Source organism: Scardinius erythrophthalmus, assembly GCF_964197995.2.
Source record: "Scardinius erythrophthalmus genome assembly, chromosome: 8".
Lineage (NCBI taxonomy): Eukaryota > Metazoa > Chordata > Actinopteri > Cypriniformes > Leuciscidae > Scardinius > Scardinius erythrophthalmus.
Window position 1 is genome coordinate 12,634,893 of NC_138228.1, and position 110,421 is coordinate 12,745,313.

General features: G+C 36.4%; 6 protein-coding genes and 1 long non-coding RNA gene across 22 annotated transcripts; 6 read left to right on the top strand and 1 right to left on the bottom strand.

Annotated features, from left to right (window-relative positions):
• Nucleotides 1–1,848: 1,848 nt before the first annotated feature.
• endouc (endonuclease, polyU-specific C) lies at nucleotides 1,849–5,698 on the top strand. Of its 8 annotated transcripts, none has more exons than XR_014030588.1 (9): nucleotides 1,849–2,084; nucleotides 2,462–2,521; nucleotides 2,625–2,724; nucleotides 2,809–2,920; nucleotides 3,846–3,967; nucleotides 4,242–4,354; nucleotides 4,451–4,601; nucleotides 4,707–5,213; nucleotides 5,471–5,698. XR_014030588.1 is itself a non-coding variant. In XM_081371996.1 (8 exons), exons 1-8 carry the CDS (start codon nucleotides 2,074–2,076, stop codon nucleotides 4,965–4,967), a joined length of 930 nt encoding a protein of 309 aa, XP_081228122.1. In that variant the 5' UTR covers nucleotides 1,888–2,073; the 3' UTR covers nucleotides 4,968–5,698. The 8 variants fall into 8 exon arrangements, 1 of the variants encoding a protein (XP_081228122.1); XR_014030589.1 differs by having other exon boundaries at nucleotides 1,864–2,084; nucleotides 4,707–5,237; nucleotides 5,420–5,698; XR_014030590.1 differs by having other exon boundaries at nucleotides 1,884–2,084; nucleotides 4,707–5,098; nucleotides 5,562–5,698.
• Nucleotides 5,699–6,415: 717 nt separating this feature from the next.
• Nucleotides 6,416–28,191, top strand: polr3b (polymerase (RNA) III (DNA directed) polypeptide B). Its single transcript, XM_081372957.1, has 28 exons — nucleotides 6,416–6,664; nucleotides 6,762–6,794; nucleotides 7,295–7,351; nucleotides 7,557–7,621; nucleotides 8,349–8,424; nucleotides 8,563–8,663; nucleotides 8,747–8,838; nucleotides 8,968–9,085; nucleotides 9,252–9,360; nucleotides 11,030–11,152; nucleotides 13,740–13,856; nucleotides 14,046–14,180; nucleotides 16,310–16,471; nucleotides 16,910–17,110; nucleotides 17,302–17,464; nucleotides 18,045–18,198; nucleotides 18,327–18,401; nucleotides 18,524–18,622; nucleotides 19,347–19,474; nucleotides 21,132–21,341; nucleotides 21,561–21,719; nucleotides 21,851–21,968; nucleotides 22,058–22,200; nucleotides 24,999–25,102; nucleotides 26,809–26,975; nucleotides 27,262–27,375; nucleotides 27,474–27,647; nucleotides 27,765–28,191. Exons 1-28 carry the CDS (start codon nucleotides 6,599–6,601, stop codon nucleotides 27,892–27,894), a joined length of 3,393 nt encoding a protein of 1,130 aa, XP_081229083.1. The 5' UTR covers nucleotides 6,416–6,598; the 3' UTR covers nucleotides 27,895–28,191.
• A 2,773-nt stretch (nucleotides 28,192–30,964) lies between these two features.
• Nucleotides 30,965–49,318, top strand: rfx4 (regulatory factor X, 4). Of its 3 annotated transcripts, none has more exons than XM_081372959.1 (18): nucleotides 30,965–31,099; nucleotides 33,537–33,623; nucleotides 33,864–33,924; nucleotides 34,616–34,739; nucleotides 35,557–35,618; nucleotides 36,490–36,703; nucleotides 37,239–37,316; nucleotides 37,487–37,650; nucleotides 39,102–39,202; nucleotides 39,300–39,358; nucleotides 39,471–39,615; nucleotides 40,165–40,259; nucleotides 41,364–41,481; nucleotides 42,251–42,370; nucleotides 43,499–43,660; nucleotides 43,835–44,003; nucleotides 44,107–44,242; nucleotides 48,183–49,318. In XM_081372959.1, exons 1-18 carry the CDS (start codon nucleotides 31,057–31,059, stop codon nucleotides 48,450–48,452), a joined length of 2,208 nt encoding a protein of 735 aa, XP_081229085.1. In that variant the 5' UTR covers nucleotides 30,965–31,056; the 3' UTR covers nucleotides 48,453–49,318. The 3 variants fall into 3 exon arrangements, with proteins under 3 accessions (XP_081229085.1, XP_081229084.1, XP_081229086.1); XM_081372958.1 differs by lacking the exon at nucleotides 30,965–31,099 and adding an exon at nucleotides 32,889–33,132; XM_081372960.1 differs by lacking the exon at nucleotides 30,965–31,099 and adding an exon at nucleotides 32,900–33,132 and having other exon boundaries at nucleotides 43,874–44,003.
• A 1,048-nt stretch (nucleotides 49,319–50,366) lies between these two features.
• ric8b (RIC8 guanine nucleotide exchange factor B) lies at nucleotides 50,367–66,064 on the top strand. The gene is made up of 10 exons (XM_081372423.1): nucleotides 50,367–50,690; nucleotides 52,623–52,670; nucleotides 52,810–53,427; nucleotides 57,198–57,292; nucleotides 60,067–60,217; nucleotides 60,298–60,393; nucleotides 60,488–60,632; nucleotides 60,761–60,905; nucleotides 61,051–61,170; nucleotides 64,929–66,064. The coding sequence occupies exons 1-10, from the start codon at nucleotides 50,607–50,609 to the stop codon at nucleotides 65,038–65,040; spliced, it is 1,614 nt and encodes a 537-aa protein (XP_081228549.1). The 5' UTR covers nucleotides 50,367–50,606; the 3' UTR covers nucleotides 65,041–66,064.
• A 115-nt stretch (nucleotides 66,065–66,179) lies between these two features.
• Nucleotides 66,180–80,715, bottom strand: LOC308694739 (NAD-dependent protein deacetylase sirtuin-3). 7 transcript variants are annotated; one of them, XM_081372424.1, is made up of 11 exons: nucleotides 80,402–80,715; nucleotides 76,291–76,363; nucleotides 75,437–75,580; nucleotides 72,678–72,798; nucleotides 72,362–72,550; nucleotides 71,267–71,450; nucleotides 69,736–69,915; nucleotides 69,428–69,660; nucleotides 68,688–68,788; nucleotides 68,443–68,604; nucleotides 66,180–67,777 (listed from the first exon to the last, which is right to left on the bottom strand). In XM_081372424.1, the coding sequence occupies exons 5-11, from the start codon at nucleotides 72,387–72,389 to the stop codon at nucleotides 67,490–67,492; spliced, it is 1,176 nt and encodes a 391-aa protein (XP_081228550.1). In that variant the 5' UTR covers nucleotides 72,390–72,550; nucleotides 72,678–72,798; nucleotides 75,437–75,580; nucleotides 76,291–76,363; nucleotides 80,402–80,715; the 3' UTR covers nucleotides 66,180–67,489. The 7 variants fall into 7 exon arrangements, with proteins under 7 accessions (XP_081228550.1, XP_081228552.1, XP_081228553.1 ...); XM_081372426.1 differs by lacking the exon at nucleotides 72,362–72,550 and having other exon boundaries at nucleotides 80,402–80,703; XM_081372427.1 differs by lacking the exon at nucleotides 72,362–72,550 and having other exon boundaries at nucleotides 75,472–75,580; nucleotides 80,402–80,690.
• Nucleotides 79,976–84,339, top strand: tmem263 (transmembrane protein 263). The gene is made up of 3 exons (XM_081372431.1): nucleotides 79,976–80,256; nucleotides 81,822–81,892; nucleotides 82,910–84,339. The coding sequence occupies exons 2-3, from the start codon at nucleotides 81,829–81,831 to the stop codon at nucleotides 83,206–83,208; spliced, it is 363 nt and encodes a 120-aa protein (XP_081228557.1). The 5' UTR covers nucleotides 79,976–80,256; nucleotides 81,822–81,828; the 3' UTR covers nucleotides 83,209–84,339.
• A 22,472-nt stretch (nucleotides 84,340–106,811) lies between these two features.
• Nucleotides 106,812–108,395, top strand: LOC308694803. The gene is made up of 3 exons (XR_014030640.1): nucleotides 106,812–106,870; nucleotides 107,335–107,409; nucleotides 107,500–108,395. It is a non-coding gene; the product is annotated as an uncharacterized lncRNA (long non-coding RNA).
• The last annotated feature ends 2,026 nt before the right edge of the window (nucleotides 108,396–110,421 follow it).

Consider the following 110,421-nt stretch of genomic DNA (forward strand, 5'->3'; position numbering starts at 1 on the left):
TCACAGTCCTGTTACCGAAACTCATGTGACATTTAAAAAGCATGTTTAAAAGCATGTCAATTATTCCTTTGTTTTCCCCACAAGAAAGTGTTTATTTTAAAGATATTGTTGGTTATATGTTCAAATAACTGATATTTGTGACAAAAAAATCACTATATTAAGGCAAAGTGTATTTTAATAAAAAACACAAAGCCATTTTTTCATTTTAAAGAAGGCCGAAGCCTCAAGTTTATAATTTTTTTTTATAATTTAATTTATTAAACAATTGTATAAATGATGGACCAAACAAAACTGATAAAAAAAGTGGTTTAACTTTATTTTTTTAGAAAATAAATAAATAATAGTAACAGGAATGAACACTTGGTAACAGGAATGAACTATTTCATAACAGGAATGAGGAACAGGTAACAGGAATGAGTGTCCATATGTGTGTGCACGAGAGAGAGTGTACATGACTGTGTGTGCAATGCATTAGATTTCTATGTTGAAGTGATGTACTATATGCTAGTAGTACTTCACAGCAATTGAGGTGGAAAGAGAAATAATATTTACAGTATTAAATCATCAAAACAGAGGACTCTACTCACTCCTGTTACGTTAACTCACTCCTGTTATTTTTTCATATAAGTAACAGGACTGAAAGTAACAGGATTGAGTTTTTAAGCAAAAAGTTCTCAAATACATGACATATGGCCACATAGCATACATGCTAATAGCATGAGGACACTGAGCAAATTCTAGTAACTTAACAAAAGTTAATATCTTTAAAATAAACAAATACATTCTAAGAAATTATTTAGGTAACAGGATAGTATGTTGAGATTGACCTTCTCAGTCATAGTTACAATTTCATCAAATATACAGAAATTAAAATAAGAGGACTAACTTATGATCTTCCCATTGCCTTTAGAAGATCAAGATGATGCAACTTCCTGTTGAAAATGTGTCTTGTGGAATATTCCAAGTTTTTCAGAGGGGGGGATGTGTTAGGGTAACAGGACTGAGTGAAAACCCGGGGACATGACTAAAATGTGTATTTTATCTAAAATATTAGATAAAATATTTTTTTTCTCATAAAAATAAACAAACATTTTAAATACATTGGATATTAAGTCATACAACAATCCCCAAAACTTAAGATTTCTGAAGGATTTTAATCATTATATTTCATGGCAAATTTTAGAGACAGAGAGTGGGGACATGCAGAAAATGCAATTTTTTTGTGTTCTATGTAGTTTTTATTAATGTTTTTAATTATAAATTTTATAATTTGTAGTTAGCTTAATATGCATGACATTTTGCTTAATAATAAAATGTATTTTAGAGTTAATTTTCATGCAATTTTTTACATATGATGTTCTGGGGACATAAATGTCACCCATTCGGTGGAATGGCTGTTAAACTATTATTTTGTGTAAGGAACTCTTTAAAGTTGATAAACAGCGCCATCTGTTGGACAGTCTAGATAGTTGCTTGCTAGCATTTTATAATGAGTATGTGTTCTTTCCCTTTGATCATAAATCAAAATTGATATAACTTGCTTCCACCATGCTTTCAGTGTCAGGTTTTGAATCAGGTTATATAATATCCTGTTTTTGCTTTCAGTTTTTAGAAATAAACTGATGAAATGAATCAGTCCTTGTACTTAATGTCAACAATGTTGACTTTTTCCTGTGTGTTTTCTACCCTTTGTCTTATTGAATAAATTTTTGCACTGACATATATAGTTTTCTGAATTTTCTGATATAAAAATGGGAATCTTTCTTTGTTGTCTCCGTGAAAATTATTAAATCAAAATCCGTCCCGACCAGCGCAGAGAAAAAGTGCTGTACGGTGTCTTGACCAATCACAGACAACTTATCCTAAGCCCCGCCCATTTGTTGTTTTGGTGTACATTTTCAATCTACTCCTTTATTCTTTTTCGATGCAATTGGTTTGACTCAGTCAGTCAACGTATTGGGGTGTATTCAGTCATGAGATAATCGTCAGTGGTCACTTATATAAGACCTTCAACAAAAGAGGAAAACTACTCAAGCTCGCGTTCATCTGTGCACGCGCATCAAAACAACAACCATGCGCAGAGGGTATGTTGAACACTTTATGTTTTGCATATACACTTGTACGTCTTTAAAGAGCATTTTAATAAGCAGAATAGTTTTACAAAAGGTCATTCAGTGTAACGTTGTGATTTTTTATACCTTGTTTTGGGGACCTCTTAAGTCGCATGTATGTTTGTAAGTTCATGTGTTTATTGTTATTTACAGTAATCGGTCATTTATTAGAATATTCTCTTTGGTTTTAACTTTTGCGATTTGATATTGCATTTCTCTTTACTGTAAAGCAGCAGGTTAAGTTGTATATGTCCATTTAAGTAGGTAGCAGGCATTATACACAGATATACACATACATATGTATACACATATAATCACACACACTACATTCTTATGTTTGTATGTTGCAGGTATGATTGTGGATGGATCCTTGTGCTGTTGGCACTGTTTAATTTCAGTGATGCGGCAAGGTAAAATATTTTCCAACCTGTATATGAATGCAATGCACTACACATGATGACCGGTTTATACAAGTTTTAGACAATTCACTTTTTTTCCTCTACACACTCTCAGTCAAAATGTCAACCAGGAGCTTTCGAATATTTTCAATGAGCTCTGGAAGCTGGACGTGAATCGCATGAAGCCTGGAACTGATTACAACATCACACTACAGGTATCAGTATTTTTTTAATTTCCCACAATATTAAGTATAGTGACCAATCATGTATTACATTAAAACATCTAACATTTCTTTTAGGGCAAAGCTGGTTACATAGCACAGGGAAGCACAAGTGCGGTAGACCATGCCTCATCCCCACTGTTTTCCGGTGTCGATGAGGCCAAATTGGACGGCATTACCACTTATGCACGTATGTTCCTTTTGTAAAAATCCAACACCTAAAGAAAAAAGTTTCTTAACCCCCTTTAATCATTTTGTCAGTTTGCAAAAAAAGAAGGATTTTTCCATGCAGCTGTGCTAAAACAACATTTAACAGAGACACACCAAGAGTTGCATGTTTAGGCAGGCAGTTAATCTTAAAGTTGATTAGTGGAATGTTCAATGTTGCTTTCAGTCCCTTCTTTTTGGGGAGTTAGGGTTAGGACATATTTTCCCTGGGAAACCACTGATATATTAGTTGATTGATGCAACACTTTACCAGAAAAATTTGAATCTGAAATGTTATTTTAAAACCCTCATGCATATAAACTTAAATCACTTCACATATTTTGGATTTATGAGGTTGAACAGGATAGCAAAATATACATGATGCAATTTTTATTATCACACATTTTCACATTTACAACACAAGACATGGAGCATTCCAGTTTCGTAAGGCACAATTATTAACATACAAAAAAGTAAACTTTTCGACCTTGAGGTTCATACAATTTCTTGAGACTTTAAGGGTTAGTTCACCCAAAAATGTACTCACCCTCAAGCCATCCTAGGTGTATATGACTTCACAATCAGCCAAACACAATCAGAGTTATATTAAAAAAAATCCTGGCTCTTCCAAGCTTTATAATGGGAGTGAGTTTGACCCTAGATTTTGAAGCCCAAAAAAGCTGATCCATCCATACGCCGGCTCCAGGGGGTTAATAAATTTTCATTTTTGGGTGAACTAACCTTTTATAAATTCTCACAAAATCACAAAGAAATAAAGTAAAAGAAGGTTTACATTTCTTCCATTTACATGTGTATGAATATGATACCTAACCACCAAAATGACCAGAAATGAAATTGTTTTCACCTACCAAAACTGGTCTTCTGTGATTTTTCTCATCTCTCAACAGGTTTCATGAAGCTTTTGGACAACTATGAGAGGTCCACTGGTGTGGCAGAGAAGGTGACCGCTGTGGAGGTGACCGAAAATAACTCCTTTCTGGATGCTATCTTAGATACCGCAGTCATGAAGGTACAGTATGCCTCAAATTATACCCTTAAACAAATAAGAAATCTCATCCTCTCAAGGCAATACCAAAAAAATGAAAAGTATTTAAAGTACTACATGTAAAGACAAGTTCACTTTTTTTCTCGTTGCTAACCAAAATATTGTGGTTGTTGCCTTCCACACCCTGTTCTTGACAGCTGCTTATTATTCCAAGAGGAAAAGAGTGTGGAAAGGGCGTATGATGATGATTCTGGGGTCAGTAGTTCAGTTTTATATGAATGGTGTTTTACTCCCTCAGCGTGCCCACCGGTACCTGATCGGCAAGGGGAAATCACGCTCAGATCTGAGACAGTTTAAGAGTCAGTTGTACTACATGTGGTTCCGCCTTTATCATAGAGACAGAAATGGAGGGTGAGCAACATACACCAGCGTAACATGAAACATGTCTATCTTTTATTCCCTATCTGCTCTATTTATAAAATGCATCACTTTCTTTCTTCCAAAAAGGGAGGATTCCAGTGGATTTGAGCATGTGTTTGTTGGGGAAACCAAATTTGGCAGAGAAATCATGGGTCTTCACAACTGGGTCCAGTTTTACCTGCAAGAGAAGCAGGATCTTCTTGATTACAAGGGTTACAAAGCCAAGGATAATAACGCGGTACTTCTTTCATCAATAAATACGAAGATAACACAACAGTAGATAATAATTGATTGTTCTGTGGGCAGACTTTGCTGAATGTGTGTTTGTTTCTCATCCATGCAGCCTGAAGACGATGATCATGTCTTGAACGTGCAGTTCAGCTGGCATGGTTTGGTCAAGCCAGTGGCCAGCGCCTTTGTTGGTGTGAGTCCTGAGTTCGAGATGGCAATCTTTACCATCCTGTTCCTCGCGTCCACTGAGAAGACCACCACAGCTGTGGTCAATCTGGATGAGTACCAGCTGGAGATGGTGGTGCACAGACATGGCCGCTCTATCGGGACCGCTTATCCCAAGCTGCTTAGCAGCAACAACAGACACGTATAAATCCCACATACTGTGTGCTGACAATAGCTTTTCAGATTTTTCACATTTTTAAAAAGTTAGTTTTTAAAGGCACATTGTAATTTTAAATGCGTAGATATTTGTTTTGTATTGGAGAAGTCTTCAATTTAGATGCTTGTTTACTAATATGTTAAAGGAGCACGCTGACTTTTTGGGACTTTAGCTTATTCACTGTATCCCCCAGAGTAAGATAAGTCCATACATACCCTTTTCATCTCCGTGCGTGCCGTAACTCTTTCTGACGCACCCACCGCTAGCCTAGCCTAGCTTAGCACAAAGACTGGAGGTAAACGGCTCCAGCTAGCATACTGCTCCCAATAAGTGACAAAATAATGCCAACATTTTCCTATTTACATGTTGTGATTTGTATAGTCAAAGCGTATATAAATAACAAGCTCACATGAGACTTATTGGGAGCAGTATGCTAGCTGGAGCCGTTTACCTCCAGTCTTTGTGCTAAGCTAGGCTAACGGTGGGTGCGTCAGAAAGAGTTACGGCACGCACAGAGTTGAAAGGTTTATGTATGGACTTATCTAACTCTGGGGGATACGGTGAATAAACTAAAGTCCCCAAAAGTCGGCGTGTTCCTTTAAGAAACAACAGTATTCTCATTTAGAGTTTTTCTGTTTGCCTATTTTGACCACGACTGCTGTTATATACATAGTTGGTTACGGAAAATAGAGCTTTCACATTAAAAAGAATTTCTTGATCCACTTGTGTTTGTTTATTTGCTGAAATCATTACATTTATTTATTCGATTATCTCTACGATATACGTCACAATGGTGAATTAAAGATAATCGCAACTTCTGTATCATGCCAACCTTAAAAAAAATGCTATAAACAACTTATAATTATTGTATAATTGTTACACTGTAGAATTGTTATTCATGGCCTCATATTTATGATTTTAAAAATTCATTTGTCACACCACAGCACGATTTAAGTTAACTGCAATTAGTAAATGCATACAAAAATAAATCAAAATAAACAATGTGATTCAAAATATATTATTAAGTGACCAGTTATATACACCAAATATTCACAATGGGTCCAAAGGATTAAAACCACTAGTGAAAAGGCTTCTATTTAGCATTTTTCCATTCAAAACAAAAATTCTAATTAAAAGCTGAATTACATTTTTTTTTTATTGGATCTATATATGTATATATTTTGCTTTAATAACAGCAGCAGCTGAATATGAATTTAAAAAGTTTTTGGAAAACCAGACGAACGTGCTCCAGAAGAGCATTTTGTGCTTTAGTAGATTATGGTTTAATAATCGTTTAATACTGGCTTTTAAGTTTGGTATCAGACTTAAAATCTTATTTTTTGCATGTTATTTGACAAATATCCTTTTGTATTAGTGTATTATTTTATACATACTGTCACATGTACGTTATAAAAAATAAACCGTGGACACGAGTCGGAATACCCGTGCGCATTGCGTTCCTCCCCGGTCTGATTTTCATGTTACACCTCACACTTTCACGTGTAGCGCAAACTTCCGTTCAGAGTGTTTTTGCACTTTGCAGAGTGACTGCGGCGTGTATGATGGTTTCCTAACTTGTATTATATTTCTCAAGTTCATTGGTATCTCAGCTAATAGCAGAAATGCTGCAGGAGGAGTTTGGGGAGATGACTCCCCAGCAGCTCGCTGCTCCCGTACACACTGTGGAGGTGAGTGCTAGTTCACAAAGAGCAAACGTTAGTATATTTGTTAGACATGAATGAGAGACATTGCAAGGTAATTCATCTGTCCCCTTCTATACTGCAGGAAAAGTGGAAGCTGCTTCCAGCCTTTTTGAAGGTAAAATCATGTTGTCAGCGTAACTATAACAACAATCATTACAAATTAAACATAAGAAAGATATCTGACAGCATCTGGCGCGTGTCAAGCAATGACAGCTCTGAGACATGCTGTGATATTTTAAATAATAAATAGTTTAAAACTACATTACACATCATTTACTACATCTACTTTGATCATTATTATTCAAGACATTTTAACGACCACGTTAATTGAGACTACATATTTGGATTTAATCTGTCACACCACAGGCATATTTAAGTGAATTGCAAAATAATAATTACTTGTTGATTGTAAAATAGCTGATTAAAAAAAAAAAAATCTTGATGTTGAAAAGAAAAATGTTTGTTATTTGCCAAATATCTATTTATGCATACTCTTATACATATCATACATTCTTAGCATCCAGCAAGATTTATGTTGAATGATGATTTTATGTTTACAGCCTCTAAGCCAAGGTCATATGTATGTAATATTTCTTTTTATTTTATTTTTTTTAGGTTAAAGGCTTAGTAAAGCAGCACATTGATTCCTTCAATTACTTCATCAATGTGGAGGTTTGTTGATTTATTTAAGGATATACCAGTGTTCTGCACATATTTTGTAAATGCAATAAATGTATTATCAGTTTATTATCCGTTTCCTTTTCACTTGGTTTCCATTGCATCAAGTTGTTTGTTGGGTACTTTTTGTACCAGCAAACTAATTTGATATCGACAAAAAGCTTAAGTAGCATAAACAAATGTCTACTTATCTCTCCAGATAAAAAAGATCATGAAGGCGAACGAGAAGATCACGAGTGATGCCGACCCAATGTGGTATCTAAAGTAAGGATATTGTTTAATTAGACTTTTTTTTGCACATTTGACATTTTTTTGCATTTTTAACTTGTTATTTTAGTATTATTTTTATACTTTTACTACAGTATTAACTTTTATTAGAAAATGTTGTTTTTATATATATATAATGTTTTTTTCTATAGCTTATATTTCTATATTTTTCTATATTTTATATTTCTTATAAATCCTGTCTCTATTATTGATTAATGAATTCTTGTTATTCAATGAAATTGCAATTATTGGAGAACTGCAATAATTGTGCAGTTTAAATTTCAATCATATTTTGCCAAAGAATATTAAAAAAAACAATTGTAAAGTACACAAATATAGTATATATGAAATATATATGAAATGAAGGTTTGTGGGTTTGATCAGCCTGCATATATTATATTATATTATATTATATTATATTATGCTTACACTGTAGGTGACATGAACAAAACATAAATCATTAATTGCAATTATTTGTATGACAGTAAAACATCAGCACAAAATTCATGAAAGTGACAGGCCTAATATAGCTCTAATAAATGATTTCAGTTTTAAAAATTGTAGTACTTAAACTTATTTTTTGTATCTTATTCACCTAATATGTTTTATTTTAATACCAGCTTTTGAAATAAACGACTGAAATGTGAATAGAATTACTGAAAATGATTTTTAACAGTTTTATTAACAATAACAACACTGCCTGTTACATCTCATCCATCCCTAGATATCTCAATATCTACGTTGGCATGCCTGACGTAGAAGAAAGTTTTAATGTAACCAGACCAGTGGCACCACATGAGGTAACATCTATGTTTACCTGTGACCTAATGACTATTCTTATTCAAAGCAAACTTTAAAGTTTGTTGAAGAAAGTAAAAAAGAGAACAAGCTCTAGACGGCAATATTTGCTCATGATGATTTTGCTTTTTGACCACTAGTGTCGTCTGAGAGATATGACGTACTCGGCCCCCATCACTGTGGATATAGAGTACACCCGAGGCAGCCAGAGAATCATCCGCAATGCTCTCCCAATCGGAAGGTACAGAAATACAAATACACTTACTGAAAGATTTGCATACACCTCTTAATATGCGTTTCCTTTTTTCTTTTTCTTTTTTTTAGGATGCCAATAATGCTGCGAAGCTCCAACTGTGTTTTGACAGGAAAGACCCAATTGGAGTTCTCTAAGCTCAATGAATGTCCCCTGGATCCAGGTTGATTATCATTAAATCTCAATGATATTTCATTGTTTGCATTGCATAGTATAATGCAGATAGTCCTACCTGAAGCTCATATGTGTGGGATCAGGTCATGGCTCATAAGTAGGATTTGTCTGTGTGCAGGTGGTTATTTTATTGTGAAAGGGCAAGAAAAGGTCATTCTCATTCAGGAACAGTTGTCCAAGAACCGCATCATTGTGGAGCAAGATCGCAAAGGTGCTGTGGGAGCCTCTGTCACCAGGTGCTGGAAGTTATAATAATAATCTTGATTTAAAGAGCAACTTTAATTGATATATTTGCTCAAAGTGTTTTACGTTCAAATGTTAAGCAGAATTATTGTTAATTTCATTTCTAAAGCTCCAGTTGTGTGCTCATATATCTTTCTTTTTTTTCTCTCTGGTTTGTAGCTCTACGCACGAGAAAAAGAGCAGAACCAACATGATTGTGAAACAGGGACGCTTTTACCTAAAGCACAACACCCTCTCTGAAGACGCACCTATCGCTATCATCTTTAAGGTGAGAAATCGGTTCAAGACTTTGATTTAGACTAGAGCATGATGGTTTTGTATCTTTGTCTGCTAAGTTGAATTAACTGTATACTTTTTGCTGTTCTCATGGTTTAGCTCACTGCACACTGCACAGTCCATTATTTAGCCGTGAGGCCGCATTCTGTGTCCAACCAGCAGATGGTGCGCTTTGACAAAGAATACACATTTAAACGCATTGCTAAAATATTTAATGTCAGTATGATTCAAATATTTGAGGTTTGTTGTTATTTTTTTTGAACGAATGAATCCTTTCATTCAGCAAGAATGCATTAAATTGATTAAAAGTGACAGTAAAGACATTTATAATGTTACCAAATTTTTCATTTTCAAATAAATGTTTTTTAAACTTTTTTTATTCATCAAACAATCCTATAAAAATGTATCATGGTTATCTCAAAAATATTAAGCAGCACAACTTTCTTTCTTTGTTTCTTTCTTGAGGACCAAATCAGCTCCTGAACAATTCACTCAGATATTCAGATGTTTTTTCAGACAGTGAGGACAATCTAGAACATTGGTTCTCTAGAATGGTTTCTGAAGGACCATGTGATCCTGAAGACTGGAGTAAAAATGCTGAAAATTCAGCTTTGCCATCACAGGAATAAGTTGCACTTAATAAATTTAATTTAATATATGTAATATTTCACAATATCACTGTTCTTTCAGTATTTTTTATTTTTTTTTTCAAATTAAACCAGACTTTTGAAAGGTAATATATCCTCTTGTGAAAGGAACTTAATGAATTTGCTTCAGATAGCTTAATCTGTGACTGTTTTCTTAAAATAGAATGGTGTCTTGCATCTTATCGCTTGATTTTAGCAAAGATGAACCTCTTTGTGAAGCGTCCTTGAGCTCAGGAAAGGCGATATATAAATTAAACACAATATTAAATTATTATTATATATTGACTGGTCAGCTTCCAAGACTGCAGAAATCCGTTTTTATAATGTCTTTTTAATTAAGATGTTGGAGATAACTCACTGTAGATACACTTTGTTACTTGCCATTAGCATTAATAAGTATTTCTCAACTATTCAAAATGTGTAATTGATGATATATCTGACATCAAGTCTTTCCTGAAACATTTGCTATTTTAATTGTTTAGTCTTTCTCTCTGTGCATTTCAATGACATTTCTTCTGTTTACTGACACTGCCTGTCACCTGACAATTGAAACCGATATTTAATTACAGCTCAAATCAGAGAACCGTCTCGTACCATGACGGCTGTTCCACCTAATTCCCTCACCCCAGGCTCTCTCTAAACATATGGGTCTGATTGGTTAGGGACAGGGCGCGGAGTAAATGGGCTGTAGAGCTTGTTTGCTTTGCACTTGTCTGTCCACAGCACATTCCACCAGGATTTCCTTGCAACACAGCAGCCGTGCCAAACGGTGAAGACCTTTAAGTACTGTCATCCACCCAGTCCTGTTCCCACAGTCCCCTATTAGCATAAATAAATGTCATCGAGGCCTATGGCACCATATTCACCTTTACAGCAGAGCAGAGTCCTACATGCTCAAATGTTTTAATACAAAGTTCATCTCTTTGCTTTAAATATGCAAGTGTATACTGTGTGTTTCTTCTATGACCTTGAATAAGTTCCTTATTCTCTATGAATCTTTTTGTCGTTCACAAGGCCATGGGAGTGGAGAGTGATCAGGAGATAGTTCAGATGATTGGCACAGAGGAACATGTCATGGCTGCATTTGCTCCCAGTTTGGAGGAGTGCCAGAAGGCCCAAATATTCACCCAAACTCAGGTACCTCCGACAAGATCTCTACCGTCATTTAAAAGAATGGTTTGCATCGCATAATACATAAACAGCAGTGCTAACATAAATGTTACTAGAATTACTACAGATTAGATCACTGAATATCGTTTATAACCTGAAAGTTTTCAACAACCAAGTGTCCAACTCATTTTTTTGGAGGTGTATTATCAAATGCTGAGGCAGAGTTTGCTGAATCTGAGATGTATTATTCATCAGAACACCCAACAATGGGTCAGCAAGGACCATATCTGCTTCCTAGCAACCTGTGTCTGAGCGGATGTGAATGCCTGTTTATGTGGTTGTGACAATGTGTGGGCCTCATCAAAGGTCCACTAATAAGCCTACATGTGTGCAGACCTCAATTAGATTAGATGTGTCAGTAGGACTGAGAATCAGTCAAGAGTTTTTGCTAGTTTTATGACCACTAGGGGCAGTCTTATTACATTTAGACATGTATTGGATCATCTTAAAGGGGTCATATAATGGTACATGCACTTTTACAAGTTGATGTGTGTTGGCAGTGCCTGTAGACAACCATCATAAAATGATAAAAATCCATCCAGTGTTTTTTTTTTTTTAAATCTTCTTATGTTTCCTCCCATCTCAAATCAAGACGTTTGATTTTGTGACGTCACAAAATCGACACCCCTCCCACGATTGTTGATTGACAGCAGCGTTTCAACACAGACCCGCCCTTGCTCATGAGCGAGCTGTCAGTCATAGTCCACGCGTCATTGTTGATAGCTGGAGCACTGAGTAGAATGGCGTCGGTCTAAGTGATTGTGGTGTTCTGTTCTTGGGTGCAATAATGAACACAGCAGTCATTTTGATATTCCTAAATCCGTACAGCTGAAGACACAGTGGCTGAGTTTGTTTTCGAAGGGAATATTCCCCACAATCAACGTCAATGCTTTCATGTTTGCGCGAATCATTTCACACACCAGACTACTTTACAAACGAGGTCAGTATAAAGCTGGTTTTGCTAAGAAGCTGCTCCTGAAAAAAGGATCAGTACCAACTATTCGTGTTCCTGCTGCACCTCCAGAAGAACTGAAGTGAGTGTAACGTTTTATTGACCTTTATATTAATATTTATATTAATCTTTGCAAATTGCTTGCTGCACGCTTCACGATGAATGTGGCTGTTTACACTCAGGGTACATTACGGCATGTTCAACAACGTTCTCAATATAATTCATAATCCCACGTTTATAATGAACAGCGTGTTATGGTTATTGTGTTATTATTAAAAACGGTGTACGCACAGAACAGAGGGGCGGGGTGAGCAAAGCTCATTATCATTTAAAGACACATGCACTTAAATGGCGTGCTGAAAACAGAGCTGTTTTTGACCAGGTAAAATGAGTGTTTTCTTACAATACTAATGAGAATTTTTAATTAAAGTATATTATAAACTTTTAATTTAGACCCTAAAGAATCATATTAGCTTGTACAAAAACGGCATTATATGACCCCTTTAAAGTGATATATATATATATATATATATATATATATATATATATATATATATATATATATATATATATATATAAAATATATATAATTTTTTTATATATATATATGTATGTATGTGTGTGTGTATGTATATATATATGTATGTATATATATATATATATATATATATATATATATATATATATATATATATATATATATATATATATATATATATATATATATATATACTAAAAATTTTCACAAAATATTCACAAAAATATAAAGCAGCACAGGATCATGTGTCACTGAAGACTAGATTAATAGCTGCTAAAGATTCAGCTTTGTCATCACAGGAATAAGTTACTTTAAAAAAAAGTTTAAATAGAAAACATTTATTATTTATAACAATAGTAACAATATTTCATGCTATTACTGTTTTTACTGTATTTTGATCAAATCTAAGCATAAGAGGCTTCTTTCAAAAACAGCCTATATGACAAAAGTTAGTCTACAGTATATGATAAGAACAAAATACTTTTTATTTTTTATGTTTTGAGTTATTCAGAGAGTTTTGACACTGTAGGAGCTAATGCATTTCTCACAAAATAAACTGGAAACATTAAGTAGTTTTAGCTTAGCTTTAAGGAACAGTACTTCAATTGCACATCATTCAATGCTTCAAAGTGGGTGGTCTAATGGAGGAGCCTAATCTGTGTGACCTCTGACCTCTGGAGCAGAACAAGTTGCTGGCTCAGGTGTGTGTGTGTGTGTGTGTGTGTGTGTGTGTGTGTGTGTGTGTGTGTATGCAAGTATCTGCAGAGAATGGAGGGTTCCAGTTCTCTGATACCTCTTTAGAGAGCCAGTGAACCTTGCACCGGCTCGGTCACTCCAGATTAAACGGTCTGATTTGATGCATTTAATCTTATTAATTGAGGCTCTAAAACATTATGCTTTGGGTTCTTTATAACTTCATCATAACATACTTTGAAATGCAAATCTGCAATGCCATCAAGTCTAATACAAGAGAATGGTAATCCTATTGAAAATATTTTTTAAAGAAAATTGTAAATGTTGCATCTTAATTACTTGTCTTTTTGCATTTTTTTGTGTCCTTTCAGGCACTAAAATACATCGGTAATAAAGTGAGGCGTCAGCGCATGTGGGGCGGCCCTAAGAAAACCAAGATGGAGGAGGCCAGAGAGCTGTTAGCTTCTACCATCCTTACCCATGTACCTGTACGTCATTTTAAAATGAACTTAAACTTAAAGTTCTTGGTCTCCCCACATCCAAACAGGCTTCTGATAATCTTCCCCATGCCTTCATTCTTCTTTTAACTGTCTTCATTATGGAATATGAAGTTGAAATCAGAGTATAAATAGTTTGTTAGCTGTTTTTTGGACCTGTCATGTGTTTGTGTCTCGCAGGTAAAGGAGTTTAACTTTCGAGCTAAGTGTATCTACCTCGCTGTGATGGTACGTAGAGTGATTCTCGCTCAAGGGGACAACAAGGTGGACGATCGAGATTACTATGGAAACAAACGTCTGGAGTTGGCTGGCCAGGTATCTGCTTCTTTAATAACATGTCTTCTATAACTTCTGTACATAATCATTCAGCAACACTAAACACTAAAAATAAATGCTGTTCTTTTGAACTATTAATCAAAAACTCCCGAAGCAGCAAAACTGTTTTCATTAGATAATATTAAAAAAAAGTTTTTTGAGCACCAAATCAGCATATTAAAATGATTTCTGAATGATCACGTGACACTGAAGACTGGAGTAATGATGATGAAAATTCAGCTTTGGCATCACAGGAATAAATTACATTTTAATTGATATTAAAATAGAAAACAGTTATTCTAAATCGTAATAATATTTCACAATATTACTGCTGTTACTGTATTTTTAATTTAAAAAAAATCAGCCTGGTTGAGCATAAGAGACTTCTTTCAAAATCTAAAACAGTAGACTAGTGTATGGTGATATATAGTGTAAATTCTCTGATCTAAAAGTTTTTGAAATTTCCAGTGCATGTTGTGTCAGGTAAAAGGCATGGTAAAAGGACACAAGCTGTTGAAGTTCCGCCCCCTGTGCTGGGAGCAGCAGCTCATTTGCATTTAAAGGGACGGACACAAAAACGGTGTATTTTTGCTCACCCTCAAAAAGTGACAATTTTAACATGCTATAAAAATATCTGTTGAGTATTTTGAGCTAAAACTTCACATACACACTCTGGGGACATCAAAGACTAATTTTACATCTTGTGAAAAGGGCATTATACCACCCCTTTAAAAAAATGTTTACGGTACTGCTCAAACTTCAGCTGACTGATGTTTCCAACCGCTTGGTATTTACACAGATGAACGCAAGACTCACTTTAAAATGAAGAAAATACGATGACGTGCAGCGCCACTTATCCATCCATCCATCCATCGCTCTCCTTTATTCCATCTCTGTCTGCCTTTTCCATTCACACCCCCTATAATTCTATTAAGAATGACTGACAGCCCCTCCAAGCTCAGGCGGTTAATTATGATAATGCTTGTTTATTTATCTGTTTTTATCCTGCGTGGCACAGACAGTATTTGGAAGCTGAACTAAAGATTAGAGCGCATAACGTTTGTTCAGTATCTCTTTTGAGATTGGCGCTCCTGTACGGATGATTTCATATTACAACCTGCATATGGGCGCCGTCTCGCTTCTGCGAGCAAACATTTTCTGGACTCTTGTCTAACATAACTGATCTCTCTTTCTCAGTCTTTACTCTCATTAGACACACTGTTGGCCTCTCATGAAACTGATCAGAAGCCAAAACCAGCAGATACAGGCTTGGCTAGCGCCCAATCCCTCACCTTCCCTTTTGTTTCTTCTCTGCTTGTCATTATAATACCGTCATTATTTTCCCAATGCTTTGTTTCATCTGCGCCCTCATTCTTCTGCCTTTCTCTCCATTCCCAGCCGTCCCGCTTTTGTTGTGGGTGAGATATGTGGCAGCAACGCCCGACTGCAGCCCAGCCAAACTCAGGGATTTCTCCTCTTTATTATAATTTAGCCCGGCTATGACAAAAGAATAGCCGCCTTGACTGGAGCGATTGAGCTAATCCACCAGCCCGACTGTGATAATGTAATTACCGCTGTCTTAAGTCCTTTAATTTCCCCCCACCAGCTCCGAGGTGGGGTGTGTTTATGTGTGTACGTGCTTGCTTATATTAGTGTGTGAGCAATTCGGAGTTAGTGAGTGACAGGAACCCTTTCAGGAAGGCTTTACACACACATGCCCACTTTCCAACACCTCCAATCTCTTTTCTGCTCATTTACGATTCCCTGACATTCAACTAATTGGCCTGGCTGGGCCATGGAAGCTTAATTTCTTTATTAATTTTCGATGAGGATGTTTATTTTCACGTATGCAAATATGGTGCACAAAAAAAGCCTGAAAGGCCGGGTCAAATTTATCAGAGCATAAAAACACCTGTTTATTAAATCTGGGATAAGACGACGGAGAGAGGGAGGTTTAGAGCCAGATAGAGTTAATAAAAAAAAGGGTTTTTTATGTGATCATTTCAAAGGCTGTTAATGACTGGAATACAGATATAATGTAGTGTTGTGTTGCAAGATAATACACCAGTGCAGTTTTTTCCTCATTTCAGGGTATCAATTTGTAACGCTTTGTTTCTGCGTTCCTTAAGCTCCTGTCCCTGCTGTTTGAAGATCTGTTTAAGAAGTTTAACTCAGAGCTGAAGAAGATCGCCGACCAGATCATCCCCAAGCAGAGAGCAGCTCAGTTTGATGTGGTGAAGCACATGAGACAGGACCAGATCACCAACGGCATGGTTAACGCTATCTCTACTGTGAGTCCATCAGTCACCAATGCACAGGGCAAGACACATCAGGAACAGCATTGCAAGAGTTTCTATGTTTGTTTCACTATCCATACCACTGTTTTGGTTAGAATTTTTTTTTGAAAAATTTGCATCAGTTTCAAACATTTAATCAAGAGTCTTTAGAAGATTTTTAAGATAATGAGACGCAAATTCAGTCAGGTATGTCTAAACCTTTGACTGGTTGTGTATTTAATTCAAAGTCAGCACAATGTTACTTAAGTGTTATTTTATATACTGTTATAGTGTGTTTTATGAGATATTTTGAAGTATTATTATTATTATTTTTTAGTTCGTTAGGTTGTCATTATATGTGCTTTTCAAATTTTTATTAGATTTTACTTTTTAAAAACATATTTCAGTATAGCTTGAATTTTTTTCTTTAATTGTGTGTAATGTGTCCTCCAGGGGAACTGGTCTCTAAAGAGGTTTAAGATGGACAGACAGGGTGTGACTCAGGTTCTCTCCCGCCTTTCCTACATCTCAGCCTTGGGCATGATGACCAGGATCTCCTCTCAGTTTGAGAAAACCAGGAAGGTTAGCGGTCCCCGCTCCCTTCAGCCCTCCCAGTGGGGCATGCTGTGCCCTTCAGACACACCTGAAGGAGAGGTCAGTGTTTCTCATTTACAAAACACCACCAAATTTTGAAGAATTTCCACACTGCTCTTTTCCATGAAGTGAAACTGCATTCATTTTTTACAATTCATTTATGCAATCAAATCAATTGTATTGGTTGACCACTAATTTCTTGTCTTTATAAAAGTAATTTCTATGCTCACGGCTGTATAATTGTTGTCTAGGCTTGTGGTCTGGTGAAGAATCTGGCTCTGATGACCCACATCACCACTGACATGGAGGACGGCCCTATCGTCAAGCTGGCATTTAACTTAGGAGTGGAGGACGTCAACCTTCTGTGTGGAGAGGAGTTGTCCTACCCCACGGTCTTCCTCGTCTTCCTCAATGGTATCTGCTGTACACAGGCAGAACAAAAGCAAAACAGCACGTTCTTCTCCCCTTTTTTTTCCAAGCACACAGACAGACTACAGGCATTTGAATAATATTCAAATGAACCTCTGCCATTCCACGACTACAAAAGAGTGTGCCATTGATTACCTTTTAATGTCATGTCACAGAAAGCTCACCCCATTAATTAATTCATGTATATGTTTTTCACAGTGCTGATAAGTTACAAATTATAAAGGCCTCTGCTGTGGCTAATTAATTAGTAAACACAGCAGGTGTCAATGCATAAATAAATACAATCCCTCCCAAGTTAATCCACAAACATGCTTGCCCACAAATTGACTCACAACATTGTATGCATCTGTGTGGCACCATAGTGGTACTCTCATATTGCTCGAACAAGCCAAAACTTTTCCTTTGAACGTGCATTAATACTGCTGTCACACATGTAAATCTTAATTAGTTCATGGTAAACCATATTTTATGTTTATTTTTTAGTGTGTGAATGCACCCAGGCTCCTTATCAGGCATGAAACTATAGTTTTATACTATAAAAAAAAAAATTGGGTCCTTTTTCTAGGTAACATTCTTGGAGTGATCAGAGACCATCAGAAGTTGGTCTACACCTTCAGGCTAATGCGAAGAGCTGGTTTTATAAACGAGTTTGTGTCTATCTCAACTAACTTGACTGACCGCTGTGTGTATATTTCTTCTGATGGGGGCCGTTTGTGCAGGTACCAGAAAATTGTTTTTTTTTTTATATATCCCGAAATTATGCAAATAATTGTTTTAAAACCAGTACCAGATGTTCGTTTCCTTATATTGCTCAAAGACATGTGTTGCATTCTGTGTGCTCTGGCAGACCCTACATCATTGTGAAGAATGGACAGCCAGCTGTGAAGAACAAACACATTGAGGAATTGTCTCAGGGCTACAGGTGCGTTTGAAGCCGATCAATATTTGAAAGTTGCATTTGAATGGGGAGTCCAGTATGCAGATTTTAGACTGTCTTTATGCATGCCTTTTCATTGTGTTCCTACCACCCATTTTTCCCTGTAGAACATTTGAGGACTTTCTTCATGAGAGTCTGGTGGAGTATCTGGATGTAAATGAGGAGAATGACTGTAACATTGCTTTATATGAGCACATGATCAGCAAGTGAGTACTCCTAAGCCCAATAATTCAGGCCTTAAAAGTATTTGGACACTTGAACCACACCTCAAAATGTATGAATGTCATTGCAATAGAAAACCTGTTTAGTGTTTAGCTTGGAAATGTAACATTCTTTAAAATAAATGTTACCCGATGTCTTATTTTGTTATCTGATATAACATAGCTGTGGGGAAGAATGATATATCTGTACCATATTCATTATCTGATAATATTAGAGAATTTGATTTCAAATTGTGTGTATATATATATATATATGTATGTATGAATAAAAATTTATATATAAGTTGTAATAATAGTAGCTACTGGATATTTAATTGTACATAAATTACTTACTGTACACAAATTCTATAATATTTTTAGATTTTAGGGTTTTATTTTTAATTCACTTCATAGACAAAATGTTATACAATTTTATTATCAGCCATAACATAAATAAATATTTAAGTGTATTTTCCTTTTTTGAAGTGATTCCAATAATTTTTCAAGCAATTCAAAACCTGAAGGAAATAATCCATCATTTATCGGCTTTAATATATCTGCCAATTTTTTTATTGGGCCGATAATGGTAACATAAAATATTAACATATATCGGATGATACCGATTTGGTGGCCAATATATCGTTCATCCCTATAAAAAGTAAAAAAAAAAAAAACACTAATTCAGGTTCAATCTTCTGAATATTCCAGCTATGCTATATGTTTTATTCAGGGAAACGACCCATTTGGAGATCGAGCCGTTCACGCTGCTGGGGGTCTGCGCTGGTTTGATTCCTTATCCTCATCATAACCAGTCCCCCAGAAACACCTACCAATGTGCCATGGGCAAGCAGGCTATGGGTAAGACTACTACAGTCTCCATGTCCAAGCTTCCTGGAGGACTAGTCGCACTTACAAACGCAGACATCCACACACACTCCTATTCAGTCACAGACACACTCACTTTCACACTGACATTCAAAACCTTTGACGCGCACACCACATTCTGTATGTATGTGGACATCAAACATCGCCTGCTTGCGTAGTCATGCTTTTGTGAGTGTGTGTGTGTGTGTGTGTGTGTGTAGAGGCCTTTCCCTGCCAGTGTCTCTGAGTGTCATTAGGCATTCATTGTGTCCTGAGCTCAGTGTGTGGAGCAGGGTTAGTGTGCTCAGCTGCGCAAGAGGGAGAGAGCACACACACTCCGCTGCCCTGGTTACCAAAACTACTTAAACCTCTCCTGGCCACCACCCCCATTACAAAACCACTGAGACTGCTACTATATTTGGCCCAATATCCTCAGCCTTGTCTTCTTTTTTCTGGACGGACAGCCCCATACATGTGCAAATCCAGTTGTGTGGCCCCAGCCCTATTATCACACACTGTGTGCTTGTACCCTGATTGTGGAGTAATAGCATCTGACAAATGTCAAGGCCTCAAGGGACGGCGGCTATTATACTATAACCTAACCCCCCCCACCCCACCCCAGAGATTTTAACACTGCCGACACCAGCCTTCACATCAACACCCCTCAGACAGTCAGTTAAATGTGATTAGATGTGCAATAGTTGTTTAATATTGTTTAAATTTGATATTTTAATGGAGCGACAAACCCTTTAAGTTAAGAAAACCCTTAGTAGTAATTGTAAAGGCTTTTCTGGTAATATTTTACAGTAAGGTTCTATACATTAACATTTGTTAATGCAGTATCCAGGACTAATAAATACTGCAAAAATATTTTCATGATAGGTCATGATGTTAAAAATGTATTAGTATAGTACAAATTGACATTGCATTATGATCTATCATAAATTAACTATTAACAATAGTATATTATTAATTTACATGAACCTAGACTTAATGTTAAAGTATTGTTCTTTGTTAGTTCATGGTAATTCATTAAGTGTTAAAGGGATAGTTAACCCAAATGTGAAACATTATTTATTATTAATTCACCCTTATCCACCCTTGTTCTAAACCTGTATGATTTTCTTTCTTTTGTGAAACATAAAATAAGATATTTTGAGGAATGACGCAGGGTCTTATTTTGTTTAAATTTCCAACATTCTTATATGTTCTGCACAAGAAAGAAAGTCAGACAAACATGAGGGCGAGTAAATGACAGAATTTTCATTTTTGAGTGGATCAATCTATCTATTCAAATTTAACCTTAAGTGTCACAACTGTAATTAAATTCAGAGGTCTGTTGCAACCCATTGCTGATGTTTTGTCAGTTGTTAAAATGTTTTTCTTGTTCTAAAATCTTACTACTATATGTCGAATAGAGCAATGTTAAAAATACAGCATAATACCTAATATAGTGTATCATATATGACATTTATTAGCCAATAAAAAGTGTAAAAAATCCCTAAATAAATTATATTAATTATGTTATGTAAAATATAGTACAATATTATCTCATTTATATACTGAGGCATCATTAAGTTATTATTTTTCCTCATTTACATCTTGCTTTTGAGTTTTTGCTCAACATCATTTCTTCTCTGTTTCCGATCAGGAACTATTGGTTATAACCAGAGGAACCGTATAGACACCCTGATGTACCTGCTGGCGTACCCACAGAAGCCCATGGTGAAGACGAAGACCATCGAGCTGATTGATTTCGAGAAGCTTCCCGCAGGCCAGAATGCCACTGTGGCTGTGATGAGCTACAGTGGGTATGATATAGAAGATGCCCTGGTGCTTAATAAGGCATCTCTTGACAGAGGTCAGAACTAATCATTTAATGCTGCTTGCTTAATTTAAACATAATCCGTTTTCTTTAAACAGTCAGAACTGTTATTAGCTTTCTGAAGTGACTATATTGCATTTCCATATAAAATTGAAAAACAAATCTGAGATATAAGTGGTGTTAGTGAAAAAAATGCTTTTACTTCTATTTTGTTCATGGTTCGTTGTCGTCTGTTGTTCTTCTGTCTTGTATTAGGCTTTGGTAGATGTTTGGTGTACAAGAATGCTAAGTGCACCTTGAGGCGGTACACCAACCAGACCTTTGACAAGGTGATGGGTCCGATGCTGGACGCCGAAACACGCAAGCCCATTTGGAGACACAGCATCCTGGACGCTGACGGCATATGCTCGCCTGGTGAGACTCTTAGAAAGTAAAAAAAAACTCTCAGAAAGTTATAGTTAGTTAAACTGTATTTCAGCTGAATAATCTTTAATATATTAATCTGAGGATATGTATTGAAGTTTTGAACGTCACATCTCTGCCAGGTGAGAAGGTCGAGAACAAGCAGGTGCTGGTGAATAAGTCCATGCCCACTGTCACCCAAACTCCACTGGAGGGCAGCGCCCAGCCAGGCCAACCCCAATACAGAGACGTGCCAGTCTCGTAAGAAACTAATTCATTTTCTAAAAGCCTCGCAAAAGTTTTTTTTTTCTCCCTCACCAACCAAAATACTTACTTTCTTCATTCTATAGGTACAAAGGAACGACAGACTCCTACATTGAGAAGGTGATGATCTCCTCCAACGCCGAGGACGCCTTCTTGGTCAAGATCCTGCTCAGGCAAACACGTAGACCAGAGATCGGAGACAAGTTCAGCAGTCGACATGGGCAGAAAGGTACTGCAAGGATCCAGACCGGCATATTCTCCTCTGCTTTAGTAGATACTAGTGGATAAAACACAATTTCATCAATGAACCCGTCTTAATAACAAGTGGGAAGAGATGTTACTAAACTTGTTTTTTGATGTCAGTGTTATTTTCAGTGTCCAAGCTTTATCGTCTCAGCTGGCCCTCCCATCCTCTTCAACTTTTTTTTTTTTTTTTCGCTGCCTGTTTTTCAATTAATTAGCTTGTTGTCCCATGCCAGACTATGCAAATTTATAACAGCAGCGGCGCAGTCCTGGGAAAGTGTTTACAGCCCCCATTGTTTTTGAGCACCTCCGCTGAGAGAGCTGGTCAGTATGATGTTTTAATCAGAGCGTTAACTGGCGCCATGCATAATTCACTCATTTCATTAGCGGAGGTCGTCCACTGGCACTCATCACGGGACGTGACAGTGAGGAGGGGTCAGGGAGGGGTTAGCCGCAAACCGCCCGAGATGCTATTTACTGCTCTTTTTAAAGGAGCTTTTGGTATTTAAAGGAGCAGGCAAGTGTCGGTGGACCAGGATAACACAGGGCAGCTAATTGTTGTTGTGAAGGATAGTGCCGTTCTCTTGAATGTCTTTTGTGTGTTTAGAGGTGGGCTTTTATTGAACGGTCCCACTTGGAGAAGTTGAGCTGTGTTTTCCAGAGGTGTGTGACTGCGCTGCCAACCGCACTATAATGTTCAACAGGAATTCATTTACTTTTCTATATTGCTTCGCAGTGTTTGTGGTGCTTTAATTAATGTGTCGTTATTCGCGCACTAAAAGGGCGCTTTAGGTGCTTTTTGTCAAAAAAATTGTTCATGAGAACGCTGTACTTCAAAGAAAGAGATTTGGCTACCTTTTGGGTCGAAAGAAAGCCCATTAAAGACGTCCCACTGTGGTTTGGAGCCATTGGCTTTTAGAAAGATTCACAGGAGTTTTGTCTTACTCATTTTAAACCCCTCCTTCGTCCTGCGCCCCCATTCTGACCAGCCTCTACCACCCTCATAAGATCCGGTCACCGGAGAACGATAGGTTAATTATTTACCGGTGACCCAAACACACACCGAAGCGCTCGCGCACACACTCACACACACACTCTGATACTCACACAGCTGTCTTGGCAGGGTTCATTGTGCGAGCCGCCACAGAGGGGCTGTATAGCCAATGATGGAGGGCCATGGACTCTTACTGCTGTCCTGCTTTTCTTTGCTGATTTCATGCCTCTTTTATCATTCACTCTCACACAAAACAAACAACACAGAGGATGTGTGCTATGGGAACCGCTCTAGCTTATCTCTCTTGCTCTTGCTCACTTTCTCTCATCTTCCCCTAAGAAATGCTTCTACCTAATAGGGCTGCTACTACCGACATTTTGGCCATTGATTTATTTCTACGATTTTTTCAGCAAACAATTATTTCCTGTACTTAATGTTATTTGACTACTAAAAAAATATGCGAATTGTGCAAAAAAAATCTTTTTAACAAACACTGCTGTTCAAAAAAAAGATTGTTTTTCATCAAGGATGCAGTAAATTGATCAAAAGTGACAGTAAAGACATTTATTATGTTGCAAAAGCTTTATAATTCAAATAAATGCTGTTCGTTTGAACTTTCTATTCATCAAAGAATCCTTTAAAAAGGTATCACAGTTTTCATTAAAATATTAAGCAGCACAACTCTTTTCAATATTGATGCGAAAATAAATGTTTGTTGAGCACCAAATTTTAAAATGCATTCAAATAGAAAACCGATATTTTAAGTTGTAATAATATTTCACTATATTACTGTTTTTACTGTATTTTTTTGACCAAATAAATGAAGGCTTTCTAGGCATAAATAAATTTTAAATTAAATACAAGTTCAAACTTTTGAGCAGTAGTGAAACGTGATTTTATTTCCTTTAAATAATTGGAGAAAGGGATAATTTTCTTTTTTTATTGAAAAAAAAAGACTACCATAAAGGGACATCACTGCCAGATGTTCCCTGACTATCTATTATGAAATTTGTTGTTTATTTTCATTATCATTTATTTTTGTTGAGTCATTGTTGCAGTGCTTTAGGCTCTTATTTTGGTCTTACAAATATTATCAAAATATTGAGTAATCTGTGCAAAATTATATTAATGTGTTTAAACTATTTCCAGTATGAAAAACTGATATATGAATAGGGTATATATATAATATATATTTAAAAAATATATTTTTTGACTGCCCAAGTTCTCGAAAGCCCAGATTTTTTTTTTGCATATGGATGTATTGCTCTCCTCAGCTGAACCTTTCTTTGTGCGCTCTATGGTAAAGGGGAAACTATGGGTGTATAATCCCTTCTCACTGTCCAGCTAAGCACCTCTCCTCACTTCCTGCCCCTGTTCTTCTCTCTTTTATCACTTGCAAATGGCCAAATAATGTGTTTGCTCTGGCTGCAGGAAGAGTGAGGAGCTCTTCTGCAAACATTTACACTCTCACTGACTGCTTTGGACCACTTTCACTCCGTCCTGCAGCCTGAATTTCCAACGGTTCCACTTCAGCAGACATGAATACGTCTGCTTTATAGGCCGTTAGACTAGATGAGTTACGCAAACCTCACACTTTTTCATCTAGCATTTGTATGTGATTGAAATCACTCAAAACTCAATTAAGCTTTATGGGAAAGGTCTGCTCTAACAGGGTGGAGTTAACATTTCTTGCTGCCAGTTTAAGTATAGGGATGTCTTTGATTCTAACTTTAGTAATTAAATGCATTTTATGTATCTGTAAATAACATGGGCCACTCTCTTTGTAACAGGTGTGTGTGGACTGATCGTTCCTCAAGAGGACATGCCCTTCTGTGACACCGGAATCTGTCCTGACATCATCATGAATCCTCATGGTTATCCCTCCAGAATGACTGTACGTCCTTTCCCATCATCAGATTATTTGAGTTTATCTTTTAATGAGTTTAACACTTTTTGATGGTCTGATTTAGACATTCTACTAACTATAAGTAACTGCAACTACATGTCAACTAACTCTCAGTAGACTTAGTAGAGTATTAGCAAACTGTTGGGTTTGGGTTAGGTGTTAGGGTTCAAGTTACTAGAGTAAGTTGACATGTAGTTGCAAAGTTAGAATGTCTGTTGTGGGACCATCAAAAAAAGTGTTAGCAGATATTAAGCAGACAGTCTACTAATACTTTGAGAGTTAGTTGACATAGTTGCAAAGTCACTAATAGTTAGAATGTCTAAAGTGGACATCAAAAGTGTAACCAATTTTTTTTTAGAACATTTTAAAAAGCAGTTATGCAAGAAATGTTATGCATAATTATTATTGATCTTCAGATTTTAAAAATATGTATTTTGAATATTTCAATATTTTATTAGGATGCTTTATAACACAGCTCACTGGAATACTGACTACCAAACTATAAATGAGTGATGTCCCAGGCAACTAATTAAAATCAATATTTTAAGTCCATTCATGTGGTAATAAGCCATGTAACAAGCAGGATAAAGCATATCAGCTGGCTATTTTGCAATGAATGCATATTCCTTTTATTAGCTGAGATTTTTTTAATTAATTTAAATGATTTTTAAATATATATATATATATACATACATATACATATACATATATATATATATATACATATACATATACATATACATATATACAGTGAGGAAAATAAGTATTTGAACACCCTATTATTTTGCAAGTTCTCCCACTTGGAAATCATGGATGGGTCTGAAATTGTCATCGTAGGTGCATGTCCACTGATTTTTGATAAGATTTTCTAAAAATGTTTTTGAGTCTCTTATGCTCAACAAAGCTGAATTATTTTATAAAAGTGCAGGGGGAAAACAGCAATATTGTGAAATATTATTACAATATAAATTTTAAAATATTCCTGTGATGGCAAAGCTGAATTTTCAGCATCAGTACTCCAGTCTTCAGTGTCACATGATCCTTCAGAAATCATTCTAATATGCTGATTTGCTGCTCAAAAAAACATTTCTTATCAATGTTAAAAATCAATGTGCTGCTTAATAATTTTATGAAAACTGTTTAAAAAAAATAGAAATTCTTGACGAATAGAAAGTTCAAAAGAACAGCATTTATTTCAAATAGACATCTTTTTTTAACATTATAAATATCTTTCCTGTCACTTTTGCTGAATAAAATATTTTATTTATTTTAATTAAAGAAATTTTACTGACTGTAAACTTTAGTGGATTCCTGGAATGCATTTTCCTCTTTTCCTAAGATTCTCAAAGTTTTTGTCTTGTTTTCATATACAATGTAGTTTTCAGGGACACAAGTTCCTAATTTTGAACTCTGTGTTTGGGTGCACACAGCAGGCGTCATATAGGAAATAGTTTGAGCCAAGTAAAAGATTCCTCTCAGTGACAGAGAGGGGTCAAAGATCTTCCGGCTCTTTCTGTGCGTGACCTCAGTAAAGGCTACTGTCGTGCAGCGGTGCGTGACCTCAACATGATGTCACACTCGCATTCACCAGCTGCAGCGTCAGGAAAACTGTCCTACAGAGAATCTACACCGCTGCATTAAAGAAACGTGTTAGGGTCCCATGATTATTAGTTGCCTGGTTTGTTCTGTGTCAGGTTGGGAAGCTGATTGAGCTGTTGGCGGGTAAAGCCGGGGTGCTGGATGGCCGTTTTCACTATGGCACTGCTTTCGGGGGCAGTAAAGTGAAGGACGTTTGTGAGGATCTGATCCGCTATGGATACAATTACCAGGGCAAGGATTACGTCACCTCAGGCATCACAGGGTAAAAAAATCACTCTTGTTAATTTACATAATCATTTATATTTCACTAGTACAAGTTAGTTTAGTTATTAAAGCTTCATTTAATATTGATTGATCAGTTACTGTTCATTTCACTGATAATGATATGTACCTTGAAGTCGCTTTGGTTATAAGTGTCTGCCACATGTAAATGCATGAACATGTTAGTTATATTTGTATATTGCAAAAATCAAAAGAGCCACCAGAGGGTGTTTTCCCAATGGCACTTTGCTGTAATTAAGCAATCAATTATTATTATTTGCTCTTAGGGAACCTCTGGAAGCCTACATCTACTTCGGTCCAGTCTACTATCAGAAACTGAAGCACATGGTGCTGGATAAAATGCATGCCAGAGCACGTGGGCCGAGAGCGGTGCTCACTAGGTAAGAAAGTCGAAAATGTGTGTTCTCTAAAATTTGAATTGTAATGTCTGCTCAATAAGGTAACTGTATTATTCAGGATTCTATGTAATGTAATGCAGGCAGCCCACTGAGGGTCGTTCCAGGGATGGTGGTCTCCGTCTGGGAGAGATGGAAAGAGACTGTCTCATTGGCTACGGAGCCAGCATGCTGCTGCTCGAGCGGCTGATGATCTCCAGTGATGCTTTTGAGGTGGACGTTTGCGGGCAGTGTGGCTTGCTGGGATATTCAGGATGGTCAGTAAAATTGTACCCAAAAAAAACTACTTTTCAACAATAATCATATAATAGTGTATAATAGTCTAATGCATCGCAGGGATTAATTAGTGCGAATTTTCTGTCTATTTATGGCAGGTGTCATTACTGCAAGTCTTCGTGTCATGTGTCGTCTCTACGAATTCCATATGCCTGCAAACTGCTCTTCCAAGAATTGCAGTCCATGAACATCATCCCTCGCCTCAAACTGGCTCGCTACAACGAGTGAAGGGGAGTGATTACAGCATACAGTATTAACATCTGCATAAGACATTGTTTAAGCCTCAAGTGAGGCTTTGAAAGATCTTTTCATTTTTGAAAAATATCTTATATCTTATAAGATATTTGTTTATGTATAAAAAGAAGTGCCTGCTTGAATGTTGATTTTTTTTTTTTTGCCATTTCCTTTAGTTTATGGATGTTTGCTGTCCTAAAAATCTAGATTTATTTGTTTCAGTTTACCTTCAGAATAAGGTTTTTTTTTTTTGTTCTTTACAATAAACGAATAAATTGTGAATGTAAATTATGTAAAATGTCATGAGTTCTTTTTTTCTTTAGTGCGATCATTAGGAAGTTTTGGGGGTGGAAGTATTGAGCAATCTTGATGAAGTGTTAATGTGACAACACTGACAGCAGAAAGGAGCTTGTTGCAACATTGACCACCTTCCCACTTTGCTGCTACTTTTTTTTTTATTTTTACACTAAATCATCCACTATTCAGAGATTGCTCCCACCCACTAAGCAGCCGTGGAAGGCTTTGATTGGAAGAATGCATCTCACATCGGTAGAATGGGCTCTGACAGTGCGGCTCGCTCACTGGTTGGGGGGGTATAAGGGTCTGAGGGTGTCTCTTTTTGCCGGCTGCACCTGTCCTAGCTAATGAGGGGCTAATGAGACTGAGAGTAGACGAACAGAAAAAGGAAGTCCTCTGAGGAGAGGATGCAAAGATTCCCTGCCTCCTCCCTCCTTTCCTTCACAGCCTCCATCTTTAAAACTGTAATTAAGGAAATTTTCATTGATGTTTTGCTCTCTCTCTTGCCATACACTTCCCAGCTTGTTAGAGGTGCTGGTTAATCCATACACTTTCAAATGACTGCTGGGATATTGGCCTTTTGATGAAGCTTTCCATTAGTTTTTTTTTCTCTCTCTCTTTCTTTGATGCATCGTAGTATTTAGTTCTATTTTATGTTTTGTTGTTGATTCCGTACTTATTGTCAAGATGAGAGGCACATTACTGTTCCAAAGTTTGGGGTTCTTAAGATTCTCATATGCTCACCAAAGGCTGCATTTATTTGATCAAAAATGGATTAGAAACAATATTGTGAAATATTAAAAGTCAAAATAACTTTTCTATTTTAAAATGTAATTTATTCCTGTGGTGGCAAAGTTTTCAGCAGCCATTAAGTTCCGTCCACACCAAGAACGATATCGTTTTGTCGCCTGTCGCTTAAATGCTCGAGCTCTTTAAAGCAAAATTGATTCTGATTGGCTATCAATGTTTTTATCGATCACCTGCTGAAAAAAAAACTAAAAAAAGTTCCGAAAGTGATTCCAACGATATCTTTTCTCTGTGCCGTTATCATTATAGTTGTGGTGTGGACTCTGTTTTTATATATTTTTTATTTAGAACTATCTTTATCGTTATAGTTATCGTCTTTGGTGTGAATGTGCATTTTCAGTGTCACATGACTCTTCAGAAATCATGCTGATTTGGTGCTCACCTAATATTATTAGTATTATCAATGTTAAAAACAGCTGTGCTGCTTAATATTTGTCAAATTATTTTACTATTTTATTCAGGATTCTTTGAATAGAAAGTTCAACATTTTTCAACCATGTCTTGACTGTCACTTTTAATCATTTTAATGCATCCTTGATATATTTCAAATATACTGTACCCTTCCACTTGTGATCTAGTGTTGGTTTGCTTACAGCCCCCAAAAATATATATTTTTTAAGATGATAAAATATCACATCAATGGCATCTGCAAACAAATGAACTTTAAATAAAAGTTTAAACTTCTACAACAGCAAGTAAATCAGTTCTCAAGTTCACACGTGTCTTAGTGGAGTAATTAATCACATTACCCATCATCTATGGACATTATCCTCTAATGTTTGACAACCAGAAAGTGTCCAAATACGTTTTAATCAGTATATCTGTTGCTCGTGACATTCATTCTTTTAAATTAATGGATGTTGGTTTGATTTTTTCGATTTTTTTATCTAAGTGTCCAATGGCTACTGGTTGTTCCATCTAAACCTCAAATACCAAATAGATATCTCCAGGTGAAGTCCGACCTCCTCGCAGTGAGAAGGCCGTCGCCAGCGCAGTCTATAGGTGTAGCGAGCGTTCCTTTGCCGTCCACCAAGTGGGGAGCAGTTCCACCATAATCCCCCTTTCTCCTACTCGCTCTCTCTTTCCCCCGTGGTTCCATTCATATTCTAATCACAGCTTTCCCTTCTGCAGTTTGTAGGCACTCCATCAGAGCCCTCCCTGCCTCGGGCTCTACACTTTTACTTCCCTCTTTTGTGGCTGCGCTCTCCTCCCAGCACACTAAAATAAGGTTGCTTCAAGGAGAGAGAGAAGGGGAGGGGTGGGGGGGTCCACCAAACTTTCTCTATCCAGTTTTGCCAATGGCCTATGAAGTTTCTGGACTTTTGGCTTCAAAAGATGACGATGAAAATGTTTGCTCGAGATTTGGTTTTGTTTTTTGCACTCATTTGAATTAACTCAACTTTCACGCTCCCGTTTCCAGACCTATTAACGGCATCGCAGACATCAAAAAAGTTCTGCAATGGGCCAAAAAGTGGCCCTTGGATGGAGAACTTTAAAACTAAAGCAGCAGGGGCAGAGTGTGTATTTGCGTGTGAGGAGAGGGTACGAAAACGTATTAAATGCTATAATGGGAGACGGGGAGGCCACAGTGCTGGGATTGCGTAGATCTAAGCCTCTTTTTTTTTCTGGGAAGGGAGCTTTTCTTATTCAAAACAGCCCCACAAAAGACTTCCAGTGAGCCTTGCCACATCCCCATCTGACTCGAAGCCATTCATCAGCCTGCCGAGCCTATCAATGACATGTCCCCCATCAGGGCTCCTATAAAATCAGCCCCTTTCCCATGAAACATCAGCAAACATTTTGACGGCTCTGGCTTTTCCCCCGCTGGATCTCTGGAGTCTGTGACCCCCCCCCCCCCCCAGCCCCCACCCCACCCGCTCCTACAACCCACACCCCCACCTCCATCACCATCGCCACCCTCTCCACGGACCTCACATCTTATGCATCTCTACGACGGGCAGTTCTCTCGGAGAGACGGAGGGAGCTGAGGAGGGGGAGTCCAGCACGGAGCCATTTTCTCAGAGGAGCCCCTGGAACGTGCATGGGAAAAGGATGCATTGTGGGCTGCTAGAAGAGCCTGACATGGATTCCACAGGTTGGTTCCTGCCGCACCGCCGTGACATTGGGACGCCTGGGATCTGGGCTCTTTTGGAACGCGAAACGGGCCTTGGGATTTTGAGACCTGAGATTGGCTTCAGAAAAAGTTATTTAACCTTTCGTCAGGGAAGCTCTTGAATCTAGTACGGCAAGAGATAAGTTGGCGTGCTTTTTGGCCTCGTTTTTAATTGCTCCGGATGGGTGTGCTTCTGCTGAGAATATGGTTTTACACAGTTTTGGGACTATGTAAAGTTGGACGGCGTTTTTACGGAGTAGCAACATGAACTTAAATTGAGACTAAACTCACGCAAGGTCACAGGTCTGAGTTTGTTGTCCAGTTTAAGAGTTTTTGGGGGTTTTTTAATGATGCATGCACCTGCTGCTTAAGCTAAGTTTTGACTTGAGTCAAAATTGCACTTGGTACTATTGGTAAATATAATTGCTTCTCCTGAAGGTATAAATTGTAAAGACAACATTATTTCATATCGAATATTTCTAGATGTAGTGTTTTAACCACAAAATGTTACTTATTTACTCATTTCAATTCTAAAATGTAACACTCCGCGTGGCTTCAAAAAGCAGTGTTACCCATCGCTCAATTCTGTTCAATGCAGTTGTTTTGTGAGAGAAAACAAAGTTAATTATTAGATATTTGGGGGACTTTTCCACGCTGATATTCAGCGCAGGATTATTAATGATCTCAGATCAGTCTCGCCTTTAGATTGGATTTAATCCAATTATTTAGAGAACTACTTAAACTGTTCACAGAGCAAATGATTCAATTACAGACTGAAAATCTGATCTCAATGAGCCAACACTGACAGAGATTAATTAGATTCTGAGGGAGAGAAAAACAAAAAAAAGATTTGTTGAGCTTCAAAATAACAGCTGCAGTATAATAACAATACCTTTTAATTTAAATTAAATAAAATGTCAGCAAAATTAAAAATGATCATTTGGCATTTCAAATGCATGTTAATACTTAAAATAGTTTATACAGCCTGTTATCACTGATTGTAGCCTTTTAAAAATAACCTTATAAAATGTATAACGCAAGGAATATTTCACATTAAGTAAATGTAACTTATTTAAATTTTGTTCTCCATCTCATTGCAGGTTTATTTTGCCTAAATTGTGTTCTCATAAAATCCAAAGCCTCTCAATAATTGTCTCAAAAATGAATACTTGAGGGAAATTTAGTTTTCTAGTTAGTAAAAGCACCGAACTTTGTTCAGAACTTTAACAAATATATTAGCCTACTGATAAAAAAATAAATATCTTTGCTCCTTAGCATTGTGTAATATGTAACAGGCTATTTTTGGAACTTGATTGTTTCTTGCTTTTTGAAATGATGAGGATTTTATTTCTATGACAGGAAATGAGCAAATCGAAGCTGTGCCTGATTCACAGTAACGTTAGCCTATTTTCAGCTTTTAATTTGCTACCAAATATGACCTCCATAATGTATATTTTAATCAAGTCAAAAATACATATCACTTTTTTTTGTCTGAAGGCTGTCAAATAACGTATCCAAACAAGTGTTAAGTATCATAACTTTCTCCATAACTTCAGCCGCGATATGAAGCATCAGTAGGCTATTGGTTGCCCAGTGACTCAGCCGATGCTATATAGTAACTGTTGTCATGGCCCGTGCAGGAAAACATGATTGACTTAAGTTCGAATCGAATTATAAGTGTTTCAGTCTTGTGATGTAAGGACACCAGTCGGCTTACTAACATAGCATAAATGAGAATGGCGCTAAAAAGGTTCTATTATGACGACACAGCAATGGAGGAGCGGCGAGCGCGCAGAATCAATTGAGCGTGCGCGCGCCTGTAATTCGCCTCGGGAACAATGAAGGATTCCTGCAGTTCTTGCTGAAAACATTTCAAATAGAATCCCAGCTGCCCAAAGATCCGCACAATCGATTATAATTGAATTGCCTCGTCATTATTATGCCTCTCAACTCTTTAGGCAGTGGCTGCAACGCAACCACGTTAATGTTTATTGCACTCGTCCACAAACTGACAGGTAATGTAACTATAGCATATGCTATGGAATTTTAAATTACAAAAGTTCAACACGTTAACAAAATATTTCAAGCTCTGTGGGGAAAAAAACGACGAATAGGCCTAACGTTAGTTATGTTTAGGAACCACGGCGCGGTTGCACCTGTTGCCTCTAGCCTAAATGGATAAATCATATGCTGTTGAAATATAGGCTATGCTAAATAAGTAAATAAAAATGTAATTGAATAGAAAAAGGGCAAATTAGATTGCTACATAAAACGTTTGTAGTTTCGTTTCGCCTACTGTTTAAAACAAAGTTTGTTTCATCTAAAAAATAAAGGGCCTGCTACGAGGAGACAGCCGTATGCCTACGATAAAAAGTCATAATGTAAAAATATATAAAAAAAATGTCCCCTCTTTTTGCAGAGAGCTGGATTGAAAGATGTCTGAACGAAGGCGAGAGCAAGCGCTTCTCCACCCACTCTTCTATTGGAAACATGTCCAACGACGAAAGTAAGTAGTAATGTATCGTCATGAATAAATTAAATCAAAATAGACTGCATGAAACATTAATAATTCTGCTCAAAGAGAACATAATTTGAATGTTATCAGTGACTGAATCTTTCAAAAAGAAAGGAAAAAAACTGGAAAACTTTAATTTATAGGCTACTGTATATACAATTTGATATTGCATTATGTATAATTAATTTATTTTATTACTGATTCTGATTGTTGTTTTTCTTTTGATAAAAGACGAAGAGAAGGAAAATAACCGAGCATCTAAGTCACATTCAACACCTGCCACATTACAATGGTGAGTCTAATTTACACCAGAAATGTACATCACTTATTTTCATACCACCGCCTCACACAGGTTTTAAAGTAAAATGATGAATATAGTAATTAACTTTTTATATTTTGAATGACATCCAATAGGAGCAAACGGCTTCAGTCTGTGGGAAAACTCCTCCTTAGGTTTGAGATATATATGCTATTTTGTATAGTTTCAGGGCTCCATTTTGTAAAATATGACAAATACAGTTACTTGCTTTATAATTTTCAAACAAATCATTCACTTTTCTAGGAATTCTAGATCATGAAACAGCAGTTGAATTTCCAAATGTCATGTTTGCAGTCCTGTTGTTTGTAAGTTGTCGGTTTCAAGTATCAGAAAGGCAAACAGACTTACAACCTCACAGAGAAAGACTTTACAATAATGGCAAACAAAACTAAACTCGAATTTTTCAGTCCATTTTCACTCATATTTAAGTTATATTGATACTGTTATACTTGCACAATTAAAAATTTCTTTAAGAAAGAAAAACAATTTGCAAAATTTTATGTTGACCATTGCTTGAAGATCCCTCCAGTACACGCGGTAATATTTGTTTTCGAACCCCGGAACTGCCTCCCTCCATGTTTCACTGCAGAGTTTATTTAATATTGACTTCAGATGCGTAGACCCTAGTTTTCTATGTGCGCTGACCTAACTGTGTTCTCATTAGGTTGGAGGAGAACTATGAGATCTCAGAGGGTGTTTGTATTCCTCGCAGTGCACTGTACATGCATTACTTGGACTTCTGCGAGAAACTCGATTCTCAGCCGGTCAACGCCGCAAGCTTCGGGAAGGTATAGAAGCCTGCATTTAATAACTGTTTTGATGAGGTAATCAAATGTAAAAACGCTTAGTTTCCTATAAAAATGCATGTTCACATGAAAGAGGAAGGAAAACATCTGTTACAAAAAGAAAGAAAAGCATTACATAATACTGGGTATTATGAAGAGCCACAGCCAGTGGTCTTTTCTTACACCTCTTCTGCAAACTCATAGCTGGACAATAAAAACAATGAACATGTTCACCCTTGTTCCCACAACCCCTCAACCCACCTACTCATATAGCCACCCCCCGACACCCTTGTCCCGCTCCCCCGGGTCCTGTCGGAGGATATTGAAAAAGAGAGGGGGCCTGGATTAATGTGTAATTAAAGGAAATTTGGAAGGGTGAGATGTTGCGGAATGTTAGATCAGTGGCTGGAGCAGCGTGGGGTGTCCTTTAGGAAGGCTTCATTGATTCAGGACAAAAAAGAGAGAGAGAGCTGGACCTGCCTCCCTGTCTGCTCATTTATCAAGCCAAGCCTGACAGAAACTTCACAGCTTGGCCTCTTTTTTCATCCCGCACAATAGAGAGCTTCACTGTTTGCAAAGTTTTCTGCACCAGGAGCTGGACCAAGGAGCTCATGGACAAAAAGCAGAGAGAAAAAGAGAGATTGGCCAGAAAAGAAATGTCAGTGGACATGTATGAATCGAACAAGATGATTGAGAAGATATTTTTTGTCGTAGTTGTAACAGATAACACACTGATGTCACAAAAAAGGTCTGGCCAGAAAAGTTGAGTGTGTGTGTGTGTGTGTGTGTGTGTGTGTGTGTGTGTGTGTGTGTTTTACAGATAATAAGACAACAGTTTCCTCAGTTAACCACACGGAGACTAGGAACGAGAGGCCAATCGAAGTAAGTTCCTTCTCCAATATTATAGAACTTTTCTAACTTTTCACATTTATCATATCACTTTAAATATGTTTTGTCAAGTTGATGACAATCTGAAACTGAGCCAAGTGGAATCAATAATACTTCCAAAAACGAATAATTAATGATTATTCATTTGCAAAGTCTATCTAAACCCCAAAAATATTTTTTTTTCCGTGAAGTAGGAGTTTTTAAAAATGTATTTATAATTTATATGAAAAATATTTTACTCTCTAGTCAAAAGATTGGAATGATTAAGATTTTTTAATGTTTTTGCATTTATTTGATTAAAAATACAGTAATAACAGTAATATTGTGTAATATTATTACTATTTAAAAGTTAATGTTTTCCAGTTTAATGTATTTTAAGACCTAATTTATTCCTGTAATGGCGAAACTGTATTTTCAGCAGCCATCGCTCCAGTCTTCAGTGTCACATAATCCTTCAGAATCATTCTGATCTAAATATATTATATATAAATTACATTTTAAAACATGTTACAATAGAAAATAGTTATTTTAAATCATGTTTCACAATAGGACAGTTTTTACTGTATTTTTATAGATAAATAAATGTATAAATGCAGCCATGGTGAGCATTATATATATATAATGTTACTTGGCCCATTTAAAAAAACAGTTATGAGGATCTTAGTCATTGAGAGACATATTACCATTTAAACCTCCACAAAAAATGTTTTTCATATATATATATATAAAAAAAAAAGACCTCAGCAAATCTACTTTAGACTTTGAACACTTTCTAATCATGACTGCTTTAGTACTGCAAAATTGTCAGCAAGCACATTAAAATTCATATATAATCTTCATCCTGCCACTCACTTGTCCCTTTTAGGTATCACTACTATGGAATCGCTGTGAAGGAGAGCTCCCAGTACTACGATGTGATGTACTCTAAAAAGGGCGCTGCGTGGGTGAACGAGACGGGCAAGAAAGAGGTCACCAAACAGACAGTGGCGTATTCACCGCGCTCCAAGCTGGGCACTCTCCTGCCAGACTTTCCAAATGTCAAAGACTTAAATCTGCCTGCCAGTCTGCCAGAAGAGAAGGTAAACAGATCACTAAAACCTCTAACTGCTAACCTCCAACTCCAACCCCCCTTTTCCTCCTCCTGCCCGCTTCCCACCCCTCTAGATCCTGCTTTCATGTGTCAGGCGGACCTTCCCTGGGCCTGGATTTAGATGAGGACCTGGAGGATTTATGTGTTGGTTCCTAGCGAACTCTTAATCTTTCGAGTAGATAATAAGATCTCGCATTGGACAAAGGACGGGCACTAGCTGTCTCGCTTTAAAAAGGTGCCTGTAATTTTAAATGGTTTGTGAGCTTCTGATCTTTAAAGCCTCTTTTCATACACTGGTTTGGCAAGACCTTGTAAATAGGCATTGTTCGTGTAAGCAGCTTTTTTGTTGTTTGGTATTTGTATCCTCTTTCTTTAGTGTTAGAGTCTTTTAGTGTCTTATTAATGCATGACCATGAGTCAGGAATGAATTTGGTATGACATCATTAACCAAGAGTTTCGTTGAATTAGTCTCTGTGGGAAAGTATTATAAAAGTCGTTTAAATGGGCTTTTTTTTCTCTACAAGGTCTCAACCTTTATCATGATGTACAGAACTCACTGTCAGAGGATATTGGATACAGTCATACGGGCCAACTTCGATGAGGTTTGACATTTCTTTTTTTCTTTTTTCTTTTTGGTTGGATGCATGCATGCATTAAAATGCTTTGAATTATGTTTTCTTCAAGCTTTTTCATCCAGTGGAATTAATGGTTTACACAAGAAAAGGCTTCCTTCATATTTTATCACAATGTTTATTTGTTTGTGTATATATAGGTCCAGAGCTTCCTGTTGCACTTTTGGCAGGGCATGCCGCCCCATATGCTCCCTGTCCTGGGCACTTCTACTGTGGTGAATATAGTGGGTGTTTGTGACTCTATATTGTACAAGGCCATCTCAGGAGTCCTCATGCCCACCGTCCTACAGGCTCTACCTGACAGGTGAGCCCCATCCCTGCCTATTTTGATTTTGTTAAAAAAAAGTGTATAACAGAATTTATACACTTACAGTTTTTTGAAAGTGCTGCATTTCCTGGCATAATTCTGGGTGAAAGGGGCAGAGGTGTGAAGAGTACCTGAAAACCATACTTGCAGTCACCAATTCCAATACGACTTGAGTAAAAGTCTTAGTGTCTGATTTTAACAGTACTTGAGTATTTTACTCATACTGAATGTGTAGGCTCAAAGACGCACTAGTCCTCAACACCTAAGAGACATGCCAATGAAAAACAAGAAACAGTTGATTTGTGAGGAGAGCAGTCACATGTTTATTTTCTAAGAAACCTCAAAATTGCTGTAAATCAAGGTTGACACAATGTCTACAAACACTCAAGTCTCAGTTAAGCTCAATAGTTCAAAAATGGCTTAAGTAAACTAATATCCTTCAAAAAGGTCTCTTCAATATAACGGATAAATAAAAATGTTAAGTAAAATGAAATATCCAAAGCCTGCTTGCACTGGACACTGGTTTCAGCCTCATCACCGGCTGCAGTCATGTCCTCATCTCATATATGAAACACCTGTGATTCACAACTACCTGCTAATGCACTTACATTCGCTTAGAGTAGCTTTGTTGACAAATTTGGTTAACGCACAAGATACATTCAATGCCCTGTGGATGGCAATATCACTTCTTTTGTAGCAGAAATAAACTGCTGCAGAAAAAGTTAGGTTCCATGTAAATGTTAATGAGAAATTGCATTACTCATCACAGATATATTGGAGTAAAGAGTACATATACTGTTAAAAAAATGAAGTCATTTATAGAGTAAAAGTTGCTAATATCTTTGATTCTACAAAGTAGCCAAAAAGATTCTTAAGTACAAATACTTTACACCACTGGAAAGTGGTTATTTAATGAGAAAAATTAAAATGATGGCAGGACTTGATTTTATTCATTGGAACTGGTTGGATTAAGAAAAGCTGTAGAATTTGGGGAGGGTAAGTAAGACTCAAGGGTAAGGTGGCATCCGCCAAAAGTCAAGTAAAATCACATTTAAATAGGATAACAAAGATTTGTTACGATTATGAAGATTTTTACTTGCATATTATATATTATACTATATTTCACATTCAACATCATCAGAATTGCCTCAGTGCTGATTGAACTCCAAGCCTTGAGACTTTTTTCTTTTGTCAAATGGACTTTTGTCTTCAAGCTAAATAAATACCTTTAATACTATTGCCACATAGATCATGCTAGCATTGCATATCTAACTTTTGCGTCAAGGTAATTAACTTAACAGATTACCTGTCAATGACGCATGACTCCAATTTTTATTGCCCCAGACAAGAGGTTAACAATTTCATTGCGTCAGAGCATTCTTTGTGTAATGTACACATTGAATGTTTTTATACATTTATGTCCTTGTTTTTGTGTTTTGATAATACAGCCTCACTCAGGTGATCAGGAAGTTTGCCAAGCAGCTGGATGAGTGGCTGAAGGTGGCATTACATGACCTACCTGAGAACTTGCGCAACATAAAGTTTGAATGTAGGTGCCAAATATATTCAATACTCTCAAAAACATCAAAATGAACTTTGCTAGTATTCTAAGGCTATTTTTAAACCAATTTGTTTTTAATTCTCAGTGTCAAGAAGATTTTCCCAGATACTTAAACGACAAACATCATTAAACCATCTCTGTCAGGTATACAGCAGATTTATGTTTAATATTTAACTTTTTAATATCATGTTTTTGCAAATGTCTATGATCAGTCATAGCGCATGGAGAAATTTGAATTAAAATCTTGCTCTTGCAGGCCTCTCGGACGGTGATCCACAGTGCAGACATCACCTTTCAAATGCTTGAAGACTGGAGGAACGTAGACCTCAACAGCATCACTAAACAGACTCTTTATACAATGGAAGACTCCAGAGAGGACGAGAGGAGACTTATCATCCATTGTAAGGAATAGTGGTGCATTTCACGATCAGATTTTAATGAAAAAGTATCAGATAAGACATAGCCGGACTGATTCAGATTTATTTGTTAGTGTTTCTGTACTCCACCACATGCAGTGTTATTGCTGCAGAATCACATGCAGCGCTGTGTTAAAAGCCCCACTGGTTTACGTTTCGGATTTCACACAGTAGCTGTCAACCAGAGCTGAATCATTCCCACGACCATGAGCGTCGAGCTTTAACCACAGGCACTGAGAGGTTAACCCTCACAGTTTGACACCCCGAGGAGCATTTCAAATTCATTTCAGCGTCAACCTCTCACATGACTGATCAGGTCAAAGTTCAAAGATTCTGTCATGTCATCCTCAAAAGAGCTCCTCTTTCTACAGTTTCATTTGGAGATCTCACATCTTTGCCAATAGCATTTTTGTAATTATGGATTAGCAACCTTTACAAGCAATTAAAATGGAATTTGACCAATTTGAGAAATGCATGCTTCAAAATAGAAATTTGTTTTTAATCTCTTAAACTCTTTTCTGCTGTTTTTCAAAGTGTATCAAGAATTTGACAGACTGCTGGAGGACCAGTCCCCTATTGAAGCCTACATCGAGTGGCTGGACTCTATGGTGGAGAGATGTGTCGTGAGGGTACGTGTACGCAGAACATGATTTCCCCAAGTACAACTTGTTCCTGGATCATCATCTTTGTTGATCCTGGAACAACCAATCAGACTTGAGGGACAAGTTTTCAGTTTATGTCAACTTTAGGCTTACAACCAGGGTTAGGTGCTTCTACATCAGTGTTGTTCACCTATCATTTCCCTCTAATTTTAGGGATAACTTATGGGTAGGGTTAGGCTAGGTGTAAGTATATGGTTGTTCCAAGATCAACAAAATATGCTTACCCGGAAAAATCAGGCTTGATTTATACTCTACTACAGTATGATGATCCTATAATTAGATATCTGATTTTATAGCTAAAATATAGGCCTATATATGTAAATATGAATAATAATAAAAAACCTATACCTTTCAAAAGTTTGGGGGTCGGTAAGATTTTTTAATGTTTTTGAAAGAAGTCTTTCTCTAGGCTCCATTTGTTTGATCAAAGATACAGTAAAATAGTAATATTGTGAAATATTATTACTATTCGAAATATTTGCTTTCTATTTATATTTTAAATGATCATTTTAGCATCGTTTTCAGCATCATTAATCCAGTTTTCAGTGTCACATGATCCTTCAGAAATCATTCTAATATGCTGATATGGTGCTCAAGACAAATTTGTTATTATTATCAATGTTGAAAACAGTATATATATATATATATATGTACGGATGTATAATTTAGATATTTCAACAGAAAAATAATCAAGAATTGTCTTTACACTGTTTTTATGTTCTTCCAATCCAAACTAAGTTTACAGGTGCCTAACCCATGCTACTCTAAATGCCGTCACAACATACTTAAGACCTATCGTGATGCAATTCCCCAACTTAATGATGTCTTCATGGCCCTCTTTAGCGGGGCCTCAATTATAGTCCAGATATGGGCTTGTAAATCTGGTTGCCATGGGAACTTATACTACCTACCAGACAATAGTTCAATTGGAGGGTGTTTCCTTAGGGGCAAATCAAATAGTTGACTTGTTGACGTGTTTTTCGTACTTAGGGGTTAGGCCCCAGTATGGACCCAAAGGTTAAGGCCCCTGTGCCTTCCCCCAGGCTTTTCTAATGGTAATACTCCCTTTAGGTGGCGGGGAAGAGACCCGGATGCCTGAAGAGGGTAGCTCAGCAGTTCCTGCTCATGTGGTCATGTTTCGGGACCAGAGTTATCCGGGATATGACGCTGCATAGTGCACCCAGCTTCGGTGAGTCAAGCTGCACCGTTTTGTCACAATCATCCTATTAGAAAGAGTAAGAACTTCTTACTGATTTTATTTGTTTGGAAGCTTGAGTTTTTCAGGTTAACTAAAAGTTTCTCAATCCACAACACCAAGTGTCAACTTTTAACTAAGATGGCAGCTTTGTTAACTCTTGGCTTACACCATCTAGCCGTCTATGGCAAAGTTACTGAAAGAAGGGCCATAAAAGAGGTAAAAGCCCCCTCCCTGTCAGCTCTGTCTGTGAATATCAAAGGCACAGTTGGTTGCAGTGTTTTGATAATGCAGCTCTCTGTACAAAACAGCTAATTAACAAAGGCAAACCCCCACCAAGTCTTTCCCCCTTCTTCCCATTTTATGACCGGGCAGTATTGCGCCCAGTCCGCTGAATAGCAGCGATGTTTATTATGCACATAGTGGCTGGAGTTGCTAACACAATGTGAGGATTGTGCCATGCTCCTTATGAATTCTTTCCCCCATCTCATTCAGAAAATGGACTCAAAGCATCATATGCTTCAGTAACTCTGTAGAGTTTATGGTTAGTTTGGTTCTGACTTGGATTTGAGCTCTTATCTTTTAAATTGTGCAATAGTATTGCGCCAGTTAACAACATCAAATCATTTTGATCTCTCAGAGATTCAAATTCAAAATGCTTTATGGTAGTTGTCCACGAAGCCTTCATTTATTACTTTTTTCAGACAGGAGACTTGAATTGGTAGGAACTTTTTATGGTAAATTGGATTCTTTATATTTCTAGGCTCATTCCATCTGATCCACCTCATGTTTGATGACTATGTACTCTACCTGCTTGAGTCTCTGCACTGCCAAGAGAGAGCCAATGAACTGATGAGGGCTATGAAAGGAGAGGGCTCACCAGGTAAGATTGATTTGTTACAAGCAATAGAGCTGATCTGTCATGACATCAAATTTGTAGACTAACACAGAAAGCTGATTTGTCATTAAAACAGTAATTTTCATTAGTATGTAGTTGACTTTACTTGAAGAGAGTTTCAAGTTTTGTTCTGCAACATAAGTGACATACAGTCAAACCTCAAATTGGAATTTTGAAGTTGCAATTTTTTTAAGTCTATAAAGCCTGCTGTATCAAATTTGATACACAAATTTCCAAGGCCTCTAAATTATCAACATGAACAAAACATTGCTGAAAAACCTCTTGTACACAATCTACTACATATTCTGTCGTCATCTTTTTTGCTGTGAAGTCTCTAATGATTTCTTTTAAGTAGATATAAGAATAACTTTTATATTGATAATCATATTTCAGTATGATCACTTGCTGGACTGTACCAACTTAGGTTTACTTCATTATCCATATAATTTTTTAGAAACATCATGTTCAAATATGGTTAATCAGGCTTTTGAGGAATGTTCATTTACACGTCTCTCAATCATCATTGTATTGGATTCCATTATATGAAAGAGCTTTGAGCTACAGAGCTATGATCATAAAACTAAGCCTTTAAAAATCATCTTACAAAGACATATAATTAGGAGATAGACAACTGAATTGGTAGGAACCAATAGTAGAGTAACAACCGATATTTATATGCATTTTATGTACAGTAAGTAGTCTGCTATATTGTTATTAAGATCTCATTGATTTACATTACAAGCCATTAAAATGTCATATTGCTTTTTGGCCATATTAATAAGCAGCAGCACCAAATTGCACATTTTTGCACATAATGATCTGTCTGTTGAAATAGGTTGTCCAGCATTGTCTTTCTAGCTAAGCTGGTTGACCATAGCGGGGAATTCAGGTTAATTGGGACACTTTTCTCCATTCATCTCAATGGCAAAATAGCGTCCCAATCACATCTGGTTAAGGTTGTTAAGATGTCTGCTGGGGCATCTTACACCAGCAAACCATCACCCAAAACATGCATTGTGGTTATTGCAGCAGAGAAAATCTAAAATGCTGTGATAGTTTTCAAAATCGCAAAGATTTCTTAACATTTTAGGCTTTTGTTTTGGGCTACTACAGCAGATACTGGGGAAGAGCAGATGATGATAGGCTCCACCCCCACATCTACATCACCTGGACCCTACTCTCCTGTCAAGTCTGTTCACTCGGTGGGCGTACCAGTAGAAGGTTCCCCCATTTCAGCCCAGTCTCCGGAGTACACCAGCATATCAGCTACCACAGGTAAATGGTGACTCCGAACTGATTATAACACTCAAATCTTACATCACAGTATCACATTCAACAGTACAACTACAGGCCCATTCCATGCATTCATTAAAACTGTATCTCACAGTAAGCTCATTTAATTAACACGCCAAACACGTTTCTTTGTATATGTATGTCTGTATGTGCCAGGAGCTGTTCAGTCATATACCTGGTCCCTTACATACACAGTGACAACCTCAGGTGGCAGCCCACCCGATACTGGATCCCAGCTTTCCTGCATGAGAGGCGGACCCCCTCTACACAGCTCCACCCCCTCCACCCACAGGATGCCAGTTTACCCACATCGGGATGAGCATGGGTGAGCCCCCAAAATCAATGACAAGACATTAAATGATGTTGAAAACAACATTACAGTGTGGATTGTGAAATGTTTTAAGAGATTTGTGCTCCATTTTCTCCAGGTATACTGGCAGCTATAATTATAGCTACGCAAACCAGCACCATCATGCCATCCAGAGTCAGTACTCCAGTTTATCCCATGAACCAGGGCTGCCAACCCCTCTGCACTATTCCTCATACCACCGGACCTCCGCACAGGTCAGGCTCCTCCCACCCAAAATCCTAATATCATACACTACAGTATTATTTTAATATGATACTATTTATTTTTAAGCTTAGGGGAATTTCTGAACTATATATAAAATATCTTAAAACATGTGATTACAGCATATAGATTGACAATTTTCACAGGCTACGCCTTCAATTTCACAAGTTCGTCAGTTATGTCAATTAAAGTCACATTAGTTCAGTTAACGCCCATTTTCACTAAACATAAGGTGGAAAATATTCAATCAAATTAAATGATAGATAATAAGTATGACCCAAAAAGTCATCATTTTGACATAAAAAGTCAAAATTAGGCCATATTAAATGATAAAAAGTCAAAATTGAGAAACTGTCAATTATAACATAAAAAGTATTTTTATGTCACAATTTAAACTTTTTATCTCACAATTATGATTTAATAGTCAAAATTGACATACTAAGCTATAATTTGAAGATAAAATGTTGAAAGTTTGATAAACCAAGTTATATTTTTGTCAAAAAGTCTCCTATAGTAGTATGTCATAATTAAGACTTTTTTCTCATAGTTATGACCTAATTCTGTATAAAACTTATTATTTCAATTTTGACTTAGTATTTTATTATTTTGACTTCTTGTCAAAATGATGACTTTTTATGTCATAATTATTGGGAAAAAAATCTGTGTCAGAAAAGGCTTACACATGCATTAATTGCATTTTCAACCAATTTTCAATGAGAAAACATTACATGGGACAAGGAAGTTTCCGAGTAAAATCTCTTGGTTAAAAACTACAAAAGCAAAGAATTTTTTCGCAGATGAATCATGAACAATAAGACTAGGAATGAGTATTAAGAAAGTAAACATAATAACAGATGGAAATGGGTGTGTATTCCCCAGTATTTGGTGTGGAAGTGTATTCTGTCCTCTTTCAGTATTTAGTGTATTCTAGTCTCTTTTACTGGGTTTGTAACTGAGAGAAGAATACTATATACATACTGTGAAAGTGAATGGTGGTTGATGTATTACAGTCATTAGCATCTGAAATGTTCTTTTAACTGGTATCCACAGAGTTTTATGGATAGAGAATGCTTGCTTGCCTCAGCACACACTGGGGTAATAGGCTGAACTCCTCCTGATCAGAAATACTGGTCATTTAGCATATGTATTTAAAGTGTATTGACTTCTGAAAGAGAACAAAGGTGGAAAAGTTCAGTTAATTGTCTTTGTTAAACCTCTAGACAACTGCTGGATTAAAGTTTGATGAAAACAACACTCGCTAAATCTCAAAATGCTGCCGTCACTTTAGCGTGAATCAGCCAAAGCAACATTTTCCATCCAAATATTTAGAAAAGGTCAACTTTGAATACTGGCCTGGAAAAGCCTTGTTTAAATGTTAAAATTCCCTTGATGTCTGAGGCTTATTTAGGCCTTATGTAGTTGGAAAACCTGGAATGTTTGAATATTTGAATTTTAAAGTACATAATGAGTATTAGCCTATACATTTTAAGTTTGAAGGATGTGCAGTTTGAATAATGGAGTAGTTTGTTCTGGGTGCTAGTTAAAACCATTTTAAGAAAAGAAAGAAAGAAAGAAAGAAAGAAAGAAAGAAAGAAAGAAAGAAAGAAAGAAAGAAAGAAAGAAAGAAAGAAAGAAAGAAAGAAAGAAAGAAAGAAAGAAAGAAAGAAAGAAAGAAAGAAAAAGACAGATGTCTATGAGCTTTTTGATTATCAGATACATGAAAACCATTCGTCCGATCAGTTTGAAAAGATACAGCCAGAGGTGGACAAAATACACAACTTCCTTACTTGAGTGAAAGTATACAGATACTATGGTCAAATATAACTCCGTTACAAGTAAAAGTTGTAAATACCGAAAAGCACACAAGTACTTGTTTTTAAAAGTAGTTAAGTATCAAAAGTAAATGTCAATGCATTGTTTTATTATTGTTGCATTGTTGTATGTAATACTTACTGTACCTTATGCCTCTGAATCTATGCCTGCCTACCCTCATATCAATATCACATTTATTTCTAGAACACAGTTCCAGAAGTGGGATTGAATGTGAGATTGAATAAGTGCACTCAATAACGTCCACAATGGTTTCGGACACTCAAATGGCTGTTCCCTCAAATAGAGCCCTATTTAAAGTTTTTTGGCTTTTAGTATGAATATGTTAGCCTTACTGTTATCTATAAGCTAGTGTGCTCCAAAACAATGACAAAATTTGGATTTAGAAGTCCAAACCCAACGTTGAAAATGAGAATCCAACGCCGGACTTACGTTAATCTCCAACGTTGGACAGACGTTGTATTGTGGTTGAAAACGAAAATCGGGTTGACGTCAGAGTCGGTTTCTGACGTCAATCCGACTTTCATTTCCAACCAAAATGCAACCCCTGCAACCAAAATCATCCCCTGACTGACGTTACTACTTTCTACTCAAGGACCTTGACAGAATTGTAGTGGAGTAAAAAGTACGATATTTGTCTTTCAAATGTAGTGAAGTTAAAGTAAAAAGTTTCCAGAAAAAATAATACTCAAGTAAAGTACAGATACTCAAAAAGTGTACTTAAGTAACAGTACTCAAGTAAATGTACTTTGTTACTGTCCACCTCTGGATATAGCACACTAAGAAGCCTGTGCAGGTCTGTGCCAAATTTAGCAGATATACTGAATTGTGGACAAGCATTGCATTGTTGCATACAAATATACTAAGTGTATACAAAATTTACATGCTGCATGTTACTAGTTCCGAAACTGAGGGAATAGCTGAATGTTAAGTAGTCTTTATTGTGCTTGAGATTGAGAGAGTGTGAATAGTTGAATTAAATTGTTTAGTTGTGGATGGAGAGGAGTGGGTCTGGTCACATATATTGAAAGTCAAAGCGGGTGTGATGGTGGTCCAGCCTGCATTTGTAATGGGGGATCAGCTGGTCCTCAGAGTTCTCCTCCACACAGCGGATGCAGCCTCTGAAAAGTGGACCGTCTAGAGCCAAGAGAGCCACAAACACACACTCACACACACCCAATGTCTCCTACCATCCACTCAATGACCGTCTCAGACAACTCAACTAGCGGCCGGAAATCCAGATGGAAAAGCGTGTTTATTAAAATATTGTTATTCAATGGTCTCTTTTATCTGCATGAACAAGAGGTCACCAAGCAACACATCTAGGTCTCTGACCCCGCCTGACTTTCTTTTTCCGTGCAGCAGCCGTTCATAAAAGCTCTGACTGTGGACGGTTTCTATTTAGAGAGCACTTATAGATTTTTACTTCCACTTATTTTCCGTCAACTTAAAAATGGAGACAATGTCCACACTTTGTTCAAGAGAGCTACTCTGAAGGAGACAAATGAAGATTTTGTTGACTTCCCCAGAGAGAACAGATTGTTGACACATATCTTGAGCTGACATGCTCAGTTTTGTTTTTAGACTGTTACCCACAGCAACAAAAATACTTTTTTTAAGTGCTATGTTAACTTATCTTTCTTATTTTATTTTACCAGTACAAAAGATGGTGAACTGTTGCACTTTTAGTTGATTATTAGATAGTCTTGCATCATAATTTTAACAATAACAAAAAAAAAAGCCAAAAAGATGGATTGAATGCATAACATAGGGGACGGATTTATGTCATGTTTAGACTGTTGGTTCAAGTTTTATACTTAATCCAATCCTGTATGAGTTTCTTTCTTCTGTTGAACACAAAATGGCTACCGTCAACTGTCTGGTTACCAACATTCTTTAAAATTTCTTCTTTGTGTTACACAGAAGAAAGAAACGTATACAGGTTTGGAGCAAGTAAATGATGTGAAAATTTTCATTTTTGGGTGAACTGTCCCTTTAACATGAAGGAAGATGAAATGAATCGTTTACAGAATGCACAACATTGTTGTTGTCACTTGTGTTTTGTTGCAATAGTCCTCATGCATGTCTCTCTCTGATTTGTAGTATCCACTCAACAGCCAGATGTCCAGAATGGAGTCCTGTTTGATGAGTGGGTCTCCTCTTCTACACTCGAGCGCTGTGACCCCCCGTTGGCCAGACATGCCCTCGGCCAACAGCTGTTACACCAGCCCCGCAGTCCACACGTCACGCTACTCCACCGGAGACATGTACTCTCCTCTGGCCCCACGCAGGAACTCTGAATATGAGCATGCGCAACATTTTCCAGGATTTGCCTATATCAATGGGGAGGCCACAACTGGGTGGGCAAAATGATTGTACACCTCTGAGAGTCTTCGTCCAAGACAACAGATGTCTGCGTGTGGAAAGCTGAACAGATAAAACAGCAGCCGCCCATATTTAACCTAATTACAGAGAATGTATTTGAGTGGAAGTGAGTGGAAATGTTTTTATTGGTGTGGTCAGTGTTTACAGTGTAAGCTGCCAATGAAACTCTTTTCGAATCGCAATCATTGTGTGAGTGCAAAAAGGCAGTGTCCCAGTTGTGCCTTTCCTCGCCTTTTTCTCATTTATCTCTATCTCTGTACACATTATAGACCGTTATACTCTCATTTACTGTGCAAAAACTTTCATCGCTGACCTCGTTTCAGTGTAAAATGCGCACATCTCACAGCATTCTGTCACCACAGGTTGGGTGTTTGACGTCAAATAGTGATCTGTTAACAAAACCACAGGGGGTTTTTTTCTCAGCCCCTGTCAACATCAAAGTGTGCAGCTTTCCTAGCATAAACATAACACATCCTCAGCACCAGGAAGAATTGCCTTAATATTTCACCTCAGAACGCCCTATTGGCCAGCTGCCAGGTTGCGAACGTCATAGGAGTCTAAACAAATAAGGGCAGCTCACATGAGTACTTGCTGCATGCGAATGTGAACATAAGATTTCTCATATTACACAAATGCAGAATTACCCCAGTGTGATCCTGGGAGAATATTAGAGATCTTTTCTGTAGCTTTGTAACATTGTGTCCCTTTGCATTGTTTATCTGTGTTTGACCTGTATATCCAGTTTTGTATGATTTAGGAAACCGAAAAGTGTTAACCTAGGTTTGTGTGTTTTTGAATGCACTCAAAGGTACTGTGGACCTATTACCCTATGGGTAGGAATAAAAAGGAAAGAATATGAAAATGTAACATTTATTATCTTTAGTCACTTTCTCTTGTAAATAAAAGCACTCAGTAACTTCTGTGGTGACAGCTGTTACTTAAATGATATATGTGGAATTATTTGTTGCCACATAAAGATTTTTAAAAACCCAGTTTGGATTGTCTTTTTATTATTTGTGTTTTTTTTTTCTTTTTTACTTGATATGTCAGATTAATCTGCTGAATTACACTTTTTTCAATGGTCACATCTTGATACTTCAACTCAAAATTTTATTATGTGTATTTATTTATTTATTTGTGCATGTATCACTGTAAATTGTTGCCTGCATCTATGAATTTTGTGCAGTATTCAAAGTATTGATTCAATTGAAAGTATTCATTCAAAAAATGACACTCTAAAGAAATGTAGAGGGAGAAGAAATAGTTAATATGATATGCATAATGCAAAATAATACTGCAGCCAGAAAAACAGAAGCTTGGTATTTGACATGAAATATGGAGCCAAACCCTCAGATAATTCCTTCTATGCTTTTATTACTGCAGGTGATATTTATATTCTAAAGGTGATGATACACATGGCAACTTTTTGAGCAATGTTGCTGGGCAATCTTGCCAATCGATTGTTGCTTGGGCACTTTCCCATTGAAAATGAGCAATAAATATATATCTGGATAATTTCGCTCGGTCATGGGCCCTTTGTCTCATCTGGTTGCCCATTGACGGCAACATTGCCCAAAAAGTTGCCCTGTGTATCATCACCTTAAGTTATTGAAAATGTTGGTCCAGAAAACATTCTAAACATCAAGTAATATTTCGTCTATTTCTTTTTGGAAAGTCCATCTTGTTTATGGAACAATGGTAGCTGGTTTCTAGCTGGTCTAAGTCCAAGCTGGTCATTTGTTGGTTGACCAGCTATCACGATATAAAACATGCTTAACCATCCTAACCAGTTTTACTACTTTTTTTCTGACAGTTTGACAGTTTTCAGCCCAATTATGTTGTAAAACTACCATCTTAAATTATATGATATAGTTTTATAGTCTTGCTGTTCCCACTGCCACCATAACATTTCCAGTGTACAATGAATATTATTATAAGACCTGGTACATTTGGACACTATCCAGGGAGCTTTGAGAAAATCCTCATTACTGGCATGTGCCTTAGGCGAGAAACAAACGTGACGTTTAACGGGTGAAAGTTGAACAGATGACAGAAACAGGAGGTGTGTAACTCTCATCTGTTCTCTTGTTGTGAGAAGGACTGTCAGTGTTTCTACTTGAACGGCGAAAGCAACATTCAGAGATGAGTTTAAGTGCTATTCTATCAGAGATCGACGGTGGAGATGACAGGGCGGTTGAAAAGCTTTTGCAGAAGTATAACACAGAGGTAAATTGGCTGCTGTTAGCTTACTATCTCATGTTGTTTTAATGCGCGCTAGCAATGTAAATGGTTATTAGCCAGTTAACGTTAGCCGCTCGCTAATCTCAATATACCCAGTGTGTGTGAACCAACAAAAAGGTTTATGATCTCTGCGAAATAAATGCTTTGTTTCTGAACTTTAAACATGTACTTCATTTGTATTTAGCGATGATTAAAGCCAAGAGGCGTTCGCCTTGTGATCGTAAACTAGCATCATCCAGCTGTTAGCCATGATAGAACCTATTTGCTACATCCAACTTGACTGTTTTTAAACAAAAATGACATATTTGCCCCCATGTATGAGCAGTGTGTGAATTATTGGGGGGGGGGGGGAATGGTAATTGCTGATGAATAGAGTAGAAATTAACTTATGTATTGGTTGTTAAGTTACGTCAAGTTATGGAAGGCTAAAGTAGGTTAGCTGGACAGCTGTCAGACAGGTAACTTAACAGCAGAAAATAACTGCCACTGCTGGAAATATTACTGTACTGCCAGTTTATCAACGACACATGCCTGTATGAATTATGCTGGTGTGTTAGCCATATATTCGGTGTTTACAATGATTTTAATGACGTCGAAATGTAATGCAATTTATTTTTTTCCCCAGGGAAACGTTAACGTTCCTGGATTTTCCTTTACCTATTCCTCGATACATGCTTTGAAATAAACCACATTTATTAACAATTTTTAGAAAGAGACTGATACTGTTACTTATTCTAATTCTAATTAAATTCATCAAATCAGATGTATTGCTGGTAAATCCATCTTAAACTGGTTGCTTTACTTTGGACCATACCATGGTAGTTGGTTTCTAGCTGGTTTAAGATAGTCAGTAGTTGGTTGAACATCATCTTAGACCAGCGACACAAATTATTTATTATAATTATAAAGTTTGGTATATGTAAGTGCTACTGAAATGGAGATTTCTGAATCTGTGCATGAGGAAAAAAACAGCCTTTAAAACTGCCTTTAAACATATGTACTTTAATTGACATCTACAGAGGATAATAGATTATGGGCTGGTTTCACAGACGGGGCTTAGATTAAGCCAGGATTAGACTAACTAATTTAGTTAACTTTTAATTTTAAATTAAATTAGGACAAGTAGCTAGCTTTTATAAACGCGCTTTAGAAAAAACATTACTGGTAAATTTTACATCTCGTGAAAAAAACAATGCCACTGACATATTTAATATAATATAAGTTATAATATCCCCAAATCTCTAAATTGACCTGTGCATTTAAAAACAATGATTTTGCCTGTAGTGTCTTGCCTTTATTTGGTCAAGCTTGTTTATGGAATATCATAGATGATCAACTAGCTTAGACTAGGGATGCAGGATATAGGCTATCGGCCACCATATTGGTATCGGCCGATATATGTTCGTTTTTAATGTTATTGTTATCGGCCTGATAATAAAATTTGGCCGATATATTAAAGCCGATAAACGTATTATTTCCTTCAGATGCGCACTGTTTGCCATGATGGTTTTGAATTGCTTGAAATATGATCGGAATAACTTTTACGTGCAACATGTCTGTCATGTCGGCTACATAAAATTATAATGAGAACATTATAATTGTGTGCTTGGGACATGAATTTTAATAGTGAGACTTTTGTTTTTGTAATCAGGCTCTCAAAAATTATATAAAAATTTGGATTTAGATTTATTGGCCAATATATTTGTTATCGGCTTTCGAATATAAAGAATTATCGTATCGGCATCGGCCAAAATTTTCATATCGTGTCCCTAGCTTAGACCAGCTACAATTTTATAGCAGGATTAGTGAACTGTTTTACTCATGTTTGGCTACTCTATGACTTTACAAGGATGCAAACATAGGACTTGTTTATCCCAGATTTATATCGTCTCATGTCATGTTTTCATTTCATTTCAGAACAGCCACACGTTCGCCTTTGACCGCAAAGAGGAGGATGCACGAATTGTGAGTAACAGATTTATGGTATATTATGTTTTGTATCTCAGTATGGCGTGTTCCGTGTTGTTTCGGTATGTAGTACCTTGTTTTATTTATAATGATCAATGATTTTTTAACCTCTTGTGTTTTGTGGTCCCTTCTGCAGAAGTTGTGTCAGGGTCTTCTCACAGTTCTCCGCCGGTCAGATCTTCCACTTTGCCAAAGCACCTGCCTGGAGACCCTGCGCATCCTGTCCAGAGACAAGCGTGTACTTGGTCCCGTAGGCACCAGAGAGGGCATCCTCACTCTAGCAGGGCTGGCCCGGATCCGTGTGGCGGGACACGACGGAGAGCCATTAGAGGTGGCGCAGTCAGCAGAGGAGGAGAGGGTTGTGGTGGAGGCCCTCAAGTGCATGTGCAACGTGGTGTTCAACAGCGTGCCGGCACAGCAGGTGGGAGCTGACTTGCAGTTGGCGGAGGGCCTTTGTGCCTGCTTGCATTCGGTCAACTCGTCCCATCATGAGGTGGGGCTGTTCTCGCTTCGGCTGCTGTTTCTGCTTTCCGCCCTGCGGACAGATGTGCGTGGCACGCTTCGGAGGGAGATGGGTGCAGTCAGGCTGCTCACTAACGTGCTGGAACGCACCCTCAACGTGCGTTGGGTGGGGCCATATGAGGCTGCGCCCCCTGATCCAGAAGCCCCGCCTGTTTCACCAGAAAACAACGATCGTGCCATGGAAGCCCTTAAAGCTCTGTTCAACATCACTATGTCTGACTCGAACGATGAGGTGAGATTAACAGTATTTGTAGAACAGCAAAATAACATTTTATGTCTATTTTATGATGCTTTTTACATACCCACTATATATTTTTATATCCACACAGAGGTTAAAGTTAACACTCGCTAAGCGAGTATATGAAACAGTGTCAATTACCAGTAGGCTGGTATCATTTTCATAAATTCTAACAATGCAATGTTGTGAGAACATGAAGGTGAACAAACATGAACGACTCTCGGAACGTTTCAGCCCAGAATCCATTCTAGCAGGTCATCCATTTTCGCTACTTTGAAACCGCAGCGCGGGCGCGCGCGTGCTTAGAATAAAAAGACCGTTATCGGTCGTTGGTGTGGACGCATATATAGTTATCTTTATCGTTATCTTTATAGTTATCGTGCTTGGAGTGAACGGGCCTTTAATCTGTTTAATTTATACAGTAAAGACTATGCAGCGTTATTTTACATTTGATTACTTTATTACATTTCTGAACCTGAGGTCATTTACTGTTACACCTACCTGAAAAACGTACCCGAAAAGCAGTTTACTCAATTTGTATCTTTGTTCTGTTGTATTTGTTTGTGCTTTTACTGACAGTTTATTTGTCTTTAATAATGTTTTAAATTTATACTGGTTAGGCTAGTACTTTTAGCTGTGGTATCGAAATTGGAATAGAGAATTGTGAATTTTTAATGGTATCTAAAACTTTAGTGTCATTACTGCCTGATTTTGTTTCATGGTCAGTAAAAAATATTTATGGCCGGTAAATTTACTTCAGTCACCCCACCGGCCATTGGCAGGTGTGGCAAAAAGTTAGTTTAGGCCCTGCATCCATACTTTATACCAGTCTGTGCAGTACACCAGAATTAACCTGAAGAAAGCAGTACTGTAATTAATTTACAAAGATGGATAAGATTTAAATCGCTTGTGTATCTCACACCAAAAACAGAATGGAGGATAATGCAGGGCTTAGGTTTCCTGTTATACTGCTGTTGAATAATTGATGCTTGCTGAGTGGAGTTGGTGCTCTTGCCCCCAGCAGAGTGAGGAAAGACATGTTTATTTTCCTTAAACAGATCGTAGGTTCATTGGCTTTAATATGTTTAACACCAAGCTTTATAAAATCTAATTTCAATGTTCTGTTGACCTCTTTTCATTAGCTTTGGCAAGATACTCATGTCTCTGGATCATTAAACCACTTGTTTGACACCCACAATGTTTAGATTTAGTTTAAAGTGATAAAGCTGTTGTGATAATCAGCAGTGTGTCAGCCTATTTGTAACGTGTTTGAAATGTCTCTAAAGTGCTTTGTAAATTTTTAGAGAACGCAAATGATGGTTATGGCTTCATTGGTGGTACTATATCATCACTATTACTATTATTACGCATACTTAAAGGTACACTATGTAATTTTTTCGCCGCCAGAGGTCGCATTTTCAAAACAACAACAAAGACAAAGCTTGATGAGGCAATGAAGGAGAATGGAACTATGGGAGATGTAGTTTTCACCATCCAGAGATGTATAGAATTCACAAATCAAAATCATATAAATTAAGTATCAGCTAATAAATTAGTTTTTGTGTTACTTGTATGTTTGATCACACTTTATGTCATCGTAATGAATTAGCTGCCAGGAACATGAAATGTAATGCTATATTAGCCTGTTACTAATATGTGACTATTTGTCAAATGATTTGGTGGGTTTAGCCTATGCTGCGCAGTTTTACACATTTAAAACAATCGTACTAAAAGTACATTTGAACAAACCCACAGTATTTGCAAGTAATGGCAAAATATTTTAGTGCAATGCATAGGCTACTTAATTTCACTGCCATAGACTTGGTCACCAGACTTGATAAAAGGCGTTTCTGAAGTACAAACAAAGTGCAATATAACTGAAGTGTACAATAAATAATATATATTTGCTTACCTATCTATTAAAACACATGCAAGAGCAGAGTCTCTGTCGACAGATCAAGTCCAAGTTTGTTGCGAAGCTCTCCCCATCCTGAAAACGGCACGCCGATATTGATCCTTGTTTTATTTCTCCGTTGATCTGTTTACGTTTTTTGGGATTTTCTGTACTCGTCAAACTATAATCGTGAACCATGATGACTGAACGACAAAACAGCAGTGTGTGTGAGATATTGTATCATAGATATACATGCATAGATTCCTCATTAGCGTCTTACGTATAGCCACCCATTGAAACGGCTGCTAATGAGGAATCTATGTATTGTGTCTATGGTTTCTACAAGTGGAAACTGAGGATAGCTCGGATATTATGTCATTGATAGGCGACAATGACCAGGGACGAGCCATTATTAAAAACTGTAATTTCTCTGGATTTACAAATCCTTGGGAACTTTTGGGATAATTACACAACTGCATGAAACATATCACACTGTGAAAGTGGTTTTTGAATATTTTATTACAAAAATCTTAAATACTGTACGTTTAAGTATTATTTTCATCATCTAGCATTAGTGTTATGCTACTATTGTTGAGAGACTACTACAGTATAGTTTACAATCTATATATTTTTTTTTTTATTAAAAAACGTTTGTACATCAAGTTAACTAAAGTAACTAAATGAAAATGAGAAATGTTGCCTTAGCAGCTATTTTATTTCAGATAATGTTTTATTTCAAGTGATGACTAAACTATAATAACCCTGCCTAACAATTTGTACTATAACCATGATGCCTGATTATACCAAAGACTATGTATACACCAAGATGGCTCACTCGTATTAATATGAACAGGTGAAAGTGCAATGCGTAACATGGCAGAATACGTTCCAAATTCTAAATAAAAGCCAATCACAAATCAATAAAGTCCTTGCATCACTTCAGCTGCTGTTCGAAGCTCCAGTTTTTGATAGAAACAGTCAGTGTCCTGAGATGCATTCTTAGGACTTCATACAGTATATGCATTGACTTTATCCAACGTGTGATTTTTACCTGGTGGATGTTAACTCTAAAAAGCAAATTCAGTGTGCAGGATTTTTCATTTTATGTATTCAGAGTATGTAGTCAGAGTATGTATTGCATTTGTTGGAGAACTTTTCAACCATTGATAAAGTATGTTCTATAAGTATGACGTCTCCTCTCTCATAGCCTCATGGAATAGTAAATTAAACTGATTGCTAATTCAGAATCTCAGCCAAAGTAGTAGATCATCTGGGTATTTTTCACTAACTATTTTATAGTGCTGCGTATTTAGACATAAATTACCTATATAGTATGGAAGTTAGCATATTCAAATATGGAGCCACTGATTCACATTAAACGAGGGGCCAAACCCATATCTAGAAAGCAAAATATAATAAAGACTTGTGAGTGCGCTATTTTGATCACCCACAACAACACCCTACCATTGTGGTTGGAAGTTTTGTACGTGCAAGAACCACTCACATTTTCTTTGAGAAAATGTAAAAATGTTAGTCTTAAAATGCTAAAAGCTCCCACCCCCACCCTTTCACCAAGTAGATGAAACAACATTGGTACATTCCAGAGTTCTCAGCCCTTTGAATAGTTACTGAAGTAAGGCTAAGTGTGTCTCAACTGCCTGACCTTTTGTTGGTTTCGGTATGGCCAGCATCACCCTGACATAAGATGTACTTTCTTTTCTCAAGCCAGAGGTTCTCTCAGTCTCTCCATTGCCTCTTAGCTCTCTGGTTGTTTAGTTTGTAAAGGAACCCAAACATGGCATCAGTCTGCTATTGTTGTGAAACAGTTTTTTGGTTTAACGCTCACACAATTTCTCCTTTATTTTGATAGGACAGTGACCACCAGCTCCGGCTCATTGCAGGCATCATGAGACATCTCCTAATGCTGAAGACACACACTGAAGATAAAACAGAGGAGGCTCACAGGTACTTCCATTCTGAAAGATTGACAGCCAAATCCAGTTTGTTTTCTCTGTATACTAGGCTTGTGTATTTTGTAATTGCTTCAAAACCAGTATTCCAGTGAGCCAGAAAGCAAAAGAAATGCAAGTGCGGTGAATGTGAATGATGAGATGTCTTCTCCAAGTGATTAATGACACACCCCTTTGCCCCATCGAGACAGCTCAACGCATTCTGAAACTCCCACCCGTTTATTTGGGCTTGACTCATTGTGCCCACGGTGGTGCCGTCACCAGCCCTTTCACACTCCTGGAATGCTACCCTCTCTATGCATTCTACAGCACTCTGAAATGACTAACTCTACGCTCCCCTTTTAACAAAGTGCGTTGAATGTGCTGGACCAGTCCTGGTCAGTAGATGTGTCTTTGTTATTCAAATTGTGTCCATGGACTGAAGGTCCCCCCCCCCCCCCCACCCCACCCCACCCCTCAGTGTTTTCAGAATGCCTGCTCATGTCTGTCTGCCGCCATCACATTCCTAGAACGTGACATGAGTATGTTGAATGTTCTTTTGCGTCAGAGAAGATAATAAAATTAACTAATGATAGTGGCATACAAATATTTACTATATCTATTTGCACAGGGTACTTCCATGTGAGAGGGAGTTTTTTTTTTGGCATCTCTATGTGGTCCTGTTCGGTATCACAACTTGACTTGTCTAAAATGTTATCAAGCTCTTTGCAGTTGCACTGCACACATACTACGTATAAACTGAATTCTGAACTGAATTTTTTTCATGGGTGTTTTGGTGTGCATGAATTTAAGAATTATATGGACTCCTTGTTGAATTTTTTTCTTTTCTTGGAAAGACCTAAATTTACCTTGAAAAATAGAGAACACAGTTTTGTGAGAATCACCCTTCAATATGATGGTTTACTTTGTTGGATATAGCAAATTATGACAAAAATTAATGTGTTAAACAAGATGATGCATGCTTAATTTCACAATAAGTATGCAATTAATCGTGATTAATCCCAGATGTAACGTATTGTTTAATTATTCAACTTTTTACACAAGTCAATCATTCTCAGTTGAGAAATATGTATCTTTACAATTAGAAATTAGCCCAAAACAAAGATAAATTGGACAATTAGTGATAATTATTGTTATTATATGATTTAAATATATTAACCATTTATATTGCAAAAACATTGCATAAATAACAATAACATTAATAAAAATAATAAGGCTGTGGCTATTTAAGTGTAAATGCTATTTATACTTATAAATAGTGGCAGATACTATTTGCACCTCAGTGTTGCTGTACTTTAAACGGTATGCAATGATAACATAGTATAAATAATTATATTTAATAAATTACTAAATGGATGCTGCCTTATTGTGACAATAAAGCCCTCCCTACACCTACCCCTAACCCATAAAAACTAATTATTAAACGCACTTTATTTCCTCTTTTCAAATATTTTCTTAATTTTTATTAAAAATAAATTAACTGATGTGTGATGGGAAAAGGGAGTAGAGCAAGTTCGGCAAAAGGCGAATTCGAACTTTCTGCCACATGCTTTTTACCCCTACACTATTGCTACGGTTGACTAACCAGCATCTTCTGTAATTTTGTCTCACGTCAGTGTATTAACTGTTATTATTAAATGAATTGTTCTGCATGTTGGTTATCCGACAGTATCAATTTCTAGGGAAAACTTTCTTCTCAAAGGCCAGCTTTAAAGAAAAGTTTCTTATTCCAAGAGTTGCATGCTGTGTTCTCATCTTATTGTGTGCACTGCTTAAAGGGATAGTTAACTTTGAAATTAAATTTTGGTATGTTTTAGCTTACCTGAAGGGAATCCAAGATGTAGGTGTCTTTGTTTCCGCAGTAGTTTAAATTTTGATATTTTTCGGTCAAACCGTTCTTGTCTGTCAGTCATATAATGCAGGTCTATGGTCACCACCTCAAAGAGCATGCACAGAGTCCAAATTAAACAATTCCCCATCGTAAGTACACATTGATGGCCTAAGACACGAAACGAGCGGTTTGTGTGAGAAAACGAACAGTATTTATATCGTTTTTACCTCTTGTACACAACCACATCCAAGTGATCTGAGGGCGCGCGCGCTTCCGGCGCTTTCTTCTTCTTCTTGTTTTGTTTTTTTTTTACGGCGGATTGCAAACAAATATGTGCATTACCGCCACCTATCTCAGAAATGGACCACTGACACTTAACTATACTTCTTTAACCTATCAACCGACATAAATTCCCCTTATTTACCCGCATAGAGGCTTCATAGAATTTCATCGGTTGATAGGTTAAAGAAGTGAAAGTGTCAATGGTCCATTTCTGAGATAGGTGGCGGTAATGCACATATTTGTTTGTGATCCGCCGTAAAAAAAAAAAAAAAAAAAAAAAACAAGAAGAAAGCGCCGGAAGCGCGCATGCCCTCAGATCACTTGGATGTGGTTGTGTAGAGGTAAAAACAATATAAATACTGTTCGTTTTCTCACACAAACCGCTCGTTTCGTGTCTTAGGCCATCAATGTGTACTTACGATGGGGAATTGTTTAATTTGGACTTCTCTGTGCATGCTCTTTGAGGTGGTGACCATAGACCTGCATTATATGACTGACAGACAAGAACGGTTTGACCTTAAAATATCAAAATTGAAACTACTGCGGAAACAAAGACACCTACATCTTGGATGCCCTTGAGGTAAGCTAAAACATACCAAAATTTAATTTCAAAGTGAACTATCCCTTTAACCTTTATCATTTGTCATTTCTTCTAGTCATGCCATAAATCTCCTGAGTAACCTTCCCGTGCAGTGCCTGGATGTTCTGATAGACGTCCCTGTCCAAGGTGGGATAGAAAAGTATGGTGGGAAGAACATGGACACAGTGCAGATGCTGCTAGATTTTATGGAAAAGAGGATAGACAAGGTATTGCACTTCTGATGAACACCTGCAAGCTTCCTCAGCTGTTGCGTTCGTCCATGCTTCATGTGTATTTATTCACTCAGGGTTCCAACTATAAAGAAGGCTTGACACCTGTGCTGAGTCTGATGACAGAGAGCTCGAGATACCACAGGGACATCCGCAGATACTTCAAGGCCAAGGTGCAGGGTTGAGTCCATGCTCAGTGTAATTCACTGCTAAAGATATTCAGCTGAAGTAAAGATTTAGTTGCTGATTGAATGTGTTCTCTCTCAGGTGTTGCCTCCCTTGAAAGACGTGAAGGAAAGGCCAGAAATCGGCTGCACCGTTCGAAACAAACTGGTGCGTCTCATGACTCATATTGACATGGCGGTGAAACAGGGGGCGGCTGAGTTCCTTTTTGTGCTCTGCAAAGAGAGTGGTGAGAGTTCTGCTTTTTTAATGTCTGAAATTGTCTGTTTTTCAATGGATTGTTTGCAGTTCTAATCTAAAATACAATAATTAATATTGAATGAGCTTATTGTGTCTCCTGTTGGTCATGTGATGCAGTGGATAATCTGTTGAAGTACACTGGTTATGGTAATGCTGCGGGGCTGTTGATGGCACGAGGGTTGCTGGCCGGAGGTAGAGGAGAGACGCAGTACTCCTCTGATGAAGACTCTGACACTGATGAATACAAGTCAGCCAAACCTTTGTAAGTGCATTTTTATGTATGCATAACGGCTTCATAAGTTAAGAAATTGAATAATATTTTTCCTCAGCAATCCTGCATTTCTCTCTGCATTCTTAGATTATAGTAACAATCATTCTTGTTTTGTTTTTTTTCTCGTGTTTTTCAGCATTAACCCCATTACAGGTCACATAGAACACCCAATGCCAAACCCCATAGATGAGATGACAGAGGAGCAGAAGGAATACGAAGCCCAGAAGCTTGTCAGTATGATTGATGAATTATCAAGGTGGGTTTTAAAAAAATAATAATAATTTTTTTACAATTCTGAAATAATAAAAAACTTCTAATTAACATTATTAGTATCAGTATTATTAGTAGTTGTAACATCATAATAACTATTATTGTTGAGAGTATTATTATATTATTATAGCTGTATTTGTTATTTTTTATTATATATATATTTTTTTTAGGGCTGTGCAACAATTAATCGCATCCAAAATAAAAGTTTGTGTTCACATAATTTATGTGTGTACTGTGTATAATTATTTAGTAGAAATATTTTAATATTTGAATGTGTATATATATATCTATAGATTATTTGTATTATATAGAAATATAAATATTCTATATATACATAACACATTTTTCTTAAATATATACATGCGTGTGTGTATTTATATAAAAAATAATTATACACAGTACACACAGACTTTTATTTTGGATGCGATTAATCGTTGCACAGCCCTAAAAAAGTATTTTCCCTGTGCTCTTTTTTTATTGTTTTAAGTGATCCAATTTAAACACCAAAATTAAGATTTATTCAGGCATAAGCATCAATATTTAACATTAAGTAGAAATTAAAATGTTTTAATAAGCAGAAATGAAACTAGGGCTGGGCGATAAAACGATAACGATAATTATCGCGATATAATTTTTCTCGATAAAACGATATCAAGAGTTCGATAAATGTTTGATAATGTTTATGCGCCAAAAGCGGAACGAAACTCATTTGAACCGCGCGCCACACGGACCATTTATCCGCTCGGCTCAAAGTCCAAACGGCAGCGCGAGCCCGCTCTCGTCACGAGATCCAGTGAGAAGCGCTTGAATTCAGCGAGGAACACAAATGTCTCAGTGATTTAAACCAGTTTAAAGGCAGATGAAACAGCGCTGACAAACAGGAGAAACACTGTGCGCAGAAGGCTTTTCCGTCTACAAATTCCCATCATTTACCATGGATTTACTGTGGCGTTAGCCTAGTAATATTAACTGCACCATGAAATGTGGGATATACATATTGAATTGTATTATATTATTAATGTAGACGATGTATTAAAGGACTGATGGAATATAATTACAGTATTTAATAATGTATTTAGGCTACTGTTTTTCACACAAATACCATAGAAACCATAAAGTTACATTTTGCCATGATAGTGAGGTTACCATGATCTAAATGCATGATACTGGATGACCAATGGTTAAGTTTAATAAAACTCAAACAGTCAAAATATTACATTTTACCAAATAAAAATTAGCCCATGCAGAAACTAATAAATTAATTGTCCAATAAAGATATTTATTTTGTTAAGGAAAAATGACAAATGTTTGAATGTTCTACCTCAGATTTGTGAAATGTTCACCAGTTTGGCAAGTGTTTGTCATGTTCTGACAATAAAGAGTAGTTTAAAACTACAATTAACGCTCTGGTTTCTACAACTTTCACTTCGGAGCAAAAATCTGCCTTTAAACTTGAAATAACTAAAGATTTGACTTTTATCGTGATAATTATCGATATCGACTGATATAAAAAAAAATATCGTGATTTTTTTTTTTTTTTTTGGGCCATATCGCCCAGCCCTAAATGAAACCAAACTTTTTCCATTTTATTTGCTGCAATGTATATTCTGGCCATTGTGTTTTTACTCTTGCTCATTAATATCTGTCATCGCTCTTTCTGTTTTTCATCATCTTGTACGAACCGGTTCATAATGCCTTCATCTGCTAGAAGCATTGTGCTTGTTTTCTCATCACCCTCCTTGGAGGCTGGATATGTGCAGGGCCGCATTCATGTTGACCTTTTCCTGAACAACCGGCGGCGTAAACTAGCGAGACACCGGTGAGAGGTGTAGTGCCGTTGCTCCCAGCGCGCTCCTTACCAACCGCTTCATTAAGACAAGAATCCTCCACCATCGTCCTCTGCCTCATTTACAGCTGGCCTTCCGCATTCAACAGGAGTCAATGCACACCGACCGGCCACCGCAGCCCCGCTGCATTAATTACCAGCTAATTGGCGCACACAGTGGGGTCGCGGGCTCAGGCTCTTTTGTACAATACACTGAGGTTTCATAATACATATATACGTGGCTCTCTTTCATACGCCGCCAGTCGGGGTGCCAGACATTGTCCTCGGACGTGAAGTGGTTTGAGACACTGGCTCAATTAGGGGTGTGCGTATGTACGTTAGCTGCCGGGCGATGTTAAATAAGTTTGCAAACACAAGAGGACGAGTCATTGTCCATCTATAGGGTGTTTGAGTCGTAATGAGCAGCGTGTGCCCAAGAGAGGCAGATTCCTGTCTTTGAGAATGAATCCTAGTTCTTTCTCGCTTCCTCCTATTCTTTTTTTATCAGGATGAAGGAGGTGTTGTGTGGGAGAGGGAGGGCACTGGTGCTCCCCGCTACGGCTGCTGGGGAGACGCAACATGTCCATGCAGGAATGTCCCTCCCTGTGTCTGCGGCTTGACTTGCTGTCCAATTAGTACTGACTCTCCACCCCATATCCAAACAAACACACACACATGTACGTACGTACGTACGTTAACACACAATTGCTCAGGCTGCTGATATACGCAGATTCTGTTGATTGGATGACAGATCAAATTTGGTTTCTGGTTTTCGAGGGACGCAGTGGAAATGTCTGTTTTCTTTCTAGTCGACTTATCTTGTTTACAGTCATCATGACTCGTGTTTGACGTCTAGGTTTTCCTTTGCAGCCAGTAATTTGCTTCCTTATAGTTTGATATAAGATGTTATTCCATTTAGTAGCATTCAATACCTCTTTATGCATTTATACACAATTTATCTGTAACACTTTACAGTGAGGTTCTGTTTAACATTAACTATGTTAACATGAACAAACAATTGCAAATACTTCTAAAGCATTTATTATGCTTAGTTAATGTTAGCTAATGGGATCTTATTGTAAAGTGTTACCAGCTGATCTGTGTATGAATGACATGAATGAATGCAAATGAGCTTTTTGATGGCTTTGATTGGATAATGCTCTTATTAATCATTTTTGTCCGTGCTTTGATTGGCTAATACTCTGATGAATCATCTCGGGGTGTGCTGGTGACACACAGTGCAGATATAATTGGATTAGCGTGGAGGAGCTGGCCAGGCTTTGAAGAGATTAGAATGAGCACTGATCCTGTAATTAAACTGCAGGGCCGAGGTGGTGGTTGTGGGGGTGCAGGACCGCTCTGGGATTTAGGGTTGTGATTCCAAGGGCTCTTATTTGGCCAGATGTAAAGGGAAAGAAAGATGTTCTACACATCAACAGGCCTCTTTAGAGGACAGAACTGAATGCTGCTACAATGGTCAGTACAAAGGCTTTCTTTCAAAGAGCAGGTGGATTGTAGTGACAAATTAGTGGCCCGAAAAACCAAATCGACAAGATGTGCGAGCACAATAAATATGTAGGGTAAATGACGGCTGCTGGATTCTGGAGTTTGTATTTATTATTACAATGTAAAAGAACAGTTTGCTGTTTTAATATCGTTTAAAATGTAGTTTATTCCTGTGATTGCAAAGCGGGATTTAAAAGAACGGAATTTATTTGAAATGTAGTGTTAGACTGCAGAATGTGTGTGTCCAACAATCATAGATTGCAGAAAATCTAGACATAAAAGTTTCCACTGAACTTGGTCATTCTAGCTGGTTGTATCTCCCTGTACGCTTATTTGCATGTGACGTGAACATGCAAAGCTGAAGTAGCACACGGCATGCAAAAGTACTGAGCTCTGTCCTGCTCTTTCAACAGGAAAGAACTGATCAGACCAATGGGAGTGAGGAGGGATGGCACACTAGCGCCCCTAGGACAAGCTATCCACGAGTGCAGCCCACCACCCAGCAGTGACTCAGACTCAGACTGAACTGGAGTTCACCCAAACCCTACAGGCACCGCTGCTGATGGCTAACCGTCAGTCTCACAAACTGTTCCTTGCACAAGGCCATACTTCAATTACTTTTTGTTGCACGAGGGGCATGTCTTTCAAATTGGGACATATATGGTGAAGTACATATTGAGCAGAGAGAAAAGAAACAGAAATCTGGATGTGGTCAGACATCAAATGTGATGTATCAGATGGAAGTGTTAAGTAGGACTTATTCACGTGTCTTTGTGAACAAGTAAATGCACTTGGTCTTCAATAATGAAGTAGAAAGGCTTTATAACACTTACTCTTACAAATCAATGTTTAAAAGCTGTATTTATTATTACGGTCTGTGGCTGTTGCTGGTTCACAGATCGAAGAATCCGGTTTTATAGCGCTTCAAAATGTCTGAATGGCTTTTGAAATGTTGTATGCCAAGACAAGCCATTAGATCATTTACATTATTTGTCTTGCACTCAAATGTTTTTACAAAATGTGCTTTTTTGTCTCTACCACTTAAGCCTTGAGTTTCAAACAATTATCTGTCTTTTCTAATGTTGTATATTTTAGCTACACAATTTTCTATACACTATGTATTAATTTCCTTTTTTTTTTCTGTCAATGCTGTCGGTGTAATTTTTTTCCTTAATGTTCGGTTTTCTACACAAGACAAAAGCATGTAATTAAATTCAGATTTTCTAAATACTCATCTTCTATAACCACTATAATAAAAGTCAGCTGAGTAAAGGGGCTTTGTAAAACTTGTATAAATTGTTAAATTTCCCTAAACTTAAGCTTTGTTTTTCATTTCAGACAATCGTTTGCAATAAAATAAAATCCTGTAAGTCTCATTCACTCATTGCATGCAGAAACTTTTCTAATGGTTTTCATAATATTGCCCTTGAATATATAAATCCAAAGAAATGCTAGGTCAATGAAAACACTAAACCTCGCTCTAATGCAAGATTGTCACAAAGTTTATTAAACTACACTATCAAGTGATTGCTTAAGGATATTGAATATGACTGTTGCTTCAAGTAAAATCCTTAGTGTTGGATTTCTTTATATTACACTCAGATCTGTGGTAAATTTAATATTCCTTAGTTGATCAGATGCAATGTACAAAAAGATCAGAATCTGAAGAGACAAATATGAATATGTTTATTAAATACTTTAAGATGCAATGTCTATTAACAGGGTAATAAAAAGAACAGATAACAAGCGTTTTAATATTCAAAGCACAAATGGCAATGTCAAGATAACAAATGCAAGCTCAAACTATTGACAATCATATATTCAACTGGAGAGGCACATGGTTCCATTTTTGTTTTAAATGCGACCGTTGCATGAATCAGAAACATGACAGACCGCTGGTCAACAGGCTTTTAACTAAAAATGACAGACTGCACATATGAAAAAAATGGGCATTTAGTCTTTTTGTCCACATTTCTCAAAACATGCCAAACTCCTATCAAAATCCGTGCGGGACATGAACCGATATGATCAACGCAATTACCAGCGACTTCACTGATCCTGTGCAAAATGGAATTGCGCTTTATACGCAGAACCTCTCTCTCTCACACACACACACACAGCAGCAGGATATTGGGGTTCTTTGTGGCTGACCAAAGACATTTATTAGAGTTGTGGGGGGGGTCGGAGCTCCCGCTTGGAGGCTGCAGTGCCTGTGAAAACACACAGTGGGGGCACTGCACACTTGGGAGGTCACGCCTCCCATGCTAATTTAGCACAGTTCGCTCACTGGGGCCAAACCAGGACTCGGGGACTATGAAATAACCTACAACTAGCAAACATGAATATATAGACACACAAACACACATTATTCCCAATAACTCCTTTCTGCACCAAAATATACCACCAACTTCTCCAAACAGATTCAAATCTCAAATACTGTTTGTAGAAAGCTAAAGGAACCTTGACATAATACATTCTTGGCTTGCCCAGAGATAATTAGCCATACTAAATTATTAAAACAATCAAAAGTAAGTGCCATGTTTGTAGTTTTCCCCCCTGCAGTAACAGGGCCTGATAAAAATGTACAATTATAGCCATTTAAGTAGAGCTAAAGCTGCTAGTTCTCTGCGTATGCATTACGGACTTTAAAAGAACCAGATTTTCCAAGATATTCTGATATGGGTTTTCAGTCAAAATAAGCAGCAGACACTCATTTCTGCTGGGTTTAAAATAATGAGTCTAAACATGGCCAAGTTTCACTGCCTGAACAAATATGGCTGGAGTTCATCCGGTCAGAAAAAGACACCGCTACAAATACAGTAAAACTGGCTGTTAAATACTGGTAAGGACACTGACATAAAACATACAGATGTGCTGAATTAGATAAATATCAATGCAGGTCTTGAACCCTTGCCAGGTCTCCATTCCATAGCCAAGGTTATTTTAAACATACAGAGCATCTCTGTGGATGATATTAATGCATGCTATCGGTCTCAGAGGAGTCACTGTTCTCACCACTGCTACTGCTGGGGTCAGTATAGGAGCAAACACCATTTTCATGGCTGTTCATCAGGTCTTGGATCTCAGTATGCCACCCCAGGATCTCTGCAAGTTTTCGGACCGAATCGGAGAGATCCCCCAGCTCCATGTAGTCGCCCCTCCTCAGGGGCCTCCGTTCAAAGGGCCCGACCGCATCACGGTTCAGCAGCAGACGAGGCACTGTGGACTTTACGGTGTTAATCAGGCTGGCGAAGGGCTCAATCTGTCACAAAGCAGATTAAAAATGTCATAATTTTAGATTTTAAAATAAGAACACAAAGAAATTACTCAAGAACGCATTACATTTATAAAGCAAAAGTAAAAGACGTTTGAACTTTCTATTCAAAGAATCCAGAAAAACAAAAACGCTTCAGTTTCTATAAAAACAAGTTCTCAACATGGATATTAAAAAAAAAAATTGAGCACCAAATCAGCATATTAGAATGATTTCTGAGGAATCATGTGAAAGACACTAGTAATGATGCTAAAAATTCAGGTTTGCCATTAAAAAAATATAGTAAATCAGAAAAGTTATCTTCATTTGTTAGAAATTTCAATATTTCCAAATACTACTGTTTTGTTATTTTATATCTACATTTATTTATTCTTGTATTTATTTATTCTTAATTTTGGCATGTGGTGTAATGTATTTTTTTTAAAGTACAAACACTCCATTAATGCCATGAAAAAAAAAATGTTATTAAAAAATTAAATAAAAGAACTCATAAAAGCTGCATGTAGAAGTTAATAAATGAATTAAAATCACCAAAACAATGTTTAAAATAAGTGTAATCTCTCACTGCAAAAGAACTGCAGTCAACTATACTTGCATACAAAATAGATTTATATCCGTTTTATTATAGTTAATAATAAAGATTTTAAACCCACCTTTAAAGAAGTGCCCATGATCATGAGAAGGTCAGCTTTTGGGAAATCTTCAGCATGTTGAAAGTACTTTTCAGGCAGATCCTCTCCAAAGAAAACAACATTAGGTTTGACTGCCCCAGCACAAAAAGTACAGATGGGTACGTTGCCGTTCATTATAGCTTGCTAATAAAAAAAGAATGGAAGATTATGTAGTGTGCTAAAACGGTGTGCAGTCTATGAGTGATCTAAATTACAAAATTGATTACCTTGGCTTCCTCTGCAGGATATGGCGTATAGCAGAGGTGACAGGCAGCAGTAGCGAAACTCCCATGAGCCTCCACGAGTTTGTCATCTGGGATACCGCACACTACAGACAGGGTTGAGAATATAACACACAACATGTTTAAATGGAGTTCCCAATTCTATCATTTACACATCTCTTTATCCTAGCATTCATATAATGCATCTCCTAACTTTATACAGTTATATCAGATCAAATGCACATGATTATCCTTGAATAATGTTATGAACAGCACCTACGCTAATTATTTTCTAATTGCTACTGTTTTATATTGGGAAGCCCATCCTGAGGTAACTACAGAGTATGTCAGCTCCAGTTTGGATCCAGCCTATTATGAAGACTTCAGATGCCCAACACCCATGAAGAGATGGTGCCAACCACCGCGAAGACTTCAGATGACGCAAACTCTGAATCAACATGCACCAACGCTAGATTTTCTAAATGTCATAATCATTTGTTAACAAACAAGTATTCATTGCTTCAATAAGCTCATTGTATCTGCATTAAATTATTACATTGTTTAAATTAATAAATTTTTAGCATTAGATTTTGTATATGTACATTTCTGAAATGTTACCTCTGATAACAGAACACTCTAAATTATAATGGACTCATGCACTTCCTGTAAAGCTGCTTTGAAATGAGGTGTACTGTGAAAAGCGCTATACAAATGAACGTGAATTGAATTTTTAACTTTAATCTCACGCTTTTCAAGTCCATCGATGTTCTGAGTGTACATGCGGAGCAACAGGCCCTTCTGATGCAGCATACGGATGAAATAGTGAACGTAGTTTGGACGGTGGTGTCCAGGGTACAGCTCTTTAGCCAATGAGAAGAAAGGATGAGGATTGTCAGAGAAGTAGTCAATGTTAAAGATGGCCTCTGGATAAGGGATGTCATACTCCGCAAGGTTTGCATAAAGACCCGTCCCTGGTGTCCTGATATAGAGACAGTTGTTAACTGAGTGACATGATGATTTAGAAGTAGTTTAAAGGTTTTCAGTAAGTATCCACCTGAAGTCTGGTATACCGCTGGCTGTGCTGATACCTGCTCCAGCAACCACCACGATGTTTCGCACCCGTCCGAGCTTCATCAGCCTGCCGATAGTTCCCAAAGCCTCGCGGGGCATGGAGCTGCCAGAGGCTGAGGAGAGAACAGATTTGGTGCTGGGACTCTGGTAGGACTTCCCTTCCCTAAAAAGAAGGAAAAATGTATAGAAAAATAAACAAACATAAAAACTGTAATTTTAAAAGATTTTCTATTTAGTAGGGGTGTAATAATACATTGTTATATTGAGATATCACAATATAAAAAAATGTGAAGACGTATTGATGTAATGATATGATTCACGATACAGAGTTTGTCCAAAGCTCAGCTTACTGCATTTATAAGGTATAATCCACACAAAAATGTAAATCATGTACTTTCAAACCTATGATTTATTCAACTTTCAAACACAAATGAAGATATTTATGAAACCTGAGAGATTTCTGTCCTTCCATTTAAAGTCCATTCCTTCAAAACCTAAAGATCCAAAAAATGTCATAGGCATCATAAAAATGATAAATCGAGTGGTCTAATCCAAGTCCAAGTCTTCTGAAGAGACACGATGGCTTTATATGATGAACAGATTTACCACGACGCGCATACTGTAATAAACACAGACGTTAAAATAATTGTGTGACGCGCGAAACCACAAGAGTGAGTAAATGCAGAATAAAATTTTTTGGGTGAATTAACAGTTACAGTTTGAGTTTGAGAATTGTCAGCGGGACATAGTGAGCACTGGGAGAGTGTGTGCGCGGTTTAAGACCCATCGAATGCCTGCATTGAAAGCGCGAGTACTGCATGAGAAGAAAATGAAAGTTAACATTACTACATTAAACTACTATATATATTGTTGAATATAATGTATAATAATGCACTGGGAGAATATTTGTGAGTCCTGATAATAATATATCAACAATATTATTTCAATAATAATAATAATAATAAAAAAAAAACGTTTTGGCTTAAAATATCACAATAAGTATTGTATCGTGATTTGTATCGTGTTTTGTTACACCCCTACTATTAAGCTTTAATTTATTTTGTTATTTATTTCTTTTTAGTCATTTAACCACTTATTTTTTCTTCTGTTGCAAAAGCAACGGTTCTAATTGTTTTCTATTTTTCAGCATGAAACAGTTGTGATAGTAATTTTTTCCCTTTTCCGAGTGAACATGCTTCTCAAACAAGAAAAAGTGGGTTTGTCCATCATTTAATGAACATGCTAAAACAAGAGAGAACCAACAAATAATTTTGTCAGATGAATACCTTAACCAAGTTTAGGGTTTTATTTTTCCTTAATATAAAAAAAAAAAAAAAGATTATCTCGTATTTTGATCATTTAATCAATTTTAGGGTCATAAAAAAAAAAATCTCATTTGGACATTTATTTCTTTGCCACTAATGTATGTTTTACAAATCTTGCTTGGAAAAAAAAAGCTCTTGTAATTGCTGATTGTTTGCTGGAAAGCACAACACAAGGATGTGGCATCTCACCGTGCTAACAAGGCCTGCTGTTCACTCACGCTCATTAGGCTGAGATCATCAACAAGGCCTGAATCTGTAGGTTTAGTGCGCTGAGAGTCCTGAGTGGTGATGATAGAACTGCGGGTCACCCTGGTGACGCCAGGCGGATTGATCCTTCTGTCCCTACTCGACTTCGCCTTGCTCATGGTGACACCTGGAAAGACAAATTTAAGTTTATTGGTGTGAGTTTTCATTTCTAAAAGTACAGCCAAATTTTAGATGGAAATATCAGTCCTTGCAAGGCTGCAATAAATGTTAAAGATTTAAGCAAGCTTAGATTTTATGCAATGCTGTACTTGCTGATGTGCATATGTAGCTATAGACCAGGGCTCAAGAAAACTGCATATATTTTCATATACATTAAGTATTGAGTTGACCCCATATAAGAACCATTTCTGAAGGATCAAGTAACTATAACACTGAAGACTGGAGTAATTGCTGCTGAAAATTCAACATTGCCATCACAGCAACATATTACAATTTTAAAATGTATTACATTTTTTTAATCAAATAAATGCAGCTTTCGTGAGCATAAGTCAAGAGACTTTCATAGCAATTTTCCCGACCCTGGTATGCATGTGTGAGTATGTTTTTACAGTACCTCGTAAATGCTGTAACTATGTCTTTAAATAAAATCGGTTCTAATTACAGAGAAATTTTTTTATATATATATATATATATATATATATATATATAAAATAGGAAAAGCTACACTTTTTTTTTTTTTTTTTTTTTTAAGACATGTTTTTAGAAGACACTTTTTAAAAGAGATGACATGAATTGCTAGTTGCTCTTTCCTTTTACCTTTCTTAATCCACCCATCACAATATTTAAAGTGTAATTAAAATCATAATGTGTCCTGCCTTTGGCTGGCGTAAAGCTTCAACGTATTAAAACTGTCAAGCCCCAACAAAGCTAATGGTTGTAATATATTTAATGTCCCCCTCCACTTTCGTTCAACAGCCCACAGCTGTGGCAGCTTTACAGCTCGGGGAAGGGGAACGGGTACAAGAGGTGTGTGTGTGGGGGGTGAAAGTGTCCAGGATTGACTGTGTGTCAACAAACCCAGCTGGAGGTGAAAGGAGGAGGCCATTTAGACCAAAAAAAAAGGAGAGTGAATGGAGACGGATGATGCAGAGGTAGAATCCAATAAAGAGAGTTTGTGGGAAGCGAGAGGTGAGGAAGATGCCTGGAGCCTTGAGAGGACATTTCTCAAGCCTTTGACATCTTCTAAGGATGAATGACGGACAGTGACTGGGACAGACAGAGAAGGAGGGAGAGAGAATAAAAGGTAAGAGGGGATACAAAGAAATACATGCAATAAAACAAGGCCTGCGTCACAGAATACAAATGTGATAAGATGGGCCTTTCAATGACGCACCTTATCACAGCCGAAAGGGGCACCGTTATCACATTCACAATGATAATGGGTCAGTGTTCGGAGTGATAAACTACTACCAGGGGCCGCAGGATGCAGACGAGTGTGAACAAAATCTGGCAACCTGCAAAACAAGAAAGACCCACTATAACCGGCCATGACTCAATTCAACTCACTGGTTTCTCAATTGACAAAGCTAGCTGCAGATGAAATTGAATTAGTCAATTGTTGGCTATTTAATCTTTTTAAGCCCATCAAGGCAAGTCCTCATGAGATTCCCCTCTCCCACTTCCAGTGGTGTAATGGCTACTCCTGCGGAACTATTAAAAACTACAGGGAATGGGAGGTCACTGCCTTTGACTCGTTGCTAACCACAGAGACACTGCTGTGCACATCCAATATTTCACAGCTGAGGTTATTAAGACTCGCAGAGACGGCATGGAGAAATCTACAGTACAATGCGTTGCTCTGTTCTATCAAAGTCAAGGACTCAGAATGCATAAAAAAAACCTTGTCCTGAAGTGAGAAGCCTTAGGGGGAAAAAAAAAGTCTTAATATTCATGACTTTAAGACATCATTTTAACTAATTCAGTTCTATTTTAATAACAGTAATAATGAAATACAAAAATACCAAACTAGCAGCTAATAATAAAAACCACAACTATTATTATTATTATTATTATTATTAGCCACTACTTTGATTAAAAAAATATTTTTGGATAAATTGTTAACAATAACAAATTATCATTGTTGCTATTATTATTATTATTATTATTAATAGCCATTAGCTTGATACATTATTAAATCTCCAAATTAATACAATTATAAAAAATAAAATATGTGTTTAAAAATATATGTTTTATATTATTAATATATGATTGCCATTAGTTTGATAAACGATTCACTATATTTTGATAAATCATAACTATATAATAACATCAATAATAATAATAATGATTATTATTATTTTGATTTGTGTAGAAAAAAATAGTTTGTTAAATTAAAAACTTTTAATAAAATGGATAATTCTGGTCCTTGTTTATGATTGGCTGGGACATGTTCGAAGCCGTAAAAATACTCTATAAACACAACAGTGTAAAAGTAGCCCAATTCCACGGGAAAACCGCAGACTCTGCAACACTGTTCTGCGTTGAGCCTAACAACTCCCAAAAATCACTGAACTACTGAATGAGGGTGAATCAGGGTGCCCCCGACGAACATGAAAACTTAAGATACATTTGGTTAGTGCACTATGGCCATGGATATATTCCTGTTACCTAACGCTCACTATGGAGAGGAGGCAAGCAAATAAATAAATATTTAAAAAAAAAAAATTATATTATATATAAAAAAAAAATTATATATATATATATATATTTTTTTTTTTTTTTTTTTTGTGGCTAATTTGAAAGAATAAAGAAACATCCAGTCAAACCACATGCAAAACTATATCTTAACAGAGACTTCACCAATCATAGGCACAGGGGCTCTCCAAAGAAGAGGGAAAAACCAACATGACCAGTGGTGTGACTGAAACCATGGAGAAGAGGTTAGCAACGGGCAGTCAGGGCAGGAATGAGCTGGCTGTCAGACTCAGAGTTAGTAAGACAGCACAGAGTCATTGTGCTGATATTAGCACACATCTCTGGCCTCTCGCTGAAGACAAATTGAGCTTAATTAGTTGAGCTGTTTGTCCATAAGCAGCTAAAAAAAAAAGACTAAGATAGAAAATTAGTTCAGTATGGAATGTTATGATCATTTATTCTTATTTGGGGGGGTATATATATATATTTTTTTTTTTTACATTTTTTTAAATTGGTTTAATGTCTCTATTCTTGCTCACAGCTAGTTTTTTTTTTTTTTTATCTCTGCTGCCCCCTATTGTGGAGACACTGTTACAGTCTCCGTGAGGGCCAGCAGGTCAGTAAGTCAGTAAGGGGGTTAGTAATTTTTTTAAACATTTTTTTTTACATATTAAGCAAGGGTACACTAATTAAAAGTGACAGTAGAATCTTTTACATTGTTACAAAAATAATATATTTCAAATAAAGCTTTTCTTTTGAACTTTTTAACTTATTTGTAATGCCTGCTGAAAAGTCATTTTACTGTAATTTTAATCAAATACAGCCATGGACAGCAAAACAGACTTTCAAAAACACTTTCAAAACTTTTGTACGGTACTCTACACACAGTACATTAATTTTTTTTATTAAGATATCAATAAAAATATTAATAATTGCAAACGCATTTAAGTATTTCAGTAATAGAGAGCCAGTCAGTAATAAAACTAGTTCAAGTGTTGATCCAGTAACAACTATTATTCAATGAACTCCTTTGATAAAAGATTTGTCAGACTGATTGATACAACCCCATAACTTGAGCAGGTTCTTTTTAATGAGACATACAAAAGACCCTCATGAGATGAGAGTTATTTACGAGTGCATGTTTAAACGTTCAAGGAGAGATTTTATTGCGAATTTTTTTTGGTGAGACATGGTCTTTTTATGTCATCACATTCAATCAAAATCAGAGTGCGGTGCAGAAACAATATTACAAACAACCAATGACAATCAGCACACTGTTCAGAAGGCCTAACGTTATTAAATGCTGCCACTCAGTGGCCAAAGTACAGTGAAATGAAGGAGCAGGGTGTAATATTAGAACTTTTTAAAGTATCTCAAATGATTGGGTATTTGTGAATTCAAACATTTAAAACCAGTTAGGGCAGAGGTGCTCAATCCTGCTCCTGGACATCTACTTACCTTTAGAGTTAAGATCAAACCCTGATCCAACACACCTGTCTGTAATTAAACAAGTTTCTCCCGAAGAACTTATTTAGCTGGCTCAGTTGTGTTTGAGCTGAAGTATGCAGGAAGGCAGATCTCCAAGAACAGGATTGGGCACCCCTGAGTTAGGGGATAGAAATTAATGCAAAGCTATCAGCATCAACATAAATCACTAAAATAATTGCTTATTGGTCATTTCTTCCATAGAAACACAACTGGAGCCACATTTCATACAACACGCATTTTGTTTTCCCATTTAAACTACAGTAGATCAAGTAAACCTATTTTATTATGAATATATTTTAAGATAAAGTCAGGTCTAGAATCAGGGATAAGGGCAAACACAATCTGTATATAAAATGGATTTAAAAAGTAGCAAAGAAAGTAAATGAAGGATTGGTCATAAGCTTTCTAGATCATTTAATATGCATGTAACTTATATGTGCAAGCAAAAGCCTCAGTCTGGGTTTAAAATAGAAATATCAAACAATACTCTGCATTAATAATACACATGAGCAGAACATCCGTGAACATAAACAATCCCGTTCTTTATGTCTCGCTTGGTTGATCAATAATCTGCACATTCATTCATTCATTGATTACACTGTGTGATGAGCTGCAAGTGAACATTGTTACAGTGTAGCCAATGACGGAACGCTGCATTAAATATATGACCATATTAAAACTGCCCATCGCTCATGATTAAAACATAACATTTGGCGGCCACAGAATCTAGAATATCAGATTTTTTTGCTAAAAACTTGGAACATGCTTTTTAAAGGTTAAATATTTAGTATATGAACCATAAAACTAAATAATTAGTTACTTGCCTTATTTGTTTACCCGACTGAGGAAGAAGGGAAGACAGTCAACACGAGCTGCAGCGAATCGATAATGATAAACCTGGCGACAAAATAACAGATTGGGAATTAATTACATATATATCCACGTGATGTCTACTGCAAACTGGATGCCATATTTGACTCTAAACATAAACAAGTCCGTTCCCGCAAAACATTACAAGCTGCATGACAATACAGGAAATACGTCATGTTATGAATAAGGGCGGGAAACCACCCCTGTGACAGCTGCTGCAGATCAACAGCCAATAAGAGCTGCTGGTTTAATTTGTTAAAACACCTGTTTACATGCAATCCGCAGTTTATTTGCCAACCGCCATAAAATACCTAAAGAAGAAGAAGAAGAAGAATCCGCAGTTTAGTCTTTTAGTAACAGTTTATGTCTCTGTTAAAGGGTAAAGAGCAGGATATGACATATAATAAAATAGTACTTCCTCTAGGGTTGGGCAAAATTTTTATTTAAGAACTGACTCCCTTTTAGTTAGTGAGAAAATCAGCCTCCGCCGTCCATTGTAGGTTGAATTGGAATGACATAAAGAGGAATTTACAAATCAAGAAATGTAACACAATCTTACAACAAACAATAGATGACCCGTTAGGTGTTCTTTTCAGTTTCCATCTTGTCAACACGCTTGTGGTTTGGTTTTATATAGACTGGAGTAAATTAGTGCATGGTTGTTGTTGTTTTGCATGTGCATGGTCCAAATTAATGTATGAGCTATATAAAATATACCAGTGAAATTTCAAACATTGATTATTTTATCAGTATATTGATGATTGATTTTTGAATTATTGGAAATTAATGCAGGTGGTTATGTGGCCATAAGTCATGTCACAAAGCGGTATCATTCTGAAGGGGTTTATTTTGAGATAATGAGCAGGTATGTACATTATACCACTTAATGTGACCAGAAATAATGGTTGGAAATTATAGGCCTATTAGCATATTAGAAGAGAATTATGGCAAGCCGTTTTAGCTTAAATTGTACCCAGCGTTACTCGTCGTAATTGCATTTTTATTAGTAAGAATTCAATTAGAGAGCTCTACAATTCAATTCTTACTAGTAGCAGCAATTACAATTAGAGAGCTCTCTAATTTAATTATTACTAGTAAGAATTACAATTACAAAGCTCTCTAATTCATTTCTTACTAGTAACAATTCCAATTAAGAGAGCTCTACAAATGAATTTTTACTAGTCATATGTCTCCATTGACTTCCATTCATTTTTAATCACGGAGCTCTACAATTGAATTGTTACTAGTAAGAATGCAATTGTAGAGCTCTTTAATTCAATTACAGAGCTCTGCAATTATACATATCTTTAAATTTTTTTTTTACTAGTAAAAATTCAATTGGAGAGCTCAATCGGAGAAAAATTCAATTGGAGAGATAATGAGCAGGTATGTACATTATACCACTTAATGTGACCAGAAATAATGGTTGGAAATTATAGGCCTATTAGCATATTAGAAGAGAATTATGGCAAGCCGTTTTAGCTTAAATTGTACCCAGCGTTACTCGTCGTAATTGCATTTTTATTAGTAAGAATTCAATTAGAGAGCTCTACAATTCAATTCTTACTAGTAGCAGCAATTACAATTAGAGAGCTCTCTAATTTAATTATTACTAGTAAGAATTACAATTACAAAGCTCTCTAATTCATTTCTTACTAGTAACAATTCCAATTAGAGAGCTCTACAAATGAATTTTTACTAGTCATATGTCTCCATTGACTTCCATTCATTTTTAATCACGGAGCTCTACAATTGAATTGTTACTAGTAAGAATGCAATTGTAGAGCTCTTTAATTCAATTACAGAGCTCTGCAATTATACATATCTTTAAAAATTTTTTTTACTAGTAAAAATTCAATTGGAGAGCTCTCTAATTGTAATTGTTACTAATAATAATTGAATTGTAGTATGGCAAGCCGTTTTAGCTTAAATTGTACCCAGCGTTACTCGTCGTAATTGCATTTTTACTAGTAAGAATTCAATTAGACAGCTTTCAATTCTTACTAGTAGCAATTACAATTAGAGAGCTCTCTAATTCAATTATTACTAGTAAGAATTACAATTACAGAGCTCTCTAATTCAATTATTACTAGTAAGAATTACAAATACAAAGCTCTCTAATTAAATTTTTACTAGTAACAATTCCAGTTAGAGAGCTCTACAAATGAATTTTTACTAGTCATATGTCTCCATTGACTTCCATTCATTTTTAATTACGGAGCTCTGCAATTGAATTGTTACTGGTAAAAATACGAATTAAAGATATGTATAATTGCAGAGCTCTGTAATTGAATTAAAGAGCTCTGCAATTGCATTCTTACTAGTAACAACTGAATTAGAGAGCTCTCCAATTGGAATTGTTACTAGTAATAATAGGATTAGAGAGCTCTCTATTTAAATTGTTACTAGTAATAATTGAATTAAAGAGCTCTGCAATTGGATTCTTACTAGTAACAATTCAATTGTAGAGATCTCTAATTATAATTCTTACTAGTAACAATTCAATTGTACAGCTCTGTAATTAAAAATGAATGGAAGTCAATGGAGACATATGACTAGTAAAAATTCATTTGTAGAGCTCTCTAATTGGAATTGTTACTAATAATAATTGAATTAGAGAGCTCTCTAATTGTAATTCTTACTAGTAACAATTCAATTGTAGAGCTCCGTAATTAAAAATGAATGGAAGTCAATGGAGACATATGACTAAATTCATTTGTAGAGCTCTCTAATTGGAATTGTTACTAGTAAGAATTGAATAAGAGAGCTCTCTAATTGTAATTGCTACTAGTAAGAATTGAATTGTAGAGCTCTCTAATTGAATTCTTACTAGTAAAAATGCAATTACGACAAGTAAAGCTGGGTACAATTTAAGCTAAAACGGCTTGCCATAGTGAATGGTGAGAGCACCATGTTGGAAGGATGAGCGGTCAGTTATACAGTGTTGCCCTGGACAAGAGTCATTATTCAGAGATGTTTCATTGTTAAATGTTGTGATTATATTGCAATTTTCCATAAAATGTTTTCAAATCCACATATGTTGTGTGAATGATAAACGTAAACCTGTATAAGTAATTGAAAATGAATGTATTTTTAAAACCACTTAAAGCAGTCACAGTCACACTAATTTGAATTTCATTCCATTTTAACTCAAAAAGGAATTGCAATTCTACTGTACATAATGTTCAAATAAATGTTTGAATTTAAAAGGCATTCTTAATTTGATTCTGAATAGCACACAACCCTGCTGCTAACAATCATTTAATGTTTTCAGATTCACCTTCACAAAAAATCTGCAGGAAAATGGTAAAGCTAGTCATTTTCTGACAGGAAATTATTCACCTACATTTTAACCCTAAAACAATACAATGCGCTATTTAAAGTACAGGTAAAGCACCTTTAAGAAAAATCAATAATGGAGGTTTTTTAACAGCACATTGAACCCTATTTTTACAGACTTTTACTTAGTTAATTATAAAGTGAGTATGCTTTTAGTTCTCACTTTGCAGTCCATTCTCACAAGTTGTTTCAATGAGACAAGTTAGTTGATCCATATGTCCATTATCTGAACAGAGCAAAGATAAACCCTTCATTTTAATCATACTTTACATACAGGCAAAGCATGGAGTCATCTCACACACACACCAGAGGGGTATGAACAAGAAAGAAACGTCACTTCCTCTTCTATGTGTCCACATTGGTACGTGGTTAAAAACAGCTAGGACGCCACGTACACATTATTCAAAGATAGGTCTTTATAAGAAAAGTCTTGTCAGGTCCCAGATCTATCGTAATTTTAGCGTGTGTCTTTTTGAATCGCTGAAGGGAGCACCATATTTTTCCTTTGGAACAAACAAGGGGTGGAGACAGAAGTTTCCAAATTGATCTGCAGAAGTTTACAGCAGCAAACTTCTAACAAAGTAAGTATACATTACAGCTGGCAAAGTTTTCTTCTTGCATGTTATACAGGGGGTTGTTGATATTTTCTTCTAGTTATTATATGATGTGATTCACTAGAACTTTATCGACATGGATGGATTGTCTAGTAGTGTATATATCTCTTACCTAACGTCATGTAACTGTCGTTTAATGAGCTGCCGCCCTGTTTTCATGTCATTTTCTTCAAAGCTATCATTTTCTCCTCCTGGTTAACATGTTCTCTTCGAAAATGGTTTATAAATGTTTATAAAGCCCAAATTCCTAAAAGTCTATATTTTGTTGTTTCCTACCTAACGCTTAATATTAGTGTGAAATAAAACAACGAATTAATTTATGTGCAGGTTATTATCATTTCCAGGGAAAGAAAATACTTCTCTCGAAAGCGCCACGTCAGATTCAGTTCAGAAACAGAAAAGGTTTATAGCGACGTTCGATTCACTAATGAATCATTCTTTTGAATCGTTTTCAATGAATCGGTTGAAACTGAAAGAATCCCTCCGAGCGGTTCTAGAGTTACGTATTAAACATTTCAAATAAAACGGACTGAATATATGTTTATGACTTGATATTACAGTTTTACACTGGATACTTTAATGTAAAATAAATAAATAAATAAAACATGCATGAATAATTTATATCAGGCCTAGTTAACGTAACTTAAATGTAAGTCTAAATTATTTTGTTTTTATGAGCTGAGTCATGGCTGCAACAGACTGAACCCCAGAAACATAATGAATCGTGTCAGTGACCACGTAATGATGTAATTGGACCAGCGCATAAAATAATATATTTTTTTTTAACCTGTTCTTTTAAATTCGAAAGAACCGATTCAATGACACGAGTCTGACTATCTTTACTAAAGTTTGTTTTAGGACAGACATGATACTATGATGTACTTGTTCCAGTTGTTACGTCATAATGTTGCTTCAAGACCCTGATGTTCTAACACTCATTTCCACTCAATCTATGATTGCTTACGTGTAACTGTACACGTATTAATATACTGATCAATGAGCTGTATTTTATCTTTATTGTCCTGAGTAAATGTCCCAATATATGATTTCAGAATGATAAATGATTAAACTGGAGATCTGCATGACAGCTGCTATGTTAATATTTAATTATGATTTCTTAATTTCACTCATGTTCATATGGTTTACTAATGAAAAAAAATATTTCTAATTTCAATTTAATATTCATATATTTCTTATTATTGCTTCAAGCCATTTATGAGCCTTGGTATGGTAAATCCCATATGCAGACATTTTATTTGTCTTAAAATAATTCCGTGTACCTGTTCTCAATGTTTGCTGCAATGTTAACAGGGTGTTGCAGGTTACATTTTGTTGACAGAGTAAACTGGTCCTCCTGGTCCTATGTTGTTGGGTTGAAGGTTTAGTCCCAACCTTTCACCTGGTTTTCTGTGACTGTCCCGCCCAGATTCTTGGAAGACATATTAGAATATGTTCTCAGGAAAATGAATGAGTGACATTCCACATATATTATAACTGCCACATCTTTTTTATAATTTTGTATTTTGTTGCAGAGTAAAAATGAGTGAAACAAACCAGCAACAGGATGAGTTACCTGCATACTTGAAAGATGAGCCTCCAACAGGTACTGGAAGTTATGCTGACATTTTAATATCAGAGTGACTTGCAACAGTTATACTTCTTGCAACAACCAAGCTTTTATTTAGCATAGACATGCTAAATAAATCATTTTACAGCTGTCCTTTGTACATCTTCATGCTAGAGAATGATAACCCTCTCTGCCACATAGTGGTGCTCTTGCACAATCCAAGACTGACACTACCCTGTATTTTCCAGTCTTAATTTTCATATGTAGTAGAAGATTATTGAAGTAAATTTTTCAACAAAATACAAATTTCACATTTAATTCATTGTTACTTTGTTTCTTTGTATTTTTTTGTGAAATTTACTAGCAATTTCTGAGTAAAAATTGTTTCTACACCCTTCTTTTTTCAGTGTATAGTAGTAGATCGGGTAATAAAATGTTGCTCCAAAAAACTGTTTAGACACTAATATATGATTGGCATTGCTTTAGATGACACATTTTCAAATCAACTGCCATTTATTTTAAAGCAAGATGCCACAAGCACACTCTTAAAGCAAAATATTTCACAAAATAAGTTTGCTTTTTATATGATAAACTGTTTATATGCATGAATAAATAAGTAAAATCATGCATATTGTTCATCAGATATATATTTCCAGCTACTCTTTTTGTTCTATTTATTGAAAGTGAAAGTTGTAATTGAAGTATGAAATTAAATTAAGTAATAATTACTTGTAATTGAAATGTGGATAGTATTTTTATTTATATGTAGGGATTCACATCATAATTACACTTTATTGTATACGGTGTAATTATACCTTTTAAGTACTGACTGATATTCATTAAGAACATGCATTTACTATAGGGTTAGGATTATGGTTTGGTTTAGCTGCATGCAAGTATGCATTATTTACTGTTATTATGACAGTTAATACATGTAACAAGGACCGTGTAAAATAAAGTGTTTTTTTAATTACATTTTTTAGACTAGAGAGCTGCTCCATTATCTTATCTGATGCTATTTTTAGTATTAACATTTCCTTTTATTTCCTGTAGATCCCAACAAAGACCATCCCCAACCTCAGCCTGGCATGTTCTCCAGGGTGGCTGGTGGTCTGTTCAGTGTCACGAAGGGGGCCGTTGGGGCCACAGTGGGCGGAGTCGTCTGGGTTGGAGGGAAAGGCATTGATCTCACGAAAACTGCTGTTACCTCAGTTGCGTCTGTGCCAGCGATGGGGGTGGGGCTTGTGAAGGGCAGCGTGTCTGCCGTGGCCGGTGGCGTGAGCGCCGTCGGCTCTGCCGTTGCCAGCAAAGTTCCCATTGGCGGAGGCAAGAAGAAGGACAAGTCTGATTGAATCACATGGCTCTGAGGTACATTTGTCAGAAGCATCTGCATCATGTCTTCTTTGACTCCTGAGCGAGATGATTGTGGAGTTCGTGCTTTACGAGCATATTTGGACCATATCCGTCTGCCTGACCGGACCAACAAAACGTCATTCGCAAGCTGGGTGGCCTTCATCTGCTCAATGCAAGAACTTTTGTTTTTGTGTTCTATTGGAATATGACATTAAGTGTGTGTTGTATTCAGAGTCAAACTGTTTATCTCTGAACTATGAAGTATTACATTTCTGACCAGAGATTGATACGTGGACCTCTAAATGTTCCGTTTGTGCTTCACTGAGCACTCAAAGGCACATGCTTTGTGTCTGTGACCATACATACAACAAATCTCATATGTTTTAAACACGTTACAGTAGAATTGCTGCAAGCAGGTAGGAATGAAGATTAAGATCAATCAAGTGTCCCTCAAGGTGCTGTTGGGGGGAAATCGCAGACTGTGGGGTGCTGATGGTGGCGTCCATCCATCTGATTGAGTGTTTGTGAGATTACTTACTCTGTGCCTCTGGGGTCCACGTCGATCCATGCTGTCCTCACACAACTCCAGCGATCGCTCTCTGTGTCCCTTGAAAAACAGAAACCATAAATCTGAATGCTCATAGTACTGTTTTTTTTTTTTTTTTTTTTTTTAGGGAAACATGCGTGACAATCCACATCGAAACATCTCTGTTTTGATGACTGTATCCCAAAACCCAGTGATATTGTCTTTTTTCTTTTCTATGTGTCATTCTATTATTCACTGTCCTTTCGCTTCTTTGTTCTATTTGCTCTTTTAGCTCTTTAATGTTTTATGGGCTAACAAAGAACCACATGAGGTGGTAAAGTATAATACAGTATTTTCTTCTAAAGTATTTGTTTTACCTTTACCAAAGATTATGAAAAGGAAAAAAAGTTCAGTGTATTTGAGGATTTCTTTTTTGTTTACGTCGATATGCAGTAAACTTTATGGTATTCAGTGTACTCTCTCTTTTTAGATAGATAGTTAACAAATATATATTTCGTTTTTTGTTGTTGTTTGATTTGAGGCATTCCATATTTCAATGTAATAATGTGAATTGAAAAGACTTAAATAAAAAAAAAGTATCACAGATGCTTGCGATTGTTTACTCTTGTGGAAGGCGGAAGGTGCGGGCCTGATGCCAGGACACACAACTTGATTCCGGGTCTGGGAAGGTGGCTGGATTTGACAAAAGTATCATTTCAAAGCCATAAGCATTAAGGTTTGTTCACACCAAGAACAAAAAACTATAACCATAAAGTATAGAGCTTGAACTCTGAATAGCGGAGTCCACTCCACATCTATAATGATGACACAGAACCGATATTGTTGAAATCAATTTCAAGCCAGTTATTTTATTGTTTTTATTTTAAACTAAAACAATTTAAAGTTGTTTTAAATAAAATTAAGCTGAAATAAATTCAAATATGAATATTAGAGGCAAACGTTAAAAAAATAGAAGTTTTGCCTTGGTCACTAACTGAAATAAGTTAAAGGTATAGCGGAGGATTTTTTACTTCCGGGTGGATCACCTATACTATTGGTCCTCCTAATTGTCAATCATTCTGGTGAATCAATCAAACTTTTCAAAAAGTGGAGAGGGCGGGTCTTATCTAAAATTCAGAAAGATCCTCCACTATACCTTTAAAGTACGGCTTAAGCCAAGTCCCAGACTAAAATGCATGTTTGAGCTGTATTAACTGAATCTTAAAATTATGTCAGTGCCATTGTTTTGTCTCAAGATGCGCACCAGTAATGTTTTTTTCTAAGACATGTTAAAAAAAGCTACTTGAATGAATGAATGAGGCATTTATATAGCGCTTTCATATGTACTACAGTACATCCAACATGCTTTACAATCATGTTGGGGTCTTTGCTCAACCAACACCAAATGTCCAAATTGAACTAAAGCCTAATCCTGGCTTAATTTAAGCACTGTCTGTGAAACCAGCCCAAAGTGATATACATGTAAATTAAACCTAAATGGAAGTATAAAAAGCAAAACGCCAAAAATGACAAAAGCATACACAATTATTAAAACAAAAATTAAAATGAAAACTCAAAATAAAATAAAAGCGGTTTCAAAATATTAATGAATAATAGTAAATAAAAATACTAAAATAACCATTCCAGCTGAAGAACAATAAAAATACAGACCACCAATCAAAATCCTTCCTTCTTTAAAGTGCTCGAAAATTATGTTCACAGACCATAAGCGTGCATTAGTGTGGACGGTAATACAGACTGGTGGCCAAAAGTGATGTCCGGCACAGGAAAAGTGAGATCTTTGCCCTTTATCCAACATTATTAAAAATGTGTTACATTTTTGTAAGTATATTGCATTGTGCTTGTTTTATTTGTGTTAATGTCAAATTGTGCAAACATTTTTGGCAAAGCTGCATACAAAGAATTTATGAACACATGCTAAAACAAGAGAGAACCTACAAAATATGAATAACTGATGATGTTGTAGTAAGTGCACACGTATAAAAAAAAATATATGCATGCACTCCACACCCATAATTCTACCCAAGGGGTTTACAGTGCGTATTATATGCACTCAAAAACTGTTTTTGGCATATAAATGGCACGAGAAATAAAATTTGTGCTACAGATATGCACTTTCATGAGATCATGTTTAATCAAACTGGTATAGGGTCAGTAAAAACAAATATCCCCTCTGGACATAACGTTTGACCACTACTAGTTATCATTAATCGTTAGTTTTGTTATTGGTGTAAATGGGCCTTTAATCTGGTCTGGCTTGCAGTTGCTATTCTAATTCATTCCAAATGTGTCTGGTGGGATTCAAATAGGACTAGATTATGGACCATCCCATTGTCCCACAGCCTCTAAGTCCTCAGGACCCCCACAGGCCCCATAACACATAAAGCTAAGGTACTTTTTTTTTTTTTCATTAAATGGTATCCAACCTAAATATAAATACCTAAATAATTTTCTTTTTTTTTTCTTTCATTTGCCTAATTGGCTGTTGAAGTAACGGGATAAAGGGTCTGCCGCTAAGGAAGGGTCTCTGCGGGACCAGAATCCAATAAGTTGAAGTGCAGGTCAGGCAAGTTCTTCCACACCAAACTCAATACACTATTGTTTTATGGACCTGCACTTTGTGCACAGGGCAATTGTAATGTTAGAGCAGAAAAGACTCCAATTTACTTAAAATGTTTGTCTAACCTGTTAGTAATGGGTGTAGCTTAAATGGGCAAACCTGTTTATTAAAAATAGGGGGTCTGCATACAAAAGTACCTGAACAACAGACACCTCCCTGGCCTTCCCTTAAAACTGTTTTGTCAGAGTAAAAGTTAACCAATGAATCAGTTAAAAGAATCAAACAAAACATTTTAGAACACACTATGTGTCTTTTGTGCAGGAAAAGTGATTTTTCCCTTATATGGGTGTCTGTACCTTACAGGGAGAGGCGGCGGTAAAGCCTGTCAACGGTGAACAAACGCTTGCAATCAAGTTCCACTCCCAAGGTCATGCCGGATGTCAGTGTCTAATGCTTGGGGAATGAGGCGACAGGGGTCTTCCCCACTCTGTCACCTCCTGGAACAAATTCATTCCTCACACTCCTGGAGCTTCTCTTTCAGTAAACACTTTAAATCAAAAGTAGACAGTGAAACTCACACTGCAGGGGCCACAATCATTGACTTCAGCCTTTTGATATTAGGATGGTAGGCGGCACTCAACTGAGTTATGAATACCCGTGAAGGGTATGAAGTCTATGTTTTTGCTTATTCTTAGCCTGAATGCATTTAGCCATGTCAGTACTGATGAAAGATTTATCTAGCTAGGGCAATGAAGGTTAAAGGGAAGCACAGGACTGATATGTTTATATAAATCCAATGCGCTCAGGCCTTCGATTATGAGAAGACCTCATGGCTATACTCTTAATATAGGGCCACGTCCGAGGAGGAGCAGTGAGCTTGAGCTGGCGAGTGTAAATTAGCGTGGACAATGTTTAGAGGGAAAAAATTCAACATTCACATCCTGATTTTTCTTTTCTCTTTTTCCCACATCCACTCCATGATTCAGGCAGCCTTTCAGCAAATCAATATTGAGGCCTGTACTCGCTGTGAGCTGAGGGGGCTTTACACTTCAAAGACCAAATATAAGTGTTTGAGTTGTTATGGAGGTGGTGTAAGTGCTTTCCTAAAATAAATAAAATAACGGAACGTTAGTATAATGTTAGAATAGCATTAAAGTAATGTTAAAATAACGTTTGGGGAATGTTAAAGTAACTTTAGAATAAAGTTACACTATAAAAAATACTATGATCAATAAGTTGTCACAACATATGTTTTTAGATTGTTTTAACTCATCAAAATAGGTTAAGCAATTTAAGCAAAAGAGTTTCAACTCATTTTTTTAAGTCCGTTTAATGTAATGTTTAATGTTAAGTTGAAATGACTTAAACAACCAAGTTGATTGTACTTAAAATTTAAGTCAGCATTTTCTTGTACAGTGGTACCTCTCCTATAGGGGAACGTTAGAATAACGTAAGACAAATGTTAGAACATTTTTTAAAATAATGTTAAAATGTTAGAATAACGTTAGAGCAACGTTAGAATAATATTAGAATAGTGTAAAATAAAGTAAGGAGAATGTTAAATTAACATTAGAATAACGTTAGAGCAACGTTAAAATAATGTTGGGGAATGTTAAAATAATGTTAGGGGAATGTTAAAGTAACATTAACATAACATTAGAATAACGTTAGACTCAGAAACTCTATGCTTTGACAAAAAAATGCACAATTCAGATATTGGTTTTTGTTCCTTGTAAACCTTTACTAAGTAATGGTTCAAAAATGGTTGCAAGATGAGCATGAATGCTGTATCGGTTCCATTAGACAAATGCCTACTGTAATCCTTCTGTGGATCGGTGACAGTTGCTCCCCATGCTTGATTTTGTGACACCATCTGTGTAGGTGAGATGTTGTGAAAAACAAATTAGCATTAATTAGAAGAAAAATCCTTTTTTATTTATCCCTCACAGTGTTCGTTTAGTATTATATATCATTTTAGCTTTTCTCATAGTTTGAATTAGTTTTTATTTTTGGATTTTCATTTTAGTTTAAGTTTTAAGTAATTTTATATTTCAGTTTTATCTTTAGTAGTCTATTTAGTATTTACTTTCAGATAGTTGCCAATGTAACGTTTTTTCATTTTCAATTTTCATGACTTAAATGATTTAAATATTTAAATAAAATGTTATTTTAATAGTTTTAATATTAGTAAGCAACACTGTTTCAGAGGGTTATTAATGTTTTGATTTAGAATAGAAAAGAAAATGGAACATTTTTACACTCAGGAGAGTTTCCTCAGGGAAACATATGGACTTTAAAATTGAAGTTCGAGTGATGCATTAAGCCAAGAGGAAAAAACTACAAATGAAGACGCAAGCATATTGCAGCTAAACAAGGGCTCAGATTCATAATCAGGGTTTGAGGTGAACAGTGTTGAGGACATTGCTCACAACACTCCTTTAAGGTTTAAAGAAGCATTATTTGGAGGAAAACTTGTTCTTCAGTAGACCTGACAAACAAAATTAGAATGAAACACATGCTTATACAAACCTCTACATTATTCATCTCTGCCATTTCACTTTATTCTTCAGCTTCAATGCCCATGTCTTAATGAATAAAAGCTTGCTTTCTTCCTTTTGTCACACTTTGACAGATGGATTGGAACTTTAAATCCTTTAGGCTTTAAAAGGTTTTTAATCAAATATTTTTTTAAGATAAAAGCTTTTGATCCAAAATAACATACGTTGAGAGATATAGGCAAAACAGCAACATAACACATCCAAAGCGTGCTTTAATTGACAAAATGCTTACATTTTTCAACAATAGGCTTCTATATGATTTATTTGTGAGTTTCCTCTTGTGAAAGGGACTGCTAAAGGATTACATTTTCAGCCATGTTTAGGATCAAGTACAGTAAGAAAGTCATGTTGACGTACACATCCACCCATTCCACCCTTTCTGCATCACAGTCTTCAGGCTCAGCACAAGGACTTCTGAAAGATCAATTACAGTGGGCGAGCAAAACACTACACAGGAAATTAGGGAAAGCATAATTTATTTACATGACTGCTCTATGATTAAAGTAGCCTAGAACAACAAGCAGCAGGTAACTGATTCCTTTTTTTATCATCTCTGTTTTCGCCGAACAGTGCAAGGAACAATCAAAGAGTTTGCTTGGCTTTGATCTTGAAAATACATATCATGTTTTCTTATCCGAGCATAACTGTCGGTTAAATATGTTTAATCGCCCCCAAGGAAAACAGATTATCAATTTTACGTTGGTGCCTTGTTTGTTCTTGACTTCTAATAATCAACTAATAATGAGATGGCAGTGCAACTGTTTAGCAGCTCTGTGCAAATGAACCAATTGCAATGTTAATGTGAGAAACTAAGCTTATTTTTTATCATGCAATCAGCACATTTGTCTTTAAAGAGACACCCTCTGGCAACGATACTGTAAATAGCTGTAAATGTGACTTTGACTGTCCTCAGCAATGATCACGTAGACACTGACACTGAGGAAGTCCTGTCAAACAAAATTTACTTTCAAGTCTTTTCTACACTCTTAGAAAAAAAAGGTTCAATGGGGTTTTGTATAGAACCCTTGTAACAATACTGACATGGAAGCAGACGGGGAAAAAAATGATGTAGAGGAGCCAAGTGCATTTTATTATAATGGTGATAATCCAAAAAAACGTGAAACATAAACCACGAGTTAATCCAAAGCATGTAACACAAAATAAACATGAGCTAGAAACTTTTTTTTTTTTTGCCATATATTTTTATTGGATACAGCGTTCAAACAATATTTGCAACATAATACAATATAAGTCTCCATTTTGTGTTTTCGGAATGAACAATTCTTCAAAACAAATGTCTTTTTGTAGTTTCATCCCATATCCCTCCCCAACCCCAGTAGCTAGTTAGACACACACACACACACACACACACACAAAAAAAAATATATATATATATATATATATACATATATATATATATATATATACACATACACATACATATATACATATATACACATATATACATATATACATATATATATATATATATATATATATATATATATATATATATATATATATATACATACATACATATAATAATAAGAAGAAGAATTAAAAATAAGTAAATCAATTACCCGACAAATATATATATATATGCATATACATACGCATATGTACACACGCACATACATACATAAGGCTCTTAGAGAGTGAAATCAGGAAACAAAACACATGAGCTAGAAACTTGACTAGAAACCATAATCATGGAAGAGCATTCAAACTTCAATAAAGTAAGTAGCATGGCAAACATGAAGGCTTAAATACACAAAGACTATTGACAACAAGGAACACCTCAACAATCAAACAATGAACCAAACAGAAAGTGACACATAATCAGAAGAAGCACAAGACACGATCACATTATGGCAAGGGAAACACATGACAAACAGGAAACATGACTGTGAGAATAACAAAATAAAACACATACTGTAAAAGGTGAACCAAAACAGACGTGACAACCTTAGGGTTCTTGACTCAGTTAAAAGAATGCTTTAAACTGAATGTTTAACAGTTTTTTTTTCTAGTGATAAAGTATGAGTATGAGCTTTTTAATTCATAAAAGTAAAAATGAATCAACAAAATTTATTAAAACTAAATCCATAAAATTGTGACGGGAACCCATATGAAGCGCCTGACAAAAACCTTTAAGGTTCTACACCCATACAGAACTTTTCTTCTAGTTCCTTTATTACAATACATGAGATCTTCAAATACCATAAGCCCTCATTTTTTTGTTATTCGAAGATATTCTCTCTGTATATTCAGATGGGCCTTTATTTAACACCCAATATAAATACTGTATTCATTAAGTGGCTCTCTAATACTTGATTCTGATTGGTCAGTTGCAGCCTTCGGCAGTCAGATGTTTCACTGTTGCCATGACAACTACGAATATCAAATAGCTCATCTGGGTAACCTAAATTGACGCTACTTTAATGTCTCTCATATCTGCTAAACAAGAAGCTGTGCCTTAATGCATTGTTGTATTTTATTTATTTATTATTTTTTGCAAATGTCCATGCATACTGCATTCATTATCAAAGCACTTAGAGGTTAAATCGAAAAAGCATGGTAAACAATTCACTGAACAGCAATGGAACCTATTAACATACTGCAACTTAGAACCATTTGCGAGGACACAACATTTATAGTGATATGATGGCATGGCATATAATATGTGAATGTAAACAATAAGGAGTTTAAATAGACAATGTTTTTTTTTATAAACCAGTATATACATACATACAGTATATACAACTCATTCACAACAGCAACTGTGGCAATGGATTCCTATTATTGCATCCAGTTCTATCTTTTCCAAGGACTGATCTGAAATAAATATAAACGGCCTCTGCATGCCCTTTAAATCTGTTCAAATTCAGTTACTTCAAAGAGATTGTCTCTTGCCACCAACAATAATACAACAACAAGACATAAGAATACAACCGAAACCCATAGGTATAGTAATGTACAGACTGATTTGACTAATTTTATTTATGGATATGAGATTTTTGACATCTGCATAGTAACTAAGTTAAAGGAAAGCAGCAGTTTTCTGTGTTGCAAGGGGCCTCCCTGCTATTTGTTGTTCTTGTGATAAATTTTTATCTAATCTTATTTGGCATCTCTGGTTCAGTTCACATACTTTAATCTGTTTCTTGGTGTTTGGCACTTTTATGTCCTATGGATTTTTTTTTTTTTAAACCAACACATTTCAGTTCTTTCATTTTTGTTATATGAAGGTCACATTAAAGGATACTTCCGGTATTTAGCACTTTGAGTCTCTTTTCTGGTTTGTTTTGGATGAACTAGAGTGGTGGACACAGAAATTTTGACGATGGGTCCTGTCTCGACTTTTTGACTCTATAGAATCGCCTTTGACTGCTTCAGAGTGGCTGGCTACGGGCATGCACAAACATGTCCTTAAAACAACCCTTAAAGGGGACATATCATGCTAAATCCACTTTTTTAGCCCTTAAATGCATTTTGTTGTATATTTGGAGTGTTTAGAAGTACAGAAAATATGAAATTATTCTCTTCAGGTGCTTCGTTGATATCTTTATATTCTGTTTTGGTCATATTTTTCAACCTGTTCCGATTTTTCTGTTATCTATGACGTTTTGTGAACTAATACGTCACAGTATTTGCAGCGGAACTGCCAAATAAGGATATTGACTCCCGGCCCAACACTTCGAGCAATCCGCCATTTCTATTTCTCACTGCAATTTTGTAGTCCAAGCTAAAGGATGCAGAAGTTACGAGAGGGTAAGTTAAAATGTTCGGTTGTTGGATGTAGTAACCCACACGCTTCATTACACCGTCTAATGTAGATGAACTGCCGCGCTTGTGTCAGGACGCATGTTTAACTGAAAGAACGAGCAGAGAGAGAGACCCGGTCGCACGCGCGCTCACTCTCTCTCTCTTCAGAGCCAGACGAACGTGTAAACAAGACATCACCGTCTCCAAACTAGACGCTGTCTTGCTCTTTCTCCCTCGCACATATTAATCAAAATAAATCGACACGGTGGTAAAAGGTCGGAAGACCAAAGTTTCATGTGTAAATACAGTAACACACCATTGCGATACATCCATATGAAGACGTTGTTCTGCAGATTCGTCGTCTTCATTTTCATCTCGCTCCGGCTCTGACTCTGGCTCGAACATGTAAGGCTGGATGGACAAGTCTTCCGTTGTTGACATTTTGTTAATAACGTGTGAATAAAAAGTTTCTGTGCCGCTAGATAATCGTATCTCTGCTATCAAACTACAAAAATGGCTGAACGGGGTGGAGTTGAACCTCTGCAACCTGTAGAGGGGCGGGGTATGAAGTGTCTCAGTTGTATTTAAAGAGACCGCACCAAAACGGGTTGATTGAGACGCACCTCAGAAAAAGGGTAGAAAAGGGGCCTGTGGAGCTATAATAATGAGGAATTCAGACCCAAGCATTGCAGTTCCGCTTTATATAGACTACAAATGTATGATTTATATGTAAAAAGGAACAATTTAAAAGCATGATATGTCTCCTTTAATGTTCGTTTTCAAAACTGTGCAATTCACCGAGTGGTTAGTGGTGTTCGTTGATGATTAAAAACAAATATATCGGCGCAATGTATGATTTCAATCCGTGTTATTTTTGTTATAGTGGAACTTTTTTTTCAGATACCTCACAACCGCGTATAAACTTCCGCTCGATATTTGAGTCTGAAATTTTTCCGTTTCCGGTAGCGTAGTAAATATCAACAAGCAATGAGTCCTCCAACAGAAATCAATGGGATTTAAAAAAAATGCCAAATAAAACACGACTGTATTTCGCTACGCTACTTGTTTTGGAACATCAACGAACACCACTAACCACTCGGTGAGTTGCACAGTTTTGAAAACGAACGTTAAGGGTTGTTTTAAGGACATGTTTGTGCATGCCTGTAGCCAGCCACTCTGAAGCGGTAAAAGGCGATTCTAAACAAGTCAAAAAGTATTGTTTATTTATTTTAAATATGATAATCTAAACAAAATAATAAAAAAGTCATTTCATTTGTGTAAATTATTTCCAAATTTTTTACACAAATTATGACAGTTGTGATGTAATTCTACAGCGCCCCCTGGAAATCTGGTTGTAGCCGTTGATAGCTTCCTTCCCATCCAGATAGTGTAGCCCATAGATATCATATAAAGGCTAGATGTCTTAAGGCGGAGTCACTTCCGGCATCACCGGCGGCCATCTTACTACAGGGCTCTGTGAATTAAGGTGAGTGATCAGCATGCACACAAATCCTCTTATCTCGGTGAAATCTTGACGGATTTACAAACGGTTTGGTTTCTTACAAACGTCATTACCGTGGCTATAATTCTTTCATATGTCCATTTGTATAATTTTTCATATGTATGCAGTTTCATAGCTACATCTCTGACGTTTATAACAAACCAAACCGTTTGAAAATCGGTAGAAAATTGAGCAAGTTATGGTTATTTAAAAGTACATGCACCATGTTACGAGTGAGCGAGCACCCTGTCGTAAGATGGCCGCCGTGTGCGGACGTCGACCTCCATTGGCCAGCAGCGCAGACGAGACATCTAGCCTTTATATGATATCCATGGTGTAGCCACTGTTCCTTTAACTTTGAACTTGCAAACTATGCTTCCAACAGTCTCTAGGAACATTTGGTGCTTTTGCTATATTTTGTATCCTGTTCCTTATTTGCGAAGGGCGATGATATCTTCTCTTAACTTTTTGGACCATTCTGTTGACTTAGCCATGTTGCTAACATGCAGTCAAACGTGACACTCAACAAACCTAGCCAGTTCAGATATTTCAAGTGTTTTAGCTCAAATACACCTGGTGCAACTAACGAAGCCCTTGATTAGTTGCATCAGGTGTGCTTGAGACAACAGATTTGCAGATTTGTACTGTTGTTAGGGATTTTATTCAGGGGTTGAAAAATTTGCAGCATTTAATCTGCAGAAGACATTAAAAGTTGGGGAAATCACTTGAAACAATTGTTGTGTTGAGCTATTTCAATTTTGTTTGATTTGTTCATTGCATCGATTACAACTGTAATTGTGTATATTTAGGATACACAAAATGCTAGCTATGAAATTAAACTTAGCAAAACAAAGTCAGGCATTTTGTGTAAAACATTTTTTAAATGTCATTCCCACTATGTTATCAGACACAATACATAGTTTTCTGTGGCAGAATCTGTTTGTTATGCATGTAAATACACTGTTTATTTTTATTTGCTTAAAAATATATTTCCCCCAAAAAAGTGGCTTTAGTCAAAGAGACACACCTCTGCAACTCCCTTTGACATATAAATCAAAGTCCTAATAATTGGAAAATTATCTTGCCAGATTTTTAATCTACAATGTCATGGTATGGTCAGCTTGTTCCTCAGGCTTCTCTTACTCAACTTTGCCCCTTTCTCTCATTAAATACTTCCTATATGTTTGTGTTGAGTGACAGAGGCAAGGTCAGGCTGGATGTCCTGAGGTTTATACATCTGATCAGTCCCCCACATCAGCTCTGTGACTCAGAAAGCTTCATAAAGGTCAAGCTGTACCTAAGGCTGCAGAGAGCCATTTGCTAAGTATTTGAAGAACAGGATTAACCTGGTCACAAGGGTACTTTACTGATGTATATTTGCTAAATTGTTGCAAAGCTGTACATACCGTACATTTAGTGTATGCCGTATCTTAGACTTATTTTATCTAAATGCTTTTATCAATATCCACCAGCTCCCATGTGGCTTTTAGCAATCTTGCAATGTTTTTTTTTTTTTTTTTTTTGTCATTTTACATTAACTCATAAGAGATGAAAGGTGCTTTGAAAAGCAGCATCCTTGAGAACTGCTGGGCCTGCAAACCTCTATTGAACCATGAACCCCTATTTTTCTGTGGAGCTCTCAAAAGGAAATTTTCTTACCGCTAATGGATTTACTTATGCAGCACACAAAAGTCTGGGGCGTAATATGATTTTGTTGGGATCATCACTATGAAGGAAAAGAAAAACGCTGCCAGATCTTTTTGAAAACATCTCTGCATGTACACTAGTAAATACTAAAAGCTTTGAGGCAGGGTTATTACTGTTAACTAAAACAAAAAAAACATAAAGGAACATATTTATTATAAAATAAACATCAACTGAAATAAAATAAAATATAAAAAAAGCCTAAACAAGGCAACATTTCTCATTTATGTTTAGTTTAATTTGAGGTCTTAAAACTAAAACCAAAACTAAAAATTACTAAACTTTAACTAAAACTAAAATGAAAACAGAAAATACAAAAATAAAATCTAATTCAAAATATTAACACAAACTACAATATCAATGTTATACTGCTTAAAGGTCTCACTTCTTCAAAAACAGCACAGACATCAATACTGCAACCATATGCATCCTCAAATAATGATATAATCAATATACTGAAAGATAAAGGAGGACTGGGTCTGCCATGTTCAAATGTCAAAAAAGAGACACCATAAATGATAAAAAATATAAAACGGAAAGTTCCAGTCCTTGATTCTGATTGGTTGAGCCGCGTTCAAAGCCGTTGTAAATTACAAACAAACATACACCTGTGACCACATTACATTAGTATTTCTGCGCAACTGCCGTTTGTAATTCTTTGTTGCTGCATGTGTTGCTTAGCAACCTCTTTGGAACTACATTGCTTGGCGGAGGAATAAATGTGTTATAACGTTATAGTTCAGTATGGCGTACCACAAGGCTCAGTACTAGAACTGTTGCTGTACATGCTACCCTTGGGAGATATCAACATGGAATAAGTTTTCACTGTTATGCTGATGATACTCAGCTCTATATTTCTTCACGCCTTGACGAAACTTACCAATTCACAAAATGAACGGAATGCATAGCTGATATAAAAAATTGGATGACTAGTGTAATAACCTAGAATACTGTCTAACACTTGTGTCTAGTATCTGTAAAACCGCATTTTTCCATCTTAAAAATATATCTAAATTACGTGTAAATCCTCTCATTGACAAATGCGGAACAATTAGTTCATGCGTTCATGACATCAAGGCTAGATTATTATAATGCTCTTATGGGTGGTTGCCCAGCACGCATAATAAACAATCTACAGCTGGTCAAAAATGCAGCAGCTCGAGTTCTTACCAGAACCAGGAAGTATTTGGCTCCTTATATAATTGGCTCCCTATTAAATATCGTATAAATGTTAAAATATTGCTGATTACTTACAAAGCACTAAATGGTTTAGCTCCGCAGTACTTGAGCAAGCTCTTAACGCATTATAGTCCTCCATGTCTATTGCGATCTCAAAATTCCGGCCAGTTGATAATACCTAGAATATCAAAATCGACTGCTGGCGGTAGATCTTTTTCCCATTTAGCACTAAAACTTTGGAACAGTCTTCCTAGCATTGTCCGGGAAGCAGACACACTCTGTCAGTTCAAAGCTAGACTAAAAACACATCTCTTTGACCTAGCATACACATAACACATTATAGACTTCTATTAATTCAATGTTAGGCTGTATAGATTAGGTCAGCCGGAACCGGGAACACTTCCCATAAATCCTGGTGTACTCGTTACATCATAAGAAGAATGGTGTCTATGCTAATATTAGTCTCTCTGTTTATCCCGAGGTTTACCGTAGTCCGACGGATCCAGGCCGCGTACTACGCATGTGCACGCCATCAGCGTTCTCACAGGTTTGCGTTTTTAAAGTTTGCGTAGAGAGAACTTTCTGTTAAAATCGTTGCGATGGAAGTGAATCAATCAAAACTAACTTTAGCTGGACAATAACTTTATTCTAGAGCTGCTATAAAGCCAAAACAATTTCTGTTACTTTAATTTCCTATTATCACTGTAAAGCCGCTTTGGAACAATCTACATTGTTAAAAGTGCTATATAAATGAAGATGATTTGACTTGACTTGACATATTTTGTTGCTGGTGTTTATTTTATGAATAACACCGCCCCTTAGCTGTTCTAAATCCACTGTAAAACACGGCTTTGCGGGTCTTATTGCTTAAATATAAATAAAAGCACCATATTACAGCTTTTTGGAAACCCGATAGCTCTGTTTGAGAAAAAGGCATTTAAATCTATTCACTTATTAATATTTGTTATCTGATCATTGAGTCAGTGAGTCAACACTGAATCAGTCCGATTCATGGATGAATCATTGTTAATGTTTATTCTTGGACAGCATGTCAAAAAAATCTTTTCCACTCTTCAATTTGGTAAAGTGGCTTATGGAAGGGAGATTTTCTTTAAATAAATGCCAATGTCAAAGCTTTCGCTATTTCATTTCTCCTTTCCCCATCAGTCTGTAAGTGGAAAACAGGATAAGTCAGAGAGGGTTGTGAACGGTGGGTGACCATGCAACTGTCTTAATTTGGAGGAACAGTGCACTCTCCTAAAGCACAGACAGGAGAGGACAAGAGAAAGACAGTCAGAGACTGACACATGAATGACAGACTTGTGAGTGCAGAGAGCCATTCATTATACCTAAGGCTTGATGAGCCAGAAGTGAATGCGCAGATGTGCCAATTTGCCAACTGTTCAATGGCCCTAGTGTAATCATTAATCATTAAACTGATAGAAAGTTTCTTTTTTTCTTTTTAACCAGACAATGTTAATTAAAATAGATTAAATAAATTTGAATTGTTAACGGAATAGCAGGGATAATTGTAGTTTCATGTTGTGACTCATTTCAAGTGACCATCCACAGTTCTTTTCGCTTTTACAGGAGGTTTTAGAGCAGTTTTTCAGAAAAAGATGATACCACAATTACATGCTGGAGTGAAAACAATTTGCATAATGCTGTGGCAGACTCCGTGAAGACTTGAAAACAGCAGAAAAATTGCAGAAAATGCACATAGGCTTTGGATTTTTCATCTCAGTTCTGGCTGTCCAAAAGTATAGACTATTTCACATAAATTTGAAAAAATAAAATAAAAATGATATACCATGATGTATTTTTTCAGGACTCTTTCATGAATAGAAAGTTTAAAAGAACAGCTTCGCTTTTCACTTTTATTTGAAATATAAATCTTTTGTAACATTGTAAATGTCTTTACTGTCACCTTTGATCCTTTGCTGAATAAAAGTTTTCAAAAAGCATTTTAATTATCCATACTTTCTCTAGGTCTCCCTTAAAACACATTCTGGTGAGTTAGGAATCGGATGGAGGCTTGGATCTTTAGTTCACTGGTTTAAATGCCTGACCCACATTCCCATCATGTAGCGGTGTTCAGATGTGGAGAATCAAATGGGGCGAAAGCAAGTTTGTCAGTTGCTTGTCACGCTAGACGCACTTCCCTGGAGAATCAAAAGACATTGTAGTAAGTTAGAGATCTTTTATCTTTCATTCAATGTTTTCAGTTTAGATTATTGCAACACTTTGTTTTAATAATCAATGAATGTATAAAAAAACCCCTGTAATTCAGGTAAACAGTAAGACCTTTTCAAAAAGGTCACCGAATTTCACACCCATTAATACTGACTAAGACTACTGATTTGGAGTATTGATTGGGATCGTACTTTCCCTCAAATATGCTGTTGAAGCACAATGATTATTCAAAGCCTTTCAACAATCCTACTTCTTCAGACTAAATTTATTTTCTGACTTCACTACATTTTTATTCAGTATTACCAGAACAATTTATTCTTTGTTTCCTTGTACTGAACAATTCAAATTTCCATTGATTTTAAACAATGAAACATATGCAGCAGCACTGAATGCAATGCTCAAGGCTGCACAGACCTATCTAGAATATGGATTAGACCATGTCTCCTATTGGAAGAACATTGCTTTAGTATTTTTGTGACAAAAAGAATATTCTGCAGTTCTAATATTCTTCACAATCATGTTCTGTGCATACAATGGACACCATGCTTTCATACGCAAATCATCAGTCTCTTTTTGGTTAGAAGTGACTAGATAATGACTAGATTGTTATCATACCCACAAGGGACCTGAGCAACAACAGAAGACTATGACACATTTCCCGGACGCAAGACGGTTAAAAGGGGTACAAAGGGCTGTTAAGAGTAACAAAACTGCATCATGTACAAATTGATTACATAAAAGCTTGTGAGGAAGTCTGCAGTTGTGTTATGTTTATATATTTCCATTGATTTTTCCTAAATCACATTGTCAGAATGGGGCAGGAGCATTTAATCTCCACCATTACAGTTAACAAGCTCTGTTTCCAAGACCCCTTTCATAGACACATGCATTCAGTCTTGAATGTGCTTATGTATAAGCCAATAAAATGTCCTTGATCTATTTAGATCCATAACTTGTTAGTGAGCTAGTGGACAAAGATGCCCTTTAAAAAAAGCAGATATAATGTCTATCTCATGGCACTGTTGGGTAATGTGGAGGCATAATAGATGTGTTTGTATGTGTTTCAGTTGAAGATTAAAGAATGATAGCTAGGCTCACATTTCAAAGAGAGTAAAGGGAGTGTTGTTTCTTTAAATATCACCAAAAAACTTCTTCTCTTCACTGTGATCTCAGTGCAGTCTATATTTCACATTAAGCAATACTCTTTTGTGTATATACATTTAAAACAAGAAAAATAGGAGTGATATGTAAAATACATCTAGATTCTGACAAATACAAAGACTATAATAGTATCATACCATACTACTACCAGTACCATACATAGCCTACTACATACATACAACTACTATAATAGTTATCGGCCAATAAGAGATTCTTATTTCATTCACTGCAATTGGCCAATAGATAGCCTATTTCCAATATTGTATATTTATTATGCATGCACATTTACACTATTTTACACATAGTTTACTTTTGGCATCATTTAACACCCTACAACACTGTAGGAGAATCACACCAAGATGTAAACATGGGAGCGATGTTGGCATCCAAAAAGATGTTTATTTATAAGAAGATGTGCAAAATGTGGAAATAAATATGGTTAAGAGCACAAAAAAGCAAATGCTATTAATAAAAAGAGTCTAAAAACGGTATACTCCCCTCTTCAACAAGAACATCACTGCACTCAAGCAGCGCTCAATAACCTTGTTCAAACGTACTCTAAAACCACTAGTCCCTTGCTATTAGTGACAGCCATCTTATATACATCTTACCCGCTCTTACTAATTTGAACACACCATTTTTTTAATAGTAGCCTACCTCATATGCCCATATGCACTGAAAAAAAATGACATGATCAATAAATCATGACAGCATGTGTTTTTATTCTCATTAAAAATAAGTTAAGCCATTTTAAACTTTTTTCAGTTATACGAGATTCAACTCATTTTTAAGTCAATTCAAGTTAATTTTTATTTAAGTTGAAATGACATACAGTTGATTGAACTTAAAAAAATTAGCACGTTTTTTTTACAGTGTAATAAATGGTGATTAAGAACAAGAGTAAAAAAAAGATAAAATGGATGGATAAAACCAAAACATACATTTTCACAAACGTTTTCATAAATGAGCTAAAATGAGTTCTCCCCTACGGGTTCGCACTTTCTTTAAGTCCACGCCCACTCAGCTATTAAATGCGCAAGAACGAATATATTGATGGATATTGTACTGTATATGTGATGCAAACTTACAACTTGAAATTTAGTAAATTCATGAACCAATAAAATAATTTACTTTATTTTAAGATTTTATATGTGTGTGTGTGTGTGTGTGTGTGTGTATTATAATTTATTAATAAAATAGTACATAATTTGTATATCTGCCATTTTCAGAATTTTAACAAGTCATATTCAATATTGAACAATACCAATATATTCTGATTTCTAATGTCATCTGAAAACCATTATGGTACTGATATATTGTGATTAATGACTCAAAATCTGCAGGGAAATTATGTAAATGACAGCTCTGACTGGCTGGTGGCACCACAGGAACGTTCCCTTCTGTTACAAAGTAAGCAGTCCAAACAAACAGGCAGGCAGGCAGGGAGGGAGCACAGGCAAAAGGGTAATCCAGAGACAGGCAAGAAATCCAAAACCAAGAGACATAAGACCAGGAAAATGCTCAGAGATGCAGTGTAAACAACTAACAAGACTTCGCAGGGAATGAATGTGAAAACCAGGCTTACCGGTATATGGGGTGAGCTAAACAAAGTAAAGACATACAGGTGAATGTGATAATGGCTGATTAGTCTGGGCAAAGGATTATGGGAAATTCTTTCCAGGCTTTCCTGTAGCTCAAACAGTAGAGTGTTGGCGCTTGCAACACCAAGGTCATGGGTTTGATTTCCCAGGGAAAGCAAGAATTGATAAGATGTGTACCTTGAAGTCACTTTGGATAAAAGCATCTGCCAAATGTAAATAGGAAATGTAGTTTGTGGATGTGCTGTGATTGTCCGGGTTGGAACGCCCTCTGGTTATCCCGGGCACTTTCAATGGTGATCGTTACACCTTCATTAGTGACTATCCTAAGGCAAAGAAAAATAATAGTCCACTTCACACTTTTAAGGGCCCTTCAAAAAAATAAAATAAGGCACTGGTAAAACATCAACTGTAATATATACAGAAATATCTGCGATTTATGTGTTGCTTGCAAAAACCTATAGGATTGAACTGGACGATGCTAACAAGCCAAACCTTGACCCTTTGGTGTCACACCAAGACCTAAATAGACCTAAAAAAGTGTGAGACTGGCTCAGGTGGCTCAAATTAATGCAATATGGCGAAGATAAAACAGGCTCACTAGTCTGGAAACCCCAGTGAAACTCTGTTATCGGGCACAAAAGGACCAGAGCACAATAAACTGTGTCCCACAGACCAAGGTGTGTCGGTAAATTAAATGAGCTTTCACTAATTAAATGTGCCATATGCTCCTGTGCTCCTAAAACAGCATATGCTCTGGGAAACAGTTGTCTGAGAGAACGGAGCACAGAACTGTGTGCAAAGAGACACCACACCACTTGCGTATAGGGGATTTAGTTCATTTGATGTGCATCTGGTTTTAACTGGGTTTGTAGGAAAAAAAACTAAGGCACTGTGATGTTGGATGAGCCCTGAGCCACTGCAGCTCTGCTGGGAACTGATCACATGTTAAGGGGGGCTTACATCTGAGGTCTGTTTTAGATGACACTCATGCATCACACGCTTAAAGAAACAATGAAAATAAAATCCTGTGGATTGAATTTAACATGCCATATATTAAAGCTGAAAGTTGTAAAAAATTTCCATGATGGACCAAGTGAAAAGAAATAGATCACTCGAGATTTTCGTGCACACTCTCACTTGCTTTTCAATGAAGGCTAATTAAACACCACTGTCTCAGAAGCTCTACAGAACATCAATTGTGCCTTTGTTGTTGGTCTGTCCTCACCAACTAAATGCAGTGAAGCTCTGGTAGTCTGGTCGATTGTGTTCCCATGTACAAAAGCTAGGCTTCTCAATCAATGAGCTATCTAGCTCAGATGCATCAGCTGGGATTATCAGTGTTGGGACTTGCTTTGAGCCAGCCTAGAGTAAACCCTAATTAATGTCTGGCTTTTAAACAAAGCTCTTTTTAAGGATGATAAGATACAGAGAATTATGATTAATTCACAGTGAAACGAACTGATTTTAAGTTGTTTTTATAGCAAGGCTCCAAACTCATTTGATCAGTTTGTAAACTTAATTATAGTTCAGGTGCATGATTAGCACTAGAGTTTATCGTGGTTTGAGAAAATGGATCAGAGAAAAGCTATGTGATGCTGGAAGCTATGACTAATGAAATGAAGTCGAAAGCACAGATGGAGTATTAATATTAATCAGGATCTGTCTGAAAATGGACAGATATTCAAATGATCTAATTAGTCATAGATCAAAACAAACAAACATCATAGTTTCTTCTAAATTTGTTACTGCCTTCAGCTTGTTATATTAATCTGGATATGCTTATAAGCACCTTAGTTACAAACTCTTCTCAGAGAACACAAATTGTTATACCCTGGATCACAAAACCAGTCATAAGTCGCACGGGTATATTTGCGGTAATAGCCAACAATACATTGTATAGGTCAAAATTATCGATTTTTCTTTTATGCCAAAAATCATTAGGATATTAAGTAAAGGTCATGTTCCATGAAGATATTTAGTAAATTTCCTACCATAAATATATAAAACATTTATTTATGTGAGTGAATGCAGCACAATCGCGAACATAAATATAGAACTTTGAAGGCGATTTTCTCAATGTTTAGATTTTTTGATTTTCAAATAGTTGTATCTCAGCCAAATATTGTTCTATCTTAACAAATCATACATCAATGGAAAGCTTATTTATTCAGCTTAGCATTTATTCACATATGTATCCCAGTTCCTTGAGAAAGGAATGAGACGCTGCTTCATAGTGTTGACACTATGGGAACGCTTCTGCTTGACTGGTGTCTGAAGCACATGTGAAAACATGCCAATCTTGATTGGCTGACATGATGTCAGGTGACGTAGCGTAGCGTGTCAGTAAGACCATAAAAGGGGACCTACGTCATAGAGTCCCCAGCTTATTTGTCTTCAGGAAGCCATTTGTCTGTTTGCATTTGTGTGATATTGTTCATCATATTGTTTGCAGAAGCGTTCTTATAGCATCAACGCCATGATGCAGCGTCGAGTTCCATTCGAAAAGGAACTGCTTCTATTTTGTATTTTTCTCATTTAATTTAGAAAAATATATTTTACAAATAAAAGTTTACTTGAACATTTAACATGAATTTGAATAACTATAACTATAAAGTAAAAAAAATCTAATTCTATAAGAATAACAAAGTACTGTACAAATCACAACTATAACGATAACGTCACAGAGGAACAATATTGTTGGAATAACTTTCATAATGACTTTTTCTAGGTGAACAATAAAAACTTTGACAGCCAATCAGAATCCATCCGACTTATAAGACCTCGAGCACAATGATTCTCTGACTCGCTCATACATGTTTCTTTCCAAAATGAATCCGTGTTTTAATGAACTGGTTTCAGTGATCCAATGATTCACTCATAAAATGTTGCCACCTGTTGTATTGGTATAAAGATGTAAAAAGTGTAAAAGTTCCAAGGCTGTTGGACTGTGTATCAGCAATATTGGACGGCCTCTCATCCAATCAAATTTGAAGAACCAATTGTATAATGTGCAATAGCAGATCTTCTTGGATATAAACATAATTTCATATAAAATGACCCCATACTAAATCTGAACCAATAGAGCTGTGTGCACTTGGACTGTGAAGGATTACTGGCCTATTTTTGCCACAAAGCTTGCCCATATCTTTATATCTGTCTGAATTATATGTCATACCCTCCATAAAACAGACTACAGAGATAGCAATCATTCAAAATTTATCATAACAGAGCTCTCTGATTATATTTACAGAATTCAATTATTCTGACACAGACAGATGGACTGCTTGTCCAGGAGAGGGCTGTCATTTGTTACCTTCAACAGTTGTGTCAGGCTGAAGGGCTTCTGGAACTCAACTTCTGAGGCTACAAACAAAAGAACAAAAAATATGATGGCATGCACTGTAAAAACTAAAGGAGCCTCAAGTATCCTGTCGGATACTCAAGGAACTTCAAAATGTAATTTTGGTGCCTCAAAGCTCTTTTTCCTATAGTAGGGTTACTGGAGGACCATTGACAATCTTTGAGGTTCTTGCTGGAACTTATGGGATCCTTTAAGCACTTTGTATTTACTTCAGAGGTTCTGGAGTCACCTTTTCATTACCATGAGACCTCGAAGTGCTTTGGGGGAAAATAGAGGAACCTGAATGCGATAAAAGGGTTATTGGAAGATCTTTTAACATTCAAGTGGTTCCTGGAAGATCTCTTATGTTAAAGCCAGCATCTGGAGGAACCCAATGGTTCAGTGAGGCCCGAATTAGATTATTATTCTATTATTATTATTATTATAGGCTACTTAAGTTTGATTCAGAATACATACCCAGGTGAAAAAGACGTACTATTAAATGTATTAAAAATGTACTTGAGTGTGTTTTTAGTAGACCTACAATACAAATATAGCCTACTTTAATGCATTTTTATTATTATTATTATTATAGGCAAGTTTGATTCAGTATACATACCCAGGTGAAAAAGATGTACTATTAAATGTATTAAAAATGTACTTGAGTGTGTTTTTAGTAGACCTACAATACAAATATACTTTAATGCATTTTTAATACATTTAACAGTAACTATAGTCTTTTTCACTTGGGTAGCTTACATATATTTAGTATAGGCCTATTTTATTAAGTCATTTAAACCTTAAACAACAACACTAAATAATAATAATATTATATGAAGAAGAAGAAGCAGGAGGAGAAAAGTATTATTCTGTCACGAAACTGCTGCTATTCCTCTGCTGTCGTCGCTTCAGTGATCCTCGCGCTGCTCGCGCGCAACAAAGCTCAGCTGATCGTCATCAGGAAAGTAACGGCTCCTCTCATCAAAGCTTCCGCCGTTTGTTCGGCTCTCCATTACAAGGTTTGTAAACTCGCCAAATAAATATAAATACAGAGTCTACTCACTATTCAAACACACACATATATCTAAACTAAATTTATTATACATTACTACGTTTTTACAGTGTTTACCACTCGTTTATTGCACAGTATCTGGTATGAAGGTTTTAGCCGCGATGCTAACTACGTTGATCTAATGAACAAATGGAAATGATTGACTTATTGTCTTACATTGATTTAGTCATTCAATTCAACATATTTTGTACAACTGTGTCTTCAAATTGCTGATATAGCCTAACTAATTTAGAAAATTCTCTGATTCTTGGCGTTTGTTATGAATAACAAAAACAGGTTATAGTTTGCTCTGTTTTTGTTTAGCCTAACGTTAACTTTACTTACTACAGGTGCCCTCATTCTCTCAAATACCATTTTAAAGCCATTTACTGGTCAATAAATATTATGTTGTGAATAATCAGCTTTGTTCTTTTGTTTCCCCAGAACAACCATTACATTTCTAAAATAATCTGAACATTTCAGTGGCAACATTGAATTACAGTAAGTTACCTGCACCACATGCAAGTACTTTATTACTATGAACTTTCTCTGTGTGAAATTGTATTGTTTGACTGTGTACTTGTGTTTTTTAATCAGTTACTCTCTGAAAATCTTTTCTCATGATCTCAAATCTCATTCATGTTACTCAGAAAAATAATATCACAGGTTTGATTCACAAAAAATGCTATAGACATTTTAACTCTGAATTATAACTTCAAGTTTAGTCTTTTTCGACAAAAAAATAAATAAATAGGAAAAAGCTATTAGGCTTCAGAAGACTTGCAACACAACCCATAACACATGAGTTGTGAACTCATTGATTATTTTTAGGATCTTTTCTGGGACATTTTTGGAGCTTAACCATTTTTACATAAATTGTTGCATTGAATTGAACTAGACAAGTGTGCATAAGAATGGTTTCATGAATGATTTACACAATTGTTTTCTGCTTGTGTTTCATGCAGTGTCAGCGATCGGTGACTGGGGTTGCATTATGCCTGAGATCTGCTTTTGGGTTCCACAGACAGAAAGTCAAACAGGTCTGGAACGTCACAAGGCTGAGGAAATTATTAAAATTTCACAACTATCACTTTAATAACCTTACTAACAGTACATTTTGTACTTTGCAGGGATCTCAGTAAGCTGAAATACAAGTTTGATCAAGAATAAAAATCCTCCTGTAGACCTGAAAATCATCGAAGTGCCTGGACCATCCACCAGAAAAGAGGAAAAACAAACGGAAAACGATGCTGTACCTTTTCACTTTTCTAACTCATTAAGTACCTCACACCAACTTGGTCCCATAGTGACATTTTTGACCACAAACGAAATTGCTGATCGTGTGAATTCATATTGAAATGACTGAATTCACCAGTGAACATTCACAGAACAACAGATCATTTTACTGCACCTTAACTCTGTTTCCGGGTCGAAGCCTCTACTTCCTCTATCTTGTTTCATGAGAATACTCAACAACCATTTATGAACACTGTTGATTCAAGTCACACATTTAAGCTTTTCAAAAGCCATAGTGTATTACAGTCTCCAGTCTAACGGCATCCCAGACTTAAACATTTTATGATTCAAAATAGCTGAATAACTAATCATCAGAGATTTCAGTATAGAGATAAAGGTTACAGCACAATGAGTGTATATTAGCACTGTTGTTTGTTTTTGGCATCTGATAGAGCTTTTGGACTTGGAAACAGTGATGTCAGACTAACCATCGGACTGAAACACAAATGTTTTAAAGTTAAGTAAAGATGGACATTTTTAATTAGTTCAAATGTAATTTTTTTACATTGATTTATTTAGTGGAACATATGTGTTTCCATGCATTTTGTTGAGATGTCTTTTCTTGTTTATCTATTGTATATACATGGTTGATTATTCATGTTGCTTATGTATTATACTATTTTTTTGTGTAGTCATTGATATTAATCTGTAGTTAGCTTTTTTCCCCATGTGCATGGAAGTGTATGTATAAAAATGAATATCAAATATGTAATAAACAATTCTTATTTTGTATTTGGTTCAATTTGTTTATTATAATAGAAGTCAAAGGTAACCATAGTAACAACATGAAATTAAATATTTAAAAAAAAAATGAAATTTGGTTCCTGGAGGCACCCACAGTGGTTCCACACAGTGCCTAATATAAGAGTTCCTCAGGAAACCTGTGTGGTTCCTCAGAGAACCGGCCCTTTTTAAAGGGTGCCTAGAGGATCTACAGACGGTTCCGCCGGTGTGGCAAAGTGAAGAACCCCAAAAGGTTCCTCCAGGCACCTTTTATTTTTACAGTGTGGAGTTATAATCATAATCAAATTGCTAAGTGATGCAGGGTGTGCTTACATAATGTATAAGCAATCTCACATTTACTGTAGTTATGAGTATATGAATCTGCAAAGTCTAATAGTTCATAATCATTAATGTTAGAAATTAATTATTCACTGGATTTTAACTGGTGGAGACCCCAAAATGGGTCACAAGTCTGTTCTAAAAGGGTCTAAATGCCATTTATAAAATGCAACTAAGCATGTAATCATGCTTAATAAAAAAATAAAAATAAAAACATTATCCAACATTATCATTATAAGTTTAACCCTAAAACACAACACAATGCATTGGGTATTTCAAAATATGAATATGATCCCTGTGAAAAATGAATTGCTCACTTTTTGTTGAAGTTAAAACAATTTGTTTTGCATAAAGCACTATATAAATGTGACTTGACTTGTGTTGTTGTCAAAATCTGGGTGTCCATTCAAACAGTATTCTGCTGCAAAACCATGTGTCACTTGGTAGAGACAAATTAGGCAGATGCTATCATGAACAGGCTGTGCGACATGCCTTCATACTCAAACACCTTTAGAGAGAAGGAAACCAGATTGTTAATATTACTAATTAGTAATATCAATACATTTCAGTATTTGAGTTTAATGTAATTTTTCCCCCTCTTCAACAATAAACGTATGAGTTCTAGATTATTCTAACTGCTGATTATAAGTTATGCTATCTTCTTAAGATGAGTTTATAAACGAATAACTACATTTTTTTTTTCAGTTTACTCAATGTTATATTTGCAAGCGTAGTATACAATTTAGCTTACGCTCAACAGCGTCTGAGCACAGCTACTTTATTGGCTCGCCTTCCCGCTCATTGGAGGTCAACACCATTTAACAGATGCAGCTAATAGCAGGTGCTTGAGGACACCAAACAATATACTTTCTCATAAAAATAAATTATTAGCGAAATTTACTGTCCTCTAAAAGGCTCAGGAAAAATCCTAGCTTGACAGTTTCATCACCTTCACTATAGATATTACAGTGAACCGGTTTAGTGCTTTGTTTCAAGGAAGTCCTGGAGAGAGCTATCCGTTAGCATTTCCATTCATTTCAAGGGCATGTAGCTCGGCTAGAACAGGAAGTATGCAACTTGTAAGACAAAGACTGTGCCTTTAAAATGCATATATGGTAAAAGTCAGTATGCTAACTGTTAGTAAAAATATTTGTAGCACACTAGGATACGTTTATGGACTCAAATATGAAATAGACATTGAAAACTCTTCTGATTTCATGGGGTCCTTGCATAAAACATGTTCTATATGATGATTCCAGAATATTCCACAATACCCATCATTCCCCCAGAGACATTTAAGTCAGAGAGTTTTCCTTTCTCCCATGTGTGTGTAATGTCTGGGGTAATAAACACAAGGTAAATGTAGTCAAAAGACTTCCCTGAGTGAAGTTGAGGCTGAATTATGGATGAGTTGTATGAGTTGTATGAGCTGTATGGAATTCATTGTGGATTTGCTGACAGTTCTGGTGCACCTTGATCCAGAGGGAGAGAACGAGAGAGAAAGACAGAACATTTGGGGAGAGAAGTACAGTAAATCCTTCCCCCCTCATCTTACAGTCACTGCGATGTAGTGCTAACCCTTCACCAGTCCGTCCAATCGTTTCATCCACAGTGTGAATTTACTGCAGGCTATATTCCTGTATAGTAGTTACACACATTCACTGTTTTGTGTATATATATTATCATTATGAAAT

Excerpts from the sequence above, each read along its gene's own strand:
- endouc (XM_081371996.1), top strand. Across the intron at positions 4,355-4,450 it reads CATAGAGACAGAAATGGAGG|GGAGGATTCCAGTGGATTTG; the intron begins GTGAGCAACATA and ends TCTTCCAAAAAG. Across the intron at positions 4,602-4,706 it reads AAGCCAAGGATAATAACGCG|CCTGAAGACGATGATCATGT; the intron begins GTACTTCTTTCA and ends TCATCCATGCAG.
- polr3b (XM_081372957.1), top strand. The coding sequence starts at position 6,599 with ATGCTGCAGGAGGAGTTTGGGGAGATGACTCCCCAGCAGCTCGCTGCT. Across the intron at positions 18,402-18,523 it reads GAATTGTCTCAGGGCTACAG|AACATTTGAGGACTTTCTTC; the intron begins GTGCGTTTGAAG and ends TTTTCCCTGTAG. Across the intron at positions 21,969-22,057 it reads TACAGAGACGTGCCAGTCTC|GTACAAAGGAACGACAGACT; the intron begins GTAAGAAACTAA and ends TTCATTCTATAG.
- rfx4 (XM_081372958.1), top strand. The coding sequence starts at position 33,057 with ATGCCTCTCAACTCTTTAGGCAGTGGCTGCAACGCAACCACGTTAATG. Across the intron at positions 36,704-37,238 it reads CCAGTCTGCCAGAAGAGAAG|GTCTCAACCTTTATCATGAT; the intron begins GTAAACAGATCA and ends TTTCTCTACAAG. Across the intron at positions 39,359-39,470 it reads CATTAAACCATCTCTGTCAG|GCCTCTCGGACGGTGATCCA; the intron begins GTATACAGCAGA and ends TTGCTCTTGCAG.
- ric8b (XM_081372423.1), top strand. The coding sequence starts at position 50,607 with ATGAGTTTAAGTGCTATTCTATCAGAGATCGACGGTGGAGATGACAGG. Across the intron at positions 50,691-52,622 it reads TGCAGAAGTATAACACAGAG|AACAGCCACACGTTCGCCTT; the intron begins GTAAATTGGCTG and ends ATTTCATTTCAG. Across the intron at positions 52,671-52,809 it reads AAGAGGAGGATGCACGAATT|AAGTTGTGTCAGGGTCTTCT; the intron begins GTGAGTAACAGA and ends TCCCTTCTGCAG.
- LOC308694739 (XM_081372424.1), bottom strand. The coding sequence starts at position 72,389 with ATGGCCTCCTCCTTTCACCTCCAGCTGG. Across the intron at positions 69,661-69,735 it reads AGCGGTATACCAGACTTCAG|GACACCAGGGACGGGTCTTT; the intron begins GTGGATACTTAC and ends TCTCTATATCAG. Across the intron at positions 67,778-68,442 it reads TCATGGGCACTTCTTTAAAG|ATTGAGCCCTTCGCCAGCCT; the intron begins GTGGGTTTAAAA and ends GCTTTGTGACAG.
- tmem263 (XM_081372431.1), top strand. The coding sequence starts at position 81,829 with ATGAGTGAAACAAACCAGCAACAGGATGAGTTACCTGCATACTTGAAA. Across the intron at positions 81,893-82,909 it reads GAAAGATGAGCCTCCAACAG|ATCCCAACAAAGACCATCCC; the intron begins GTACTGGAAGTT and ends TATTTCCTGTAG.